Here is a 144179-nt window from a genome sequence, read left to right on the forward strand (position 1 = left end):
TACCTTTGTTGATTGTGGGTGGAATTCAACAGTACAGCCTTAATAACTCAGGCCCACACATCTTTTAACAGTTTGGGATATTAAGAAACCACATTTCCACAAGTTTAGAACATTTTATTATTAAATGTTGAACTAGTTTTAAATCCCCAATTATCTTTCTGATTTGTAAAGATTCGTACTGTGTTTGGTATGACACAAGTTCTCATTTTTGGGATCTACTCTCCAAAGGGTTTCTGCTGCCGGAAACATGTTCATGGTTGGATCATTCTATTTGGTCTTTTTGTACTTTGTATGGAGGATGCACTATACACTATAACACCATTTAAAGGACATCTAGACTGGTATATGGAGAGAAACCGTTTTGAGTGATATGGGCCAAACGCAGGAAGATGGCAGGGATGGGACATTTTGATCTGCAAAGGCAAGATGGGCTGAAAGGCCTGTTTCCATGCTGTAACACTCTATGACTCAAAGGTTAGGGTTGGGGAAAGACTATTTTCCTCACTATCAACAACACCACCAATGCCCGTGTCATCTGGGCTTGATATCAGTGGAAATTGGTGGGGCTGTTAACAGCAAGGAAATAACCTTTTGCTACAGAATAACACAAATCCATTTGTCCGAATCTGGGCAGACCAGTGCTAGATGCAAGTTAATTCTGAAGTGTAAGACGATGAACTTTGAGAGTCTAATAAAGAATACATAATCAATATAGACACAAAAAGCTGGAGTAACTCAGCTGGGAAAGTCAGCATCTCTGGAGAGAAGGAATTGGTGACTTTTCGGGTCAAGACCTTTCCTCAGACTGGTTAGGGATAAGGGAAATGAGAAATATAGATGGTGATGTGCAGAGATAACGAACAATGAATGATATGCAAAAAAGTAACGATGATAAAGGAAACAGGCCATTGTAAGCTATTTGTAGGGTGAAAATGCAAAGCTAGTGCAACTTGGGTGGGAGAGGGATAGAGAGAGAAGGAATGCCAGGGCTACCTGAAGTGAGAGAAATCAATATATTACTTCGGAGTCACGTGAGTGACTACGTGAAGAACCCCGCCAGGACGCATGCGTGACATATCACTACAGTCAGGCGGGGTGGAACAACGTTCCCCCGCAGCGACAATTTTAAAAGCCGGAACCTGCAGGTAAGAGATACTCTGCGGTCTTTTGTGTTGTTCCCATACTGATTTACAGGTGGGGAGTCAATGGACAAGTCCAAGAAAACAACGAGGGCTGCGACAAAGCTGGAGGGGGAGGAACGCGGAGTTGCGGGCAGCCAGCAGCGGCCAGCGGCACATGAATCACCCGTAATGGGAACAGCTGTGCGCGACTTCGCCTCCGCACCGGCCAGATCCACTCCGCGGCCGGGCGGTAAGGCAAAACAAAAAACGAACAAAGTCGTCGACTCAGATGAGTCCAACTTAGAACAGCCGCGAGTGGCCAGCGACAGTGAGCGCTGGAGCTGGACGGAGCAGTGTGTGGCGCAGTTGCTCCAATGTGACAGGCTCCGGGAGATGGAGTCTAGTCACTGTGGGCACTATGTTAAACCCACAGCAGCACCTCTTGTAGGGCTGCACAGTGCATCTCCCTCGTCAGAGGGGAGTACTGGGGGTCAGTTCTGGGCTGATCCTGAAGAGGGGTTTGCAGAAGAGAAATCAAGTGTGCAAGCGTGAAAATCTAGTGGACATGATGTCCAACTTCATACAGCCAGACCAGACTGGCCAAAACCTGGAACAAAAACTAGCTGCCAATATAGATTATATGTCCTTTAACCAGCTACAGGAACAGGCTGTATTGCACACCTTGGCAAGACACTTGGCACCGGGTAACTGTATATCCCTGAATGTTCCTGTTGTAAATAATTGCATATGGAAACATATCGGAGCAGGAGTTAGAGGCATGGATGTCAAACTCCAAAAGGTACTAAAGCTCCTAACAGCAGGAATAACAGCTTTCGCCCACACAGTAGATGAGAAGGACATGTCGCAGGACCAACAGGATGCACTGGCACTGCTTTGCAACACACAATATGAAATAAACAGCATCAGGAAGAGTGCCATCCGACCTGCTCTAAACCCAAAATTCGCAGGTCTGTGCAAACCTGGAAACGTAAAACCACCAATTTTACTATTTGGAGGTAACCTATCGAAGCAAGTCAAGGAGCTCGATGAGGAGGCAAAAACCCTGGGGCTCATAAAAGCGACTTCATCAAAAACCTACTACGGCCATAAACAGCACCCTTACGCACCCACCAGTAGAACAAGACAAACTGGTGAAAGCTCAAAGGTCCGGTACACCGAACATGAGTCTTTTTTAGGCCATGGCCCAGGCCGGCCTTTTTGGAAGATACGCAAATCTCCAACACCAACCCAACCACAAACCCAGACACCGGCGCCTCAACATCAACGAAGGATTTACAAAAAGAAGTAAACCTGCCACTGGTAACTATGGAGGTAGGTGGGTCTGGTTCCCTACAAATTGCAGGGAGCATGGAGGTTGGGGGGGAGATTACACTTCTTTCTGGATGCATGGAGTATGTTAACTACCGACACTTATATTTAAAGCAGTATCCAGGGATATACCATAGAATTTGTACACAATTACAGCCCTCCAGTTCAGCATGTACTGAACCGAATGTTCGTACTTTCAGGTAAAGAAAAATCAGAAGCGCATGCTGAACTGGAACGGCTTTACGCAAAAGGGGTAATTGAAAAATTCCAACATGAATCACTAGAATTCGTGTCCAATATCCTTATCAAAAACAAAAAAGACGGTGGTTGTCCCATCATCATAGATTTGACCAAATTTAATACATTTGTGCATAATATTCATTTTAAAATGGAAACCTTTGTTACTGCAAAACAATTGATTTCCAAAGGTTACTTCATGGCTAGCATCGATTTAAAAGATGCTTACTATTTAGTGCCTATACGAGGTGACCACAGATGTTACTTAAAATTCAACTGGATGGAGCAGTGGCAGTATAGAGCGCTGCCAAATGGGTTAACATCAGCCCCCAGGCTGTTCACAAAAATTTTGAAACAAGCCCTAGCGTTTCTACGGAAACGAAAACACATGGTCATGGCATATCTAGATGACATACTTATTGTGGGCAAAACTTTGGAATTGGCCAAACAAACCATAACAGCCACAAAAGAGTTATTTGAAAAACTGGGGTTTATTATCCATCCAGTTAAATCTAAATTAACGCCTTCCACTACTATGGACTATTTGGGGTTCACCATTGACTCAGTTCACATGTCGGTGACTTTGCCAAAGGGAAAGGCTATAGACTTAATAGAGGCTTGCAATAACCTCATTGACATCAGTAAACCGTCCATCAGATTGGTAGCAAAAGTAATTGGCAAAATGGTGGCTGCTTTTCCAGCCACACAATTCGGACCTTTACATTACCAAAACTTACAGAGAGCAAAAATACGAGCACTCAAAATTAATGCTGGTCATTTTGACAGACCAATGAAGCTACCAATCAAAGCTATAATGGAACTAAAATGGTGGATAGATAACATTCGGCTTTGTTTCAATCCAATCATTATCAGCAACCCTTCTATGGTGCTACAAACTGATGCCAGTGCACTTGGTTGGGGTGCCACCAATTCCATCTCCAGCTGTGGAGGTAGATGGACTGCACAGGAGGCATCATTATTACAAACACTGGGCATAAACTACCTGGAAATGTTGGGTGCATTCCATGGCCTAAAGTCATATTGTTCTGGGTTATATCACCAGCATGTTAGACTACAGATTGACAATACCACCGTGGTAGCATATATCAACCACATGGGTGGAAACAAATCGACATCATGTGACAATCTGGCTAATACAATTTGGCAATGGTGTATCCAGAGACATATTTGGATATCAGCTACTTACCTACCAGGTAAACTAAATTTAGTGGCAGACACCAGGTCACGCAAATTTAATGAAAACACCGAATGGATGTTGAATAAAAAAGTATTTGCTGATATTACAGCACGGTATGGAACACCAGATATCGATCTATTCGCATCCAGACTTAATCACCAGTTATCAAACGATGTTTCTTGGGAACCAGACCCTGGAGAAGCGGCGAGAGATGCATTTTCGCTGCATTGGGGGAAATTGTTTATTGATGCATTCCCTCCTTTCTGCCTCATCAGTCGGGTATTAAGGAAAATACAGCAAGACTCTGCGTCTGGTATTTTGGTAGTACCCGATTGGCCTACTCAACCATGGTTCCCTGAGATACTCAACATGGTATTAGAACCATGTATCACCATCCCGAATAGACCAGATTTATTGGTTCATCCCGTAACAAGGGATAGCCACCCACGTCATAACTATATGAATTTATTAATTTGTAGAGTCTAAAACTACCTCTACTACAGCTGGGACTGACGGACCGAACAGTGAACATAATTTCGGCGGCCCACGGACAGTCCACCAAAAAACAGTATCTGGTCTATATCAGGAAATGGGAGATGTATTGTCACAGAAACAGCATCACCTACAGATCAATGAACATCCCGTCTGTTCTGGAATTCCTGGGAGGCCTCCATTATGATGAGGGGCTCAGTTATAGTGCCATCAACTGCGCCAGAAGTGCCCTATCAACTTATCTATGGCAAGGAACAGAGCGTCATTCTGTTGGGACTCACCCCCTGGTAACAAAACATATGAGGGGAATTTTTAATACCAATCCCCCAAGAACCAGGTACTCTCAAATATGGGATGTGAGTATTGTCCCTACATAGAATGACACTGAAAACAGTCATGCTAATGGCTTTGGTCACGGCACAAAGGGTACAGTCGTTACATAAATTAAGACTGGACAACATGACTTCTTCATCTGGAAATATTACGTTTCATATTTATGAATTAGTTAAGCAGAACAGACAGGGATCAGCAGGCCTCAATATAGAATTTAGGTCTTACCCAATAGATGATCGTCTCTGCATAGTAAGACATTTGTTGTTATACATGGAGAACACGAAAATCATCACAGGCAATGAGAAGGCACTTTTAATCAGCCACAAGCAACCACACAAAAAAGTGACGGTCCAGACCATCTCAAGATGGCTGAAACAGGTTCTAACACAGGCTGGGGTGGATACTAATATTTTTTTATCTCATTCCACCGGGGCTGCAGCTACATCGGCAGCTATGCAGTTGGATGTACCAATGGACCAAATCCTCAAGACAGCAGGATGGTCAGGGGAAAAAACATTCCAACTATTTTATCATAAACCAGTCATTAAACCTGGAACGTTTGCAGAAACAATTTTAAGTTCTGTAATTTAATTTGCCCCATAAATAGCGGCTATAATTTGGTGTTAATAAATTTTTCATGGATTTCAATGTCAGGTTCATGTCTAAATTATGTTGACACAATTCCTCCCACAGTCATTAAGGCAGATGTGATGCATGGACTCGTTTCCACGGCATGAAATCACAGAGCTTTGAAATCTTCACGTTACTCACGTGACTCCGAAGTAAAATAGTAGGATTAAACGAGAACCTACCAGTTCGAAGTTTGATCGTTATTTTATGAGGAGTACGCTGAGGGAATACGTGCCCCCGCTCCCACCCATGATCATATACTCAACTAGTATTTCTTCTCTAATCTTACTATGTTCAGTCATTACAGTTATCTGTGATTTCACACCGCTGCTTTGAAGAATGGCACGCATGCGTCCTGGCGGGGTTCTTCACGTATTCCCTCAATGTACTCCTCATAAAATAACGATCAAACTTCAAACTGGTAAGTTCTTGTTTAATCTTACTATTCATACCACTGGACTGCAAGCTGCCCAAGCAAACATAATGAATAGTAAGAGTAGAGCGAGTGTTGAGGAATAGAGGGATTATAGCAAAGATACAAAAAGTTGTAGGAACTTAGAGGGCCAGAAAGCCTTTCTGGAAAAAAGGAATAATTTATGTTTCTAGTCGAGACCATTCATCACTCGGGATTATCCTGGTTCAAAATTCCTTGAAGGTAACAGCTTACGTGGATAAGGTGCCTTGAGCTGCCAGTTCACCTGATGTGAAATAGATACCCAGCGTAGCTGTTCTGAGATGGAGTCAGAGTGATGCAGCACAGGTACAGGCCCGTAAGACCACAGAGTCTATGTCAACCAAGACCCCTGTTCGTTCATATCATCTACTCCCACGTATTCTACCACCTCTTATGATTTGATTCGGGAACTACTTAATTAACTGTGAATCATTTGGGGACACAGAGGGTACAGTGTTATCTTTGTCATGCACCTACATGTTCTCTTCCCTGAGCAATAGTGACTTTCTTTGCACACATTGTGGGTTTTAATCACACTTGAAACTTACACAATGGTCACACAGGATGGAATGAGATTAATCAGCCTGTTGTGTACTGCTTTCAAAAGCTGTAGCATGAAAAGAACAGTGAAACAGTTTAGGAATCGCCAGCTCACACTGCACCTTGTGCCGGCTTCCTGTGGTCAATGAGCAAGATCATGGTGGTCAGGGCAGTTATGGCGGCACAGCGGTAGAGTTGCTGCCTTACAGCAAAATGCAACGCCAGAGACCCGGGTTCGATCCTGACTACCGGTCCTGTGTTTGTACGTTCTCCCCGTGATCTGTGTGGGTTTTCTCCGAGGTCTTCGGTTTCCTCCCACACTTCAAAGAGGTACAGGTTTGTAGGTTAATTGGCGTTATTAAAAGTAAAATTGTCCAAGTTAGTGATATGCAGAGCACTGCCCAGCTGACTACAAAATTCAGAAGGTTCATGTGTTAAATTGTGCAAGAGTCTTGAATACAAAAAACTCTAGATATCAGGTCTGCCTGATACCAGTCAGTAGCACCATTTGCAGTCTGTGCTAATACTGGAGAAAGATTGCAGTCACATTTACTCATGACTTCATTGGCTGCTAAATTTATAGCCAACATCCTGAGTTAATGGCATGTCCATAAACACTGCAATCAAACCATCACAGGCTCATTCCATGTTAGACAGTAATAGAAAAAAGGCCCATCTCTGTGATATAATGGAGGGGAGACCATTAACAGACTAATTTGCTGCGTCAGTGCAGTCACTCTGTCCATGCACAACCTTCCGGATCAAATTAACAACAGTATCGGTTTCCAAATGCCACTGTCCCTGCTCAGGAAGTGTTTGATAGAAAAGGTATAAGGAAGAAACTTCATTCTTTAACCAACACATCACTTACCCCTCACTGCTTGATCCTACAATGTTTAGGGAATTTTACTTTACAGCTAAACTAACTTGTCCCTGCCCAGGAAGTGCAGAGTGTGCTTTAATGTCTAGTATTTGCCATGAGAGTGTGGAGAGTAGTTGTCATACCTATCAGAATACTTTCTTTAGCACATCTGTAGAAGCTGAGAGAATTTTCGTGGACATGCTGAATCTTCTCTGATGGCTAAGTAAATACACTGTTGCGTTTTCTTAATCACGACATCAATGTGATCTCCGTACCTGAACCCTCCCTCTAACATCAACCAAAATGAGTTGCTTTGAAATATTGGTAATAGTCCACATCTGTGCTAGTGTTTGGGACAATCTAGACCCCCTGCAATGTGGTAAAATAAGCACTACATTCAGTGCTGGGTAACCGCGCCAATAGAAACCTATGTGACCGTCAGGCCGCTATTCATTGACCACAGCTCAGCCTTCAACATCACAATATCAATAAGATTATCCCTAAACTTCTGCACCTAGTTTTGGAGCCTCCATCTGCAATGCAACTAGCTTCTGGATTTGCAGCCAGTAAATCTCAGTCAGTTAGAATTGGTCACATTTCCTCTATCGGCTTTGCTGATGCTAATCTGGTTTACTGCCGCGACCCTCGCTCTGCTGATGAACAACGACAGGACGAATCATTTACATAGACCAGTTATTAACACTGATTAACTGTCCTGGTTCTGCTGATGAACAAGGGCGGATCCAAAGGTACGAGTCTGCTCTACAATCTTTGGACGGAACTAGTCAATCGGACCAGCCCGGAGTTACTGGCTCGGCTCCTCGCCCCCCACCCAGCCCTCCCCTCTGTTTTAAGAGCAACAGGACACTAACTGGGAATTGCAACGTCAGCCCTCCCTCTGCTGGTGAACAACAGGACTAGTCACTGACCCGGAGTAACTGCCCCGGCCACTCGGTCCCACGTACTCCTGCCCTCCCTCTGCTGATGTGCGACAAGACCAGTCACTCGCCTGGAGTTATTGCCTCCGGCAACCCCTCCGCTGATAAACAAGGACAGGACCGGTCACAACCAGTTGCTGCCCCGGCCACACGGCACCCTCGCCCCCGGGGCCTCTCTTTGCTGATGAACGAGAACAGGACCACTGACTAACCCGGAGTTACTGCGCCGGCCACTCGGACCTTTGCCCATCGCCTCCCTCCCTCCCTCCCTCCCTCCACATTCAGGACCAGTGACTAGTTACTGCTCCGGCCGCACACCCCGGCCTTCTCTCTGCTGATGAACGACAGGACCCCTGATTGACTGGCTGGCAGTTACTGCCTCGGCCCCTCACCCCACGGCCCTCCCTCCAGTGATGAACGACAGGACCCCTCATTGACTGACTGGCAGTTACTGCCCCGGCCACTCGGCCCCTCACATATTCACTGACTGGCAGTTACTGCTCCGGCCGCGGCTTTGACGCCGGCGACGCGCGCTGGACGTGACGCCGCGCAGGTGACGCAGGACGACATGTGACCGCCGACGTGCCTGTCACGGCTGACGTCATTGTGGGCGCCAAATTTTTAATCCGTTGGAGAAAGGCGCGAGCGGCTGGACTGGAGAAGAGGACAGGAGAGGAGAGCGGGGAGAGGGGAGTGAAGGTGGGTCGGTGAGTGAATGGAGGGTGAAAGAAGAGAATAGAGGGGACAGCAGGGAGGAAGAAGGGGGGGGGAGCGGTGGTGGAGGAGAAGAATGAGAGGGTAGTGAGAGAGCGAGAGAGACAGAGAGGGGGAAGATGGGCCGGTGGAGGGCGAGAAACTGCCTGAGGGAGGTAGAATTGAGGTGGTGGGGAAGAATGAGGGGACGGTGGGAGAGTGTGTAAGAAAGAACCAAAGATCCTATAGGATCTTTGGAAAGAACTGCAGATGCTGGCTTAAATCGACACAAAATGCTGGAGAAACTCAGCGGGTGAGGCAGCATCTCTAGAGAAGGAATGGACGACGTTTCGGGTCGTGACCCTCTGTCAGGGGAGGGGGCGAGACGCAGACAGTAAGATATTGGGAGAACTGGGAAGGGGACGGAGAGAGAAAACAAGGGCTATCTGAAGTTAGAGGAGTCATTGTTCATACCGCTGGGGTGTGAACTACCCAAGCGAAATATGAGGTGCTGTTTCTCCAATTTGCGCTGGGCCCTCATTCTGACAATGGAGGACGTCCAGGACAGAAAGGTCAGATTGGGAATGGGAGGGGAAGTTGACAGACGGGAGAGGGCGAGTGTGACAGATTGGAGGGAGTGAGAGGTTATTCCCAGTTGCTCCCCACTTTCTCAGACAACCTGTTACAACACCCCTGGAAAAATCTACATTTAAGATTTCCTTTAAATTTCACCCTGACTATGTACAACACATCCGTGAGGCCACGTTTAGAGTATTGTGTTCAGTTTTGGTAACCCTGTTAGTGTTGTAGGAAAGATGTTGTTAAACCGAAAAGGGTGAATAGAACATTTATGAGAATATTACCGAGGCTCGAGGGCCTGAGTTATAGGCAGAGGTTGAGCAGGCTGGGGCTTTATTCCTTGGAGCACAGGATGACGAGAGGTGACCTTATAGAGGTGTATCAGATATGAGAGGCTTAAATAGCATAAATGCACAGTCTTTTACCCGGTAGAGGAATCAGAAACCAGAGGACATGGGTTTAAAGTGAGGGTGCAAATTTTAATAAGAACCTGAGGGGCAACTTATTTTTACACTAAGGGTGGTAGGGATATGGAGTGAGATTCCAGAGAAGGTAGTTAAGGCAGGTTCTATCACAATGTTTAAAACACATTTGGACAGGTACATGGATTGGATAGGTTTAGAGTGATAAGGGCCAAATGCAGGCAGGTGGGATTTGTATAGATGGGGCATGTTGGTTGGCATGGATAAGTTGGGCCGAAGGGCCTGGTTCCCTGTTGTGTGACTGATAGAAACATAGAAAAATAGGTGCAGGAGTAGGCCATTTGGCCCTTTGAGCCAGCACTAGCATTCAATATGATCATGTTCAAGAAGGAACTGCAGATGCTGGAAAATCGAATGTAGACAAAAGTGCTGGAGAAACTCAGCGTCTATGGAGCGAAGTAAATGGGCATCATTTCTGACCGAAACCCTCCTTCAGACTGATCATGTCTGATCATCTAAAATCAGTTCCCTGTTCCTGCTTTTTCCCCATATCCCATGATTCCTTTTGCCCAAAGAGCTAAATCTAACTCTTGAAAACATCCAGTGACTTGGCCTCTACTGCCTTCCGTAGCAGAACGCTCTGGGTGAAGAGGTTTTTCATCATCTCAGTCCTAAATGGCCAACCCCTAATTCTTAAATTGTGACCCCTGGTTCTGAACTCCCCCAACACTAGGAACATTTTTCCTGCACCTAGCCTATCCAATCCTTTACGAATGTTATATATTTCTATAAGATCCCCTCGCATCCTTCTAAATTCCAGTGAATACAAGCCCAGTCAGTCCATTCTTTCATCATGTCAGTCCTGCCATTCCGGGAAATAACCTGGTGAACCTACGCTGCACTCCCTCACTAGCAATAATATCCTTCCTCAAATTAGGAGACCAAAATTACACGCAATACTCCAGGCGCAGTATCACCAGGCCTTGTACAACTGCAGTACGGCCTCCTTGCTCCGAAACTCGAATCCTCTTGTAATGAAGGCCAACGTGCCATTAACTTTGTTCACTGCCTGCTGTACCTGCTTGCTTACTTTCAGTGACTGATGTACAAGCACACCCAGATCTCCCCTTTTCCTAATCTGACACCATTCAGATAATAATTTACTTCCCTGTTCTTGCCACTTCACATTTATCCACATTATACTGCATTTGCCCACTCACCCAACCTATCCAAGTCATCCTGTAGCCTCATCACAGCTCATGTTTCCTCATGAGAGAGAAAACAGGGAATTATAGACCAGTTAGCCTGACATCGGTGGTGGGGAAGATGCTGGAGTCGATCATAAAAGATGAAATAGTGGCACATTTGGATAGCAGTAACAGGATCAGTCCGCGTCAGCATGGATATATGAAAGGGAAATCATGCTTGACTAATCTTCTGGAATTTTTTGAGGATGTAAAAGGGCTGTCTCACGGGAGGAGCTGACCCACGAGGTACCCCGAGTGAAAGACTCGTGGTTGTGTACTAGATCCCAAGTGTATGATCAAGAGTTTAACCGAGTTCCCACGGGTATGACAAGTTTGCTGTTTACTTGTCATTTCTGCGATGTTCCAAGTTCGTCTCCCGAGTTACTCTTGAGCCAATCCTGATTGAAGGTTTATTTTAATAAGCCACATTGTTATATTTTAATAATCAACAGTGTTAAAGAAGACCTCTTCATCCTGTGGCTTTGTTTTAAAGATAGAATTCAGCGCGGCCGCATCTATTGATGTGACCTTCAAGTGCCAGAGCAGTTATACTTATGATTTGTTTGAAACACACAGATTTGATATATTTTAATTGAATTTACTGCCATGTCTACACACTGCGGGGAGACGGGAGATGAAATCTTTGAATGTGGACGGATGTGCACATCAGATTGTTGGGAGACGGAGCTCAGGGTTCGCCTCCTGAGCTGCTTTGGTGCCCAGGCATGAGTTGAGGTGGTGAGAGGTTGGGGGTGGGAGGGGATGTAGGGATCTGTCTGGGGTGACATGGCTCTTGGGTTAGGCTGGGATCATTCTCTGCGGGATGATCTTAGTGCTGGAGACAAGTGTAGGAGAGGTGTACTGACAGTGTGGGCAGACACTTTGGAAGTGATTGCCCACCAGTCTCAAAAGCCGCTGTGTCTCCCTGTCCCTGGAATAGCAGGGGGCGATCAAACAGCACAATACCCACCTCCCCCTCCACGCCAACACGAAGGGCAACGATCCCAAGGCTTTAGCGTCAGAAACAGCGGGCAGGCGACAATCACCTGCCATAACGCGAGAGAGATCATGCACTATTGTAGGTCTCCTTTGCACATCGGTGTTTGTCTTTCTCCACTCATTGTTGGCCCTGTCTGTCGCCACCCCCACCCACACCCCTCTGCTTCCTGGCCATGTGTGTGACCCCCTTCCCTCTCCTCTCCAGCTCCCCGCCCATTGCACCGGGCGCGGGGGCTTTGCACTGTCTTCACATCGGCGATGCCAGCAGGTCAGTGCCAGTCGCCCCGGGGCAGTCGCTCCCTTCAGTTTCCCAGGGGGTCGGGACGGGACTGGAGTTGGGAGGGAAAGGTGGAGGTGGGGGGAGATGGGTGGGTTAGGTGAGCAGCAGAGTGGGGTTGTTTGCAGTTGCAGAGGGAGGGGGCAAGGGCGGTACAGTTCCCAGTCTCAGCTCCTGTTCCACCACCGAGCATGTGGATGTGGACGGGTGGTTTGGTTGGCGGCTGCCCATGGTGTGGCAGAGCCGGCGTGCCAGCTGACTTTCCTATGAGCAGATGGCGGGCCACAACTATCACGTGTACATATGGAGCCTGCCCCGGATGGCAGGCATCACGTGTTCACAGGTAGACAATTGCTGGAGAAACTCAGCGGGTGAGGCAGCCTCATGCAATCCTTGCATGTCTCATCCGCTGAGTTTCTCCAGCATTTTTGCCTGCCATCGATTTTTTCCAGCATCTGCAGTTCTTTCTTAAAAATGTTCACAGAAGATGTGCGGCCATGCCAGCTTTGCGCAGGATGGGGTACAGCCAGAGCTCGTCCGCTCCTTCTCGGGGCTTCTGGCCGCTGCTGCCTGGGGCTTCCGGCCGCTGCTGCCCGGGGCTCCCGGCAGACCGGATGATTAAGGGGGAAAAATCCGCCTGCGGGCCAGATGATTTCGGGTTACGGGTCGCATTCGGCGCTAAGACACAAAGCTGGGTGGCAGTGTGAACTGTGAGGAGGATGCTATGAGAATGCAGGGTGACTTGGACAGGTTGGGGGAGTGGGCAGATGCATGGCAGATGAAGTTTAACGTGGATAAATGTGAGGTTATCCACTTTGGTAGCAAAACAGGAAGGCAGATTACCATCTAAATGGCATCAAATTGGGAAAAGGGGAAGTACAACGGGATCTGGGAGTCGTTGTAGATCTGTCTATGAAAGTAAACATGCAGGTACAGCAGGCAGTGAAGAAAGCGAATGGCATGTTGGCCTTTATAACAAGAGGAATCGAATATAGGAGCAAAGAGGTCCTTCTGCAGTTGTACAGAACCCTAGTGAGACCACACCTGGAGTATTGTGTGCAGTTTTGGTCCCCTAATTTGAGGAAGGACATTCTTGCTATTGAGGGAGTGCAGCGTAGGTTTACAAGGTTAATTCCCGGGATGGCAGGACAGTCATGCTGAGAGAATGGAGTAGCTGGGCTTGTACACTCTGGAGTTTAGAGAGATGAGAGGGATCTCATTGAAACATATAAGATTGTTAAGGGCTTGGACACACTAGAGGCAGGAAACATGTTCCCGATGTTGGGGGAGACCAGAACCAGGGGGCCACAGTTTAAGAATAAGGAGTAAGCCATTTAAAACGGAGATGAGGAAACATTTTTTCACACAGAGTTGTGAGTGTGGAATTCTCTGCCTCAGAGTGCAGTGGAGGCCGGTTTTCCTGATACTTTCAAGAGAGAGCTAGATAGGGCTCTTGTAGATAGCGGAATCAGGGGATATGGGGTGAAGGCAGGAACGGGGTACTGATTGGGGAGGATCAGCCATGATCACATTGAATGGCAGTGCTGGCTTGAGGTGCTGAATGGCCTACTACTGCATCTATTGTCTTGTCACACTGTCACCCAGCTTTGTGTCATACGCAAAGCCTGTATTTATTAAGGCGATTAATCCTGTGTTGCTCTGCTATGGACTCCCTTGCCCTGTAAGAGGAAAAGACTGCCTCATAATTTTTCAAATTTCTGGAACGTCACTCTTGGTCACCTACATTCCAGTGTGAATGAAGCTAACCTACCCAGTCTTCAGATAACATCCCAGTAAATCCCTTCTGCATTCTCTAAATTGCGGCCACATCATTCCCCGCAGTGTAGCAACCAGAATTGTACGTTGTACATTCTAACCATTGTTTTGTAAAATTAAAACACAACATCCCAACTTTTATACACAATGCCATGGCCTGTGAAAGCAAACAGGCCAAATGCCTTGAAAAGAACTGCAGATGCTGGTTTAAATCGAAGGTCGACACAAAATGCTGGTGTAACCCCGGCAGCATCTCTGGAGAGAGGGAATGGGTGTCCTTTTGAGTTGAGACCCTTCTTCAGCCCAAATGCCTTTGTCATTACCCAATTCACCTGCTTTGCTACTTTGACATTGAGCTATAGACTTGCAGTCAAGATCCTGCTCTATATCAATACTGTTAATGCCCCTACCATTTCTCCATGTTCAGAATTATAGTTGCTAAAATGCATTATTTCAAATCTAGATTAAATTCCATTTGCCACTGCTCAGCACAACTTTCTAATTGAGCTGTGCTGTATCCTGGGTCAACTTTTGTGATATGCAAACTAGTAATCATGTCCCCAACAGTCTCATCCAAGCATTTATATATAATAGAAAGCAAAGATCGCAGCACAGATTTCCATGTTGCAGACTTCCAATCAGAAACGGTCATTTCACGATTACATAATTTTTGTCAAGCATTCCATCTTCATCAATTTGCTTCAAAAAACTCAATTAGATTTGTGTTACATGATCTCCATTGCACAAAACCATGCTGACTCTTAATCATCCCTGCCTTTCCAAATGAACATAAATCTTATTCCTCAGAATCACCAGCATGTAGTTTCCGGATGCAAAAATCTTTGTCAGTACCCCACTAATCTACTCCCTTGCTTTGCTTGGTAACCTGGGATAGATCCTGTCAGGTTCTGGAGATTTATCCACCCTGATGCCCTCCAATACCTCTTGTACTTCCTCCTTCCTGATATAGATGTGACCAGAATATTAGTATAACCCTCAAGCCATTTTGGGTACTTGACATGTACTTTCTTTTCTTTAAAAAGGCCTTCAATATCCTTCATTAACCAGGGTTCTGTAAATTTCTCATTTTAACTTTGGCTGATTCTTAATTCTTACTGTCTCACTTTTAAACGCCTTCCACTGATCAGATATTTTAGCATTTTCGGTTTCAAATTTAGATGTCGGGCAAATGCAGCTTTTCATTCGATAGCTTTGGGTTTAGATATCTCAGTGGTGATGTGCACAGGATGGTGTTTGCAAACTTACATACATGTGCACCTGGCTGGTAGTGTATTTCTGTGCAGTAATAGCGCATAAACCTGCATTGCTGTATTAGGGCCAATGAGAGCAGAAACCAGAAGGTTGAAAGCAAATGTGACTATATGATCTACATGTGCAATTGTAGTTTAATACATGTGCCTCTCTTTGAGTGATATTTATCAGTATCTCAACAGTATGATTATTTACCTTTCAGCTGTGCTCTCACAATGAATCAAAACACAGGCAGCCACAGATCTTTGCAGTCTCACAGAATTAGTGAAGCAAACAGATATGGACTAGCTACACCTCAAAAGTAAGTTAAAGTAGTTTAAATTTTGATGATTTGTGTAAGTTGTGGTCATCTAGATCTTGATGTTGAATAGTCCACCCGTGCGCATCAAAGACGCATAATGCTCTATCCCCCTCCCCGCATCTTAGAAAATCTGACTACATGGCTGTGCTCCTACTCCCTTCTTAAAAACAGAAACTGAAGTGCGAAGACCGAATACAGAAACAGATGAGATTCCACAGGACTGTTTTGAGTTGGTGGACTGTTCCCTATTCAAGGGCACTGTGAGCCAACCTAGATGAGTATGCCGCACTGTGTGCAAAGAAGACAATTGGATAACAGAAAACCATAGATGAACTGATGTATGCTCCCTGGAGAAGTCCAAATTTGCGATGTTCATGTCTGGCAATCCTGATCGGCACAAGAAAACAGTACATGGCCTTCACAAAGCCATCAAGGATGTCAAGAGAAAAATTCCAGACCAAGTTCGACTACCAGACTAACCACACAGACAGCTATCAACTGTGGCAGGCTTGCCTCCCATAACAGGCTACAAAGTGAAGTCTGGAAGAACTAGCATCCCATCCCGGTGAGCTCAATGCTTTCTAAGTTGGTTTTGAACAGGTCTGTGGAATTATGTCACCTGTGAGAATAGTCTCGGGTGTACCTTTACCCATGGTCAATGTTCACAATCTTGATCAGCCTTTCAGTTTGTGAAGATAGAACAACAAGCTGGAGTAACTCAGTGGGACAGGCAGTATCACTGGAGAGAAGGAATGGGTGATGTTTTTGATCGAGAGGAAGAAAAGTTAACATAAACATCCACCACAACGGATTCCCCACATTCCTCACTGCAAAAAAAGTCCAATCTTCCACTTTATTCTCCCGCGGTCGGGGCAGTCGAGCCATCCGTCGGGGCAATCAAAGCTGCCGCAGTCCCCACATCGGGGCGGACGAAACTCCCGCGGCTTGGAGTTCCCGTAGGTAGGCGCAACAAGCTGGAGTAACTCAGAGGGTTGGAGCTCCGAGGTCGACTCCTGACGAAGGGATCACGAGCTCCGCGGGCGCTTAACCTCCATTCTGACGTGCTTTAAGAAGAACACTGTTATCACAATATGCGAAAAGGCTGGTGGTTCTGGCATCCTTCTAGACACTGATCATGGTGCATATTAACTCCAGCCTCCTAGGCATCATGATGCACTGCAATCATCTACTTCTGCAAAGGTCCATGGGCAGAGGCCATCAGTTTAGCCCACTGCTAATTCCTGGAACATCTGGATAACATGGAGGTCCACATCAATGATTGACTCCCGCTCCACCTTTAATACCAGAACTCAAATCAAATTCTCAACTAGATCATTGACCCATAAATTGCTCTAAGGATAGTTAGGGGAGGTCCTTCTACTAAATAAGTGACTACCTCTTCATTGCCTGGAAGATGTTAATTCAAGCTCATTTTAATTCAGTTACCATTCAATGTTGGTTTGATTTTAGGAACATACCTTCTTGTGTACAAGGCATTCATTTGACTTGTTAGTTAACATTCAATGTTACTGTTAACAATTGGGATTTTAAGAATCAGTGACTGGATTTTTATTTTACTGAGTGAAGTTTGTACCCTTTTTCAGTGTGTCAAGGAACCCATGGCTTGGTACAGGAACCTCTGAGAAAAGAACTAGCTTCTTTGGAAGAAGGTAATGAGAGCAATTATCCTCGCCTTTGAATAATTTTGTTATATGTGATCTCTAACCTCAAGCAAAAGGCATTGTAGTGTAGTCTGTACTTTGTTGTATCCTTCCATGTAATGTCCCCTTTCAATCAAGTATTTCATGTTCTGTGTTTTCTGGTTTTAATTGGAGATGAGCATGTTTTGTGTTTAAGACGCATATAAAAACAAATTTAGGAAGTATATGTAACTTAATTTATCCTTGCTGAAGGTTTAGGAGCCACGTTTGCACACTAAATTTTAAATGTAACATGTGCGTACAAGTAGAATTTATCACCTATACATCTAATTCCATCTTGCTGACACTTCATCTGTACTTTGCATTCGTGGCTCTGTAAGCAAACCTTCCCGGTGAGCGGTCGGGAGTGTTCCCGGCGAGCAGCTCCAGCCTTCCAGTAGGTCCGGCCCGCCTGCAGCATGCTGCCCCTCTCACCTCAAAGCTATGCTCTCTAGGCTTTGATATTTTCACCGTGGGGAAAAGGTTCTGACTCTAACCTCTAGTCCTCATAATTTAATGTACTCCTATCAGGATTCCCTTCAACCTCTGATGCTCTAGAGAAAAAAAAATCCATGTTTGTCCATCCTATGTTGCACTGAATATCCTGTAATCCAGTCAGCATTCTGATAAACCTCTTAAGCTCCCACTCCAAAGCATCTACTTCCTCCCTGTAATGGGGTGATCAGAACTGCGCACAGTCCTCCAAATATGGCACAACCAAAGTTTTATCAAGTAACCACCTCACTCTTATACTCCATGCCCTGACTGATGAAGGCAATTATGACCAATGCCAAAAAACGATACACGATGCTGGAGTAACTCGGCGGGTCAGGCAGCATCTCTGGAGAACGCGGATAGGTGATGTTTGGGGTCGGGACTCTTCTTCAGCCTAATTTCTTCTCTTTTTTCACCATCAGCCCACTGGTGATAGTTTCAGGGACTATGGACTCTGACATCAAGATTCTCAACTTAGATATTGTAATATATTCTAAAATGAAATATGTTTTATTTTAGGTGGATGTCTCACAGAAATAAATCCCCAGGAAAAATTGGCTGATTTTAAATCTACCTTCTGAGTCCTAGCCGAATCACCGTCTGGGCAATAGCTGGGGTTTTATCAAATGTTGCCAGTCACACGTTCTGATATTTCTGCTTTCTTGATTACTTTCCATATTCAATGTTAAAACTGACCATGATTTAACCCTCAGATAGAATATTCAATCACTAAACCTGAACAACTAAGCCCAAAACTAAATCTGAGCTACCAGGTCAAAAATGCGGAAGCACTAAGCAAATCTGGCTACACCCACAGCAAGAGAATCTGAGTTAACATTCCAGATCAGAAACCCTTCGTCAGAACCCAGATCATCCTTATCATAGCATCGTTTCTCATCACCTCAAAATGCTCCACCAGTTAAGAGCAACAAATAACATTCTCGTGTCATTTGGTACCATAAAATGACAAGTATAGTGGGTACATATTTTGAGGTCTTGACCCTTGTAACCTTTAGGTTGCCTTTTCTATTCTATAGTCTTTGTCTAATTAATACACAATGTGCAGTGAATCTCTGCAAGTACTGTGAATTTTTTATTTGTTTTTAAAAGTATTTAGCAACTTATTTAAAAAATAATATTTTTCATGTTTTTATCTCTCCACATCCTAAAGTAAAAATATTTGAAGCAACACATGAATTCTGTAACTTCATTGATTCCCCTTGTATTCTGTTTACAGTTCAGCAATTTGTTTTCTAAATACGGTAAAATTGCTTCAACAGTTAAAAGTACCCTTTTTAGTTCATTGAAAAAATGCTGCTTTTATATTTTGGTTAGCTAGCTTTGTTTCTCATCTATTTTTGCTGCAGGACAAGCAGCATTGGAACCTTTTCTGCAAATCTCTATGGTACCTGTGGAGGAACAGAAAAGATAAAAGATCCACGACCACTTCATGATAAATCTTTTGTCCAGCAGTGTATTCGGCAACTTTGTGAGGTATTTTAACATTTAACACAACATAATTTTGGATAACACAATTTTTAAGCCATTCCATTCAATGGCGCTCAATGTTCTCAAAAGAGGTGAGTATTTTGTATCAGGATGTATCCACTCTGCTCAATATATAGATGATAAAAGATAAATCTAATTTTAAATCGCCTGGTAATTCAAATGGAAGGGCTATGTATGTGATGTGCCAGGGAAGGAGTATACCTGCAATTATTTCCTATTCTGCTGTTGTACCTCTTCCAAAGTGTGCATTTGGAGGCAGCTATCCATTCATCATATGCATCAGTGACAACATTTGAAAACGTAATTAATCTCTAATTAAAATAATATACGAGAAGTTGAATACCAGTAAGGCCCAAGGACTTGATCTTCCTCCTACAGTTTGAAACAGATATATTAGTTGTGATGTTTTAATATTCTACAAATATTGGAATGTTTTCTGCAGCTAGCAATTGTTATTCCACTATTTTAGAAAGAAAGGAGAGAGAAAATTAAATACTAACATCGGCAGTTGGGGAAAATGCTGGAATTTGTAATCTACATATAATTAAAACGCTCGTCTTGTCCTGTTCCGGTTTGCGTTGTTTTTACATTTGCGCAAAAACGGTACCCGATCATCCTGCAGCTTGGGACGGGGACGGCTCCTGGCCCCGGCCTCACTCAGCGGCTCCCTGCTCCGGCTGGACGCAGCGGTACCCCGCCCATCCCGGCCTCACTCAGAGGCTCACGTCCCTTCGGCCCAGAACACATGTACTAGCCCAAGAAAGTCCATTCATCCCACAATATCTGCACTAGCCCTCTGGAAACCAGTCCCTTTGGCCCACAACACCTGTACTAGTCCTCCAGAAAGCCAGTCCATAGCTGCAGGACACTCCCCCCCCCCCCACCACCTGCCCTTGTCTGAATGCAGGAGTAAGCAGTGGCAGCGGTAGGCCACGGCAGAGGGCCCCCTCCCGACAGGCCCCGTCTGAAGCTGGCCCCGGCTATGAAACGCTCCCGCCAGCCCCCGCCTGAAGCCGTACAAAGCTGCATTTCATTCAGCCCACAACACACGTACTAACCCAAGAACAGTCCATTCAGCCCTCAATATCCATACTAGCCATCTGGAAACCAGTCCCTTTCGGCCCGCAACACCTGTACTAGCACAAGAAATATCTATTCGGTCCATACTAGCCCTCTGGCAAACAGTCCCTTCGGCCCACACACCTGTACTAGCCTAAGGCAATTCCCTTTGGTCCACAATGACTGTACTAGCCATCCACAATCCAGTCCCTTTGGCCCACAACACACCTACTAGCCCTCCAGAAAGCCACCGCCTGAAGCCCCCCTCCCCGGCTGCAGGACGCTTCATCACCCACACCGGCCCCTGCCTGAAGCCGTGTCCCCCTTCCCCGGCTACAGGTCGCTCCTGGCGTCCCCATCCTGAAGCCGTTCCGGTCCCTGGCTACATGACGCCCCTGACGCCCCTGCCTGAAGCCCTTCCTCTCCCTCGGCTACAGAACGCTCCCGCCGGCCCCCACCTGAAGCCGTCCTCCTCCCCCCGCTGCAGGACACAACAAGTAAGAATGGACTGAATAAATGTCATCTTTAACATTTAAGTTGTTGTTATATTTTAAGGGTTATTCACATTTTAAGCTTTAATAAATCCCTTTTCCACTTGCCGTGTCCGTCAGTTGTGCCTGCGAAGTAATACCTGCGTGTTCTACGTCACAATGGAAACGCAATGGGCATGAATGGCTGTGCCGCTGGAGAACCGCTAAGAGTGGATGGGGGGTGTGTTGCGGGGGGATGGAGTGAGTGCGTGAGGTGGGGTGGCGGGGGGGGGGGTCAGGTGCGTCACAACAGGAACTCGTCAGCTGCGCTTGGAGGCGGAGGTCAAGGACACCGCTGGTGCCTCTGGCTGCTAAAAATGTGAGAAGTGCATCCAGGTACAGCTCCTGAAGGACTGTGTTGGGGAACTGGAGAAGCAAGTGGATGACCTCAGGTTTGTCCGAGAAGCTGAGTCGTTCCTCGACGAGTCCTACAGCAAGATTTCTATACCTAAGGTACTGAAAGAGAGAAGGTGGGTGATGGTGAGAAAGGGAAGTAAACATGGAATGCAAAGGTCCCCGGGTGTTGTACCTCTTGTGAGCAGGTTCACCCACTTAGAAGCTGTTGGGACAGAAGTCGTTAACGCACTGAGCAGCGCATTAGCTTGCGAAGCAAAAAGTGCTGTTGAGCCAAAACCAAAGAGGCCAACGTCGGGCAACACCGTGGTAGTTGGAGACTTCATTGTGAGAGGTACGGGCAGGGTTTCTGCGGCAACAGACCGGATTCGAGGATGGTGTGCTGCCTCCCCAGTGTCAGGATCCAGGATGTCACGGACAGAGTGCAGAAAATCCTCAAGGGCGAAGGTGAACAGCCAGAGGTTGTAGTGCATGTTGGCGCAAACTATGTCAGAAAGGAGGGGATGAATATTCTGAAGCGTGATTTTAGAGAGCTCGGAAAAGTGCTGAAAAGCAGGACCTCCGGGGTGGTTATCTGATTTGCTTCCAGTTCCTCGTGCTGGCCAGAGCAGGAACAGGGAGATACAGGACCTGAATGTGTGGCTGAGGAACTGGTGCAGGGGCAGGGATTTAGATTCTTAGACCACTGGGATCTGTTTTGGAGTAAGGGGGAACTGTACAAAAGGGATGGATCACACCTTAACAGGTGGGGGACCGGCATTCTGGCAGGCAGGTTTGCCACTGCAACACAGGTGGTTTTAAACTAAGTAAGGGGGGGGGGGGGGGTGGGGGATAGTTAATGATCCCAGAATTAATGGGAATGAAAGCTCGCAAAGGGATATGGCCAAGTGTAATAGGGATCAATGTGAATGGTGTGATGCGTAAGGAATTAAAAGTATTGTAATTGAATGCACGAAGTATAAGAAGTAAAGTAGATGAGCTTAAGGCTCATTTAGACGTTGGTAGATATGGCATTGTGGAGAATACCGAGACGTGGCTGCAGGAGGATTGGGCCTGGGAACGTAATATTCAGGGTTATACAGCCTACAGAAAGGACAGGCAAGTGGGCAGAGGAGGAGGAGTAGCTCTTCTGGTGAGGAATGGAATCCAGTCCCTTGCGAGGGAAGACGTAGGGACTGACGAGGTAGAGTCACTGTGGATTAAGTTGAGGAATTGCAAGAAGGCACTAATTGGTGTTATCTGCAGACCCCCAAATACACAACGGATGACACAAAGCTGGGTAGCAGTGTGAACTGAAGAGGATGTTAGGAGGTTGCAGGGTGACCTGGACAGGTTGAGTGAGTGGGCAGATGCGTGGCAGATGCAGTATAATATAGATAAATGTGAGGTTATCTACTTTGGTGGGAAAACAAGGGGGCAGATTATTATCTCAATTAGGTTAGGTTAGGTAAGGGGGAGGTATAGCGAGACCTGGGTGTCCTTGTACACTGGTCACTGAAAGTTGGCGTACCGGTACAGCAGGCAGTGAAGAAAGCTAATAGAATTTTGGCCTTCATAACAAGAGGATTTCAGTATAGGACTAGAGAGGTTCTTCTGCAGTTGTATAGGGCTCTGGTAAAACCACATCTGGAGTATTGCGTACAGTTTAGGTCTCCTAAGTTGAGGAAGGACATCCTTGTGATTGAGGCAGTGCAGCGTAGGTTCACGAGATTGATCCCTGGGATGGCGGGACTGTCATATGAGGAAAGATTGAAAAGACTAGGCTTGTATTCACTGGAGTTTAGAAGAATGAGGGGGATCTTATAGAAACATAAAATTATAAAAGGACTGGACAAGCTAGATGCAGGAAAAATGTTCCCAATGTTGGGCGAGTCCAGAACCAGGGGCCACAGTCTTAGAATAAAAGGGAGGCCATTTAAGACTGAGGTGAGAGAAAAAAATGTCACCCAGAGAGTTGTGAATTTGTGGAATTCCCTGCCACAGAGGGCAGTGGAGGCCAAATCACTGGATTGATTTAAGAGAGAGTTAGATAAAGCTCTGGGGGCTAGTGGAATCAAGGGATATGGGGAGAAGGCAGGCACGGGCTATTGATTGGGGAAGAACAGCCATGATCACAATGAATGGCGGTGCTGGCTCGAAGGGCCAAATGGCCTCCTCCTGCACCTATTTTCTATGTTTTCAGCAATTATGTGACAGAAAGCAACAATGGAATAAGTTGACCTTGGATCGGCAGTGTGTGATCAGTGGAGTTCTGCAGGGATTGATAGTCGGGCCCAGCTGTCCCAATTAGAGGATGTCGAGTGTGCAGGTTTGCTGTGGATTCCAAACTTGGGATTGTGATAATGGGTAAGGTGATATAGAAAAGGCTACATATGACTGCAGCAAACAGAATGCAATGCAGAAAAAATAACTTTGGTGCATAAGTGGATAACAAGTGTTCAAAGGGACGTATTGTGTACTTACAATACAAACCTTATTCACCAAGTATGTTGGATGTATGTATTCTTGGATGGAGCAGTTACATTATAAGGGAAGTGGGGAAGTTAGGTGTGTTTTCCCTGCAACAAAGGAGATTAAGAGCAGACATCAATGAGCTATGCAAAATTATGAGAGGAATAGATAGGGTGGACTGCAGGTAACTTTTCTTCAAAACTACTTAGACTCAGATTTTGGCTAAGGGGCAAGACATTTAATCCTGTTCTGAGGGGGAATGTTTTTCACCCAGAGAGTGGTATGTCTGACTTTCTGGGATTGTCAAAGTATATCATCTTGCACGAATCGGGATTAGATACCATCTGATATTTTCCCTACCACTGATGTTAGACGCCCACTGGTAAATGACCTGGCTGAACCCTGCTGTCCTCTTGTATAAAGGTACCATTTGTCCTGGCACTTTACCTATGGCCTCCAAAAATGTAATTATCTCTGTCATGACCCCATGAATCTTCTCCCTTGCTTCCCGCAGCAGGTTGGACCCACAAGAGTCTTCAGATGCTGGAATCTGCTGGATGAACTCAGCAGGTCAAGCAGCATCTGTAGAGGGAAGTAAAAGGTTGGCTCATTGAGTTTACATTTTTTTACACGGGGGTATGGCAGGTCATTGGTGAAGAGCTAAGAAACCAGGCTAAGTCTGAAAATAAAAGGTGGTTAGACAAAGATTAGGAGAAACTCCTTCACGCAGAGTATGATGAATCTTTGGATTTCTCTACCCTATTGGGTGAGGAGGCTCAGTCATTGATTCGAAACAAAACAGATTAATTTCTGGACACCAAGGGAATTATGGGGTGTGGGGCTCGTGCTTGAACATGGAGTTGAAGCATCGCCTTATCCCGATATATTGCAAAATAGGCTCTGATGTTTTTATGAATGTTGATACATTTCTGGATTCTGGTTACTTGGAAGCCCAGTTTTATGGATAATACAAGGCATGGTCTTTTCATTCCATTAATGGTATGCAATGGGAACGTTTGGGGGGAAAAATTAGAGGATGGTTGCTGGTGTTTTCCTGAATGTACATAGTTTGTTTTTCTACTTTAAAAATTAAAAAATAATTAAATGTTCAAGTTTCTAGGGGACAATGGTTATCCACACTCTTTTTCGGTGAAGAGTTTGCAGTCGCCCACGGCTAAGGAGTTTCTGAAGATTTTCTCCTTTCTGTACAACTTAATTGACGCATCTTATCAACCACCCGATTCAAAGTTTGAGGAAGAAATCCCTAGAATCTTCAAAGTTCTTGGGTAAGATTAAATATATTATTGTTGTTGTTACAGATTTTCATTAAATCTGTAACATGTAATATTCTCACTTTAGTCACATGGTGGTTTGTGTAGATGACGTGGCATTCCCTCTGCTGGAGAAGCTTGGGTTGGGCGACATTGGATAATGAATCAAATTTCAATAACTTTTTTAACCTGAATTTACATCTTTTGCTTGAGGTATAAAGTCACTTCACCTATGACAGTGTTTCAGATCTACATGAATGTAAAGTTGGCCTTTCAAGAGGGTGCTTCTTAATTCTGTTCTCCTTTCAGTAGGTCAGCAAACCTCTGTTTAACTGATTAAATGGTTCATTTGCTGTTGTGAAATGCTGAGGTTGACGCGTTGATTATTTGTCATGGGGAGGAAGAGACACACAACATGAGGTAATGGGAAGACCATCAATACTGTTGATGTACAGAGGAATCTTGGGGGTTGAACTGCATGGAGTTTTGAAAGTGGCAACACAAGCAGATAGAGTGGTAAAGAAGGCATGCGGTGTGCTTACCTTAATCAGTCGGGGCATTGAGTATAGGGTCAGCCCCTCAAGTCGACTGACTGACTTATCTCATTATGCTCGCCCCACATTCCCATTGTTAGCCCTCCTTCCTGTGTATAGGCAGCAACTCAAAAGTGAAGACCCAGCGGTGAGGATTGTACAGAGCATGTCAGGGGAAGTAGAGGAACAACTTTGCAACTTCTTGGATTTGGTAGATGGGGCATGTTCAAAGACTCAGCAACGGACCTGGGCGAATACGCCATGGTTGTCAGCAACATCATAAGGATTTCTATGGAAGTGTATCCCTACTAGGTTTCGAGTGTTTCCTAAACAGAAGTCTTGAATAAATCAGGAAGTCCACAATCTACTGAGAACGTGATCTGGGGAATTCAAGTCCAGCGATACAGGATCATATGAGAAATTTTGGTATGACCGCAAAGGCCATCGAGAATGTGATTTTTGGTCAAAAATTTTGCTCTAAACCGAGGAACAGACCAATAGCAGTGGCAGGCTTACGGGTGATCACTTCCTAATCAAGTGTCAGCGAAGTGACAGTGGACGAGTTCAATGCTGTCAGTACTTGCTCTGAAATGCAGAACCACGATGCACCTTCATGCACATCCACAGTCTCCAAGGCCGACAACAGATGATCCATCATGAGGGTGAACTTCTGTAAAGTGACTGGCTCTGATCCAATCGGCGGTACTTTCACCCACTGTAATGAAGTGCTTTGAAAGGTATTATGAATTAGTGTATCAACTCCTGCATTGGTAATGATCTGTATGCACTCCATTAACAGCAGATGCGATTCTGTTGCCTCTCTGTTCTGCACTAGACCACTTGGACAACAAGAACATGTACAGCGGGCTAATGTTCATTGACTAGCTCAGTGTTTAGCGCAGCACACAAACTGGTGGAGTAACTCAGCGGGTCATGCGCCATCACTGAAGGACATGGTTAGGTGACGTTTTGGGTGGTGCTCTCCAGCAGTATTCAGCACCATCATCTCCTCTAAACCTATCATCAAACTGGAAATGAGGACTGCGCATCCTTGTGCAACTAGGATCACGACATCCTCATTAACAGACCTCAAATCAGTACGATTTAGCAACAACACTTATTGCTGACCATCAGCACAGGGGTGTCGAGGCTGGGTTTAGTCTCCTGCTCTACTCCATATCCATGACTGTGTAGCCAGATATGGCTCCAATACCATCTACAAATTTACTACCGATCTTGTATTTGTTGAATGGGTAATGAGTCGGAGTACAGGAGTGAAATCGATAATTTGGTTGAGTGATGCCAGATCAACAATCTTGCTGTCAGCATTAGCAAAACCAAGAAACTGGTTCTGACTTAAGGAAGAGAAAGCAGAAGGTCCATCAACCTGTCTTCATCAGCAGGATGATGGTAGAGAGAATCACCAGGTTCAAGTTCCTGGGTGTGCACATCTATAGTGATCTGAACTGAGCCTAGCACATTGATGCAATTCCAACCCTATTTGTGAATTGAAACCAGGGCATGCATCATGCATGGTGGCTCTGGGGAGTGTTATGAGATAGTGTTATGAGATAGACCTGGCCATCCAAGAACTGAGCTCCTTGAATTATAAGTGAACAGGATTGGTGAGGAAAGTGTATGGTATGCTGCCTTCAAAGAGCGAGACATTGAAGTTGAATTACAGTTATACAAATAGTTGGTTAGGCAGCAGTTAAAGTATTGTGTGCATTTGTAGTTGCGACACCAGAGAAAAGATGTGCTTAAGCTTGGCATCATGTTCATCGCAGACATTCAAAGGGTTTCAAAGGTCTTTTATTGTCACGTGTACCAATTAAGGTTTCCGTGATATGCGAATTACCATGCAGCCATATGGGGAAAAAGCAACAAAACACACAAATACATAAAAGTGAACATAAACATCAGCACAGCGGATTCCCCACATTCCTCACTGTGATGGAAGACAAAGTCCAATCTTTTTCCTCTTTATTTTTTCTGCGATCGGGGCAGTCAAACCATCCGTCGGGGCGATCAAAGCTCCCATAACCGGTGGTCGGGGCGATCAAAATTCCTGCATCGGAGCGGTCGAAATTCCCGTGGTTTGGCGTTCCCGACGTCAGTCTCTGGCCAGAGAGCCGGCTCCGTGATGTTAAGTCCGCAATCACCCACGGTTGCAGTTCTAAGGTCGATCCCTGGCAAAGGAATCGCGGGCTCCGCGTTGTTAAAGTCCTATAGGCACTCGCGGTGGAGCTCTCAAAGGTCGGTCTCCACCAAAGGCCGCCAACTCCTCGATGTTAGGATGCAGTGCGGACGGAGATACGACACGGAAAAAAATTGCATCACCGTCGAGGTAAAAGATTAGAAAAGGTTTCCCCCAAACCCCCTCACCCCCCACATAAAACGAGCTAAAGAACACTAAGAGCATACATTTGACACATACGATTTAAACACAAAGGAGGAAAGGACAGACAGACGGTTGGCGTGGCAGACATTGCTGGTGTCATCCGGTGGTCTTTGTGGGCTGAAGAACTATTCCTGTGGTGTGATATGTTCTATAAGCAATATAGTTGCCATGAATGGAGTGAAACGGTCACCAGACAAATTCGTATGACGGCTGAGCTGCTGAGAAAAGGTTAGGTCAATTAATGTTATATCCACTGGGGATCTAATCAAAATTTGCAAAATTCTAGCAAGGCAATGTGGGGAGAATGATTCTACATGTAAAGTTCTCAAGAACAAGGATCACCATTCAGCTTTTAGCAAAAGGTTGGCAATGAGACTTTTGTACACTCAAATGTGGTATTTTCCACCACAGAGGGCTATAGAGTCCAGGTTTCTGAGTGTAAGGTAGTGTTCTAGACTAACAAGGCTTCAAAAGTAATGGAGAGAGAGTTGGAATACAAAATTTGCCATGATCATATTGCATGGTGAAGCCATGAAATTCCCCCAACTACCTTTCCAGAGAGATAGTTGCTATTAAGAAGCCTTTATCGCCCTCTTCAGTTGAAACCAATCTATGCCATCCACTTTCACAAAGATATTCCATTTCTCTCCACTGCCCTTCTCAGCATTTTAACACATACCTGTTTTCTTTTCCCAGATAAGACAAAAGGTAATTGAACGAGTGTTAACTGTCTTTCTCTTCATGGCAACAGCCTGAATTGCTGATTATTGCCAACATTCTTGTTTTTTATTCCTGATTTGCACCTGAGTTTCTTGATTTGCTTTTGTTATTTATTGCCAGCCATTTTGCAGGATATGTAACAATGGTAATGTAATTTCACAATGTAACATTCTGTATGCCTATTTTGGATATTTATTTCAGAACAGTGTGATGCTAGGAGAAATCAGGCTATCATGCTTTTAGTTAATGGCTCTATTTAATTGATTTAAGGTATCCCTTTCCATTGTCAAGAAGTTCAATGTATACGGTTGGAGCTCCACACACTTGGCCACAGATTCTCGGCGCATTAATTTGGTTGACTGATGCTGCCAAGGTAAGAATCACGAATAGGTAGATACAAAATGCTGAAGTAACTCAGCGGGTGAGGCTGAGTGATCTCTGGAGAGAAGGAATGGGTGACGTTTCGGGTTGAGGCCCTTCTTCAGACTGATGTCAGGGGAGGGGACATGACAAAGATAGAGTGTAGTCAGAGACAGTAAGACTAGTGGGAGAACTGGGGATGGGAATGAGAGAGAAAGCAGGGCTATCAACTGAAGTTAGAGAAGTCAATGTTCATTCCGCTGGGGTGTAAACTACCCAAGCAAAATATGAGGTGCTGTTCCACCAATTTGAGCTGGGACTCCCTCTGACAATGGAGGAGGCCCAGGACAGAAAGGTCAGATTGGAAATGGGAAGGGGAGTTGAAGTGCTGAGGCACCGGAAGATCAGGTAGGTCAAGGTGGACTGAGCAGAGGTATTCATTGAAATGATCGCTGAGCCTGTGCTTGGTCTCGCCGATGTAGAGAGGTTGACACTTGGAACAGTAGATGAAGTTGGAGGAGGTGCAAGTGAACCTCTGCATCACCTGGAAAGACTGTTTGGTTCCTTGGATGGAGTCGAGGGGGGAAGTAAAGGGACAGATGCAGGGGAAAATACCTGGGGAGCAGGGATGTGCGGGCAGGGGAGACAGAGCCTCAAATGTCATACTCCCAATGAAAATAGCTGTTAAGAAAAATAATAATAATATAAAATAAACATGAAGATTTTTCCACTGATCTGTGTTATAAATGTCATTTCTATATGAATCTAATCATTTTTTATAGTAAAAGTTTGCAGTTCCGCTGCAAATACAAAAGAGATGAGAGCTGAGCCTCCCCCTCTGATTGCGCAATCAATCAATCAATCAATCAATCAATCAATCAATCAATCAATCAATCAATCAATCAGTTTTATTCGTCACTTGCACATAAAGTGAAATGAATTTGCCAGCAGAGGTAGAATGAAAAAAGAACACAAAAACACGATAAAAATTCACACAAACATCCATCACAGCATTTATCACTGTGGTGGAAGGCACAAAATTTGGCCAGTCCTCCTCCATTCTGAAACCCCGGGCCCGTCTCCGGGAAAGGCCGCACCGATCCTTGCTGTTAAACCACGGGGGGAGACGACATGGAAAAAGTCACCTCTGTGGAGGAGGCGACTGAAGCGTTTCCCCCTTACCCCCCACACCACCCCCCACACAAGACACACAGAGAGACATTAAAAACACACATTAGGACATACTAAAAAAAACAAAAAAAAAAACCCTTAGAAACGTAATTGACGCTGCCTCGCTCTCCTTCCACGTCAGCTAGCTTCAGCAGTTGGGGAGCGCGGCGGCCCGGGGCTGCTCTTAGTGTTGTTACTGGTTAGATCCCTCCAATTGTCAAAGCCGAGACATCACTGGGCCACCATGAAGAAGGGTGCAAAGGTGCGGTGGGGGGTTTGGCGCCGGTCAGAATGGGACGGCAACTTGTTATAACGTGCCATCGTTCCACTCTCCCTTCTCTCTATCCATTCTCTCTCTCTCTCTCCCCACAATCTCCCTTATTTCCCAATTCTCTCTCTCTCTCTCGCTCTCATTTTCTCTAATTTTTTTTCCCCTCTCTCCCTCTCTCCCTCTCCCTCTCTCACTCCCCCTCTCTCTCCCCCTCTTCCCCCTCCCCTCTCCCCCCCCCCCCCCCCCCCATCTCTCTTTCCCTCTCGGGGAGACGCGGTGATCAATACAGGGAGGGCTGGGCCACTGATACTAGGCAGCGCCTCCCCAGCCATTGATCTCACCGCATGTCACTGGTGGGGAGGGAATAGTTGACCAGGAAGTTTCGGACGGAATGGTCTCTGCGGAAAGCAGAAAATGGTGGAGATGGGAAGATGTGGCCAGTAGTGGGATGCCGTTGGAGGTGGCGAAATTGTTGGAGGATTATATGCTGCATGTGACGGCTGATGGGGGTGGAAGGTGAGGTCAAAGAGGACTCTGTCCATGTTACGAATAGGGAGGGGGGGAGCAAGAGCGGAGCTGCGGGATATCGAGGCCACCCTAGTGAGAGCCTCATCAATAATGGAAGAGGGGAACCTCTAAAGGATGAGGACATCTCAGATGTCCTAGTATGGAACACCTCATCCTGGGCGCAGATGCGGCGTAGACAGAGGAATTGGGGGTAAGGGATAGAGTCTTTACAGGAAGCAGGGTTTGTAGTCAGTAGGTTTGTCGTGCATGTCGGTCAATCGTCTGTTTCCTGTGATGGAGACAGCTGAGATCTAGAAATGGTAGGGAGATGTCAAAGGAGATTGCTGCCCTGCCAGCAGTCTGTTCGTATTTTCTTTCTTTTTGTTATTTTTTAGTTTGTTAAAAGTTTGTTTTAATGTTCTTCGGTTTGTTTTATGTGGGGGGAGGGGATGGGGGGAATTTTTTTTTCAGGTTCTTACTTTCCTGGAGATGTGATCGATTTTCGGATGATATTCTCCGGGCTCTGCGGCCTACCATCGATGGCGCTGGAAGCCTCCTCGAACTGTTGTGAGCCCCACCGCAGACTTAACATCGGAGCTGATCCCTTGCCTGGGATCACTCCCACCGCGGAACCAACATCAAGGGCTCGCAGTCTTTGGGAGAGGCCGAGTCGGGAGCTCCAATGTCGCGGAAGGTTCGACCAGCCCCGACGAGAGGTTCGATCGTCCAGCGCGGGGGAGCTGACATCCCCCCCGATGCAGGAGCAGATCGCCTCGACGCGGAGAGCCCGAACGCCACCGGCTGAGGGAGTCAAGATCAACTTGTTCTATTTGATCTTGGTTGATTGCATTCGTCGAAACAGGGCGAACCACGTGAAGATTGCAATCTCCCACTCCATGAAGCAGTTTGATGACTGGTTTGAAGAGGCCACCAAGTGCCCGTCTTTCCTAGAATCGTAGAGTGGAAAATTTGAGGCGGTTGATGTCCCGCCGGTGTCAACTTCTCTACATCAGCGAGACCAAGCACTGGCTCGGCGATCGTTTCACTGAACACCTCCGCTCAGTCCGTCTTAACCTACCTGATCTCCCGGTGGCTCAGCAATTCAACTCTCCCTCACATTCCCAATCTGACCTTTCTGTCCTGGGCCTCCTCCATTGTCAGTGCGGCCCAGCGTAAATTGGAGGAACAGCACCTCATATTTCGCTTGGGTAGTTTGTACCCCAGCAGTATGAACATTGACTTCTCTAAGTTCAGATAGCCCTTGCTTTCTCTCTCCATCCCCTTCCCTGTTCTCCCACTAGTCTTACTGTCTCCGACTACATTCTATCTTTGTCCCGCCTTCGATTTAAACCAGCATCTGCATTTCTTTCTTACACATAGGAATCAATGGCTGATTTTTGAGAAACTCCATTACACAGACCAAACAAAATGACATGTAGTTGAAAATCAGATTGTGTACATTACTGCCAAAAGTTCAGAACATTCACGAAACAGGACTGGTTAGGCAACTGCTAACTGGAGGAATCGTGCAAATATTTAAATAAAAAAAAGACCCTTCTTCTGTACATTTGATTTGAGGAGAGATGAAATCTTCAGGGTTTTAAAATCAGTCTCAATTCAGCCTGTTGTGCTACCTCGACACTGGAAGAATAGTAGTATCTTTCCCATTTTCTGTTTACCAATAAGAGGCTTTCCAACCAGATTCAATAAAATATTTTTAAATAGATTTTACAGAAAATTTGTCTTGCCTCTTGATTTGTTTTTTAGTAAACCCCTATTGTACTTGTTGCTGCCTGTAGTTATCTTGTACAAATGAAGTCTGTGTGTATTTTCTTGTTATTTTTTACCTTTAATGCCCCTGTCATTTCAATTTAGTACAGTTACCTGAGCATCTACTGCCATTTATAGACAGATGGTATGGTGACACTTGAGCATAGGGGGTTTAGGAGTGCAAAAAGGGGACATAGGAGAGCTTTAACAGATAAGCTGAAGAAGAATGCAAAGATATTATACCAGTATATTATGGTCAAAAGAGTAATTAAGAATAAAATAGGGCCTCCTAAAGATTAATAAGGTTGTCTGTGTGTGGAGCCACTGAAATTGGTGATGCAGTAGACAGTGAAAAAGGTTATCTAACATTACGAAGGGATTCCAATCAACTAGTGAAATGGGCTGAGGAATGGGAGCTGGAGTTTAATTGAGATAAATGAGATGTTGCATTTTGGTAATACTAACTAGGGCAAGACTTAACCAGTATGTGACAAGGCCCTGGTGACTGTTAATAGAACAGTATTGTAAAAATGTCGATGCAGGTAGACAGGAGTAAGGTGTGTCCTTGATGTTTTTAAACTCTTGAGGAGCATAGACAAGGTGAGCAGCCATGGGTGGGAAAGCCTAAAACTACAGGACAAAGGTTTAAAGTGAGAAGGGAAAGATTTAAAAGGGACCTGAAGAGCAACATTTTCACACTGAGGTTGGTCTTGTGTAGAATGAGTTACCAGTGAACATGGAAGAAGGTAAAATTGCAATACCTGTAGTTTAAAGACACTTAGATTGCACAATTTTTTTAAATTGAAAGCATTGCCTTCATTTCCACTGTATATTGCTCGATTTGTCAGTAAATACTTAATGTTCACAGCAATTTAGCTACCTATAATTTTTTATTTCTGACTGTTCTCGTCCTTTTTTTTTTTAAACTATTATCTCCATCCTGGCTTAAATTCAAATCTATTTGTCTTGGCTTTGACAGTACCCTTGTGCTTATGCCATGAACCTCCCTATTCCTTTTCCACACCAGTTTCTTGTAAAAAATGCCTTGGAGAAACTGAGACTTTGTTGTTCTTCAGGCTTATGATGCTTCTCCGTAAGATCTTGTCTTTTGTATTTTGACTTAAGATATATATTAACAGCTTTTTTTTTCTCTCCACTTCAACTCCATTTCAATGATTATGAAACATTTCTTGTCTTGATTCAAGGAAGGTTACCTAACCTGAGCTTTCCAGTTCAACCTATGATTGAAAGGAAGGCTCCTGCTGTGTTTGAAGTTGTGGTGATGTGTTCTGATATGCTCTCTTTGATAGAACATCTTTTTTATCAAATGTATTTTGGAAGTAATTTTAAGTTGCACGATGCAGCTGCTCACTTTTGGAAATAGTCTTATGTATGCATTGCAAATTTCCTAAATGCAATTTTTTAAATTTGTGTTTACTTTGTATACAGCTAACCAAGTCCATCAATCCAGATAAAATCCTGTTTGGTGCAGACAAGGACTTGGATGAAGTGGAGAGTGTGACTGAAGACGGTGTTCATCATAACAGGGTAACCAATCATTAGTTACCCTCGATTTGCTCTCTTTTCACCCTTTAGAATTTAAGTGATTCATTCAATTTCATTTCAAGCTTTCATAAATTGATTGATGCCTTAAGTGATCTTTTTCCTATGACTGAGTTGTTAGATTACATTTTTGTGGCAAAGTACTGATAAAGCTAACATATGTCGTTACTTTTGGATAAAAGATATAGCAACTTTAAGCAAGAAGCAGCTAAATGATTAAATGTTAATCTGTACCAGTTGCTGATAGTTTCAGTGCTCTGCTGTTACTTTAGCAAAAACTGCATCCCAACCAAGGCTTCTCCGCTTCTGCAGAACCTGCTTATTTTTTCATTTAACTTGTCATAAATTCCAATTATGGCAAATTTGAATATTTCACATTATAATATTGACTACCCACTTTTCAAGAATCCCCCAGCTTCAACCTTGAATATATTCAAAGTTTCTGCTTTCACAGTCATTTGAGGAAAAGAGTTCCAAAGATTCACAACTACAAAAGGAAAAGCTTCACCTCTTATAGTGATCCCTTATTTATCCCTTCACTCTATGTGATCCCTTATTTATGATTTTACTTCGGAGTCACGTGAGTGACTACGTGAAGAAGGGCCGTCCGTCTGCGTGCGCGTCATTACGTCTGAACGCAACGCGCGATGGACTGGAGAGTCACTGCGTCCTCCCAGGCCATTAGGGTGGGCAGGTAAGGAAAGTTGAATCACTTACCTGTGTTCTTTCGGGCTTGGAACTTTTTGTAGTTTCAGGGCCCAGATGTCGAGGATACGGTCCACGGGGAAGTCGGCTGCCGAAGACCGCAGCATTTCCCAGTAGCGGGCGACAGTGTTTCCCGACACAGCGCCGGCAGCTGAACCGGCAGGAGACTTGTTGCAGGAGGAGAGCTCCGTTGGTGGTCCTGCAGTACGGGAAAATCCACCCACAAGTCAAACAACCCGTTGACTCGGAAGAGTCCGGGAAGGGAAAGGGATACCCTCCCTCAACGGAGAGCGTCTGAGGACGACTCTCCCACATGCTGCATTAATGAAGATATGTTATTGTTGTAACCTCTGCAAATTTGAAATTCTTTGTCCTGAGAACTAACTGAGGAGGAATTGTTGACCCATGTTTTTCTTTCATTTATATTGTTTTAGCATTTCTTCAGGTAACATACTTTTGAATGTTTTTTGTAATTTATTGATTTTACTACATAGCTGTTCCTTAGTTACACGAGTAAGTGTTATTCACGTCACCTTTCCGGCATTGATGACCATGAAGACCTGGACATGGAAAATTTGTCTTTGCTGAGTGAGTATAGCATGATGATTTTGACAACTTCTATCCTTGTCCCAAACAACTACAAGAGTGGATTGTGAAAGTTTCTGAAAGGCTTCAATCATTATTCATTGATGTAATTAATGGAAATTACAGGGTTCATTGAATAATGGTCTTGCACTTTCTTGAATAAGAACTGAAAATACTGGGAACACTTAGGTCATGTAACATACATGAAAAGCGAAACATTTCAAACCCTAATAGCCCTGTCTCACGGTGCGAGTCCACCGACGAGTGATCCCGAGTGAATGAAAAAATCAAACTCGTGGTTATCTACGAGATTCCAAGTTTATGTTCACGAGTTGAAACGAGTTCCCACGTGTATGTCGTTTGCCGTTTACTTCTCATTTCTGCGATGTACCAAGTTCCTCAACCCGAGTTACCAAGTTCCTCTCCCGAGTTACTCTTGAGCCAACAACGACTACTGACGTGTGGAAAAATCATCACATGGTGAAAATGATGTCATGCAGTTTTTTTTTCACTATAAAAAGCCTCCCATGTTTACATTTCTTAGGGTTGCGGAATCAAGGGATATGGGGAGAAGGCAGAAACGGGGTACTGATTTTGGATGATCAGCCATGATCATATTGAATGGCAATGCTGGCTCGAAGGGCCGAATGGCCTATTCCTGCACCTATTTGCTATGTGTTTATACCTTTAAAAATTTTTTGACATGCGTTTCAGGATTCCAGCATTAGTTTTTTCCAATATCCATTTCCCTGTATTTCTCTTGGGCTTTTCCTCTTTCCTCAGATCCTATCTCCTCCATCTGCCAGTCCATCTGAGTGTAGATATGAAGTTCTTCTTGGCTGTCCATCTGTATGTGGACTTTCCATTAAAAGTCATTCATGATCATATGTGAAAAGAAAGAGATTAGTTAAAACAAATGTAGGTCCCTTGCAGTCAGAAACAGGTGAGTTGATCATGGGGAACAAGGATATGGCGGACCAATTGAATAACTACTTTGGTTCCGTCTTCACTAAGGAAGACATAAATAATTTGCCGGAACTAGCAGGGGACCGCGGGTCAAAGGAGTTGGAGGAATTGAGTGAAATCCAGGTTAGCCGGGAAGTGGTGTTGGGTAAATTGAATGGATTAAAGGCCGATAAATCCCCAGGGCCAGATAGGCTGCATCCCAGAGTACTTAAGGAAGTAGCTCCAGAAATAGTGGATGCATTAGTAATAATCTTTCAAAACTATTTAGATTCTGGAGTAGTTCCTGAAGATTGGCGGGTAGCAAACGTAACCCCACTTTTTAAGAAGGGAGGGAGAGAGAAAATGGGGAATTACAGACCAGTTAGTCTAACATCGGTAGTGGGGAAACTGCTAGAGTCAGTTATTAAAGATGGGATAGCAGCACATTTGGAAAGTGGTGAAATCATTGGACAAAGTCAGCATGGATTTACGAAAGGTAAATCTTGTCTGACGAATCTTATAGAATTTTTCGAGGATGTAACTAGTAGCGTGGATAGGGGAGAACCAGTGGATGTGGTGTATCTGGACTTCCAGAAGGCTTTCGACAAGGTCCCACATAAGAGATTAGTATACAAACTTAAAGCGCAAGGCATTGGGGGTTCAGTATTGATGTGGATAGAGAACTGGCTGGCAAACAGGAAGCAAAGAGTAGGAGTAAACGGGTCCTTTTCACAATGGCAGGCAGTGACTAGTGGGGTACCGCAAGGCTCAGTGCTGGGACCCCAGCTATTTACCATATATATTAATGATCTGGATGAGGGAATTGAAGGCAATATCTCCAAGTTTGCAGATGACACTAAGCTGGGGGGGCAGTGTTAGCTGTGAGGAGGATGCTAGGAAACTGCAAGGTGACTTGGATAGGCTGGGTGAGTGGGCAAATGTTTGGCAGATGCAGTATAATGTAGATAAATGTGAGGTTATCCATTTTGGTGGCAAAAACAGGAAAGCAGACTATTATCTAAATGGTGGCCGATTGGGAAATGGGGAGATGCAGCGAGACCTAGGTGTCATGGTACACCAGTCATTGAAGGTAGGCATGCAGGTGCAGCAGGCAGTAAAGAAAGCGAATGGTATGTTAGCTTTCATTGCAAAAGGATTTGAGTATAGGAGCAGGGAGGTACTACTGCAGTTGTACAGGGTCTTGGTGAGACCACACCTGGAGTATTGCGTACAGTTTTGGTCTCCAAATCTGAGGAAGGACATTATTGCCATAGAAGGAGTGCAGAGACGGTTCACCAGACTGATTCCTGGGATGGCAGGACTGTCTTATGAAGAAAGACTGGATAGACTTGGTTTATACTCTCTAGAATTTAGAAGATTGAGAGGGGATCTTATAGAAACTTACAAAATTCTTAAGGGGTGGGACAGGCTAGATGCAGGAAGATTGTTCCCGATGTTAGGGAAGTCCGGGACAAGGGGTCACAGCTTAAGGATAAGGGGGAAATCCTTTAAAACCGAGATGAGAAGAACTTTTTTCACACAGAGAGTGGTGAATCTCTGGAACTCTCTGCCACAGAGGGTAGTTGAGGCCAGTTCATTGGCTATATTTAAGAGGGAGTTAGATGTGGCTAAGGGGATCAGGGGGTATGGAGAGAAGGCAGGTACGGGATACTGAGTTGGATGATCAGCCATGATCATATTGAATGGTGGTGCAGGCTCGAAGGGCCGAATGGCCTACTCCTGCACCTAATTTCTATGTTTCTATTATCTCACAATCCTTCAGGTGTTTTTGGCACTCATTTCTCATCGAGTCATGGGTTCATAGAACACAGAAACAGGCTCCTCCGCCCACCATGTCCATTCCAATCATAGCCTTCCTGACTGTTATTCGAGTTCTGGCCCATATACTTTGTAAACCTGCCTCTGTCGCGTTCTCAGATTACGACTACACTACTTACTGGGTTGAGAAAAAAATCATCAGATGCCCTCTATTCTGCATACTGCTCATGTTAAATCTATGCCCTTTGATGAGTTAAATTAATCTAATTATTGTCTGTCCTCAATCATTTCATTATACGTTCACTTGAGCAGTGTGTGTCACTGCTCCAGGGACCCGAGTTTGATTCTAACCTCCGGTACTATTTTATGGAGTTTCCCCCAAGTGTTCCCTTTCGTTCCCCGCACGCTGCTTTGTTGTATGAATACTCCCCGCAATACCTACTGGATGAAGGAGGTGCTGTCCTGTGCACGGCTGCCCAGCCAGCAGCTGTCTGTCTCTTCATTTTTTATTTTAGTTAGTTAAGTGGTTTGTTTGGAGGTCTAGACTTTTTCTATGTGGGGGGGGGGGGGGACTACCCTTAAAAGGGTCGCTACCTGGTTGGAGAGGCGGCTTCGACCCGTCCTCGCGGCCTACCAGCAGGCCTGGAGCGGCGTTTCCTGTCGGGGACTGCCCAGCACCTCGGCTTCGGCGGCGGCACAGCACTGGAGCGCTATCGCGGAGCGGGTGATGCCTTGCCTGGGTCACCGCGCTGGAGCTCCGGTGAGATGAGACCGCCGGGTAAAACATCGCGGAGCTGCGGGACTGTGGAGCGACCAGCTGCGGGCGGCGGTGCTGAACTTAACATCGGGAGCCTGGGATCTCTAGATGAGATCGCCAGTTGTGGAGCTCCAACCGGCGCGGCCTTGTTGGCTTCGGAAGCCGCGGCCTCCAGTGCGGAAGTGGCCGTTCCAGGGTTCCCAGGCCGCTGGGAGGACTTTCCCGACGCCAGAGCAACATCACCCGGCGAGAACGGCCTGGAACATCGGGCCTCCGTAGAGGCAACTGTGGAGGCCTCAATAGGCCCGACTATGGGTGAACTGGGGCTGGGGACTGGACTTTGTGCCTTCCCTCATGGTGGGAGCCATTGTGGGGGGATGTTCTATGTGTTTAAGACTCTCATTGGTGTTATGTCTATTCTTTTTTTGTGTGCTGCAAAATGGCAAAAAGCATTTCACTTCACTACACCTGGGTGTATGTGAATGTGACTAATAAAATACCTTTGATACCTTTGCTGTGTTGTATGAACCCATGACTCCATGAGAAATTAATGGCAAAAACACCTGAAAGACTGGCACCTTCCCCCAATGTGTCGGTGAGTGGCCGAATGGGGCTCAGGTGGGAAATTGATGTGAATGCGGGCAGAAATAAGTTTGAGGTAAATGAGTGTTTGACGGCTGGCTCAGTGGGCGAAGGGTCAGTTTCTGCCCTTTGGGACATTTTCACCAGGTGTGTGTGCTGCCATAAGCGAAGCTTCACTATTTGTAAAGCTTTCTTGTCTAATGTAGTTTTTTTAAACTCACTGAACCCGAGTTTTGGGATTTTACAATATATAGGCTAACGGTTAGTACATTTCTCACCCGTTTATTCATCGCTCGGCAGACTGTATTTGGGTGACCTCGCCTCACATCTGTATCATTGGCCACGTTATTGTATCCCGCACTGTTTTATCCGTGACTGCGGATGGTAGCGAACGACCCCAAAGGATATTCCCCTTCATGTTGGCAAAGTTTTGCAATTGGTTTATTTTTCACATAAAAGCGATTTATTTTTAAGGCTGGGTGTGGATCATTTCATTTTCAAATAATCTTATTCAAACAAGAGATGGACACAAAAAGCTGGAGTAACTCAGCGGGTCAGACGGCATCTCCGGAGAAAAGGAATAGGCGACGCTTCGGGTCGAGACTCTGTTTTTCAGCGATGCTGCATGACCCGCTGAGCTGCTCCAGCTTTTTGTGCCTGTCTTCGGTGTAAACCACCATCTGCAGTTCCTTCCTACACTTATTCAAACTGGAATGCATTCACTCACCTTTTTTTACTCACCTTTTTTATCTCTGTCCAGCTTCCAAGTTAACTCAACGGGTCACGCAACATTTCTGGATAAAAGGAATCGGTGACGTTTGAAGGAAGGAAGTTTGGAAGGAAGGAATTGCAGATGCTAGTTTAAACCAAAGATAGACACAAAATGCTCGAGTAACTCCACGGGCAAGGCAACATCTCTTGAGAAAAGGAGTAGGTGACGTTTCGGGACAGGACCCTTCATCAGGCTAAGACCCAGCCTGAAGAACGATCTCAACCCGAAACATCACCTATTTCTTCTCTCCAGAAATGCTGCCTGACCAGCTGAGTTAGTCCATCATTTTGTATCTATCTTTGGTTTAAACTAGTATCTGCAATTCCTTCCTTCAAACATTTAGAGCAGTTTGTTTCAAGAAACAATCCTTCCAAAATTGCTCAAACTTGTTGCATTTGCCTCTTTAACTTGAGATGAACCACATTAAGATTGCATCTGAGAAAGGCTTAACTCGCTTTCCAAAGAAAACCAGAACAAATCAATGAAGCTGCATCAACTCAACATTGTCCTGCATTGAATGTTTGGTTCACTAAAACTGATCCATGCCCTTCGCTTGGAGTTAGTAATACTAACAGCCATGCTGTGCTAAGGCAACGGGTGTCCATTTGAACGGCATTTGTTCAAGGTCTGGCATCAATCACTGAAAATGAATTGTTAGATCACTGTAAAATTTTCCAGTAAGATCTGACTAATCTTCAACATTTCACTTCTGGCACTCAGGCCAAACCCACGAGTTACTCATGAGTCACTACGGTATTACAACGAGTTTAAAATTTAACATTTTTCCTTCAAGAGTAAATTTGACTCGTGTTAACCTTTCAACATGTTGAAAATTTTTCACAAGTTAACAAGTTTCTCGAGTACCTGCCATAAGTGTTACGAGTCGCTAAGTTGCGTCCACGAGTTCCGACGTTCCCACTACCTTAATTCTACGTGATTACCACGAGTTTGATTTGTTTTTAACTGGATCACTCGTGAGTGAACTTGCACCGTGAGACAGGGGTTTAAATCTTTTGACCTTCCTCCATTTGTCGTCACATAAGCTGCCTAACTTGCTGAGTGTTTCCAGCGTTTCTGTTTATATATTCAGATTCCTGGCTTTGGCATTTTATGACTATTTTTCATGCATTTTTTAGAGCAGCATTTTGGGGTGGATGAAGATCAGTTTGAAGAAGTGGCTGCAGAAAACAGGAATCTCTCAGAAGAGTTGAGAAAACTGGAAAAAGAAAAACATAATGAACCAGTTAGTCAACTTCATACTTTTTAATTATCTTACATTTCTATGGTTTAGTACAAAATGCCTATGAGATGTATCTGATTCTCACTTTTCTAATTTACTACACTGCATAATCTGTCTTTAAATTTAGAGAAAACTTTATTAAAAAATTATAGAAAATATCAATACAGGGGAGAACAATAGTGTGGGTACACAAATGCTGGAGAAACTCAGCGGGTGCAGCAGCATCTATGGAGCGAAGGAAATAGGCGAGGTTTCGGGTTGAAACCCTTCACTAGTCTGGGTGTTGGTTTTATTAATTTTCAAGCAATCTCTACTAATTTGCACATTTATGAAACTAAATTATTTGAGCAACAGAGTAGAGAGGAATGTTGCAAGCAGGATGTGGGATGGGTACCTGGTATGTCAGTATTGGGGACTAATTATGTGTAATTTTGTCAGTGTTGAATGGTTGGTTGTACGCTTTGGAATAACTTGGGATAATATTGTCAAGCAATCTCCACTAATTTGCACATTTATGAAACTAAATTATTTGAGCAACAGAGTAGAGAGGAATGTTGCAAGCAGGATGTAGGATGGGTACCTGGTGTGTCAGTATTGGGGACTAATTATGTGTAATTTTGTCAGTGTTGAATGGTTGGTTGTACGCTTTGGAATAACTTGGGATAATATTGTCAGGGGAATCGGGTTTTGGATATGGAAGCGTAAGAGAGGAAATTAAAGTTGGGGAATTATGGGATTAAAATGCTGCGCCTGTGGTTTCTTAATTTAAGCAAAGTTAGAAAGTTAGCGCTAGATCATTGCAGGAGGGTGGAGCACAAATTCTCAGAGGTGAATATTACTCGGTGTCCGATTGTCATTCACTAAAATTGCAGTTTCATGATCCTATGGCATGTGGAGTGAAGAGACGGGATAAAATCTTTCACTCTTGGTTAAAGTTTAGACCCAAGGCAGGTGGGAAGAAACAACTTGTTCCTCGGGTAAATAGTGAATTTAAATGGTAATACGGGTGATGAGTTGGGGGAGATGTAGGCTCGAAGTAAAATATTGATGAGATTATAGGTCAATGTCCTACTTATTATTAATTGGTTAGAATGTTGTGAAGAAACTGGGAGCAACATCTTGCTGAGTAGACAAGGGATCTTAGGTCTGAAATTTGAGCCAAAGTGATCAACGATCTGCGACGGCCAGGCAACAGTTTGGAAGGAAATGGACAGACAATGTTTCATTGTTCCTACCTATCTGCCAATCACACATCCTCATTAATATCCACCTATCACTCGCCAAGTTTTGCCCCATCCGTTCCACTTGCCTTTCATTACCGGCTTTCACCCCTCTCATCAATCCCAAGGGTCCCAACCTGAAACATTCTGTCCATTTCCCTCCTTAGATGTAGACTCCTTAAATCTGAAGAAGGGTCCTGACCCAAAACATCACCTATCCATGTTCTCCAGTGCTGCCTGACTTGCTGATTTACTCCAGCACGTTGTGTCCCTCCATAGATGCTGCACAACCTGCTGAGTTCTTCCAGCACTTTGTTTTTATGCTCAAGATTCCGGCATCTGTAGTCTCTTGTCTTATAGGTCTGAAATGCGTTTCAATTAGGAAGTTTGTGATATTGGTGCAGACTTAGTTGAATGTGGCGATGATACTCAGTTGTGGAATTTGGAGGGGGCCTGATGTCAGGCTTGGTAAGAGTAAGGGGTAGGTGGGGGGCAGGTGAGCCTGGCCTTTTGGTGAGGTTAGATCAATATAACTTGGTTTTAAGCCAATAAAGTTTGTTGAGTCAACGTCCAAAATCAATATTCTATTATGAATGTGTTGTACAAAACAGTTGTAATTCATGAGTCGTAGAATCATAAATTTACATTGCAGAAGAGGCCCTTCAGTCCAATGTGAAGTGAGAAGTTTAGTTTCCAACGGTAACAGAGTAATCAGTCTTCGAGGCCCAAAGCATAATATGTTAATCTCCTCTTCCATATTTTTCATTAACCATACAAGGTCATAACCATATTTTCCAAATTGGTGTTTGGTGTTCAGCAATGCCTTGTATTCATTTGTTTTAAAAACAAATCCATTTAATAATTGTGTAGGAAGGAATTGCCAATGCTGTTTTAAACCGAGGATAGGCACAAAATGATGGACTAACTCCGCAGGACAGGCAGCATCTCTGGAGAGAAGGAATGGGTGACAATTCAGAGCGAGCCACTCGATCCAAAACCTGTCCTGCTGAGTTACTCCAGCATTTTGTGTTGATTTTCCATTCAATAATTATTGTTTCTTAGTTAGATGTGTAGGTGTAATTGGATTTTCATCAGGAGTGATTAAATACAGAGCGAGTTGCACACTTGAGGACATTTTTGTTCGGGCATTTGACTCTGTTTCTCTACTACCCTTTGACTTCAGGATCGGATTCAAGCACTAGAGAAAACAAAAGCGAGCTTACAAACAGACCAAGAGAAATATAAGAAATATCTTGAGGAAATGGAAAATCATAAAGCTCTTCTAGAACAGAGAGCCAAAGCAATCAAAGAAGAAATAGAATCCACAGGTTTGTTTATTTTTATGAGCTGAATGCTGAATTTGGAACAAAAGGAGAATTTATTGAAATAATGATGTGTACTGATCATGAATCGTGAATCTTTCCTGGAAAATAATTGGTATCAAGTTTTCAAACCGTTTAAAAATGGTATGTCACATCTGATATAATTTTTGAGTAATTTCGGGCCATAGCTTTGTAGGAGCTAACATATGCAGCTTTGAGATAGCACCACTCTTGCTGCCCAATCAGTGTGTCACTGGAGTTTCAGTGTTTAATGTGCAGATACAGCATAGGAGCAGGCCCTTTGGCTCATTGAGTCTACCCTGACCAGCAATCCGTGTACATTGGTTCAATCCCAAATTGGGGACAATTAACAGAAGCCAATTAACCTACAAACCTGTGCAGCTTTGGAATGTGTTATGAAGTCCCAGGAGATAACCCACCCAGTCACGGGGCGAATGCACAAACGCCGTACAGACAGCACCTGTAGTCAGGAACGAACCCAGGTCTCTGCCGCTGGAAGGCAGCAACTATACTGATGCGCCACTATGTCGCACCAAAGGTATTATTGTGGTAAGCCTATAAGACATAGGAGCAGAATTAGGCCATTCAGACCATCGAATCAACTCTGTTATTCAATCATTGCTGATCTGTGTTTCCCTCTCAACCACATTCTCCTGCCTTCTCCCTGTAACCTTTGACACCCTTAATAATCAAGAACCTGATCTCCCGGTTGCTCAACACTTTAATTCTCCTTCCCATTCCCACACAGACCTTTCTGTCCTAGGTCTCCTACATTGTCAGTGAGGCTAAATGCAAATTGGAGGAACAGCATCTCATATTTCACTTGGGCAGCTTACAGCCCAGTTGTATAAACTTGATTTCTCTAACTTCAGGTAGCATTGGCATTCCCTCTCTCCTTCCCCCATCCAAGTTGCATTAGCCCCTTGTTTTCAGCCAACAAACAGCTAGCAATGGCATGTTTCCTTTATCATCATTACTTTTTTGCATATTTTTCATTCATTGTTCTTTATCTCTCTACATCGTCGCCATACCTCTGGTTTTCCTTATCCCTAACCAGTCTGAAGAAGGTTCTCGACCTGAAACGTCGCCCATTCCTTCTCTCCAGAGATGCTGCCTGTCCCGCTGAGTTACTCCAACATTTTGTGTCTATCTTCGGTTTAAACCATCATCTGTAGTTTCTTCCCACACAAGAATCTATCAATCTCTGCTTTAAAATACCCAATGAATTGGCCTTGATGACCGTCTGTGGCGATGAATTCCACAAATTTGTCATCTTATGGCAAAATAAATTCCTCCGCATCTGCGTTCTGAATGTAGCTTTTTTTTTAGGCTGTACCCTCTGGTTCTAGATTCTTCCATTACTGGAACGTCGACTCATTTTAGGCCTTTCATCTGGTAAGTTTCAATGAGATCTCTCGCGAGTTCAGGCCCAGTGAATCCAAACGCTCCTCATATATTCACATAATAATCCCCGGGATCATTGTAGGAAACCTCTGGACCTTCTCCAAAGCCAGCACATCCTTCCTTAGATATGGGCCGAAAACTGCTCACAATATTCCAAATGTGGCCTCACCAGTACCAGATAAAACCTAAGCATTATATCTTTGCTTTTATATTCTAGTCTTGTCAAAATGAATGCATTGCGTTATTGCATTTGCCTTCCTATCAATCCAACTGGCAAATTAACCTTTCTGGAATCCTGTACCAGCACTCCTAATTCCTTGCACCTCTGATTTCTATATCATCTGCCCATTTAGAAAGTAGGCTTGCCTTTATTCCAACACACACTGCCTGTACAGCACTCGTTTTGTGATACGTTACGAATGTATAATATGCTATAAGTATTTATTTTATGGTTCAGGATGGCTAACAAAGAAGGCATATATTGCACATACCTAATTAACCTTCGGAAGGAGGAGGTGAGCCACCTTTATTCACTAATGCAGTTCTTCTGGGGAAAGCTATCAAATTCATGAGAGATAATTTCCCATGTCCAAAGCCATGCTGATTATTCCTAATCAGTCATTGCTTATCCAAATGCCGGTAGATACTATCCCTAATATTCCCTTCCACTGACATCAGGCTCACTGGCCTGTAGTTTCTTGGCTTGTCCTTGATACCCTTCTTAAATAACTACAACATTAGCTTTTCTCCAGTCTTCTGGAACTTCGACTGTGGATAAAGATGATACAAATTTTACAAAGGCCGCCCCAATTTTTTCCTGAGTTTGCATGTTCTCTCCTTGACCTACAACGTGGATTTTCTCCAGGAGCTCCGGTTTCCTACCACACTCCAAAGACGTACAAGTTTGTAGGTTCATTGGCTTGGTAAAATTGTAAGTTGTTCCTAGTGTGTGTAGGATAGTGTAAGTGTGCAGGGATCGCTGGTCGGCGCAGACTCGGTTCACCAAAGGGACTGTTTTCACGATAAATTAAACTCCTATTGCTGAATTCCTATACTTCCACAATCTTCTCAATAATAACAGATGAGAAACATTCAGTTAATATCTTCTCCATTTGTTGTGGCTGTTCACAAAGATGATCATGCGCTGCTTTAAGGGGACCTATTATTTCCCTGGACAACATTTTACATGCAATATCAGTAGAATCTCTAGATTTTCCTTTACCAGATTCATTTCATGTCTTCCAGCCCTCCTGATTACATTAAGCTACACTTCTTATATTTGCCGATTGATTCACTTCATCACAACTGCCTAAATCTGATGTATACTTCCTATTTTTCCTGACCAGAGCCTCAACATCTTGCATCAACCAGGGTTCTGTGAATTTGCCATCCTTGTCCTTTAACCTCTCAGGAACATGCTACCCTGTATTCTTGTTATCTTGCATTTGAAAGCCTTCCACTTGCAAACAAACTCAACCAACCTCTGCATGTTCTTGCTTATTGCCTCCAAAATCGTCCTTGTGTTAATTTAGGGCCTTAACCTCTGGGCCAGGCCTAACTTTCTCCATAACTAATGTAAAACTGATAGAATTATGGTCACTGGTCCAAAGTGCTCCCTCGCTGACACTTCAGTCACTTGCCCTACTTCATACACGGAGAAGTGTGTCCAATGTTTGGTCCTCTCTAACAGGGGTCCCTGCGTATTGATTAAGAAAGCTTTCTTGGAGAGTGACCAATATCATAAAACTACCAGGGAACAGGATTGACTTTTGCTGTGCTGTCTTCAGTATTTGAATTTGTTTTGGTAAATGAAAATGGAAATTGCATTTCTGTCAATGCCTGACATGATCTGTGTCTGTGGAATTCTCTGCCTCAGAGGGCAGTGGAGGCAGGTTCTCTGGATGCTTTCAAGAGAGAGCTAGATAGGGCTCTTAAAAATAGCGGAGTCAGGGGATATGGGGAGAAAGCAGGAACAGGGTACTGATTGGGGATGATCAGCCATGAACACATTGAATGGCTCAAAGGGCTGAATGGCCTACTCCTGCACCTATTGTCTATTGACCTGGGTCAGTCAAAACTTTGTTTAGAGACAACTGAATTTGTAAACAGCGAAGACTATCAGTATAGTTTGACACACCGTGAGCAGAACACTGCCTAACCGTATGATTTGACACGCCGTATTGATGGATCCATACGAACAATCACAAATGTTTACGTCTTACCTTGGCTACTTGTGCTTGAAGTCATCAGCTGTCAAAAGCCAGTGCCTAAATACTTCCTGTCGCATATTTTGCAAAAAGTTTCTTATATATGAGTTGTTTTAAAAATACAATGTGGAAACTGGTCTTTGGGCTCACCGAGTCCGTGCCGACCAACGATCACCCATGCACTAGTTCTATGTTAATCCAATTTCACTTTCTCGTCACCTGGGGCAATTTAATGGGATAATATTCCACATGTCGACAGGAACCAAATGAAGAGCTTTAGGAATGTTAACCTTTGATAGAATTGTTATCTTACTGGATAGAGTTTAACATGTTAATATGCAATGACTTTAATCATTCTTTACCTTTTTTATGCGTTATATTTGTTAATGGTTATGTGCTGGAACATGTGTGCTTTGTGTTTTAAAGTACTGGAGTTGGATGCAATTAATGAAGAGAACAAAAGATTGCAGCAGATATATGATCGGCAGGAAACTTCAGCTGTTGATGTAATGAAAATCAATCGCGAGAAAAATGAATTGCATCAGACATTAATTTTCCTGAGCGAAAGTTTGGAAGATGCAGAGAAGAGGATGTGGAATGAAGAGATAAAAGTGTCAAAGGCCAAGGAATTGGTGAGAAGGTGGCATGGTGCTCTGCAATGCAAGATTATAATGTTAGATGCTTACTTAGCTAATTCATAGATGTAATTCTTGCTAATTCCAAAGTCAAGAAATGTTGATGAAATGTATGGTGTTCTGGATCGTGACTCTGGCTCTATGAATATTAGCACTGTTCGTGATTTTCATATATCTGAGATCTAAAACTTGTCCTAGCCTTCATTTGTAAATAAAGTCTTAAACTCCAAACCGATAGATTTCAACAAGCGTTTTTTATAAAATCATGGGATTAACTCCTTTCCCCTAAACCTATCCATCACTATGAATGGTTTATCAAGCTACACACTACCTAGTAGCTGTCTCTTAAACTCATCTGGAGCCAGCCTGAGCGTGTCCCAGTGAGGTAAAACTTGGCAGGGCTCAGAGCTCAAAGTTTACTATGTCTGGACAGAAGCTACAAATTCAATAATATAAATATATGCACGACAATTCATGTAGGATGGACAAATATGTAAAATATTATAAACGATCTCTGGTATGATCTCTGTGCTTGAACAACTTTAACTTTGACTTTTTACATATACAGTAAACTTAAAAAAATTAAGCGCTGTTTAGACGTCTGTCGGCTAGATGTTCTGGTCAATTGGTTTCTATTAATAAAATATGTTTAGTTCACTTATTAAAAGATGTTGCACAGTAATATATTTCCAGAGGCCCTGGTATGTTTGAGGAATGTGGGGATAGGTCTCCAGCGAGCCAGATGCTGACCGATTAGGATTACCACACTTTGGGATAACAGGTTATTGAAGTTTTACTGCACTTCTCTCCAACTATTATTCTGAATATAACACATTCCAGCAAACACTAAAGAACCTGGCACCATCTGTGCAGGCAGTCACCCCTGCACATTGCTGTCTTGCCAGCTGTCATTAATTTAGATTACTTTTGACCATAACTCACCCTCGAGATCACTGGGGAGGGAAACTGTTTTTCACATTTCATAAGGCATACATCCTCGGCTTCCTCCAGGTTACAAAATTTATCCTGAACCTCCTTATTTTATAATACAAAAGTCATATTGATGGCAGACACAAAAAACTACAGATGCTAGTTTACACAGAAGAAGTCAAGGTACTGGAGTAAACTCAGCGGGTCAGTCAGCGTCTCTGGCGAACATGGATAGGTGATATTTTGTGTCTGGACCCTTTGTCAGACTGAAGAATCCTGACCCAAAACATCACCTACGGCAGTTTGATTGATAGCCTCCCCTGTGATTGTAACAACTTAATCCTAATTAACTGCTAAAGGATCATAAGCTGTGAAATAAAAATCTTTGGTGTTTGTCCATATGAAATATCTCGGCATTCTGAAAAGTTGGTGAATGGGTTTTATTGCTGTGACTTTCCTATATTTACCATTTTCAAAGGTTTGTGAAGACAGAACCAGTCATACTCATGCTATTTTTGTTGCTTGTTGACTTGTAAACCTTTGACTGCCCAGTACTAGGTTCAAAGTCAGACTGCACCAATTAAGCTTCCCTCATCACTCATAGCCCTTTTGAGAAGTTCAGCACAGATATTATTGATCCTTTGTGACATGCTGGGAAAATAATTTGATCAGTTTTTAGTTCATTTTGGTTTACAGTAAATTAAAATGGATGTGTATGGCTCAACCCATGGAGTTTTCTAATTTTCAATCACTTTAAAGCTGAAACTTAAGGAAGTATTTTAGGATGACCAGAGTACATGTAATCTTATAGTATGGTTTTTGAGATTAGGCACCACTCATTTCTAAATTCAACAAAGCTCGAGTAGAGCTTGTGCAGTGCTCTGAACCGCTCAGGACTCCAGGTCTCACCAGGGTTTTTATTGCTGATGTACACCTTTCATTTTACATCTGGCTATGAGACTGGAATTTTTTTAGCCTTGTGATTTTTTTTATTTTTTTTTTTACCCATCTGTAATTTGTGTACAAGAATTCCAAAAACTGGCTTTTCACTGCGTCTTTTGTAACCTTGTACCTGGCCTTATTTTTCATATCTTAAACCATTGTTATGTTCCAAAGTAGATTGAATATTAAAATTTAACGACTGGTAGATCAAGCAATTTGGTAGAGGAAATTTATTTTTAAGACAGGTTGGCTCTTTGGATTGATCATCTGGATTTACCTTGCTTTATGGGCATATAAATAACTGCCATGTGGTCAAAATTCACACTGATTCAGGATTTTTATTTCGATGATAGAAATGTATTTTGAAGTGGGAGCATGAGGCTCTTGCCAGATAAAAAATAAAAGCAATTTTTTCTGATGCAAGGGTGAATGTGCTGATTTCCATTTGCTTGGTTGATGTGCTGCAAGCAGTGAGACAATAATACCCTGTTTGGTGTGCTGACTGTATCTGTTGAAATTTTTCATTTGTATTGATCTCCTGTTTATGATCTATTGTTCAATCTTCTTTTATTATTGCATTTGCTTTAGCTGGAAGTCAGACTGCAGGAGTATCATACTATGGCTCGGAAACACAAACTAATCCCCAAAACAGCTGAAAATGCTCAAGGACGTGATTTTGAGATTAATTTTGTGGATTTTGCCGCAGGCAAAAAGAATTTATTGCAAAATACATTAAAAATAAAGGTAAAGTATTTTATAATTTTTATATAATTAGTTATAGAATTATGTAGTAAGGAAATTAATCCTTTGTCTCAACTTGTCGATGCTGACCAAGATGTTTCCCTGAATTGGTCTAATTTCCCTGTGTTTTGGATCACATCCCTCGAAACCTTCTCCATCCACCTAAGTGTCCAAATGTCTTTTAAACATTGTAATCATTCCCATCTTTATGGCTTCCACAAAATTCTCCCGGGCCTTTCCATTTACTGTGCCAGTCCTGTTCTGGTTTAAGTCAAGTCAAGAGTGTTTAGTCCAATGCACAGGGAATGGAAAAATGAAATTCTTGCTGCATCTTTACAGCCACATAAATGCCATAACACAACAAATAAATACAAAATAATACTGTAAATGATCAGTAATAATAGGTAACAAAACCATAATAGTTTAACGTAATAAAATGTAACAATTCTAATTTGGCTAAGTTAAATTCCACCTGTGTTACTTGGTCCACTGCCCAGTTCTAGATTGTGTTGTAATCTTAACAACTTCACTGCCCAGTACACCAATTTTTTGTGTCGTCTACGAATTTAGTAACCATTTTAACAAAGGTAGACAAAAATGCTGGGGAAACTCAGCGGGTGAGGCAGCATCTATGTAGCAATGTTACAAAATTTTGAGATTTAAAAAATCAAGTCTGCAATTCATCCCATCAGATAAAGCATAAAAAGAAGTTTAATTTGACACCTAATTCACTTTCATATCTCAAGTATTTAAAAAGTTATGGCTATTTTCATACTCGGCAATTAGCATCTTGTTCCCTATTGATTTTCTATGGACATAACAAAAGCTGTGATTGTGGACAGTTAAAAGCACATAACTTTCTTAAACATTAAGAGAACTGAATGAAATTTTCAATTATCATAGATTGAAGCATTCTGAAACACATATAAAATAATCTTACTTGGATGACCTGAAATTAAAGCATATAATTAGTTAGTTACCCAAATGTAGCTAATTTCAAACTTCAATTACTAGATCTAAACATCTATCCATTTCTTAATAAATGATTAACATTTTTAAATAGCCTAAGTGTCCAAATAATATTCACAAATAATTCACAATAAAACATGATTTTTTAAATCTCATTTACATTAACTTATAGGCCAAGTGGAAAGGAATTTAGTGTTCAATTGCTGTAAATTAAAGTCCATTTAAATCGGCTTTCTAGTGGGATCCTGTGAACGCGCTGGTTTAGAACGTTCACATTGCGGTACTCAAATGCCCAGAAAAATACTGCGGGATATAATGGGGCTCAAATTAGCTACTCGCAACATTAAACTTCGTATAAAGGGATCTTAAGAAGCCCTTTTTAACGTAAAAATAAACAGCCTACCTTCCGTTTTCCCCTGTATGAGATCCGACCCGTTGTCGGCGGTCACGGGTTTAGAGGTTAATTTTTAACCTACTATAACAAGTAAAGAAAGCCCTTAAAACTAAAAATAGCCCCAGCTGCGGAATCTTCCAGCGATTTTTCGTTAATAATTAACTAGGCTGAAAAACCTCGATTTGAACAGCCTAGGGAAAATCGCTTTTTAAACCCACCCCCCTCTAAATGGCGCCAAAATCGCGCACACGGGCTGGGACAGATTTTCAGCGATCTTCAGGTAGGCTTTGCAACATACCTAATCTATGGAGCAAAGGAATAGGCAACGTTTGGCGTCGAGGCCCTTCTTCAGACTGATGTAGGGGGGGGGGGGATTAAAAAAAAAGGAAGAGGTGGAGACAGTAGGCTGTGGGAGAGCTGGGATGGGGAAGGTGGGAGAAAACAAGGACTACCTGAAATTGGAGAAGTCAATGTTCATACTGCTGGGGTGTAAACTACCCAAGCGAAATATGAGGTGCTACTCCTCCAATATGCGCTGGGTCTAACAATGTTGTCCAATATAGAAGACAAATAACAGTGGGCCCAGCACTGATCCCTGTGCTGCAACACAAGTCACAGGCCTCCATTATTAACAACTCTCCACTACCACTCTACTTAATGTAACTAGTCCGTTGTTATGTCCTGGATCTCATGTGATCTGATCTTTGGACCAAGATTATCAAAGCCCTTGCACAAGTCCACATAGACAATGTCTCCCACCCCGTTCCTGTCAATCATCTTTATCACTTCATAAAACAATTAAATTTGTGATTTCCCACACAGAGCCAAATAAAGAACAATGCTGTACGAAGTACTCAAGATTTCACTGATACCGAAACAACTGAATCATAATCTAACTACTTATACAATCATACAGTACGAAAATGGCCCCTTTGGTCCAACCTGTCCTTGGCGATGAAGATCCCCATCTAAGCTAGTCCCATTTGCCTGTGTTTGGCCCAAATCCCTCTAAACCTTTTGTATCCATGTATCTGTCCAAGTGTCTTTTAAATGTTATTATAGTACCTGTATCTTCTGGCAGCTCGTTCATAATCGCCACCCTCTGTGTGAAAAGATTACCCCTCTGTTTACTGTTAAGTCTTTCCCCACTTGCCTTAAACCTGTAACCTCTGGTTCTTGATTCCCCTACTCTGGTTAAAAGACTGACCATTCACCTTATCTATAGCTCGTATGATTTTATAAACTTTTTAGGTCACCCCTCAGTCTCTTACATTTCAAGGAAAAAAGTCTTAGTCTATCCAGTTTCTCCTTTCAACTCAACGCCATCCCTGCCATTTACTCCCAATGTCCTGTCAAAATTTGTCCTCCCAACATGCACCCCACACTTGTCTGAATTAAATTCCACTTGCCGCTGTTCCCCACCCAACTTTATCGTTTATCTATGTCCTACTATGTCTTTAGAAAAATGTCCTTGCGACGAAAGATACCACCAATCTTTGAGCCATTGCAAACTTACTAATCGGACCATCTATATTCTCATACATGTGATTTAAATGTTACAACATGGGTCTCAGGACTGATCCCAACTTGCTATTGATTACCATCAGAAAAACACCAATCCATCATGACCCTTCGCCTCCTTAGTGCCCTCCATTTACCTTATGTCGTACCCTATATTGACTTACCAAGCGTCCCCTTGCACTTGTTTGGGATTTAATTCCATCTACCAACATCCTTGTTGTTTACCACACCACAAATTTTCATGTAATCTATAATCTTACTAATCGCAGCTTCTATATTCACATGATTGTTAATATTTATCACAAATTGCAAAGATGGTTGCAGTACCAAAGAGGAGGGGGAGGATGGACATTATCTGTAGAAATTTTGTGATAGATGGGGTATGGTTATTAAAATCTACACAACGACTGGCATCTGATAGCAATCCAGGACTTGATCAGCTCAATTGAATTTCCCCTCTGGTGGTGCTTGCATCCAAAACAAATTCACCAAGCTTGGAAAACTTAAACAATTTAAATGCAAAGTGGCATTTTTTGATTTTTAAACTGTCAAAGATTTATGGATCAAATAAATTATGTTACAATAATCCATCCAGTTTTATGTGATCTGTATTGTTTTTACAGCATGACTTAATGGCACTCGTAAAGCAACAAAATGAAGAAATTCAGCAGCTAAAAGACAAAAAAATTAGTGGACAAGAGGCAAATGAGCAAGTATGGTTATATTCGATGCTGGGAATTTAATGAAACATTCTATGAACAAAATTTGCTATCGATGTATGGATTCAGATTTATCTGCTAAAGATGAATATTATTTCATCCAGATTCAGACCATGATGGATGACAAGGCAAATGATTTGAAGATGTTAAAGGAACAAATCCGTAAAGTGGATGAAACGATTGATCAAGAAAAAGAGGTAAATCATTTAAATTTCGTTCAAATGCTAAATGAATAGATGTTATAGCTCATCATCAAAAATATATTTTACTTAATCGTTACAAAATGATTATTTGATGTTGAACCATGAGGCATTTTAAGTGACAAAAATTGTAGTTTGAAGGAGGACGAGAGAAATGCAAATAATTTAAAGGTTAGAGGACAAGGAAAGGAACTCCAGGGCAATGGCATGGTCACCAGTGGCTGAACAATACAAGCAGACATTTCTATGTACCTCAAATATATATCGGCCCCCCCCATAAGAACATCGCATTTTTTGAGTGTCGCCTACTGTTGAAAACATCCCTGCTCTATCCTGTTATGCCCCCTTAAGATCTTGTATATTTGAATTAAGATCACCACCCATTCTCTAAATTTCAAGGAATGTAGGCTTCAACAATTTAGTTGCTCTTGGTAGACATTTCTCAAACAGGAATTAGCCTAGTGTATCTTGTTTGTACTGCCTCCAATGCTACTTTAAATTTTTTGGAGGGGGTAAGAGCGACAAAACTGCATGCAGTATTTCAGCTGTGGTTTTGTCTATATTGTGTATAATTGCAATAATACCTCCCTATTTCTAATCCCCAACCCCTTTGCAATGAAGGCCAAAATACTGTTTGCCGTAAATACTCAATGAACCGGAAGAGGGATCCCGACCCGAAACATCGTTGCCTCCACAAATGCTGCCTCACCCGCAGAGTTCCTGCAGCACTTTGTGTTTTTAATCATTGAATCTGCCTGCCACCTTTCTGTGTTGTGCACGTTGGTGGTTCAGGCAGAAACGATAGTGGCATTTAAGATACACTCGGAAAGGCACATGGAAATGCAGGGAATGGACGGATATGGATTATGTGCATGCTAAGAGTTGGTTTTGGCATCATGTTCGGCTCGGACGTTGTGGGCCGAAAAGCCTATTCTTCTGCGGTACTCTTAACAGCTAGATCCGTCTGTATGTTATTCACTTTCAGTATCTCCATTCCGATCATTCTCTATGCTTTTATCTCATGATTCCTCCCATTGCTAGTTGTATGCTCCTTCACAAACAATCGCCATCCCATTGCAGAATCACAGTATCCTTATCCCCAACAACACCAGTTGTTTTCATAATATTGGCAAATTTGAAAACGTCATACTTCCGCCAAGTCATTAAGTTAATTAGTGAAAAATTACAGGCCAAGAAGTGATCCCTGCATTACTCCATTAGTTACCTACTTCTGATCAAAAAGGGACTAATTTATTCCAACCCTTTAATGAGAGCCATTTTTCAATACATTCTAATACATTTCCTCCAATACCACGGCCTTTTAATATATGTACCATCCTCTTGCATGGCAACTTGACAACGGCCTTTTGGAAATCTAAAACCACTACATCTTCAGGCTTCCTACTATCAACTCTGTTACATCAATGGGCCACTGTCTCTGCAGCAACTTCCTTTAAAAGCGTAGCATGCAGTCCATCAGATCCTGATGATCTGTCACCTTTAGCCTCTGTTTCTCCAATACTTTATCCCATGTAATTGGGATTCTTGTAATTTCTGCCATGTTATTTGAAATTAACCCATCTGACATTTAAGGGATATAAGCAATGTCTTCTAGAGTGAGGATTTGTGCCAAAAATGTATTGGGCATATTTACTATTTCTTTGATTTCTCAATAATTCACCAGCCTTGCTCTCTGGAGGCATCACATTTACCTTGGCTGCCCTATTTCTATTTATATATCCACAAAAAGTTACTACTTCCCTCAAAATTAATTTTCTACCTTATGTGCTTTTTGGTCTTATGCTACTGGAACCTAAAAAATGACCACTCCTCCTGTCCACCACTAACCCATGCAACATTGTAAACCCTACTTTCAATTTAACATCCTTTACCCATGTTAACCATGGATTCTGCCTCTTTCTCATTGAATCCCCATCTTGTGATTGGGTAAAATTTTGCTGCATCTGGTAGACCAGCTGTTTCAATATCTGCCTCTGTTCCTCTTCTGACTTGTCTCTATTTATGTTTGCCCAGTCTTTCTTAGACATGTCGTCCTTTATACTGTTACTAGACCAAGTGCAGACCCGTTGGGTCTGTTCCCCCAACGTGCGGCATGCAGCATCACACACTAACTACCCCCCCCCCCCCCCCCCCCCCCCCCCCCCGAGGAGAGGGGGGGGGGGAGAGGAGAGGGGGGGGGGGAGAGAGAGTGCCTTTTTACTTCAACCAAAACCCAAACAACCATTTGCAGGCAGTGCTTTTTTACCTCTAACCATATTTTCATTTTCAAACCAAATTAAGGGTACTCACAGTGCTGTAGACATTTGTCAGTGTCATTCAAAGCTCTGATTGAGGCACACCACTTGCAGAGACTGATTGAGGCACACCACTTGCAGAGACTGATTGAGGCACACCACTCCCTGGTTTTATAGTCCCTTCCCCTGCCTCCAGCGGGGGCAGCAGAGAGAATGGGGAATTTAGTAAAAACATTAATATCTCTGTCATATTTCATCGACGGGAAAAATCCTCGGCACACATACGGCGGAGGAGGTCTCTGAGCGAGGTGACCAAAAATGACGGCCGTAGGTGGCGCCGTTCTCTCGGAAATCGCAGCACAGATCGCCAAAACCGGTCAAGAACAGAGTTTTAGTAATATATAGATAATTGCAATTATTTAAATTGCAGATAATGATTAAGGACCTATCATGTTATTTCTTTAACTGCAATTGGAATTCTATCATATTGTGGTCATAGCTCCCTTAGGGATCTTTAATCCCTTACTAATCCTTCCTCATTAAACAAGAGCAGATCTAAAATATCTCATTCCCGGATTGGCTCCAGTGTGCTGCTCTAAAAAGTAATCCACAATGCAATACACAAATTCTTTTTCGGCAAAGCATTGCCTGGCATATTTGTCCGATCATTATGTAGATCAAAATTCCCGTGATAATTACAGTTGCCTTTCAAACATTCCCATGATATTTCTCCATTTTTGCTCTTGCCTATTGAGAGGTTGCATTTTGGGTATTTGTAGATTATCCCAACATTTGTCTTCCTACCCCTACTATTTTATCTGGGGTTGGGGAGTGGGGTTATATTCAGAATGAAGTACAATGCACCATTAGCTGACATGCAAAGTGAATGTTGAGTGGAAAAAATATGTACACAAGTCAACATAAGTAACTCTAAATTTGATATTGGAAAAAAAGTTATATAATCTCAATTACGCAGGAAGATAAACAAAAAATGGCAAAGCAACATGAAGAGATTGAATCACTACAGAACAAGGCAAAATGGCTACAGAAGACCTCGAAAGAAGATTTAGATGAAGCAATTGGACAACTGAAAGCAGCTAAATACAGGCTTGTACCACTTCATGTTTTGGTATTATTGGGAACGGTGGTTAAGTTTCACTACAATACAACATTTTTCATAATGCAGGAATATTATTTCTTTCCAGGCTTCAATTGCACAATTATGTTAAAACAGAAGAGAGAAAAAAAAACATTCATCTTAGTTACAGTGCCCTCCATAATGTTTGGGACAAAGACACATCATTTATATGCCTCTGTACTCCACAATTTGAGATTTGTAATGGAAAAAATCACATGTGGTTAAATTGTCAGATTTTATTAAAGGCCATTTTTATAAATTTTGGTTTCACCATGTAGAAATTACATCTGTGTTTATACCTAGTCCACCCATTTCTGGGCACCATAATGTTTGGGACACATGGCTTCATAGGTGTTTGAAATTGCTCGTGTGTTTAAATGCCTCCTCAATGCAGGTATAAGAGAGCTCTCAGCACCTAGTCTTTCCTCCAGTCTTTCCATCACCTTTGGAAACTTTTATTGCTGTTTCTCAACATGAGGACTAAAGTTCTGCCAATGAAAGTCAAAGAAGCCATTATGAGTGATAAAACAAGAATAAAACTGTTAGAGATATCAGCCAAACGTTAGGCTTACAAAAATCAACTGTTTGGAACATCATTAAGAAGAAAGAAAGCATTGGTGAGCTTACTAATCACGTGATTTTTTTTTCTATTACAAATCTAAAATTGTGGAGCAGAGAGGCAAATAAATAAATGATGGGTCTTTGTCCCGAACATTATGGAGGGCACTGTATTAGTTTTTAATGCATTGCACAACCATTACCTGTTCTGGCCTTTATTTATGGAAAGGTAATTAATGGAAAAAGCTGAAGATGTTTAGATGATGAACACAGAACTCCTACAGGCCATTGTTTGCATATCCGTTACCAGAGTCCAAACAATGTTGTTCTTAGTTCTGTTGTGGAAGGAGAATACCTGAAGACAGTAAAAAGATTCAAGCATGTGCTCAAACCTTTCTAGAAGAAATGCAACATTCCCACCTGGGAACCTCTGGCCCATGATCGCCAAAATCGAAGAAGCAATTGTGTTAGGTACTGAGAATCTAGAGAGCCTGCGCTGGGAGCTCACAAAACATGCTTCGGGAACAAAAGGAGTGCATTCCTTCCCAAATGCCACACATTACACATCAAACATCTCCTGCTCCATCTGTGAGGTCTGTGCGACACAGAGGTCTTTTATTGTCACGTGTACCATTTAAGATACAATGATATTCGAATTACCATACAGCTGTGCTAAAAAAAGCAACGACACACAACTACATAAAAGTTAACATAAACATCCACCATAGTGGATTCCCCACATTCCTCACTGTGATGGAAGGCCATAAAGTCTAATTTTCCTTCTTTATTCTCCTGTGGTCGGAGCAGTCTAACCATCCGTCGAGGCAATCAAGGCTCCAGTGTCGGGTCAATCAAAGCTCCCGCGTTGGGGTGGTCGGAGCTCCCGAATTCGGTTCCTAACCAGGAACACGAGCTCCTCGATGTTAAAGTCCGCAGGCTTCCGCGGTTGGAGCTCCAAGGTTGATCCCTGGCAAAAAGATCGACAGCTCCACGGTGTTAAGTCCTGCAGGCTCCCGCGGTTGGAGCTCCCGAAGTCGGCCTCCAGCAAAGAGGCCGCCAGCTCCTTGATGTTAGGCCATAGTGCGGACGGAGATATGATCCGGGATAAAAAATTGCATCTCCGTCGAGGTAAGAGATTAAAAAAAAGTTTCCCCAACCTCACCCCCCACAAAAAACAAGCTAAATAACACTAAAACATACATTTAACACATCCTATAAAACAACAAAGAAGGAAGTGACAGACAGACTGTTGGCAAGGCAGCCATTGCTGGTGCCAGCCAGTGGTTGACTCTTTCCTCCATTGATTGTTGTTGGACATCCTATCACTGTAAGAAATAGAACCCTGCTGAGTTTAAATGGAGCATTTGGTTTAAACAAGAGCTTGGGAATTAAACGTTCCTTAAGAGCAAGCAGAATGGTAAGTAATGAAATAATATTTTACGGTTCAGATAGTTAAGTTAATGGAAGGTGAGGGTAGTAAATGTTATTTCACTGCCATATCTATAAACGTTGACATTAGCTTAAATTACTTACATGGCTAGTGTTTTATCTCTAACAAGTTGCTCTATTTGCAATAATTTGCTCCCCAGGTATGATGAAGTGGAACAGAAGACCACAGAAGCAAGGAGAAAAGCGATTAACAACATGCATTATTCCATGGATACAATGGGCCATCATGTTGCCGGTGTAGAGGTGGGTATCTTAAAATTCCACTAGATGGTAGGAACATGCATAGAGGCAATAGACAATAGGTGCAGGAGTAGGCCATTTGGCCTTTCGAGCCAGTACCGCCATTCAATGTGATCATGGCTGATCATTCCCAATCAGTACCCCGTTCCTGCCTTCTCCCCATATCCCGTCCCTGCTATTTTTTTATTTTTTTTTATATTTTATTTTATTAGAAGTAAGCACAATCATATGGCACCAAAGTGCCTAATATCTATTTTCATAATACATTTTATGTACAACTTTTTTTTTTGTTACATTGAAAAAAGATGAGAATAAGAAAAAGAAGTTAGATAGTAAAGGATAGAAAAATGTGAAATATATAGTGTGTGAAGAAAGAAAACGAGTAAATGAAGAAAGTTGAGAGAGAAAATAGTGAAAAGAAAAGGAGATCATTATTTATAGTCTTGACCAACCCTCGTCCAGTCCTGAAACAGTTATTTTTTACAATTGTGTTGCACCATATGATTCCAAAAAAACGACGAATGGAGACCAACTCGTTATGAATTGGTCTGATTTATCCATTAGGAGGAATCGCATTTCCTCAAGATGAGCGGTGTCCAACATACTTGCAATCCACATTTTAAGCGTTGGTATTGATGTACCCTTCCAAAATTTAAGTATTAATTTTTTTGCTATTATTAAACCATAATTAAGGAATAGATTTTGAGACGCGTTCAATTTATTCCCATCTTCCATTACACCAAATATAATCATTTCAGTATTAGGTTCCATTCTTGTCTTGAATAATTTTGTAAGTATTTCAAAAATATCATTCCAAAATCTATAAAGTTTTATGCAGGAAACTAAGGAGTGTGTTATAGTTGCCTTTTGGGCTAGACATTTATCACAAGTGGCGGATATATTTGGATAAAATTTGTTCAATCTTGTTTTTGAATAATATAATCTATGTACAATTTTAAATTGTATTAGATTATGTCTTACATTAATTGAACATTTGTGAATATATATCAGGTATTTTTCCCATTTAACCTTCGTACCGTCCCTGCTATTTTTAAGAGCCCTATCTAGCTCTCTCTTGAAAGCATCCAGAGAACCTGCCTCCACCGCCCTCTCAGGCAGAGAATTCCACAGACTCGCCACTCTGTTAGAAAAAGTGTTTCCTCGTCTCCGTTCTAAATGGCTTACTCCATATTCTTAAACTGTGGCCCCTGATTCTGGACTCCCCCAACATCGGGAACATGTTCCTGCTTTTTTTTTTTTCTCGACCCGAAACGTCACCCATTCCTTCCCTCCAGAGAGGCTGCCTGTCCCACTAAGCCACTCCAGCACTTTTGTGTCTATGTCTCTTGTGATAAATATTACACGCACTTATAGGTTAGAACTCTCCAACTCAAAGCGCGGGGAGGATATTGACCGCTTCAGGGGACCAACAGGATGGATTCAGTCTAATTTCCAAACCCGCTGTTCAGGTGAACCTCTTGGTCAAGGCTTTGGTGAAAATGCTAGTGTCTTTGTTTGGGGAAGGAGGGGGGGGGGGGGGTTCCTCTCTGGGATAGGGTATCCCCCCCCCCCTCACCCGCACGGGTATCTATGGGCTGTGGGTCGATTTGATGGTTCTGTGCGCCTGGCTGGGGGAGTTCCCCTGTCCGGAGTCCGACTCAACTGGTAAGGCAGGGAAAGAGCAAGATTGCCAGGCCAACAATGGTAGGAAACTCAATAGTGAAAGGATTAGGTGAATGAGAACAGGGTGATGTGTTGTCTCCGTGGTGTCGTGACCACGGATATCGTAGCAGCAATTTAAAGAAGGAGGGTAAACAACTAGGATTGATCCTGCTTAGGATTTTGGATCACTGGGATTATTTTTGTGCAAGATGGGATCAATACAAACAGAACTGATGGCATCTGATGCAGAACAGGTCTGAGGTCCTTGAAGGTTTTCGCTTGCTGCTTGGAGAACGTCAACTAATTTGGCTGGGAAATGGGACACAGTTAATGAGAGCAGTTTGTACAGTCAAATGTAGGAAGAAAACTAAATCAGTCCAGCAAGCAGAGCAGATAAGAGTGTGGAACAAATGGCACCAATCAATTTATATGATAATCCAGTAGTTTGTGTTGTAACTAGTGATTCTTGATTTTTATTCTACATTTTTAACCAGGCAGCAATTGTGATGGGATAGAATTTGTGTATCTGCTTTGGGATTACAGGTTATAACCGCCATAACATATCCATCACTTGGACTGCTTGCACCATCTACAGACATATTCCACTGTCCATGCTGCCGACAGGGTTTCTATCTGGTTCGTGGATATCCTAAGTTGTGTACAAATCACTTGCTGCTCCCAAAAGTTAGCAGAATATATAGTAACTAAACTCCACTGGTCATACTTAGTACCTCCATCACAAAACTGAAATGCATGGGGTGGGTGGTGATTTGCAGTCACATTGGTTTTCTTTAACTCCAAACTGGGTTATCACAGCCCGTAACTTAAAGATTAGGTATTAATTTGCATTGTTTTCCTTTGAAGATGATCATTGGTAGATTAAACCAAAATATTTTTTTTCTATTTAGAAGTTTCTTGATAATTATCAAAAATGTGCTGAGAGAGACTATGAAGAACTCTTGAAAGAAGAATTTCTGAAGGATCTGAAGACCATAACTGAACTCTGCAAAGAGAAGTGTAGTTCTCTGTGAGCTGTGGCCAGTGTTTTGTACATTGTACAGATTTATGTTGTTTCCCTGTATACAATTTATATTGCAAAGCAAGTTTACACTGCTGTAATAACCCTTCCCTACATGCCCCCTAAACTGCATTTCTTCCTCTGGCTTCATAATTTGCATCTTAAATCCTCTTGTCTTGACACCTGTTATTTTGTCATGTCTGGCCTTTATCCAACTATCTGCCGATCAAAGGCCTCCCCCCCCCCCCCCCCCCCTGCCTGTTCACCTAATAACTACCATGCTTTGTCCTGCCCCTCTTCCAGCTTTCTTAACACCTCCTCTTTCCCCCGACCTGAAATGTCACCTATCCATGTTCTCAAAGAATGCTGCCTGGCCTGTTTAATTACGTGTTACTTTGCGTCTTACACTGTTGGAGACTGTCTTCCAGCTAGTCAAACGTGTAGAAGATTACAGGCAGTGTTTGCTTAATGCAACTTCAAGGCATTAAATGTATTCCTCAGCTTTTCAGCAAAATCATTCAAGTAGTGTCTTTGGATATCTGGCAGAATAAGCTTTGGAGCCTAGACTTAGTTCATTCCATTCAAGTTCTTGATGATCGATGAAGGTCATCAATGCAAGACTGGAACAAGTATGCAGAAAATGTTAAGAATTATTGCTGCAAAATACTTAATAAATGAGCATCAGTTTGCATTCATTTATAATTCTATCTCTTCATTACATGTTATTTTAATTAAAAGAGCTGTGTATAACTAAAATTAAAAGAAATGTTGGAAACTTTAGGCAGGAACATACAGAGAAATGTGTGGTATTGCATTTTGGGATGTCTAACAAGGGCAGGACCTACAAAGTGAATGGTAGGCCTCTGGGGAGCAAAGATTCTATAGCGAGCAAGATAGTCCACTCGACGAAAAAGACGTAGTATGGCCATTGGAAGATTAATGGATAATTTAAGGCCCCATTTCCGTAACCGGCTTCCGCCTCCGCACCAAAGATCCCATAGGATAATAGTGCGGAGACTGAAGCCGGTTACGGAAACATCCTCGTAAAAATAAAAGTTCTTTGGTAAAAATCTTCTCTTTTGCAGAATTTTAATTTATTAACACAAACTGATCCCCCGCAACGTTGATTACAATGCGAGTCGAGTCAGTTCGGGTCCGGTTACGGAAATGGATGAAAAAAAGGCCCACGTTCCGACCCATTGCGTACTACACGTCAGCCCATTGCATTTAGCAGGAGTGGTCTATCTTGCTCCGCTATTGGATATTTGCTGGGGAGTGTTGTAGAGCAGAGGGATCTTGGAGTGCAGGTGCATGGTTCCCTGACGGTCAAAAAGGCTTTGATGAGTTGGCCTTCATCAGTCGGAGTATTGAGTACAGTGCATTCAGAAAGTATTCAGGCCCCTTCACTTTTTCCACATTTTGTTACGTTACAGCCTTATTCTAAAATGGATTACATTCCTTTTTTTTACCATCAATCTACACGCAATACCCCATTATAAAGTGAAAACAGGTGTTTAGAAATTTTTGCGAAGTAATTAAATAAGTGAAATACAAATTGGCATGAGTATTTGGACCCTATACTCAGTACTTTGTTGAGGCACCTTTGGCAGCGATTACAGCCTCAAGTCTTCTTGGGTATGACGCTACAAGCTTGGCACATCTGTATTTCAGTAATTCGATCGGGTTCAAGTCCGGGCTCTGGCTGGGCCGCTCAAGGACATTCACAGACATGTCACGAAGCCACTCCTGCCTTGTCTTAACTGTGTGCATAGGGTCGTTGTCCTGTTGGAAGGTGAACCTTTGCCCCAGTCTGAGGTCCTGAATGCTTTGAGCAGGTTTTCATCAAGGATCTCTCTGTACTTTGCTCCGTTCATCTCTCCTTCGATCCTGACTAGTCTCCCAGTTCCCTGCAGCTGAAAAACATCCCCATGATGCTGCCACCACCATGCTTCACCGTGAGCATGGTATTGGCCAGGTGATGAGCTGTGCCTGGTTTCCTCCAGACGTGATGCTTGGCATTCAGGCTAAAGAGTTCAATCTTGGTTTCATCAGACCAGAGAATCTTGTTTCTCATGGTCTGAGAGTCCTTTAGGTGCCTTTTGGCAAACTCCAAACGGGCTGTCATGCTCTGACATGCACTGTCAACTGGGACCTTATATAGACAGATGTGTGCCTTTCCAAATCATGTCCAATCAATTTAATTTACTACTGGTGGACTCCAATAAAGTTGTAGAAACATCTCAAGGATAATTAATGGAAACAGGATGACCCTAAGCTCAATTTTGTGTGTCATAGCAAAGGGTCTAAATACTTATGTAAATGTGATGTTTCAGTTATTTCTTTTTAATTATTTTGCAAAAATTTCTAAACACCTGTTTTCGCTTTTTTATTATGGGGTATTGTGTGCAGATTGATGAACAGATATATATTTAATCCATTTTCGAATAAGGCTGTAATGTAACAAAATGTGGAAAAAGTGAAGGGGTCTGAATACTTTCTGAATGCACTGTAGAAGTTGGCAGGTCATGTTGCAGTTGTATATGACGTTGGTGAAACCACGTTTAGAGTATTCAGTTCTGTGTTCACCATGTTATAAGAAAGATATTCTCAAGCTTGAAAGGGTTCCGAGAAGATTTATGAGAATGTTGCCAGGACTAGAGGGTCTGAGCTACAGGAAGAGGTTGAGGAGGCTGGGTCTCTATTCCTTGGAGCGCAGGAGATGAGGGGTGATCTTATAGAAGTTTATAAAATCATGAGGGGAATAAATCGGGTAGAAGCGCAGAATATCTTGCCCAGAGTAGGGGAATCAAAGACCAGAGGACATGGGTTCAAGGTGAAGGGGAAACATTTTAATAGGAATCTGAGGGGTAATTTTTTCACACAAGGGCGATGGGTATATGGAACAAGCTGCCAGATGAGTTGTGGAAACTGAAGAAATGGGGATCCCTGAGTGCATTGAAAGTGTCTCAGTGTCATGATGGGAAATGTGGTGGCTTGCAAAGGGAAATGGCGAACTGAATGGAGGAGTTACTGCTGTCAGTGTGCCACAGTCTGCATTGTGTGGAGGTCAGAGCATGAGGGTGTAAGTTGGTTCTTACTGGGGGAGGTCATTATTTCAAGCAAAATCCTAAAACCACATGACATAAGACATTGGGGGGCAAAAAATTACAACATGTACGTGTTCTCACTTGTTTGAATTAAATTCTGTCTGTCTTTCCTTCTTTAAGATCTTTAAATAATTGTCTTCACTGTCAATTACAACCAATTTTCATGGATCATGCAAACATACTAAGCACACATCTACATTCCCATCAGGGGACGGGGGGGAGGGATTGACAAATTGGGAGTATAAAGATGGAGATAAAGGGGAAGTGAGTACAGAAAAAGTTACAAAAAACTCCCGAATTAATGGGAAGGAAAGTTCGAGAAGGGATAAGAGAGTAAGGTCAGGGCCGATAGTGGGGAGTGAGAGGGGAGGTGAATACCGAAGTCAAAGTGTTATATATGAATGCACAAAGTATAAGAAATAAAGTGGATGAGCTTGAGGCTCAGTTGGAAATTGGTAAGTATGATGTGGGAATGACATGGCTGCAAGAGGATCAGGGCTGGGAACTGAATATTCAAAGATATACGTCCTATCAGAAAAAAACAGACAGGTGGGCAGAGGGGGTGGGGTAGCTCTGTTGGTGAGGAATGAAATGCAGTCCCTTGCAAGGGGTGACATGGAATCAGGAGATGTAGAGTCGGTATGGATAGAACTGAAATTGTACGGGTTAAAAGACTAATGGGAGTTATCTACAGGCCCCCAAACTGTAGCCTGGATATAGAGTGCAACTTGAATCAAGAGTTAAAATTGGCATATATCGTGAAGATAATGCTATGGTTGTTATGGGAGATTTCAACATGCAGGTAGACTGGAAAAATCAGATTGGTACTGGACCCCAAGAAGGGGAGTTTGTGGAGTGATTTTGTAATGTATTAGAGCAGCTTGTACTGGAGCCTACCAGGGAGAAGACAATTTAGGATTTAGTGTGTAATGAATCGGATTTGATAAGGGAACTCAAGGTAAAGGAGCTCTTAGGAGGTATTGACCATAATATGATAAGTTTTAATCTACAATTTGAGAGAGAAGGGTAAAACGGAGGTGTCAATATTACAGTTGAACAAAGGGGACTATGGAGCCATGAGGAAGGAGCTAGTCAAAGTTGACTGGGAAGATACCCTAGCTGGCATGACAGTGGAACAACAATGGCAGGAATTTCTGGGAATAATACAGAAGGTGCAGGATCAGTTCATTCCAAAGAGGAAGAAATATTCCAAGTGGAGTAAGGGGACGACCGTGGCTGACAAGGGAAGTCAGGGACAGTATAAAAATAATAGAGAAGTATAACGCAAAGATAAGTGTGAAGCCAGAGGATTGGGTAACTTTTAAAGAGCAACAGAAGATAACTAAAAAGGTAATACGGGGAGAAAAGATGAGGTACGAAGGTAAGCTAGCCAAGAACATAAAGGAGGATAGTTAAAGCTTTTTTACTGTGAAGAAGAAAAAATTAGTTAAGACCAAAATTGGACCCTTGAAGACTGAAAAGGTTGAATTTACTATGGGGAAGAAGGAAATGACAGGCGAGTTGAACAGGTACTTTGGATCCATCTTCACGACGGAGGACACAATCAATCTTCCTGATGTACTAGTGGCCAGAGGGTCTAGGGTGAAGGAGGAACTGAAGGAAATTCACATTGGGCAGGAAGTGGTGTTGGCTAGACTGAAGGCTGATAAATCCCCAGGGCCTGATGGTCTGCATCCCAGGGTACTTAAGGAAGTGGCTCCAGAAATCGTGCATGCATTGATGATCATTTTACAATGTTCTATAGATTCAGGATCAGTTCCTGTGGATTGGAAGGTAGCAAATGTTATCCCACCTTTTAAGAAGGCGGGAGAGAGAAAACGGAATTATAGACCAGTTAGCCTGACATCAGTGGTGGGGAAGATGCTGGAGTCAATTATAAAAAATGAAATAGTGGCACATTTGGATAGCAGTAGCAGGATCGGCATGGATTTACGAAGGGGAAGTCATGCTTGACTAATCTTCTGGAATTTTTTGAGGATGTAACTAGGAAAATGGACAAAGGAGAGCCAGTGGATGTAGTGTACCTGGACTTTCAGAAAGCATTTGATAAGGTCCCACAAAAGAGATTAGTGGACAAAATGAGAGTACATGGTATTGGGGGTGGGGTGCTGACATGGATAGAAAATTGGTTGGCAGACAGAAAACAAAGAGAAAGGAGTCCCTTTCAAAATGGCAGGCAGTGACTAGTGGGGGGACTGCAGCTATTTACAATATATATATTAATGGTTTAGATGAAGGGATTAAAAAGTAGCATTAGCAAATTTGCAAATGACAAATCTGGGTGGCAGTGTAAACTGTGAGGAGAATGCAATAAGGGTGCAGGGTGATTTGGACCGGTTGGGTGATTTGCCAGATGCATGGCAGATGCAGTTTAATGTGGATAAGTGTGAGGTTATCCACTTTGGTGGCAAAAACAGGGAGGCAGATTATTATCTAAATGGTGTCAAGTTGGGAAAAGCGGAAGTACAACGGGATCTGGGGGGTACTTGTTCATCTGTCACTGAAAGTAAGCATGCAGGTACAGCAGGCAGTGAAGAAAGCACGTTGGCCTTCATAACAAGAGTAGTTGAGTATAGGAGCAAAGTGGCCCTTGTGCAGTTGTACAGAGCCCTAGTGAGACAACACCTGGATAATTGCGTGCAGTTTTGGTCACCAAATTTGAGGAAGGACATTTTTGCTATTGAGAGAGTGCAGTGTGGGTTCACGAGGTTAAAGGGGTGTTGGGACTCTCATATGTTGATAGAGTGGAGTGGGTGAGAGGTGTTCTTATTGAAACATATAAGATTATTAAGGGTTTGGACACGCTAGAGGCAGGAAACATATTTTTGATGTTGGGGGAGTTCAGAACCAGGGGCCACAGTTTAAGAATAAGGGTTAAGCCATTTAGAAGGGAGATGAGGAAATATTTTTTCACACAGAGAGTTGTGAGCCTGTGGAATTCTCTGCCTCAGGTGGAGGCCGGTTCTCTGGATGCGTTCAAGAGAGAGTTAGATAGAGCTCTTAAAAATAGCGGAGTCAAGGGATATGGCGAGGAAGCAGGAACAGAGTACTGATTGTGGATGATCAGCCATGATCACATTGAATGGCGGTGCTGGCTCGAAGGGCCGAATGGCCTACTCGTGCACCTATTGTTTATTTCAGTACAAGCCAATTTTATATTTTATCTTTCTCACCCTGAATCTGGTGTTCTAACCAGCCATACGCTACAGCCGTCATCACTCTTCTTGAAGTGGCGCACTTTACAGATCCTCCATAGACGCTGTCTGACTTGCTTAAGGCAGAAGACAAAGGATACAAGTAATTAGTTAATATTCACAATGGAGGGTGGTAGACAATGGAATTGGCCGGAATCAGTACAAAGATCGCCGCGCTCTCTTCTCTGTGTAACTTGGACACAAGCACGTCGGATAAAATCTCCAAATTGGGGATGACACAAAACGTGGAAGATAGAATGCAGGAGGACAAGACTGGCGTTAGACATCGTTCTCTCTTCATCTGCGACCGGGCGTCATGCTGCGTCAAACGTAATCTTCTCCCTCTGGGACAAGGCGTTCACTCTCCCTCCGGGACCTGGCGTGACGGTTCCGTTAAACACAAAGCAGTGATTGGAATCTCGAATCCCGGCCCCTCGCACACTCTGACCTCACGGGGAAGGTATTGTAGATCTTGGGCCGTCATCCTGTGACCTCACAGAGCTCTCGCCCCCCTCACACCAGCCGGAGGGTAAACATCATGGAAGGCGCTAAGGACTGGATGATGCCAGATCCTCTGCTCACCTTCACCTGAAGAACCACTGAGAATCAGAACGCAGGTGGTCTGACACACGGTTGGACCAGGCTGTAGAGAGGAGGTGACACAGCCGAAGGGGAGGGTGAGGGGGTCGAAGAGGTAAAGTTGGAGGAGAGGAAGGAGCGCAAAAGCCGGACGATCATTTTCCACTGGAACCAGGAGAGCGTGGCCTAACGGACGAGTGTGTTGAGATACCATGCCCCGGTGGGTTCCTCCCTGGTGTATTGTGGACAGGTCTGGTCTCCTCCCTACCTATGAATGGACAGTGTTCCATATGGATTGACTTCAAACGCGCGGGCCAGCCCAGATTGGATATGGGGACTTGTCTAACACGACCCCGATCAGAGGGGTCTGGGAACCACGATCTCGGAATATAGGGTGGCCCATTCTGGACAGAGATTGGAAGAAATTCCGGTCCACAGAATTCTCTTCTTCAGAAAATTGTCCCTGAGTTCCGAGCTGGAGAGGATTCTGATAATGATGGAATCGAGGAAGACTGGGCGAGGACAGGAATGTGGGTTGGCTACATTGGTAACGAGATGGGATAGCAGCGATGGAGAAAGGTAGAGTGGTGCAAACCTGCTCTGAATTGTATCTTTGTATGTAAGATGCAGAACTGGATATTTAAACATGCTTTCCCCCACGGCTGGTCGTAGTCTTGATGACTTGATTGAGTTTTTACAGGGATTGATGAGGGTAGGGGGGTGGATGTTCTCCACTGGATTTTAGTAAGTCCCTCATGGAAGGATAACCCAGAAGTTTGGACGCATGGTATGAACGATGACTTGGCTGCTTGAATTCTCATAACTGGTTTGCTCATAAAGTCAGAAGGTTGTGGAGGATACGATGGTATGCTGGACGGGGTCTGTGACCAGTGGTGTCTGCAATGATCTGTGCTGGGAGGCCTGTTGTTGTAATATAGATGTATATTTATATTACTAAAAGTAAGATATTTGCCGCTTTTGACTGACTGTGATGTGATTTCCGAGAGAACGCCTCCACTTACGGCTGTCATTTTTGGCCACCTCGCTCAGTGCCCCCCTCCGCCGGACTGGACCAGAGGAATTTTACCATTGACAAAAAAACAGAAAGATATTAATGTTTTTGTAAAAATTGCCATTCTCTCTGCTGCTGGTGGGAGGGGGAGGGACTATAAAATCCGGAAGTGGTGTGCCTCATTCAGTCTCTGCAATATGGAGGAAGCAAGAGGGTCGCATCTCTCTGAGCTCTGAATAACACTGAACACGTGTCTACTCAACTGTGAGTCCCCTTAATGTGGTTTGAAAATGAAAATATGACGGGTTTGAAGTAAAATGCACTGCAAATGGTTGCTTGGGGGTTTTGGCTTGATGTAAAAAGGCACTGCAAATGGTTGTTTGGGGGTTTGGGTTGAAGTAAAAAGGCACTGCAAATGGTTGTTTGGGGGGTTTGGGTTGAAGTAAAAAGATATTGCAGAGGGTTGTTTGGGGGGTTTTGGGTAGGAGTGAAAAGGCACTGCAGAGGGTTGTTTGGGGGAGGTTTGGGTTGAAGTGAAAAGGCACTGCAGATGGTTGTTTGTGGGTTTTGGGTTTGGGTTGAAGTGAAAAGGCACTGCAAATGGTTGTTTGTCTAAACTTGACAACTTCCTGTTTGCACTATATTGATTTTAGATAAAACGCAACCACTTACAGCTGTGATTTTTGGCCATCTTACCCAGTCCCCCTCTGCTCATCAGGTGCAGAGGATTCTTCCCATCAATGAAAAATAAAAGTGTTATAAGTGTTTAAAAAATGTTGAGAATCTCTCTCCTGTCAATCACGCCATGAAGGCCACACCTTTTCCGGTGGGAGGGGGAGGGATTATAAAACCCGGAAGTGTGGGTGTGGCTCAGTCTCTGCATGATGGGGGAGGGAGAGGTCACAACTCTGTCTGAGCTGTGAATCAACTGAACACACTGAATGTCTACTGAACTGTGAGTGTGGTGTTTTGTGTGGTTTTATGGTGGTTTCACCCTGCTTGAAATGGTATGAAACTGCATTTGAATGTGGTGGCCTTGCACCCTGCATGAAATGGTATGAAACTGCATTTGAATGTGGTGTCGTTGCACCCTGCATGAAATGGTATGAAACTGCACTTGAATTTGGTGGCCTTGCACCCTGCTTGAAGTGGTATGAAACTGCACTTGAATTTGGTGGCCTTGCACCCTGTTTGAAGTGATATGAAACTGCAATTGAATTTGGTGGCCTTGCATCCTGCTTGAAGTGGTAGGAAACTGAACCTGAATTTGGTGGCCTTGCACCCTGCTTGAAGTGGTATGAAACTGCACTTGAATTTGGTGGCCTTGCACCCTGCCTGAAGAGGTACGAAACTGCACTTGTATTTGGTGGCCTTGCATCCAGCTTGAAGAGGTAAGAAACTGCACTGGTAAGAAACTGCACTTGAATTTGGTGGCCTTGCACCCTGCTTGAAATGGTAGGAAAATGGATTTGAATTTGGTGGCCTTGCACTGCTTGAAATGGAATTTCAAGGAATAGCCATGTGTCAACTGCCAGCCCACCAGCCGTGAGTGAGCTGCCAGCACATCAGGCTTGAGGGACTGAGCTGCCACCCTAAGAATCCATTTGGCTCACAATGTCCATACTAGCCCTCTGGAGACCAGTAGCTCCTGCAGCCAACAGCACCCATACCAGCGCTCCAGAAAGCCTCCCCCCCCCCCCTCACTGGCCACCAATATTGGAATTGGTGGAGAGGTGGAATATTTTGTTGGGAGACCAGCCGTCCCGTGTAAATATGGGACCCAACAGGTCCGACTTAGTCTGGTACATATATATATATATATATATATATATATATATATGTCTTGGACATAAGTGTAGATGATTTGGTTAATAGGTTTGCAAATGACAGTGAGGAAGGCTCTCAAAGGATCGAGTGGGATATAGAATAGTTGCAGATATAGAGAGAAATTGCCCTTGTAATGGACTGTTCAAACTACTTCCCTCTGGCAGACGTTACAAGGCCTTGTACGCTCGAACCTCCAGACTCAGGAACAGCTTCATTCCCAGAGCTATAGCGGCTCTGAACCGGCCCTGCTGAGTGCCCCCCTGGACTGTCTCCCTCGGATGGTCATGTCACACAGACACATCTGCTGTTTGAACTATTTTACTGTTCTTTTTACAATGCATGTTCTCAGGGTATCTAAATCTAAATTTTATTAGTTATTTATGTTATGACATCGGATGTATGCTGCATACCAAATCTCGTTGCACTTATGTGCAATGACAATAAAATATATTATTATTATTATTAATATTATTATTATTATTATTAAATGACAGATGGGGTTTAATCTGAGCAACTATATTGAAATTTGATAGGAAAGGAAACAACATACAGTTAATGGCAAGAGGCGTAACAGTATTGTTGAACAGAGGATATTGTTCAAGTCCAAAGCTCCCTGAAAGTAGAAACACAAGACTATAGTTTGGTAAAGAAGGTGTACAGTATGCTTGCCTTCATCGATTGGGGCATTGAGTACAATAGTGAGGCGGTCACGATGCAGCTGCATTTTAGTTTTATTTGGTCACATTTGAAGTATTGAGTGCAATTCTGGTTGCCCCCAAGACAGATATGGAGATGTTGGAGAGAGTGCAGAAGAGGTTTAACAGAATCCTGTCTGATAAGTTTTCAGGAGAGGTTGGATAAATTAGGATAATTTACCCTGGATTGTCAGAGATTGAGTTCAGACTTGATAGAAGCATATACAATTGTGAGAGGCAGAGATAGGGCAGACATAACCTTTTTTCTCAGAGTGGAAATCTCAATGACTGGAGGGCATAGTTATTGAGTTAGAAGGGGAAGTTAAAGTAGATGGGTGGGTCAGATTTTTTACACAAAAATTGGTGGGTGCCTGCAACGTGCTGCCATGGGTGGTGAGGGAGGTAGATATGGTTGTGGTATTAAGATATTTTTAGATAAACACATAGATATGCAGAGAATGGAGGGATATGTATCACATGCAGGCAGAGATTAGTTTAACTTGGCATCATGTTCAGCATAGACAATGTGGCTAAAGGGCCTGGTTCTGTAAGCTAGTATTCTATGTTAAGCGACCAATCACAGGGTACACACAGAATGAACACCCTCATTCTTGTCCTGTTGCAGGCAACATGAAACCGAGCAGGAACAATTCCTCGAGAAGATCTCTTGTGCATCAACCTATATCTTCTTCCTTCAATCGCTTCTGCCTGAACCTCCGCCGTTGCAAAAGCTACTTCTGGGTGAGTTCTCCACTACCTGGCCCTGTGGAGGAGGAAAGTTTACATCTCCCCATCCTGGCCCACTTCTCTTGTACCACAGACTCGGTTCCTGCTCTCTGACTCCAACAGTCCTCCCTACGATAACCACCCATAACACATCCAGAAAATTGACTATTCCCCGAACAGGAACCCCCAACAGATCCGATTTCTGGCAACTCCTCCTCTGATCTCCGCACTGATACCATCTGCCAAGAAATAGTCCATCCCTACAAGGAATGTCAGTAAAGGGCTCCTCATCGATTATTTAGAATGTGAGAAATTGACAGTGAGCCATTCAGAGAGATGTTAGGCTTGTGCGATATGTCAAAAAGCCCTCTGAGTCGGTATTTTCCCAATTCACCGCGCCCTTGGGCAGGATATCCTGCCGAAGCCTACCATAGATATATTGAAATTGGCAGCCCTAACTGCGCCATTACATAATTCTGCATTTATACATCCCCACGTTTTGTTTTCCTTCCAAAGAAATGCCAGCAATTCCAGGCAATGCCAGCTCTTAAACCAATCCCAATCTCTTGCTTCCGAGAAGTCTCCGTGTTGCTACATTAGATCAGAAGCACCTTGCGCAGTCCCGGTAACTTTAATAATTCAGGACTTTTTTGATCTGTTACCACAGGACTCCGATAGCTTCGAGGACGCCGAATCTTGCTGCCAGACGGAATCCCCCCATTGTAGCCGTCCTTGCTCCAGGAACTGGTTCTCCTGTATTCTTCCAGAGTATTCGTCGGTGGCCAAACAGCAGCCAAAGCAATTCATCTCCAGGGGTACCCTGACAAGCATTGATCTCCATGAAACCTCTCTGGATCCTCAGATTGCTCCAGAAAATGCGTATACTTTGAGTGGCCCTGGGATCTCTCAGACTCGGGAGCCAGTCCGCACAGGTAACGAGGGTTTTACAGTAGCTGTGTCAAACCGGGATTCAATCCGGAGAGATCCGGGCGGGGGATTTCTGCTCTGATGCATCCGGCCCTATTGACCTTTATTTCATTGATTTAAAGATGGATTATTGAAACAGGCCCTTCGCCCACCGAGTACACGCTGATCATCGATCACCCATTCATACCAATTCTGTGTTATTCCACTTTCACTCTCACTGCTTAAACAATAAGATAGGCGAATTGACCAACAAATCCGCATGTCTTTGGGGTGTGGGGGGAAACCGGAGCACTCTTGGAAACCCACATGGTCACAGGGAGAATGTGCAAACTCCACACGGACAGCAGCTGAGGTCAGGATCAAACCCGGGTCTCTGCCACTGTGAGGCAGCAGCTCTACCATCTGCACCACTTATGCAGTCCTAAAAGCAAGTTTACTGCAAGTTCGAAAAGCACCTAATACAGCTAATACAGTTCCCCAGAGAAATTGGCCGATGCTAACAAAGAACGTATATGAATATACTAGACCAAGTGCAGACTCGTTGGGTCTGTTCCCCCAATGTGCGGTTGTGGGGGGAAAGCAGCATGCAGCGTCACACACACTAAGTATCCCCTCTACCCCGCACTCACGCTAATTACCCCCCTTGATATTATTTAATATTATTAATTTGCTCCTTTTACCCCATAACCACCCTATCTACTGATGCACAGCCCCCAACTTGCAGTCACACCTAGAGGAGGGGGGGGGGGGGACTGGGGTAGAGAGTGAGGACAGAGAGAGAAGGGACAGAGACACAGAGAGAGGGGCAGAGACACAGAGAGAGGGGCAAGAGGGATACGGGGGTTGGAGAGGAGGACAAGAGGGAGAGTGGGTGAGGGTGGAAAGGTGGGGGAGGAGCGAGAGAGGATGAGAGTGAGGGGGAGAGAGAGAGGGCGTGCTGAGAGGGGGGTGAGGGTGGGGAGCAGGGAGGGGGAGGTAGGGGGGAGGGTGGAGGGAAGAAGGTAGGGGGTGTGGAGGGGAGGGAGTTTAAGGGAGGGAGGGAGGGAGGGAGGGGGGGGAGGGGATGGAGGGGAGGGGAGAGAGGGGGGGGGGGGGAGAGGGGAGAGGGGAGGGGGGGGAGAGAGGGAAAGAGAGGGGGGGAGGGAGAGAGGGGGAAAGGGGGAGAGGGGGGAAAGAGGGGGAGAGAGAGGGAGGGTGTGTGCTGAGAGGGGAAGGGGAGAGGTGGGGGGAGCTGGGAGGGGGAGGGAGGGTGGAGGGGAGGGGGTACGGGTGTGTGGAGCGGAGGGGGTTTAGGGGAGGAATGGCGATGGAGGGGAGGGGGGAGAAAAGAGAGGGGAGAGAGAGAGGGGGAGAGGGGAGAAGGGGAGGGGAGAGGAGAGGGGGGATAGGAGAGGGGGGAAGAGAGGGGGAGAGGAGGGGGGAGGGGAGGAGGGGGGAGGGGGGGGGAGAGGAGAGGGGGAGGAGAGTGGGGAGAGAGGAGAGGTGGGGGGGGGGAGAGGGAGAGGTGGGGGGGGAGAGGAGGAGAGGTGGGGGGGAGAGGAGGAGGAGGGGAGGGGTGAGGTGGGGAGAGGAGAGGAGGGGAGAGGAGAGGAAAGGGGGGAGGGAAAGGAGAGGGGGAGAGGAGAGGGGGGAGAGGAGGGGGGATGAGGAGAGGGGGGTGAAGAGAGGGGGGGAGGGGGAGGAGAGGAGGGGGGGGAGGGGGGGGGGGAGAGGGGGGGGGAGAGAGAGAGGGGGGGAGGGAGAGAGGGGGGGAGAGAGGAGAGGTGGGGGGGAGGAGAGGAGAGGGGGGGGGGGAGAGGAGAGGTGGGGGGGGAGAGGAGAGGTGTGGGGGGAGAGGAGAGGAGGGGTGAGGTGGGGAGAGGAGAGGAGGGGAGACGAGAGGAAAGGGGGGAGGAAAGGAGGGGGGGGAGAGGAGAGGGGGGAGAGGAGGGGGGATGAGGAGGGGGGAGAGAGGAGAGGGGGGTAGATGAGAGGGGGGGAGAGGAGAGGGAGGGGGGGAGAGGAGAGGGAGGGGAGAGAGGGAGGGGGGGGGGGGGAGAGGGAGGGGGGGGGGTGGTGGAGAGGGGGGGGGGGCATCTGCAAGACACATTCTGCAAGCATTGTAGAACCAAAAGAGACACTTTTTGCAAACATTTTAGAACCAATAAACACTTTTTGCAAACATTTTAGAACCAATAGACACATTCTGCAAGCGTTTTAGAACTACTAAGGACACTTACATTTGAGTAGACATGTGTTCAGTGTTATTCACAGCTCAGAGAAACGTGACCCTCTGCCTTCCTCCAGCTTGTAGACACTGATTGAGGCCCACCACTTCCTGGTTTTATAGTCCCTCCTCCCTGCCGCCAGCAGGGGCAGCAGAGAGAATGGGGAATTTTGTAAAATCATAAAATCCTCTGCACACCTACGTCGGAGGGGGGCTCTGAGCGAAGTGGCCAAAAATAACAGCCGTAGGTGGCGGCGTTCTCTCAGATATCGCAGCACAGATGGCCAAAGCCGGTCAAGAACAGACTTTTAGTAATATAGATATGCGAGTAAAGTTGCAAATTAAAACAAGGCGCTGTCCAGCCCCTGTGATGCCCAGCGGTCCTGGAAAGTGTTCGACATGCCCGTGGATGCCGCATGCTCCCATGTCCAGGACACCCAGACCCGGACGCAACTGGAAGAGGAGCAGGCAGTCAGCATATGTGGAACACTTGTCTGTCCACCGCCATGTTAACCAGGCACAGGAGCAATCCGACCAGAAGATTCCCCGATGACCCCCACTCCGCACTGGGTATTCAAAGTTCAGAAGAGTGAAGCTGATGTGTAGCCATAACTTGAGGAGCAGCCATTCAAATATGCAGAGGGGTTGTAACCATGCATATTCTATATCTACGTGGTACACAAATTCGTTCAGCTCAAAGGATTTTCATTTACTCCAGCAATGGCTTTGATACTGTTCCACATGTTAGTCTGGTCCAGAAAGTTGGATCTCATGGTTTCCAAGAAGTAGCCGACTAGATACATTATTGGCTCCATGGTAGGTTGTATTTTAGACTGGAAGCCTGTGGCTAGTTGTGAGTCATTATTGACATACTTTTGATGAAATTCAGCAAGCAAAACGCGATAATTCCCGATATTTTGGACCTTTAAATCTCCACGGCAAATGTCCGCTGTTCACTTCCGCTGGATTGGCACCTTCAGCTCCCTCTTTAATTTACCTTAGTTTCTATCTTTTTTTTTAACTGTAAATCTAGGTAGCTGTGCCTCACAGTCACCCCGACTGGCACAATAAATTGCAGATCAAAACCTGGCCGTTTTCTATGTTTTTAACGGGTGGGAAAGTGCGTGTTTTCCCATCCACTAACATGTACCGGATGTCTAGCATGTCCTCCACTTGAGATTTTCGGTCACGTGGGTGCGGATCTACGCTCCAGTGACCTTTCGTGAAATCACCCTATAGCCACGATTCAGACTAGAGAATGTTGGAGGGACCAATCGTGGGTAACATAAGTTAAAACGGGTTCACCGACTCATTACCCGTCTTCACTTCTGCCGCGTAGAAGAGAGGGCGCCATGTGTACAGGGAATGCGAGAGGTTGCATATCTAAAGGGCCTGCTCTAGTTTGTGCTGCATTTTAGCCCCACGCTCCTCATCTTTCCTCAGAAGGTATGGAGGGGGGGAGGGGGGGGGGGGGTCTCCATGTCGGTTTGCTCCTGAATCTGGTCAAGATGAGTATTCAAACTTCCAGGCAGCGGGCAGTCCAAAGTTCCGAGCTATGGGCTACATCCATGACTTGGTGTCTCTGAAGTGGGGACACGTGTTGACACAGGGGGGCCGAGTGTGTCCGAGATAATACCTCCTGCGTGCTAACCTCTCTTCCCTGTGCTTCTTCCACCAGGAACCGGGCCGCGAGTTACAATCGGAGGCCCTTCGGTGACCGCCGGCCCGTGTCTGCCCTCGGGAGGGCACAAGAGCCGCGTTTGGCCGCAGAACTCGCCCGTTGCCTCTACTGCCCCACGGCCCGGTGGACCTGTGGGCAGCCGCCCGGTCCAGCGCCCGAGAGTGCTCACCAGCGTGGTGCTGCTAGAGTCCAGGGGCCCCGACAGACTCATCCTCATCCTGACGCTCATCACCATCTGCTACGGGAGCCGAGCCTCGGGCCGCGGGAGGCCCGGCAGCTCCGGGCGGGCGTGGTCAGATGTCCGGCCTGGTCCGGCGTCCTGCAGCCCCCCGAGCGCCTCCGAGACCCGTCCATCTCCCTCTCCTCACGGGGCCTTCACTTGGACCCAGTCCCCGGGCTGCGCCCACGCCGAGGGCCGGGGGGAGACCGAGCTACCTCCCGCTCCAACCCGGCCAATGTCCCGCCCGCAGGGGGAGGGCGAGGGTGAGGGCCGGCACCTGGTCGGTGGGGAGCGGCCGAGCCTCCCTCATGACCCGGAGCAGGGCGGGGACCTTTGCCCGTCCCTCCACGACTCTCACCGGGAGCCGGGAACTCCAGTTCCCTTCGCGCTCACGTCTCCCAGCGGCTCGGGGTCGCATTTCACTCAGGACGGTCCGACCTTCACTGCCCTCCCGTTCCAGAGGGGCCTCGCTGGGGGACAAGCCGCGGGCTCGAGCCTCGGGGAGGACGATTCGATTCTCGGCGCTGCCTCTGGAGAGGACGGCGACCTCGGGGAGGATCCCTCTGCCGGTCAGTGCGGGCCGGTGGAGGGCGGGGTCCCTAGTTATCCTCCCGTCGAAGGATCCTCCGCCCACAGCGGCCGGGGCGAGGCTGGTTGGAGGATGGAGCCGTGGGATGAGGAGCCGGAGGCCGAGTCCAGCGTCTCCTCCAGCCCTCGACCGTCTCGGCCGGCGGCAGAGCAAGCGGATGCCGCTGCGCCCTGCGAGGCCCAGGGCATTTCGACCGAGATGAGCGGCAGCGAGAGGGGTGGTGGGTTGGTGCCCGAGTCCCAGTTGCCGGGGCTCCGCGGCCTGGCTGCAGCCGAGGGTTGGAGCGGGGCCTTCAACACCTCGCTCTGGGTCTTCCAGCACTTCCAGGACCTGCCCCGGGAACTCAGGCGGCCGCACCCCGGCCTCTTGCTCTTTCAGGCCAGAATGGAGCAGGGCCCCGAGGGCGCCGTGCAGGGCCCGGGGCGGATCGGCCCCGCCAGCCCGAGCCGCAGCCGCCCTCCCCGCGTCGCGCCGCCTCCCCACCTGGAGATGCAGGCCGAGGAGAAGGCGCTGCTGGAGCTGCTGACCAGCCAGGCCTCTCCTCCGGCCTCCGTGCCCGACAGCCAGCTGGTCTCCGTCCCTCCCACCGACCGCGAGTACTGGGCGACCTTCTACTTCGGCGGCGGCGTGGAGGCTGCGCGCCGTCTGCTCCGGGAGCGGGGGCTCAAGGCTGCGGGGCCGAGGTGGGGGTCGCCTAACTGAGGCCCGGTGTCAGCGCCAGTCCCCTGCGGCCCCGTCTGACAGCAGGAGTGTGGCCGTGTTATAATGCGGAGCTGGTGAGGGGAGGGGGGTGTTCCCTAACGACCATTAAACGAATTGCATCGAAACAAGCTGCCTCGCCTGACTGTCTGTAGTAGCGGGAGCCCCCCCCCCCCCCCCCCCCCCCCCCCCCCGGGGGGCTCCATGTCCTGGAGAGACGATGCCTCCTATCCGCCCCTCCCTTGTCCGTGCCTCCGCCCTCCATTCCCTGCCCCCCACCTCCCCCACCCCCCGCGTTCCTTTCTCTCCGACCCCGCACGCTTCGTTGCCTTCTCCCCGCTGCTGTGCTCCCTCCTCTCTGACCCCTTCACCATCTCGCTGCGTTCCCTTGACTTCTACCCTCAAGCTCCGCTCCCTCTTCTCTGACCCCGACCGCGGCGCCTCCTCCCCGCCGCCCCTCCCACGGCCCTCACTCCTTTCCGCCCTCACCTTTCGCTCTCTCCGCCCTTCCGGGGCTTTCCCTCCTCTCGGCCCTTCCAACGACGCAGCCCCTGCCGTTGTTCGGTGCTAATTCCCTGAATCGGCTGTGAAGAACCAGTCGGCGAAGGGAAGTCTCGGCTCCAAACAGTGTGTGTAGCGCGGATAAAGCAATGAATGATGTTTGTGTTCAAGAAGGAACTGCAGATGCTGGAAGATCGAAGGTACACAACAAAATGCTGGAGAAACTCAGCGGGTGCAGCAGCATCTATGGAGCTAAGGAAATATGCGACGTTTTGGGCCGATACCCTTCTTCAGACTCCATTTTTTTTGTGTACCTTAAAGCAATGAATGATGTTGGTGAGTTAAAGCATCTATGTGAAGTATTGTAGGGCTAACAGAGAGTGAACGAAACTGCGTTTGCAGCAGGATACGAATTGTGTCCTTTCGTTTGTATCAAAAGTACAAAGCTGCTGCGTAAAACGCTCTCAATGAAATATTGGTTTGCCTTCATTCATTGCTAGTGCTCCGCAGAAAGTTGCCGCAAGGTGCGGGGAAGCTGCATCCTCTCTTGTCTCGTGTTCTTTCATGCAGAGCATCAGCCCGAATTAATAGGATTAGGAAAGACACAGAGCGTTGGAATAACGCAGCATCTCTGGATAACGTGGATAGGTGACGTTTTGGGTCGAGATCCTTCATCAGACTTAAGCGTGCAAGGAACAGGAGCAGAGGTGGGCAGAGATCAATAACTGGGACACAATCCACCTACAGGAAAATCCTGAACCAAAGCAGAACTGGAAGCCAGTGTAGATGGGGAACGAGTGTAATCTCTGCACGATGGGGGTTGGGCTCATCTTGTGGGTCGTGGTACAGAGGGGCTGGATGGAAATTTGGATCAAGAGGTAATATGCCACCACCCGCCATTTTCGTCGATCTCTAACCGGACGCACACGCATCCTAGTCTCCGACTTGTCACAGAGTCATAGAATACAGAAAGAGGCCGTGCTTGCTAACCAAGATGCTTCCAACAAAGCTAATTCCATTTGCCCGGGTTAGCCCAAGTCCCTCTGAATCTTCGCTGTTACGTCTCTGTGCGAATATATTTTAAATGCGAATGCTGGCTCCATTCCAAATGTTTGACTCAGTCTCTCGGTGTTAGGTTTAGGTGACAAACTAAATTATTTCTGCAATCATGAGCACAAATTCCAAAATGCCCACCCACAACTTGGGCAGCACATGCCCCGAGGGGACCGCTGCAATGATGGTATTTCCATTGCTGAGTGAAGCAATTAGAAGGATGTTCGACACACAATTGAGATGGGGAGATGGGTGTGACGATGTTTGCAACGATACTCTCTCAGAAGAAAATGGTCAGACATGAAATGTATATTCACTCCACAGATGCTGCCTGACCCGCCGAGTTCCTGAGGCACTTCTTATTTTGTTCAAGATCCCAGTATTTGCAATCCCTTGTGACCTCTACTATTCATTTGTCGTTGAGATTACGTCAGTGCCTCGGGCGTCCCTCACTCAGTTCTATTAAAATACAATCTCTCCCAGTTGTCATATAACGCTGTTGTATTTATACCTGATCATTCTGTATGTCTCCTGTGGGAGCTTAATGCTTTCCCCAACCTCCACCATCCCCACGCCGCCTCCTGCACCAGCTGGGATTGAGGCCTCTTTCCAATCCAATTTCTGCTAGGCGGGAATAAGTGCTGTAATTCACGCACCTTGAATTGAATACTACCCTTTGTAACACGACATCAATCGATTCACTGCATCCTTTGATTAGACTGGGGGCGTATAATTGTATTGTTTTACTCCGCATCTTAACCGGTGATTTATTTCGTGTTGTTTCCACCCGGTCCCTCAATAATTTCCATCCAGTCCCTCTGTACCACGACCCACAAGATGCGCCCAACCCCCGTCGGTATGAACGTACACTCGTTACCCATCTACCCTGGCTTCCAGTTTTGCTTTGGTTCAAGATTTTTCAGTAGATAGATTCTGCCCCGGTTATTGATCTCTTCCCACTGCTCCTGTTCCTTGCCTTTCTTTTAGGGCCCACTACAAAATAGTTAATTATTCCCTACTTCGGCACAATAACCAGCCTCGGCCAACCTGTTCTTCAGCCGGTTCCCTTCCATATTGCAGGGCCCTGGAGAGTGTGCAGAGCAGAGGGATAGAGGAGTGCAGGTATATAGTTCCCTGAAACTGGTAGATAGGATAGATAGTGTGGTCAAGAAGGCTTGGGGTTCATTGGACTTCATCAGTCACGGCACTGAGGATAGAAGTTGGGATATTAGATTACAGTTTATAAGATATTAGTGAGGCTGCATTTAGAGTATTGTTTTTAGTTTTGATCACTCTGCTATAGGAAGGATGTTGTTAAGTTGGAAAGTGTGCAGAGAAGATTTAACAGGATGCTGCCAGGACATAGGGCTTAAGCGGTTGGACAGGCGAGGACTTTATTCCTTGGAGCGCAGGAGGATGAGGGACGAACTGCCCATCCCAGCATTAGGCAGATGCGTGGCAGATACAGTATAATGTAGATAAATGTGAGGTTATCCACTTTGGCAGCAAACACAAGGGGGCAGATTATTATCTCAATTGGGTTAGGTAAGGGAGAGGTACAGCGAAATCTGGGTGTCCTTGTACGCCAGTCACTGAAAGTTGGCATGCAGGTACAGCAGGCAGTGAAGAAAGCTAATGGAATGTTGGCCTTCATAACAAGAGGATTACAGTATAGGAGTAAACATGTTCTACTGCAGTTGTATAGGGCCCTGGAGTATTGCCTACACTTTTGGTCTCCTAATTTGAGGAAGAACATTCTTGTGATTGGGGCAGTGCAGCGTAGGTTCGGGAGATTGATCCCTGGGATGGCGGGGCTGTCATATGAGGAAATATTAAAAAGACTAGGCTTGTATTCACTGGAGTTTAGAAGGATGAGGGGGATCTTATAGAAACATATAAAATTATAAAAGGACTGGACAAAATGTTAGATGCAGGAAAAATGTCCCCGATGTTGGGCGAGTCCAGAACCAGGGGACACAGTCTTAGAATAAAGGGGAGGCCATTTAAGACTGAGGTGAACTTTTTCAACCAGAGTTGTGAATTTATGGAATTCCCTGCCACAGAGGGCAGTGGAAGCCAAATCACTGGATGGATTTAAGAGAGAGTTAGATAGAGCTATAGGGACTAATGGAATCAAGGGATATGGGGAGCAGGCAGGCACGGGTTATTGATTTGGGACGATCAGCCATGATCACAATGAATGGCGAATGGTGCTGGCTCGAAGGGTCGAATGGCCTCCTTCTGCACCTATTTTCTACGTTTCTATGTTTCTAACTTAGGGAGATGTATAAGGTCATTAAGGAATGGATAACGTGGATGCCCAATCTTTTAGACGAAGTAGGGCAAATCAGGAACTTAAGGTGAAAAGAAAGAGTTAATAGGGGCCCGAGGGGCAGTGGGTATGTGGATCGAGATGCCAGCGGGGGTTATTGAGGCAGGTACTATAAGAACATTTAAAATATATATGGAAAGATACATTGATAATTGGGTTTGAAAGGATGTGGGTCAAACGCGGGCTGGTGGCACTAGTGTAGATGGAGCATCGTGGTCGGCAGGGGGCATCGTGGTCGGCAGGGGGCATCGTGGTCGGCAGCGGGCCCGCTTCCTTGCTCTGTGGCTCTATGACTCTAAAATAAATCAAGTCCAAATGGCTCGATGGCAACCACTAATAGAGGCGGAAGAAGGGTGACTACCAGAAATGTACTTGATTCATGTGTTCAAGAAGGAACTGCAGATGCTGGAAGATCGAAGGTATACAAAATTGCTGGAGAAACTCAGCGGGTGTTCAGTCTGAAGAAGGGTTTCGGTCCGAAACGTCGCCTAGATTCTTCGCTCCATAGATGCTGCTGCACCCGCTGAGTTTCTCCAGCAATTTTGTGTACCTATGTACTTGATTCATGTTCTCCAGCGATGCTCCCGCCGAGTTACCCCAGCACTTTGTATTTCTATTTTAACCACGAATGGAATTTCGCCATCCGCTTGTAGACTACTCATTGGTGATTCCAGTCGTACACCCGCCCATTCCATTGCCGGCAATTCCTTGCCAAATCCACCCTCCTTCACCGCGATACCATGACTATCCATAGGCTAAATCGAGCAACCTATTTTACCCCGGTCTGAAGGAAGGTTCCGACGCGAAACATCACCTGTCCATGTTCTCCAAAGATGCCGCCTGGCCGCTGAGTTACTCCTGCGCTTTGTTGTTGTTGTTTTTGTGTAAACAAGCCTCAGCAGTTTCTTGTTTCCACCATTGGTCATTCTGCCGAACGTCTCCTGAATAGCAAGAAAATCTTTACAATCTTTTTAGCGATTTCATCTGTTAATGCACCCGCCTCATTGCGAAAGCTCCACGTTTTAAAACAAAAAGTTACACGCATGGAAATGGGCCGATCGGCCCAAATCGTCACATCTGAAGAAGGGTCTCGACCCGAAACGTCACCCATTCCTTCTCTCCAGAGATGCTCCCTGTCCCGCTGGGTTACTCCAGCATTTTGTGTCTATAAGTCTGAACTAAATCCATTTACCTGCATTATGTCCACACACATATAAAATGTTCCTTATCTACAGTATAAACCTATAGTCATTGACCTGACATCTTTAACACTGCTGCGTATATTTTCTTGCTTCTCTTCCATCCTCATGCTCTCTCCCTCTTACGTGATCTATACTCAATTTCTGGTCTTCTCTCTTCATATTTCCGAATCCTCCGTCTCTCCAGTTACTCCCCACTGCCACTGCTATTCTAGTACAGTAATCCTTAGTCGTCTCTTTCTCCAGTGAATATAATGGGGATCGTGATTCTATCCCGGGAAAGTACGGCCTCTGGACCTGCACCACTCGCTAACCGGTGGCCCTGATAGCGGCGCTTCTATTCGTGGTTAATAATAATAATAATAATAATAATAATAATAATAATCATAATAATAATAATAATAATAATAATAATAAATACTTTATTGATCCCCTCAGGGTAATTCAGATGTCCAGAAGCCCCCAACCAACAAACCCACAGATTCAAAACGAACGCAGACAGAAAATACATAGAATACACTGTGCACACTACCTGAGAGCAATAAATACTTAAAAAGACCAATAATTAACAATTAAAAATAATAAAAATTGCAAGAATGCATCCCCCTACAGCCTAGCGGTCCGAATTATAAAATCTAATGGCTGCAGGGGTGAAGGATCTCCTGAACCGCTCCGTTCTACAGGGCAGGGAGAGGAGCCGGTTGTTGTTCCGAGTGCTCTTTTGACTCTCCAAAATTACATGGAGGGGATGCCCGGGATTTTTCAGGATGACCTGCACGTTGTGCCTCATACGCCTCTCAAGCACATCCATCCATCCCAGAGTCTACTCTCCCCTCCAGCACCGAGCTGGCTGGTTTAACCAGTTTGACCAGTTTCTTGTTGTTTTTTGCACTAATGCTGTTGCCCCAGCAGACAACAGCGTAGAAAATAACACTTGCAACCACAGTGTTGTAAAACATGTGCAGCATGTCACTACACATTGAAGGAGTTGAGCCTTCTGAGGAAAAAGAGTCTGCTCTGGCCTTTTTTGTAGAGGGAATCAGGGTTGACAGACCAGTCCAGTTTGTTATCAAGGTGCACTCCAAGGTATTTATATGTCTGCACCACCTCAATGTCAGCCCCAGCAGCGTTGACCGGCTGAAGGGGGAGCTTGGACCTGCCAAAGTTAACCGCCATCTCTTTAGTCTTAGTTGTGTTCAGGATGAGACAATTCTCTTCACTCCAGGCACAAAAGGAACTGGTCAGGTTTCAGTTATGGAACAGGTCATTTTTCTTCGGGTCAACTACTTTCCCTGGAATGTCCTGAATAGGTTCCCCGGGTACAGTGTTACCATTCCCATAACTGACCGAGACACGAGCTGCTTGGTCTCGTTCACCATCACTTTCACCGTAGATCGATTTATCGCAATGTTGCCAGAAGATGAAAACACGACATTGCACCTGGAAAGCTGCCGCTGCGATTCTCGCAACAACCGGTGTTCTGCTCCCTCTGGAAAAAAATATCCCCATGTACTTCATATACAAACATTTCAGAATCCTCCAGCATATCATGGGTCTGTACTCCGAAACATATTGCGAGTATGTATACGTTTCTGAATCTGTGTCTGAGCCTTGAAGTCGGCTATGTGTAGCAACGTCCACTCTCCGCTCTCTCATCTCCCACCCTTTATATTACCTTTTCTCCCTTGTTCATTTTCCCAGCTATCAATCTCTCGTCCCTTCCTTTTCTAGCCTTACTCCCCGACTACACCTGCCTTGCACCTCGACCGCCAACCCCTCCTCACCAGCTATTGCTCACCAACAAGTGCACAACTCATTCTCCCACGTTTCCAATTCCACCAGCATCTACTCGCGCCGCTCTAACTCCACCCAGCTCGCCTTTAATTTGCTCTTTCAAAACCGTCGTTATTTTTCTCGTCCTTCTCCCGCTTTCTCTCTTCCTCCGGACTGTTACTCTCTCTCTCTTTCTCACATTCATCTTCTGGCCGATATCGCTCTTTGTCTGAATCCCCCCCCCCCCCGAAACGTCACAGCGTCTGTGCGCTGCTTCCCAATACGTACCAGGATTTCCTGGGAGTGAAAGATTCTAACGTGTTCGCTCACGCCCGTCAGGAAAAAAAATCGCAAAGCTCCCGGCTAGTCACAAGTCTGTAGCAGAACGATATGAATTTGCATGAAAAACCGATGCAGAGAGCATCAGAGGAGGAGGCAGACTGAAGCGTGGCCCCAGTTTAGGACAGTCTGGGGAAGTGCGTTTGATCCAGATCCACGCATGAAGGTCTGGTCTCCAGTTCTCTGAATCTTTCCTAAGAAGAGAGGGAAAGAGAGGCACAGGGAGAGGGGAGAAAGACAGAACAAGAGCAGAAAGAGACAGATAGAAAGATAGAAAACGAAAGCCAGACAGATGGAAAGAGAGATAGGGAGAGCGAGACAGATACTGTCACTCACCTACGCACTTACCCACCCGCCTAGCTAGCTAGCTACCTACCTATCTACCTACCCATCTATCCACCTATCCACCTAACGCCTGCCCACCTACCTACCTACTCTCAAAAATGTTTTTTTTTAACTTAAGATTTAGTCATTGATAATCACAACGTACTTTCACTGAAACACCGGCAGTAAGCAGATCTCAATCAATATTAGGGAAGTTAAAATCACACACTACACCAACAACCTTGTTGTTTTTACAACGTTCGGTAATCTGTTCCTCCGTCTCCCGCTTGCTATTGATGAGCTTATAGTGCAATTCAATTAGTGCACATTTTTTATTTTTTAAGATCCACACATAGCCCCTCAGCTGAATAACCCTCCAGTACATCCTCTGGGAGTATCACATGACAGTCTGCCTGATCAGTATTGCAACTCCACCTATTGTACCCCCCCTTCCTGTCACATTTTAAACATGGAAACCCTGGAATGTTGAGCTGTCAGTTGTGTCCCTCTCTGCGCTCTGGTCACAGTGTCATAGTCCCAAGTGTCGACCCAGGTTCTGTTTATCTGCTTTCTCCATAACACTCGCTGCATTTAAATAAATATACCCCAGCCTATCATCTTTAGCATATATCTCAACCTCTCCCTGACTGACATTCCTTCGAGATTTATTGGTCCCAACTTCTCTACCTGCACGTCAGTCCATCCATGTGCTGACCTTCCGCACTGGTTTCCAACCTCTGAATTCGTAGCAGTTTAGAAGCCAATAACCCTACTCTACTCTACAATAACCCTACAATAACCCCTACGTCTGTCTCTACTTCCTGAAAACCCTTTAATGCAGATCAGAGGAAGTGGAAATATGTCGACTTCCAAACCCAGTAACTGATTATTTGCGAGTAGCTTCCTCATTACCCATTACCCGCTGTTCTCCATTTCTGTGAAGTTAAGAGAGACCTTTCTATTTGTTTAATTTCTCTCCCACTTCGTTGATTATTGTTGTACTTTGGCGTCATTCAACCAACAAGGGGGGGCGGGGTGATTATTTACATACATTGCATACTGATACCTTCACGATCGGCAGGGGTGCGGCCGGTGGAGGAGTGGGTGCGGGGATTGGCTGAGAAGGTAGGGCCAGCCTGCTACACATTTCGAATTTTCAAACACAATGTGATTGTGAATAACTGCTGAGCTACCAAGTTTCACCGAGCATTTACGTACTTTGATGGCTGAAAATCAGTATTTTGTTGGGGTATTTCTCACATAAATGCAATAGAACGTACTACACTGTAACTTGATTTTTGACAATCAGTATTTTGCATGCAACCTAATGTTTGTTTCAATATAATTGCGTGTGGGGGGGGGGGGGGGGGGGGGGGGGGGGGGGGGGGGGGGGAGGGTGTATTGTGCAAGAGAACTTTAGTTTGATGTAAGCCGTGAACACAAAGCGCTGGAGTAACTCGGCAGGTCAGGTAGCATCGCTGGAGATAAAGGATAGGTGTCGTTTCTGGTCGGGTCCCTTCTTCAGACCCGGTCCGAAGCGTCACCCATCCCTTTTCTCCAGAGATACAGCCTGACCCGCCGAGTTACTCTGCGTTTAAGGAAGGGTCTCGACCCGAAACGTTGCCTATTTCCTTCGCTCCGTAGATGCTGCCTCACCCGCTGAGTTTCTCCAGCATTTCTGTCTACCTTCAATTTTCCAGCATCTGCAGTTCCTTCTTCAACACTGCCTTCGCTATGTAAACTAGCATCTGCGGTTCCTTTCTACATACTGAGTTTAATATAATTTGATCTTGCCCCTGGATCGCAGAAGCTCTGGGATAACGTTTGAGGTCAGAATTGTATCGGCGTTTGGAGAGGACGGTATTCTGCAGAAGATAGACACAAAGTGCTGGAGTAACTCGGCGGGTCAGACAGCATCTCTGGAGAGAAGGAATAGGTGACATTTCGGGTGGAGACCCTTCTTCTGACACTTGAAAATAAACAGCTAAACTCCACCACCCCTCAAGAACAATAGCCAAATCTATAAGAGGAGACAAATTCGAAATACAAAGATGGAGTTAACGGGAAATAGAGTATAGGAAAAGTTAAGAAAGACACCGAAATTAATAGGGCAAAAAGCTGATGAAGCGAAAGGAGAGTATGGCCACGCGAAATAGCAATCGATATGAAAGGTGAGGTAATGGATTAAAAATATTCTATGAATGCGTGAAGTATAAGAAGTAATGTGGATGAGCTTGAGGCTCAGTTAGAGATTGGTTGATATGACATTGTGGGGATTACAGAGACATGGCTGCAGGAGGATCCGGACTGGGAACTGAATATTCAGGGTTATACGTCCTATAGAAAGGACAGGCAGATGGGCGGAGGTGGGGGTAGCTCTGTTGGTGAGGGATGAAATTCAGTCCTTTGCGATGGGTGACATAGGGACTGACAACGTAAAGTCGCTGTGGATAGAATTGAGGAATTGTAAAGGTAAGGAGACGCTAATGGGAGTTATCTACAGCCCCCCAAACAATAGCCTGGATATAGGTTACGAGTTGCAGCAGGAGTTAAAATTGACATGTAACAAAGGTAATGCCATTGTGGTTATGGGAGATTTCAATATGCAGGTAGACTGAGAAAATCAGGATTGTTCTGGACCCCAAGAAAGGGAGTTTATCGAGTGCCTCCGAAATGGATTCTTAGAGCAGCGTGTATTGGAGCCTACCAGAGAGAAGGAAATTCTGGATTTAGTGTTGTCTAATGAACCAGATTTAATAAGAGAACAAAGTAAATGAAGGCAGTGAGTGACCATAATTTTAAATCTGGAATTTGAGAGGAAGAGGGTTAAATCGCAAGTGGCTGTGTTGTAATTCAACAAAGGGGACTATGAAGGCATGAGAGGTCGACTGGAAAAGGATCCTAGCATGAATGACGGCGGAACAGCAACGGCAGGAATGTCTGGGCATAATCCAGAAGATGCAGGATCATTTCATTTCAGAGGAAGAAAGATTTTACCGTGGTTAACCAGGGAAGTTTGGGATAGAATAAAGCTAAAAGAAAAGGTAACATAGCAAAGAGTAGCGGGACACCTGAGGATTGCGAAACTTTCAAAGGACAACAGAAGGTAACAAAAAGGGCAATGCGAAAAGATGAAGTACGAGGGTAAGCTAGCCAAGAATATAAAGAAGGATAGTAAAACTTTCTTTATGTATGTTAAGAGAAACAGGTTAGTAAATGTTGGTCCCTTGAAGGCAGAAACAGAAACAGTGACATTATTATGGGGAACAAGGAAATGTCAGAATTGAACAGGTACTTTCGTTCTGTCTTCACCAAGGAAGCCACGAACAATCTCCCAGATGCATTAGAGGACAGAGGATCTAGGGAGCCTGGAATTGAAATAAATTTGCATTTGGTGAGAAATAGTATTGGGTAGACTGATGGGACTGAAGGTTTATAAACCCCCAGGGCCTGATGGTCTGCATCCCAGGGTACTGAAGGAGGTGGCTCTAGAAATTGTGGATGCATTGGTGATCATTTTTCAATGTTCTATAGATTCAGGATCAGTTCCCATGGATTGGAGGGTAGCTAATGTTATCCCACTTTTCAAGAAAGGAGCGAAAGAGGAAACGGGGAATTATAGACCAATTCTGGTGGAGGGGAAGATGCTGGAGTCAATTATTAAAGAACTAATAACGGCACATTTGGATAGCAGTAAAAGGATTGGTCCAAGTCAGCATGGGAAATCCTGCTTGACTAACCTGGAATTTTTTGAGGATGTGACCAATAAAATGGATGAAGGATAACCAGTGGATGTAGTGTATCTGGACTTTCAGAAAGCCTTTGATAATGTCCCACACAGGAGATTAGTGGGTAAAATTAGAGCACATGGTGTTGGGGGTAGGGTATTGACATGAATAGAGAATTGGTTGGCAGACAGGAAAAAAGAGTAGCAATAAATGAGTTCCTGTCAGAATGGCAGGCAGTGGCGCGTGGAGTGCTGCAAGGCTCGGTGCTGGGGCCACAACTATTTTTAATATATATTAATGATTTAGATGATGGGATTAAGAGTAACACTAGCAGATTTGCAGATGACGCAAAGCTGGGTGGCAGTGTGAACTGCGAAGTGGATGCTAGGAGGTTGCAGGGTGAATAGGTTGAGTGAGTGGGCAGATGCATGGCAGATGCAGTATAATGTAGACAAATGTGAGGTCATCCACTTTGGCGGCAAGAACAATGAGGCGGATTATTATCTCAATGGTGTCAGATTAGGAAAAAGGGAAGTGCATCGGTTTAGATGGGCTGGCTGCATTGTCAGATGGGCGGCAGTCAGAGTGACATTAAACTCAGAGTGTGTCACTAACTGCTATGGGGAACTGACGGGTTTGGCTTTGTTTCCTGGGGCTGCTTGTCACAGTATCCCAGGACTCAGTGTAGTTTTTGCACTCCTCTGAGAGAATACGACGTGGGTACCAAAATTGATCTTTCTTTCCAAGTGAAGTTCTCCTCCTCTCACTTTAGGTGTAATATAATAGACACTGGGTTATGTCCGAGTTAAGGGTTAAATCTATAGAATGGTTGCATTGAAGGCTGTCGAACTCATAAATATGGAAATAATCAGCTTGTCCTCTGAGATCAGCAGGAACATTATTCCCCCCCCCCCCCCCCCCCCCCCCATTGCGCATATTGGGGGTTATTAGTTCGACATTATAGAGGCAATTGACTGGTGAACAGTGGTGAACACAACCCGGTCCATCACGGGTGCTGATCTCCCTACCATGGAAGAGATCTACAGGAGGTGCTGCTGAAAAAGGCAGCCAATATCATCAAGGAGCCGGCACCACCCTGGCCAAGCTCTCGTTTCACTCCTGCTCTCCGGAAGAAGGTATAGGAGCCTGAAAATAGTCATGCCCTGATTTCGGAACAGCTTCCCCCCCCAACAAGATCAACCAATTGAACACTACGAACTCTAACTAAACTCCGAACTACGAAGTGCATGGCTTTCACTGCAACACGGGGCTTTGTTTTGTTTTTGTACTAAATTGTGTTTTATATCGACCTTCTTTTTCCTATTTATTGGGTTAACTAGAGTACCGTGTTTCCAAACCTGATGTGCTGCTGCCAGTAAGAATGTCATTGTTCCATTCGGGACATTTGACAATAAACCACCCTTGACACTTTTCCCCAGGATGGAAATGTCAAATACTAGAAAACGTAGGTTTAAGATGAGACGAGGACAATTAAAGGGGAATGGAGTGGCAAGTTTAAAAAATAGTGATATATTTCTGGTATGCGCGGCCACTGGGTGCAGTAGAAGCAATATTTAAAAGGCATTTGGTAAGATGCGGGGATCGGCAAAGAATGCAGAGATAAGGGCCATTCGCAAGCTGATATGATCTGTTCAATTCGACTTCGCTGTAAGCGCACATATGGCGGACCAGTTCCTCTGCTCATCTTCGCTAGGTCCTATGTACTAATCCTATATTCGTTGTCTCTCTCTTTTTCCCCAGTGAATTTAGTGGTGATCATCATCCTGTCCCGGGAAAAATGCGGCCCCTCCACCTGCACCACTCGCTACCTGGTGGCCATGGCAACGGCGGACCTACTGGTTATTGGGGCTGAGATCATTTTGTATTAAATGAACTATCATTATTTCCCAGTGAGTTTCCTGAATATGTCCAGTGTGTGCATGATTACTGATGTCTTGGCTTACATAGCTACCGATTGTTCTGTCTGGTTCACGGTAACTTTCACGGTTGACCGATGTGTCGCAATCTATTGTCAGAATCTGATAACAAAATATTGCACCGGGAAAATTGCCAGCGCGGTTCTCTCAACCACTGGAATTCTGCTGTTTGGAAAATGCTCCCTTCTACTTCACAGTGGAACCCAATGAGGTCATTGACAATGTATCGTGGGGCTGTTCCCCGAAGCCAAATTATTACATTGATCCCGGGTGGGTGGGATTTGATTGGTTTGATATGATTTTAACACCATTGCTCCCTTTCGCTGTAATTCTATTCCTCAACGCATTGACAGTCCGGCACATTTTAGTGGCCGGTCGGGTCCGCAAAGCGCTGAGGGGTCAAAGAAAATGCGGGGACCGCAGTGACCCAGAGATGGTGAGCAGGAGGAGGTCTATGCTTTTGCTCTTCACCCTCTCCGGCACCTTTATCCTTCTGTGGCTGACGCTGGTTGTAGATTTCGTTTATTATCAGATCACAGGAATCGGAAATGAAAGGAGTGATTCTCAATATACGTTCCATTATGCTGGATATTTGTTGAGTAATGTTAATTGCTGCGCGAACACATTTATTTACGCGGCCACCCAATCCAAATTCAGGGAACAGATAAAGGTGGTGGGAACGTATCCGGCCTCTTGGATGCTTCGATTCTTTCAGCAGTCCCGAGGCGGACTCTGTCTCCGCAGTCCGCGCTCCACCCCTTGAAACGAACCGCCTTTCTCTGCAGGCGGGGATCCCCTCTCTATATTGCTTAAAGTCCGTGCACTCCAACCCACAACGTCAGCGGTCATTAATCCTGCATCCATACCTTCAAACATGTTGAACCCGAATCTTCACTGCCTGCGGACTCGCGCATTATTGCCGTAGTTCCCGGGAAGGCTATCTCCACGATTTCCGTGGTCAATGATAATGTCCGTGCATGGCTGGGATCAGCGCTAACAAACTGCACTGACAAACATATAATTTTGCATTGTTGCATTACTCTCACCGCCATTATAACACGATAACAACAAATAAAGCCATTACTAAACTCCTTTGTCTTTCAACAAGATCATGATATCATCCACACCAACGAAATGCCACTGCATCTCTCCTTCTCCCTTAATCTTCAGACATTTGTAGATACTCGTTTTGATGGGTTAGGTGACTGGATCTCTACTGTCCACTTGGTGAAGAAAGTATAACGAGCGCCGCACAGTATTTGTTGGAACATGTGCTCGTCCCAATTCTTAACTCACTCTGAGCTCCCCTGTTGCGGGACCCATCCCATGTCCTTGCATGCAGCCCATCGAGCATTGTCGGAGCTATGTATGTTCCAATGTGATTGTATTTGTCTAAAACCAAGATAATAAGAACATTGTCTATGATCAACCTCCTATAAATAATTGGGGCTTCTGAAAACTCTACTGTAAAATCACCTTTCTATTAGAAAACGTTGAATGTATTATATATTATGGTCATAACGTCATATATCATTAATAATGTATTTAGATTATTTTGGTCCAGCATTCTTTGCAAATTTCAGATTGGTATGATAAGTAATTGTTATATTTGCAGCGAATGTTTACGGATTGTAACTATCCAAGTCAGGGAGTGAGGTCATGTACATTCAACACAGCATGAGTGCAAGTTGCGGAAGACTGACACAAAATGCTGGAGTAACTTAGCGGGACAGGCAGCATCGTTGGAGAAATGGGTGACGTTTCGGGTCGGGACCCTTCTTTCGACCGAGCTTCACTTAAACTGAGCAAGACGTCGGAGTGAGACAGATGAAAAGGGCATCGGACAGAGAATTTAACCCTAAAGAAGGGTCCCGACCAGAAACGTCATCTATCCATGTTCTCCAGAGATGCTGCCTGACCCGCTGAGTTATTCCAACACTTTGTGTCCTGTTGTATGTTAACCCGAGTCTCACGTTCCATGTATGGACATAGAATGTAACTGGCAGGCGGCCTTGAGATTACCCAATTATCTATTTGGTTTTAATGCAGAGACAAAGTGCGGAAACAAGCCCATTCGGCCAATTGAGTACGCGGCGACCAGCGACCCCCGCATACTGACAATATCCACCACACACTAGGGACATTTTTTAATTTTACCAAGCCAATTAGTCTACAAACCTGTACAGTTTGGAGTGTGGGAGGAAAGGGGAGAACCCGAAGAAAATCCACCCAGGTCACCATGAGAGCGAACAAACTCCATACAGAATGTGTAGGAATGAACTGCAGAAGCTGGTTTAATCCGAAAATAGACACAAAAAGGTGGAATAACTCAGCGTCACCCATTCCTTCACTTCAGTGATGCTGCTTGTCCCGCTGAGTTACTCCAACTTTTTGTGTCAAACTTCATACAGCCAAGCTTCCATAGCCAGGACCGAACCCAGGTCTCTGGCGCTGTAAGGCAGCAGATCCACCTCTGTTACTCCGTGTCGCCCAAAACACAGATCAGGCAATATGCGCTTTACCGAGAACACGTTAATTGCCTGTCCGAGTGGAGATCGCCACGTGTTATCCACAATGGAGATCATTTTATAGAACCGAATGCATCCACGTATTCTATGTATAGGGGGGTTGCACGAAAGGTCACTGGGTCAGAGGGCTCGACGCACGGAGCCGCTAAATCCAACTGGAGGACATCCGTCACTTCCGGTATATGTTATTAATGCTAGAAACGCGTACTTTCCTACCTGTTAAAAACCGCCAAAATGTTGAATTTTTGCGCTGAAAAAAATTGTGGGAGTCGGGGTAAGTGTGAGCGACATGTACCCAACTTCAGAATTCCAAAAGTGAAGCGAAATGAAGGTATAGAGAAGCGAGAACTGAAGGGACTACAGCAGCTAAAGTGCTTGGTAAACATTGAAAATATTGGGAATTATCGCGTTTGCTCACTGCATTTCATCAAGTAAGGCATTATTTGTGTTTTTTCTTGATTCCTTTGGTATCTAAAAAAATCTCAGAAGTGATAAATCTGGCTGTAAATTTTTCTTCAGATGCGTTTTCATTTTGTATGTAAAAACCCACGGGAACCATGGGCGATTTAAAAAAATTACAGCCAGATTTATCACTTCTGAAACTTTTTAGATGCCAAAGGAATCAAGAAAAACACAAATAATGCCTTATTGTTGATGAAATGCAGTGAGCAAACGGCCAATGTTCGCCAAGCACTTTGGCTGTTGTTGTCCCTTCAGCTCTCGCTTCTATCTACCGTCATTTCTCCTCACGTTTGGAATTCTGAAGTCGGTTAAATGTCTCACACGCTTATCCCGATTTCCATAATTATTTACAGCGCAAAAATTGACAATTTCAGCGGGTTTTAACGGGCCCGCTACGCTGGAAACAATGGTAAGAGCCTACCTGCAGTTCATCGCGTGTAATCCATTTGGAGTAGTGTAGCAACAGTACGGGTCATGGGTCGTGACCCGACTGCCGTGAAACCTCCCTATTCTACTGTATGTGCCGGAGAAGAACATTCACGTATCAGTAACCAGAGGTACGGCAAGCTGACTCGCAGAGTATGTATCAGGAAGCATTGGCTAAGGAGAAGACACCGAGACATCGTACACCGTTAGCTGAAGCAGAACAGTTGTGCGTACTTGTCTCGCAATTCAACATCAGAGGCCGCACATCCCATGTGTCACGTGGGCCACAGATGGTGACGACAATCCACAGCAATTTTTCATTGAAGCTCACGAGCTCATGCACCACAGAAAGGAGCCATTCAGTACATTCTGTCCATGACGGCTAACCGCCACCAATCTGCCCTCCATATCCCGTGAGGCCGAGAACTGCATCCATTGCCTAACCTACCGCCCAACCAACGTTTTATCAAGCAACACCATGTACTCCATGCACTTATAATCCCTGCCCATTTAAATAAGCCAACATCACTTCGTAAAAAGGGCAGCTCGGATGTCCAGATACCGACGGGCGAACAATATCTCAGTGGTCGCAACGTTGTTGGGAGAAGATTCTGAGTGACAGGATTTATGTTCACTTGGAAAGATTTGGAGGCGTCATCGAAATTTGAACAGGAGAGATCATGTTGTACAAATGTCAGGGCTTTTGAGTTTGAACAGAACTAAAACCTGACAACCACAGAGCCGTAAATATGGAATACAAGGGATTCAGTAGGGCTTTTGACAACATGGTAGGCTGATCTAGTAAGGTAAAGGCAGACGCGATCCGGAGGTTTAGACAAACCGGGTCCAAAATTAGTTTGGACATTGGAGACATAAGGTAGTGGGGGATGAAATCATTGCTTACCCAGTTGCAAAGTTGTAACACGTGATTTATGGGAGGGATCAGAGCAGAGATGCCTCTTGTTAATGTACATGGAAGATGTTGTGGAGAATGTAGGTGGCATGATTAGTAAGTTTGTGAGTGTATGTGGCATTGGGCGCTAGTGTTTCAAAATTGCATCGTCTGGTTTTATCTTCACTCGAACCTAAGAGACAGGGGCTGATTATATGGAGTTTTATAAAATTATGAGTCACAGATAAGACATACATCAAATCTCTTTCTTATCTGCGTCATAATAGGCAGCCGGAACCTCTGCCCAGCATGGAAGTGTCAAATAACAGAGGGCAGAGCAATGAGTTAATGTTTAAAGAAGATATGAGGGAAGGGGGGGGGGACCATTCTTTACACAGAGAGTGGTGGGTGTCTGGAACGTGTTACCAGAGGAGGTGGTGGTGGAAGCAGATACGAAAATGGCAGTAAAGAGGCTTTTAAATAGGCAGATGAACATGTCTGGAATGGGGGTTGAATGCCTTGCAGAAAGAAGAGGTAAATTTGATCAGTTCAATTTGAAATCATGTTTGGCACAAACGTCATGTGCTGAATGCCCTGCGCCTGCGCGGTTCTGTTTCATAGTTTCTTAAAACGATTCAGCCAAATCAAGCTGGCGACTAATGTCCCGTCGAGCACAAAGCAACGACTTGCTCGTGTTCAAAGTGACGGCTGACATCCAGTGACAGCGACTCTCTCCAATAGTTACACGCCACCGCACCTTCCCCCACAATATCACACCCCGTCAGCAAACCAATCACAACACACGCCACTACCCGATTCAGCTTAAAGTGGAACATCTTCAACACGATTCTCAGACTTCATCTCCAAACCTGACCAGCGAACGCTGCAAAGATGAGGAACGTCATTTTCACCGTGTTGGGACTATTGTTATTGTCTCAAGCATATTGTCAATCTTCAGGTCCGCAATCTTATTTTATTGAAATATTGGGCTGGGGGTAGTAAGGATATTTGTGAACCATGAGAAGAATCCCCGACTCTACAGCCGAATTCCAACAGACACTGGCGGTGGTGAGTTTGTGCTGAGCCCTGGAGACCAGTCAAGGAAGATCCCATTGCAGTCCTGTGCTAAGCTGACGTCTCGCAAGTTAGGCAACTAACATCAGTGCGACCGGTCCACAAGCTGGAGACGCTCAGACTCTGTTACCAAATTAGGGTTTATCTCGCAGTGTCGGCGATAGGGTGGGACGGGGAAGTGTTCGGGATAATTTGCAGACCCTATCTTCGAAACCTACCCTCCGCGGCTGCACTTGTTCAATGGTGAATCAAAACAGGGCGAAATGTGGGAACTTTCTCTAACTTTAGCGAATAGATTTTGAAAGGATTATAAATGTGTCTATTGAATGAGGAGGAATCTACAGCGGGAATAAAGATATAGGTGTCAGAACAAGGGCGAGATGGTGCAAATATCATGTGTCCATATGTTTGCATTCATATATTTATAACTTGCATTCGGATGCGTTTTGCATCCATTTGAAGTACGAACAAAGAAGATTATGATAGATGTCATTTTTAGCCTACAATCCTTTAACCACTCTCCTCTGTCTTCTATTGCAGGGCTAATTTCCAATCCATTCGACACAATTTCCATGAGTCCAATGTGCTGTAACCCCCCCCCCCCCCCCCCCGTATCAATCTAGCAAAGGAACCTTCTAGAATATCTGAAGTATTGGTGCAGTTCTGGTCGCCCCAATTACAGGGAATATTTAAAGGTTTTAGGAAGGGCGCAGAGGAGATCTACTAGAATGCTGGCAGGATTAGACACTTTCAGCTATAGGGGGATATTGCATACAGTTGGATTGTTTTCTGTGGAATGCCAGAAAGTGAAGGGGAGGGAGCTGGGGAGGGGTGGGCTTGAGGTGGGGGCTGTCGGGGGAGCGTCCTGGAGCTGGGGAGGGGAAGGGCTTGAGGTGAGAGCTGCCGAGGGGAGGGGCAAGCGTTCTGGAACCGCGGGAGGGCTTGTGGCGGGTGCTGTCGGTGAGGGGGGGGGGGGGGGGGGGGCGAGCATCCTGGGGCCGGGGATGGAGAGATCGAGAGTACCCGGCGCAGCCTCTCCCCGACCCCGAACCTCGCACCCGCTCCAAGCCCTGCCCAGGTCGGGCGGAGGGGGGCAGAAATTAAAATAGAAAGAAAAGTAGCCACGGAGCAGTCGGGTCGCCGTTGTGACGGGAACAAAATGGCGGTCTGAAATTGTGCCGTGGGGGTGTTCTTTGTGACGCCTGTTAAGGTGGGACCCATCGGAATGTGCTTTGAGACGCTTGTCAAATAAAGACGGCAAGTGGGGGCGGGGCATGTGGGGGCGGGTCAGGTTTTAAACGTGAAGAATTGTAAAATATACCATCAATCTGAACGAAACATATTTAATTTACATCACAGGGCAATGGTGAGTAAGGTGGCCCAAAATTGTAGCGTTATCGCGTGCCAATTTTGCGCAAATACCAACCGGGCAAACAAACGGACAAACAAACAAGATGAGAGTGTTATTAATATAGAGATCTGCGTGGCAGGTTTTTTAACACAGGGAATGATGGGGGCCTGGAATGCACTGCCAGTGGTGGTGGAGGCAGATATAATAGTAGTGTTTAACAGGCTTTTAGATAGGTACATGGAAATGCATGGGATAGAGGGATATTGGCCACGTACAGGTAGATGATATCAGTTTAACGGCATACATTTCAGCAGAAGCGCTGTGGGCTGTTCCTGTGGTGTAGTGTTCTAGGTTAGAAGTTGTAATGTTCCACTTACGTTCAGGTGGACAACGTCCATTGCCTTACTCGTGGCAGTTTTCTTCGCAACATTCTCATTAAAAGCAATCAAGTTTGTGAGACATGAACGAATGCTTGTGCAAAGATATTCTATTATGCCAAAGCACATTGTCTCCAGATGTGTGTAAATCACACCCCCAGGATCATTTCCAATAAGTTCAATACCACTGATGGTCAGCCTAAAATTTCCTGGTTTGCCCCCCTTTGTCCTTCTTAAGCAAATAAACAATATTGACTACCACTGGACCACTGTGACATCGTCTGCAGCTGAAGGCAAATAGAGATCTCCCTCAAAGCCGCTTCTATCTCTTCTACCATTCCCCCTCACATGAGATAGTTCCACATTTAAATCGGTACAAACTCGTCTGTTTGGAATACCTTCCGTTTGTTAAACCACCTATTGAACCAAATCGTTGTCCCCTTTAATGGTGAAACAAAAATAAAACCCGTCCGTGGACTCATGATCGCTCAGTGAAATATTTGCAAATACTTCTCCTTCAAGGCAAGGCTACAAGTTCTTTCTCAACTACTTGTCCTGTGATTGCGCCGCATCATGCTGCCTCTCTGCTCTTCACCAATTTGTTGCTGCATTGTTTCTCCCACCAAAATGAGGACTTCAACGTCCCCACGTTACACTTCGGACATCATAAGTAGCATTGTTCAGCTGTTTTGGTTCGGAACACGCGACCGTCAATAACATCGCGTTGAACGGTGATACGAATAAAAACGTTTCACTAGCATTTTGCACCTATTGCTCTTTTCGATTAATCTTCTCAAATGAGATTTACACGGATGCGGTCATCGCTATATTGGGGAAATATGTGGGGATTAGAGTAACTACAAAGGACTGCTCCAGACTGGAGTGAAAACTCGAGAATTGCAGATGCCAAAAATCCGATTTGAGCAAAACACCCTGAAGAACTGATATTAACTGCGTCTCAAATTGTGCTTGGCATGCTGAGGTTCCTAGCACTAGCCCTTTCCGTTGTTGATTTTTGCCAGCTGAAGAAGTGTCCCGACCCGAAATGTCACCGAACCACTCTCTCCTGATATGCTGCCTGACCCACTGCCTTACCCCAGCACGTTGTGCCTGTTTTTGAATATAATTGTCACACGTTATCTCACCTGCACAGCATTTCCGACATATCTGTTTTACTTTACTTCTGATTTTCGGCATGTGCTGCTCATTGGACTGGACCGGGTCGTCATAGTTCCTGTGAATATTCATAGTTTCTGCCATGAACAGTTCTCCCTTTTGAAAACTATTATAAGTGGGAACACATTCGGTCCGCCATGGCCTACTGGATCTCCCGGTTGCTAACCATTTAACTCCCTTTTCCCTTCTCAAACGGACCTTTCTGTCCTGGGCATTCTCCATTGCCAGATTGAGGGCACATGCAAATTAGAGGAATAGCAACACACATTTCACTTGGGTAGCTTACAACCCAACGACATGGACATTGAATTCCCGAATTTTAGATAACTACAACCCAAACACGCACTTTATTCCCCCCCCCCCCCCCCCCCTCTCCCCTGCGTCCCTCCAGGACTCGCCCCCATTTCTCCACTCCCTTTACCGCTGCTATCTACATTCCTTTCTCAGGCATCCCAATTCGTAACTAGTCAATCCTTTTTGTCACACCTTCTGTTGTTTTTAAATCTCTTGTCCATATATCTGCCTATCAAAAACGACATGAAAATTGTATTGTTAAATTTAGTAGTAATATCCAACAATGCCCAACACCCGTTACCTCCCGAGTGAACTAACACAGCAACGTGTCATAAGGCAATCTCAGAACAGGCCTAAGAACAACATATATAATTTTTTAACCCTCACTGACACCTCGACCTCCATTTTTTCCCTTCAGACCATTAGATATGGACCAGCAGTCAAGTCAACATTGATGTCTTGGGAAGAATAGCCATAACCATGTGGCCTTCGATGACGCGACGTCATTGGAACCCCACCTTTATTCACACCTTCAGCCATGTTGGCGACCCGAGTTCTCAAACACAGCTGTACTGTAATGAACAGTGCATTATCAAGATAAGTGGGCTGTATTAAAATTAAAGTGAAAGCATGAGGTCTGGATCTTGATCTGCATTCATTACATCCTCATCTGCATCTCGTTCTGTCCGTTTGGACTCCTTCCACATTCTCAACCTGACTGACACCAGGAGTCTCTATGAACATAATGGATCAGCACTGTGCCTACGTCAGGGCTCGGATGGGATAGTGCATCAGCCGGAAGAGTGGCGGTGAGAAAGGCCTGTGTGATAGAAGAGCATCTGGGTACCATGACCCCGGTGTAGCTCACCAAGTTAGATCTGTCTGCGCAGCGTTCTATTTGACTTGCTACACCCAGATCGATAATAATTTCACCCATTGAATGCAGTTTCATTCACAAAATAAACATGAAATGAGGGGTCGGTGCTCCAGAAGGAAAGATTGGGTGACTGTTTCCGTACGCTATAAGCAACATTAGAACGACTATAAATGGAATGGAGGGGAGTTGTGCTCATTACTTGTTACTAATAGAAAGAAAGAATATCTCCAGAGAAGGCATACATCCGTTACTTACGGATTTAGCGTTCTTAATAATTCCACCAATCTTCCCGGTATCAGTCAGGCCACATTTTCTGAAAAATAAAGCTCCCTTTACACTTTACAATAAGACAAGCCAGGAAGGTATTTAACGCATCTTAACGGTAGTTGGTAGCTCCCACTTCAGTGGACAATCAGTCACCAGAATAGACCCGATAACATTGAAGTGTACGACCTGAAAACAAAATATCAGGCACAATCGGTGTTTCCCAGGGTGGAAATGGCGAGAATGGTTCCATCAACAAGAAGAGCCGGATCTCAATAGACAGGAACGTTGGTCACGATGTGACACCTCTCAACTAAACTAAAGTGCTGAATCATGAGAAATAATCGATTAAATATACCCACACCCCTGTTCACCCTCCTTTCGCTCACGTTGCCGCTAAAATAATCAGATGAACGGGATAATTCGTCGTGAATCAGAGTGGTGAATCTGTGGACTTTCTCTGCCACAGAAGATAGTTGAGGCCAGTTCATTGGCTATATTTAAGAGGGAGTTAGATGTGGCCCTTGTGGCTAAAGGGATCAGGGGTATGGAGAGAAGGCAGTTACAGGATACCGAGTTGGATGATCAGCCATGATCATATTGAATGGCGGTGCAGGCTCGAAGGGCCGAATTGCCTAATCCTGCACCTATTTTCTATGTTTCTATGTCGTAGATCTGAGGAAATTGTCGGTCTCAGACGGTCAAATCAGCCGGACAATATATAAAATTACAGAGGTTTTAGAGACAGATGGAGAGACTGAGTTTGCCCGAGAGGTGAATAGGGAGGTTTCACGGCAGTCGGGTCACGACCCATGACCCGTACTGTTGCTACGCTACTCCAATTGGATTACACGCGATGAACTGCAGGTAGGCGCTTACCATTGTTTCCAGCGTAGCGGTCCCGTTAAAACCAGCTGAAATTGTCAATTTTTGCGCTGTAAACAATTATGGAAATCGGGATAAGCGCGTGAGACATTTAGCCTACTTCAAAATTCCAAAAGTGAGGAGAAATGACGGTAGATAGAAGCGAGAGCTGAAGGTTCAACAACAGCCAGAGTGCTTGGCGAACATTGGCCGTTTGCTCACTGCATTTCATCAACAATAAGGCATTATTTGTGTTTTTTCTTGATTCCTTTGGCATCTAAAAGGTTTCAGAAGTGATAAATCTGGCTGTAATTTTTTTTTAATCGCACATGGTTCTCGTGGGTTTTTACATTCAAAATGAATCTGAAGAAAACTTTGCAGCCAGATTTATCACTTCTGAAACTTTTTAGATGCCAAAGGAATCAAGAAAAACACAAATAATGCCTTACTTGATGAAATGCAGTGACCAAACGCGATAATTCCCAATATTTTCAATGTTTACCAAGCACTTTAGCTGCTGTAGTCCCTTCAGTTCTCGCTTCTCTATACCTTCATTTCGCTTCACTTTATGAATTCTGAAGTTGGGTACATGTCTCTCACACTTACTCCGACTCCCACAATTTTTTTCAGCGCAAAAAATCAGCATGTTGGCGGTTTTTAACCGGTAGGAAAGTGTGCGTTTCTAGCATTAATAACATATCCCGGAAGTGACGGATGTCTTCCAGTTGGATTTAGCGGCTCCGTGCGTCGAGCCCTATGACCCGGTGGCCTTACGTGCAACCCCCCTATACAGATTTGAGTTCACGAGCAACAGTGGAGGAGTGAGAGATGGTTGCGGGCGGAAAGGTTTGTGGCTCATGAACTCGATCAGACGGAAAGCACGTGGTCAAAACTATTGTCAGCGTGAAGTTCTTAAATATGTTCTGACAGTGGAAATGTAAGAACCGGATTAGCGCCACATCACAACGTCCGAATGTGCGAGCAAAGCGAGGGGTTACATTTAGTGTTAAAATAGTTAGCAAAGGTTGTGACCTAAAGGCCGTGAATAAAGAAACATTTGATAGTTGCGAATAATTCAAACATAGAGGCCTATTTTTTAAAATGTTTTTTTATGTCTTATGTTATGTTAACGAAAGACACGGAACGGTAATTCGGGAATAACCGCCCGCTTCAAATTCCACATTTTTTAATGGATTGTTGGTTTGAAAAAATATAAAATCAGATTATTACCGACTTAAAATCTGTAGAATATTCACTCCCAGAATCGTAGCCGTCTTTAATTGGTTGCAATCACTCACCCGGAATGTCAAAGGCTGCTCTAATCGGACGATCAATCATTTCAGTCTGTAATATGGGAGGCAGAACGAAGAACGGATACGCGCTGGGCGGAACTGGCTGAGAGCCGAGGGAGAACGATGCTGGATTCCACCTGACAGCGCATATGTATCAGTCCTCATATGTATTGGAGGAACTTTCGCCTGGGATCGGAACAAAAACTTGTTGCTCGGTGCAATAAGTTGAACCTAATTTTCATTAATTCTGTGAAAAGTTTCACTGCTGCTGATGTGCTGTTCAAACTGCGCGATTTCACCTCCATTCCGTGTTTCGCCCGGATAGCGTAGATAGATGCAAGCGCATTCGCTTCAATCTTGAAGATTGGGCTCGGATAAGGCCAATAATAACGACGATAATAAAGCACACTAAATATTCTGCATGATTGGATCGTGGCTGTTAAATCTTTAGTGCTATCTCTGCTCTTGTGTAAGGAATTTTCGCTCCTGATGGTGATTTTAGTGGGGCCGAATACCAGCACTGATATAACGTCACAGACAAGCTGAACATGGTCGGCGTGGACTCGGTGGGCAGAAGGGTCTGCTTCCATTCCATGCCTTATCTCTAAGAACTAAAACTAAGTATAATCAGATTTAGTAATAATGTGGATTACATGTGACCCTCTGTAGGTACATGACTTCCATCTCAGCACCGTGTTCCCACTCCCTCCCATATCCTTAGACGCCCAGCTACTGCCCTCGGAAATATATTCAACAGTTTGGCCACTGCAGTATTCTTTAAGTTTACGCTTCCACAGGTTTGTCGCCCTCCAGTGGAAATAATTCTCCTCAGCTCAAATATAAATTTCCGTTCAAATCCTGTACCATTTTGCAAAGGTTGTGGAATATTCAGCAGCGGGCACAATTCTGCCGTAATTTGGTCGGTCGGGTCCTCTTAGAATATAGTACGATTCATGTGGCGATGTTTTAATAGTACCGCAACATCAGATGAAGATTACAGAAGGGATGAGCATTGCTAGAGGGAGGTGCACAGGGAGTATTGCACTGGACAAACACTACTGTGGGAGCACCGCATTGCCAGAGAGATAGAACTGCTGAGGCTTTCATATATCATCCATGAATGAAGACAGGCATTTTCGTCCTCTTGTTTAGGAAACTATTCTTCCATTTGTCCTGTAAATGGTTGTCATACAGTGACGCTTCCTATCTCCTGATTATTTCATTGTCATTGTCTAGAAACATAGAAATTAGGTGCGTAGTAGGCCATTCGTAGCCCTTCGAGCCTTACAATCTATGGCAGATCACTCAGTATCCCGTACATCTATCTTACTGCTGATCCCCTTAGCCACAACATGTAGATTTACATTTAAATATTCACATCTATTTACTGCTACAATAGCCGGATTTAATTTGTCTTCAGTATGTTGAGCTTAAATAGCCGGAAAATGAGTTAACCATATCACAAACCTCCCCATTTTAAAAATAATTTCTAGACTTTTATATATCACACGTTCGCATTTTTTGAGCAGTCAACAAGATCCTCACGATTTCAGCCTTCGCCGGCGATACTCGGGTTTCAGCGCAGGGGGCAATTGGTGTATGTTGAGTAGAAAACCTCAATCTTTCCTTCTTCTTCTTGTTGCATATGGCGTGGACAGCCTAAAGTTGTAGGACAACTTGATCTATTTGATCTTATTTGAATGTGCACACCAGGTTGAATGCATTCGTGGAAACAGGGCGGACCACGTGATGGTTGCAATCTCCCACCCCACCCTTCCTCTGTGGGCTCGAACTACGACCATTCGGTGACCAGCCGAGCTCTTTGGGCTATTGCGCCGCAGAGACAGTCGAGGTCACTGCTCATCCACATACAACCTAACATTGTATCGTCCGCATCCTGAATTGTAATTATTTATTCGCGCTCTCCGTTATGTATAATATAATAATTCTGAGCATCAGATGAAGGCAGCATTTCGTCTCCCATCTCACCAGAGGCCGCTATTTTCCGTTCTCCTTCAGTTCAAATAAGTATGAGGGAGGATCGGACAAATCCCGCGGATTGCTACATTTGAAAATGTTGCACAGGATTGCACACCATGTAAATGCCATGAGAGACAAGGTCGTCGAGAAATCCGGGACACATATATGGTGAAACCTGGTTTTGGGGATTTGTTTTTATTGGAAAGTGCAATGCGATGTTCTAGATTATGACATGAACAATAGGGAAACAGTGGAAGAGTGAAGACAAATGGAGAGAATAGGAGTGAAATTGTGCACGGATGCGCTTTTGAACAATAACGCACTGCTGATGATGAAGGTCACTATTAACCAGCGATCTCGGCAAACATGACACCAGCGGCAGTGTGAGTTCATTTTAATGAATGAATGAATACATCATTGAATGAATGAAGGAATGAAGGAATTAGTTTATTGGCCAAGTGTGTACACATACAAGGAATTTGCCTTGGTGTTCCGCTCGCAAGTAACAACACGACATACAGTAACAATTAAGAATGACACACAAAACATTAAACAGCAATAATAAAACATTATAGTTTAAACATGTAAATGAAATAAAATACCAGAGCAAAATGAGGCTACATACTTTTGGTTATTGAGTAGAGCTACTACTCGTGAAAAAAAGCTGGCTTTATGTCTGGTTGTGGCTGCGTTGACAGTCCGGATTCGCCTTCCAGAGGGAAGTGCTTCAAATAGTTAGTAGCCATGGTGTGAGGGGTCAGAGATGATCTTACCTGCTCACCTCCTGGTCCTTGCAGTGTACATTTAGTCAATGGGGGGGGGGGGGGGGGAGGTTGCAGCTAACAACCTCAGCTGATCTGGGGTTTCGCTGCAGCCTCCAGATGTCGTGCTTGGTGGCTGAGCCAAACCAGACCACAATGCAGAAGGTGAGGACAATCTCTGCGATGGAGGTATAGGATTGGAGCATCATTTGTGGCAGATTGTGTTTCCTCAACTGCACCATGAAGCTCATCCTCTGTTGGGCCCTTTTGACTGTGGAGTCGATGGTGGTACCCCATTTCAGGTCCTTGGAGATGATGGTTCGAAGAAACTTTAACGACTCCACCAGACGTGACTGTGGTGTTGTTGATGGTGAGTGTGAAGTGGGGAGGGGGAGCTCTCCTCAATTCCACTATCAATTTCACTGGCTTAAGAGCATTGAGCTCCAGATTGTTACAAAGGCCAGACCCTCTCTTTCGCCTGCTCTCTCTGGTCTGTCCACCAAACTTGGTCTAACCATAGTTGGGTGAGGTTCTGCAGCGATCAACTGCAGTGTGAAATTGTATGGACTTCAGGGAGTGAGTGGAAGAGTCTTTGCGACTACCCGGTATCTCCAGTTGCCAACTTATGAAAAAGGCAGGAGCACTGTGAAGTCATAGAGACAGACATCCCAAGATCCCCCCTTCTTTGTGAGATCACGCCTTGTGGGGGAGGGGCGACAGCGCACCTCCCTAATTTCCGGCCCACCCTCACCACTTGACCCACTTTCCCCAGCTTGTCTGCCTATCAAATAGCGCGACGGGACAGGTAGAGATAGTCCTGCTGGATCTCTTGGAGTCATCCTCCAGAGCAAGTTTTCGTAGTAGGACAAAACAAGAGAGGAAAGAGAATTTAAGACGGAATTCCGGCTGGGAAGGGCAGTGGGAACCAGTCTGGTCACCAATTATGTAAGAACGACCAGCGGGTTACTATTCCAAGTTCCAATGGGCTGCAGACCCAACCAAGAATTTAGAACGGCCGGACATGCGTAACGGCGCGTTGCATGCACTGTCTTCTACTCCCGTGGGACCGGGTGTTAGGATGTTTTAGACGCACTGCCCTTCCTTTACTGGGATTGGGCGTATCTGTGCGGTAGATCCTGTCCTCTCCCCCTCGGGGTCCTTGTGCAAAGGTACAATAAGAACATTGGCCTCTCCCGCTCTCAGTGACGGGACGAACACAGCGCTCTCTTCCCCTCAATGAGGGGCTGTTAGACCCCGTGACTAAAGAACCGGGCTCATAGTACGTCAGACCATTGCCCACTACTCCTTTACGATAGTGTCACAGTGTGCGAGCCACGATGTTCTCTCCCTCTCTGGAACTGGCCGTCTCGGTACTGTGAACATACTGTCCTTTCCCCCTCGAGGACCGAGTGTACAGTGCGTTATAGTAGACGCCATGTGAAGAATGGATAGAATTTGAGAATGAGCTGAGATCCGGGAGGGGGCGATAGATGGAGGGAGAAGAATAAGAGGCAGGTCATTGCGCGGATGGGGTGATAGCGAGTCGGAGACGTGGGTGACGGCGGGGCCGGGGGCGGGGGGGGGGGGGGTCCCCCGTCGTTGGCCTGATGCACCGTGTTTATTCCTGTCTAACTAATCACCATCCGAAACTTTTTTCCATCTGCAGGGCTTCCAACCTCTACGACCTCTGGGGCAGTTTCAGCCCACTGGATGAATGTTTCGCCTGGATACGAGACAAGGTGCCTTCTGGCCGGGAGAGCGTGTCCCGCCTGACCCTGGGACGTGTCAAGAGGGATGGAGAGGACACGCCCACGCACCCAACCCTATATAGACGTATTAACAAGTTACCCAAACCCCGACCCGGGAGAGCCTTTAACCCCGTCATCGGACGCCCAATACAACTTCCAAATTTGGCTTCAAGTCCTCGCAAGGACGACATCACCAGGGTGTTACAAACTCTGCAACTTATCAGAGTAAGGAGTGGCGGCAACACGTCTGAGAGCGGAGCCTAACATCGCAGAAGAAGTAAAGGAGCACAGAGAGCTATTTAAGAGTTCCCTCACCCCTTCCCGGGCTCTGGTCAAAACATTAAAAATCTTCCTTTCTTTTAAGAACGAGGGGCATCCTTGGTTTGAGAGGCGAGAGAGTCAGGATGATCGCGGGATAATGAAAATATGCGTTGTCAATGGCTGTCTCACGCACATAGACGGGCAGACACACTCACACACTCACACACACACAAACACACGTGCATACTGTGAAGGAGTTCCTTTGGTCTATGGGACATCACCACGCCGTTATTTTTTTAATTGTTCATTAGATATAGATTATGGTAAAATGCTTTCCTCATTCTGGTAGACATGAATCCATAAAATCCACCTCAATCATGAAGCTATATATGAGGTGGATATTATGGATTATGAAGCTATATACATTACATTTCTGGTTGAAACAGTTTGATAGATATGCCAAATACAATGAGATGGGGAGACGGGTCTGGTTGTGTTAGAAACCACGTCCCCTTGTTGGAAGTTTGCCCCTTCCAATCTTCGCCAATTAGTGTGACCGGATTTTATAGTATTTTGGTGTTTCTCAATTAAATCTATGAACAAAGTACATCTTTGCTAACTGGGATTTTACTTCCGTGTTGTCACCTGTTTGTGCTCAATTTCAAAATCGTTATTTTTAATTGATACATCTTCGTGGGGATTCGAATGGGATATAATACTCCTGGAATAGATCGCCTCACAATATCATTCGATGGGATTGCCTGCAGCATAAAATAACACATCGCTACACCATTACATGTTGGAAACCTATTTCAGTGTGTAGAAAATATTATACACAATCATCGTTGTCATTGGTATCCCCAGCGCGTGAGTTCAACTGTTCGCGTTGTGTAAATCACTGCGTTCGTTGCTGGTACACTTTTCATAGCAACGTTGCCAAGTTGGGTTTTTTTTCCGTTTGCAGTGAACAAATAAGTGAGATTTCGTCGCTTAGGTACAGATAGTGAACTAACAGTTCGTGGTGGTCTACCGAGCATTATACCTTGTCTTTAACTCGTGTGAGCCTGATACGCATTTATTGTCCAACATAGAATATCCCACAAGAGCATTAGAAGATGCAAATAGTTTATATTGGAGACATTAACTGCCATTGAATTGCCGATCAGAATGAAACACCCAGCGCCATGCCTGGTCTCACCACGGACCTCTCACAACAGCATTTGCTGGTTGTCAGTAGTCCCCTTGTCTTCATGGTAAAACGGAGAAGTATTCATTGGGGACCTCCCGTGACTCCACAATTTAGTTTATATTCTGCCCTGCTACCCATTTTCGCTTAATAGGCTTCTAAAATCTATTTGCATTCTCTTTAATCTTATCGGCTCTCTCGATTTCCTTTCTAAGGGTGTTCCTCGATATGTTATACTCCTCCAGGGATAGACTTGATTCAAGCTGCCTATATCAGGATTCATATCTCCTTCTTTTGCTTTAGACCCTCAATTCCCCCATCATTCAGGGATCGATATTCATTTTAGCCTTGTCTTTCACACTAACATGAATAAGATATACCTTGACCTTTTGCTACCATGCTGTTAAAAAACTTTGATCCTCCAGCCACCCATTTGCCAACAAACAACCTGCTCGGATCGACATTTGTAAGTTTGTTTCCAATTCTTTTAAAATTGGGCTTGCCCTGATTTAAAACGTTTACTTAAGGACCAGGCCTGTCCTCATCCATATCTAGTTTAAAAGTAATGGAACTGTGCTTGTTAGTCCCAAGATACTTGCCCACTGACAATCCAGCCATTCGCCTACCCTGTTTCTTAAGAATATGCCAGACTTTACCCTCTCCCTTGTAGGGCACTACACATTGGCTGAAGAAACTCCCCTGAACATTGTTAGCTAACTCCACCCCGTCTGAATCCATGGGCCTATGGCAATCACAGTCCATATTGCAAAAGTTAAAATTCCCGTCCATGACAATCCGATTAGTCTTGAAGCTGTATGTAATAGACAATAGATGATAGACAATAGACAATAGGTGCAGGTGTAGGCCATTCAGCCCTTCGAGCCAGCGCCGCCATTCACTGTGATCATGGCTGATCATCCACAATCAGTACCCCGTTCATACCTTCTCCCGATATCCCTTGACTGTTATCTTTAAGACCTCTATCTAACTCTCTCTTGAAAACATCCAGTGACTCGACCTCCACTACCTTCTGAGGCAGAGAATTCCACAGATTCACAACTCTCTGGGTGAAAAAGTTGTTGATCTCTCATCATATTTGTTAATCTAATTCCCATGTATATTTGGTTGTCTATAATACAATCACAACACCACGATCTTGCCCTGTTTTATTTGTCAACCAGCCTCATGGACAATGCCTCAGTAGTGTCATCTCGGACCTTTGACGTGATGTTATATTTAATTAATGAAGCGACTCCCTCTCCGATTGTACCCTATCTCATCTGTAACATCTGTGCTCTAGAATATTAATTTGCCAGTCCTGTCCCTCACTTAGGCCGGTTTCTATGAATGCTAAAAGTTCCTTCATGTGCCTAACCAGAATCTCCAGTTGAATGTACCTTCCATAGGTGTAGTCATCTGGGCCACTGGCATTTTTCCTGATCTCCCACATCCCACATTGGGAGGATAGCACGGCTTCGACTGCTATTCCGACTGCACTCTGAGTAAAAAGGTGTTGATGAGACAAGATTTCAACTTATCTTGCCGCCAACGTCCGGTCAAAACCTCAGGATCTATGGTGAATCACAGCACTTAACCTGGGACCACTCATAAATGGCCACTGCACTGTGGACTACTTCCTTTTATGCCGTGTGAATTGTTGTTGGATTTATCGACGTTTACCAATTACAGTAACAAATTGGATGACAACGTATCTAACATTATTAGTAATTCTACAGATGACAATACAATTGGTACTTTAGCGGACAGTGAGTAATGATATCTAGGCTTGGAACAGGATTAAGATTAATTGGGAAGTTGGGCCAAGGAATGGTGAATGGAATGTAACTCTGACATGCAGGATGTGTTGGTTGGTCAGTAAAGTGGGGAGTCCCAGAGAGTGTTTCACAATAGAGTCAAGTCAAGTCAAGTCAAGTCAAGTCAAGTTTATTTGTCACATACACATACGAGATGTGCAGTGAAATGAAAGTGGCAATGCTCGCGGACTTTTGTGCAAAAGACAAACAACCAAACAAACTATAAACACAATCATAACACACATATTCTTTTACATAATAAATAATGGAAGGAAAAAAGTTCAGCAGAGTTAATCCCTGATGAGGTAGGCGTTTACAGTCCGAATGGCCTCTGGGAAGAAACTCCTTCTCAACCTCTCCGTTCTCACCGTATGGCAACGGAGGCGTTTGCCTGACCGTAGCAGCTGGAACAGTCCGTTGCAGGGGTGGAAGGGGTTTCTCATGATATTGTTGGCTCTGGAGTTGCACCTCCTGATGTATAGTTCCTGCAGGGGGGCAAGTGAAGTTCCCATAGTACGTTCGGCCGAACGCATTACTCTCTGCAGAGCCTTCTTGTCCTTGGTAGAGCAATTCCCAAACCAGATGGTAATGTTCCCGGACAAGATGCTTTCCACCGCCGCTGCGTAGAAGCACTGGAGGATCCTCGGAGACACTCGGAATTTCCTCAATTGCCTGAGGTGGTAAAGGCGTTGCCTTGCCTTACTCACGTGTGCTGAGACATGTGATGCCCATGTCATATCCTCGGAGATGTGGACTCCCAGATATTTAAAACAGTTCACCCTATCCACAGGACCCCCATTTATCCTCAATGGAGTGTACGTCCTTGGATGATGTGCCCTCCTAAAGTCCATGATCAGCTCCTTCATTTTTTTGATGTTCAAGAGGAGGCTGTTATCCTGGCACCAGAGTGCTAGACCAGCCACCTCCTCCCGGTAGGCCTTCTCGTCATTGTCTGAGATCAGGCCCACCACCACAGTGTCATCAGCAAACTTAATGATTGAGTTGTAGCTGAACCTAGCCACACAGTCATGTGTGTACAGGGAGTACAATAGGGGGCTGAGGACGCAACCCTGGGGCGATCCTGTGCTCAGGGTGAGGGACTACGATGTATTCCCTCCCATCTTGACTACCTGGGGCCTGGCGGTGAGAAGGCCCAGGACCCAGGCACACAGGGAGGTGTTGAGCCCCAATTCCATTAGCTTCCCGGCCAGTCTGGTGGGGACTATCGTGTTGAAGGCTGAACTGTAGTCTATGAACAACTGTAGTCTATGAACAGCATCCTCATGTAGCCCCCCTTCTGGCTGTCCAGATGGGAGAGAGCGGTGTGCAAGACCTGGGAGACCGCATCGTCTGTGGATCTGTTCTGACGGTATGCGAACTGCAACGGGTCCATGTTCCGACGGAGGAAGGCGCAAATGTGTTTTCTGCAACAGTCTCTCAAAGCATTTCATGACTACCGAGGTAAGGGCCACCGGACGGTAGTCATTCAGACAGGCTGGGAAGGCATTTTTTGGTACGGGTACAATGATGGATTTTTTGAAGCAGGCAGGGCCCACGGACTTGTCCAGGGAGAGGTTGAATAATGTAGTGAGCACTGGAGCTAGCTGCGTAGCACAGGACTTGAGTACTCGCCCCGAGATGCCATGGGGCGAGTACTCGGAGGTGCCAGAGGTCTGGGAGTAAAGGTGCATGGTTCCCGGAAAGCGGTGGGTCTTGTGAACGGTGTCGAGCCGGTAGCGTTTGGCACGCTTGTGATCATTGGGAAGTTTGTTGAGTACAAAGGTTGGGACATGTAAATGTAGCTGTACATGGTGTTCGTTGGACCGCGCAGAGTATTATGTGAAGTTATGGGTTGCCCAGCAATAGGAAAGATGTCTAAGAAAGGACGCAGAAGGCATTCACCAGGATGTTACCTGGACTTCATTATTTTAGAACTTTTACGTGTTGTTTGTGTATAATTTAGGTATAGTTTGTCATTGTGTGTTTGCCTCTGTGCCTGCGACTCTGCTGCCCGCATGAATTTTCATTGAACCTGTATCACACGGCACTTGCGTTCGTGACAATAAATTCGATTTGACACGCGAGTGTGAAGAGCAGATATTTACATTCCAGGCGTAATTATTTATTTGCATTCGGATCGATAATCGCTTTGTCGGGGTTTGATCTCTAGTCTCTTTATCAACGGGCTAATAATTGAGCACCCCCCCCCCCCAAGGCATGGCCTGTGTCTGTGCTCCATGACCTCAAGCAGTGGGAGGTGAGGCAGTAACCAGGAGACCGGACGGTGTGTATAAAGCACCTGTACCCCGGTCTCACCCAGCACTTCTTTGTTGACGCTTTGGGCATTGAGGATACCGTACCATTGTCTACAGATACCGATCATCATGGGAACGTATCCACTACCGATTTACTCCAGCATTTTATATTTATCTTCGGTTTAAACTAGCATCTGCAGTTCCTTCATCCACAGCATGTTTTACAGATTTGTTTGGTTTATAATATCAGATTATAATTTTATATTTCCGTGTGTCACAAAATCCGGATTCTAAAGGGAAACGCGACAGGAGGTTGAGGGGGAAGAGGTGGCATTTTGTGTCCAGAATCAAAGTGGGTTTCTACCTGGAAAATTGTCGCACTGAGAATAAACCCAGAATGATGAGTCATCCAGTGACACCGGCACACAATCAAATATTCAACATCATCTTGTGATCAACAACTAGTTCCATCCTCCTATTAGAATATGATATATGGTCGCGGGCCAGACATTGGATTCTTGTCATTAAGGTGCTATCAATAAACTTCTCCCATGTAAACCTCCATTTTTTTCGCCCTTTGATAACTGTTTGCAGTGAAATCTGGCACATTGGTACTGGCCCTTCACTCAAGAAGAAAAAATACAATTCACCTATTCCCTGATTTCAAAGAGTTGCTTATCTTTTGGATAAGTGAACAGAATGAAAGCGCAACGCTGGTCGGTGATATCATTGATAAAGTTGCTGTGGAACTACCACAATTGTGCAGACAGTTATATTATCATAAAAGGAGCAAAGCTACATTGCAGCTTACAATATTGAGCCATTTACCAGGAACTCCGGTTAGGACAGCAATGATCGCGTGTAGTATTCCGTCCACTGTGTGATACGTTTTCAACGTTTTCTCCGTAACGTACCCCTTTATATTAGAGGTAATCTCTCCCAAATGTGGGGTTAGGGTATACATTACCAGAGTTCTTTATACAATAGGGAGGTCTGTGCGGACATTCGTATTTCAACATATCTAAACTGGGGAGTGTTCTTAAGGTGAGCAAACAGATGACGACGGCGTGAGAATCCCCACAGTGGCAGATGATACCGAATAGAGGGATTTAATTGCGAAAGAATAATGAATGGAAATCTGATCACACTGGTGGGTGGACCTCGGAGTGGTTTCTGCCATGGTGGGTTTTATTTTTTCGGGAATCACCGAATCCATCTCTCGAGCTCATATTGTTTGCCAGATGTCCTTCCATTTTCTTCATTCAGCAGCGTATTTCCGATCGTCAGAGGTCTCTCACAGGCAGCTCCCGGGCGCCCAGTCTAGACATAGGCGTTGTAAGCCTTATTGAAGCACTATAGTCACTGATATAAGACACTGTATGAAACAGGACGATTACGCAAGCTTGTGCAATCTCGAAAATGTATTGCAGAAACGAAGACAAAGAAAAACATTCTCAGATATGATAATTTTACATACGAAGTCTGTTACAGTCCCCCCAAAGCAGTCTCTACTGTTCAGACTCACACGAAAGCTCAAATTGAAACATCATTTCAGCCGGTTCCCGGTTGTTAAAAGGCACGTTCATTAAACTAAACCTGGCGGTTGGGCTTTTCCAAATTTTAGCTATTCCCTCCACAGATTCATGTTACATTGAGGAGAGAAGAAATACATTAAACGGAGCTCCACAATAAAACTGGCTCCGGCACTTTTACACCGATTACAAAATACTGGAGTGGAAATTAAGACCTTTCCTCCAACTGATAAAACTGCTTCGAGTGTAGTGAACGTTCGACCTGACGCAGACCTGCAACAGCCAATGCTTCTCACGTTTGTGAATTGTTTCAGATTGCAAGTTCTCTTCCCTGCTATAGCCATTCAACGTTAGTTGTCAGAGAGAGCACCAAATTGCCAACGGAAATAAGTAAGTGAGAGAGAACACGGAACAACGATTAGGTAAAGCGGCCAGTGAATGATTGAATGAAGGAATAAATGAATGGATAGATAGACAGACAAATGGATAGAAGGTATGTAGCAAAGATACTAGAGGAGCTCCTCTAGAATCTTTGGCATGTAGGTAGATGTATAGATGGATATATGGATAACCTGTTCTCGTATGATAGGCTGGTCCAGAAGGGTAGATCATATGGGATCAATGGGTACTCAATGGAAGTAGTCATAAGGTTTTAGTAGATTAGGAGATACATTCGCAACCTATCCAATCTCTTCTTGTAGTCCATGCAATACATTTGTGAATCTTTACCGCACCCTCCCAAGCTTGATCAATCCAAACCAGGTTCCGATGATCAATATCACAAGAAACATTGGTCTCCTGTCAGGTTTTGCAGGACGGTGACCCTTTTTCCTCCGGAGAACCATTTCCTTCCTCTAGCTATGCAATTTGCAACTCTTCAATCCATTTGTCTCACAATCTGTCTTTTCATCTCTGGTCTTTGTCCAACCATCTGCCTATCAAAACCCCTTTCATCTGCACCCACCGATCACTTGGCAGGCTTTGCCCGACCCCTCCTCTCCTGCAGCTTTCTTACCCCCCCCCACCCACCCCCCCCCCCCACCGCCACAATCAGTCTGAAAAAGGATCCCAACCCAAAATGTCTCCTAGTCATGTCCTCTAGATATTCTGCCTGATCCAGAGATATTCCAGCATTTGTGTTTTTTTAAATAATTCAGGTAAATCTGCACCCTTTCGAAAACACCCACATCCTTTCTAAACGCGGTTACAAAAATTTTATGCAACGCTCCAATTGCGGTCTAACAAAAGTCCTATAAAGATGCATCATGACTTCCTGACAATTATTCTGAATGCCCCACCCAATGAAAGCCGTTGTTATGCTATCTGTTGCCACTTTCAGAGGGTTGGACTTGGACCCCAAGATTCCTTTGTACATCAGTGCTGTTATTGGGCTTGCTACTAGTTATGTACTATTTCCTTCCACTATACCTCTTAAATTGCAACCTCACATCTGGTCAAAAACACCAATAAAGGTAAACAAGAGTACAAGACACAACATGATGAAAATCGAAGACTGAACAAAGACAAACATCAGAACTTAAATAGAAACCTCAATTGGCAACACTATTTTTTTAGTTTAGTTTAGAGATACAGCGCAGAAACAGGCCCTTCGTCCCACCTGGTCTGCGCCGTCCAGCGATCCCCACACATTAACGCTATCCCACGCACACTAGGGACAATATTTACATTTACCAAGCCTATTAACCTACAAACATAGAAACATAGAAACATAGAAAGTAGGTGCGAGAGCAGACCACCAGGTCCATCGAGCCCGCACCGCCATTCGCTCATGGCTGAACACTAAACAGACACACTTACCCACAAACAGTAGACACAAGACACAGAACACAAGACACTACCCTCCCCTTTATACCGCTATCACCCCTCTCCACCCCAAGAACCTCGTGATCTCCTGGGGGAGGCAAAAAAACGGATAAAAACCCAGGTCCAATTCGGGGAAAAAAATCCGGGAAATTCCTCTCCGACCCCAATCTAGGCGATCGACACTTGTCCAGGAGATCACTCAGGTCTTACTATACTAACCATACCTAGGTCCATATCCCTGCCCTCTCCCCGTAGCCCCTTATCCCCTTGGCAGCTAAAAAAACATCTATTTTAGTCTTAAATATATTTAAAGTTTCTGCTTCCACTGCTCCCTGGGGCAGTGAATTCCATAAATTAACCACCCTCTGGGTGAAGAAGTTCTTCCTCATCTCAGTTTTAAAAGAGCCCCCCCTTATTCTGCAACTATGTCCCCTAGTTCTAGTTTCCCCGATCATTGGGAACATCCTCGGTGCATCCACCCGATCAAGGCCCCTCACGATCTTATATGTTTCAATGAGATCGCCTCTCATTCTTCTAAACTCCAAAGAGTAGAGTTTCAGCCTACTTAACCTTTCCTCATATGTCAATCCCCTCATTGCAGGAATTAATCTTGTAAACCTTCGCTGCACTGCCTCCAGGGCTAGTACATCCTTTCTTAAGTATGGACCCCAGAACTGTACACAGTATTCCAAATGTGGTCTCACTAATACTGTGTACAGCTGCAGCAAGACCTCCGTGTTTTTATACTCAATCCCCCTAGCAATAAAGGCCAAAACTCCATTGGCCTTCCTGATTGCTTGCTGCACCTGCATACTAACTTTCAGTGATTCATGTACTAATACCCCTAGATCCCTTTGCGTTGCATTACAACGCAGCTCCTCCTCATTTAGAAAATAACTTGCCCTATCATTTTTTTTCCCAAAGTGAATGACTTCACATTTATTAGTATTAAATTTCATCTGCCAAGTTGTTGCCCACTCACCTAGCTTATCTATATCCTTTTGCAGACTCTTCCTATCCTCCTCATCCCCTACTTTTCCTCCCATTTTTGTATCGTCCGCAAATTTTGATATATTACACTTGGTTCCCTCCTCCAAATCATTTATATAAATTGTGAACAACTGGGGTCCCAGCACCGACCCTTGCGGAACCCCGCTAGTTACCGGTTGCCATCCCGAGTATGAACCATTTATCCCCACGTGTATGTCTTTGGAGTGTGGGAGGAAAAAGAAGATCTCGGACAAAATCCATGCAGGTCACGGGGAGAGCATACAAATTTTGTACAGATGATGATGACTCACAGGTGAAAACACATTTGAACAGCAGTTGAGCTGCTGAGGATCACCTTGCCAGAGATCGATCCTGGCTATGGGTGCTGTCTGTGTGGAGTCTGCACGTTCTCCCTGTGACCATGTGGAATTTCATAAGTGATAGTAGAATTAGTCCATTCGGCCCATCGTCTGCTCCGCCATTAAATAATGGCTGATCTATCTTTCTCTCTTAACCCGATTCTCCTGCCTTCTTCCCATAACCTGTGACACCCGTACGAATCGCCATGTGTTGATTTCCCTGGATGATCTGGTTTCCTGCCACATTCCAAAGACATGCAGGTTTATAGGTTAATACGTTTAAGGATCTTGAATGTGCCGTTGAACCTGAGTGCCAATTTGCGGGTCTCAACTCGAAGCAGAATATGTTTTCTTGAGAGCCAGACCTCTTGGCCCAGCTGGAACAGGGGAGCAGGGTGGCAGTGACAGTGGGACTAGTGGTGATACTTGGAGGCAGTACACGGGAGGAGAGACCAAGGAGGAGAGACCTTTTACCGTGTCCGCTGGCACCGACTGATGAAAATCTGGGCAGAAGGGACCCCCACTTCTTGTTCCTGCTCAGGGAAAAGTGGAGGTTGGAAGTCATATGGACACTCTAAAGGAAGACAACTGGACGGTGCTGTGAGCATATTCCGCCCAGACCAGGTGTTTGAAGGTAGTCAGGTGGGATGATACAAAGCAGTTCGGCACAGTGGCGCAGTTGCTGTCTCACACTGCAGAGATCCGAATTCAACCTTGACTATGGGTGCGGTCTGTATGCAGTTTGTAATTTCTACCTGTGACCGCGTGGGCTTCATATGGGTGGTCTGGTTTTCTCCCTAATTGCTAAGATGTGCAGGTTTGCGTAAAGTCAGATTATAGAAGTGAGATCGACCGATTGACCAAATGGTGCCAGCACAATAACCTGGCTCAAAACACCAGCAAAACCAAGGAAATGATTGTGGACTTTAGAAGGGGTAGGATGGGGACCCACAGTCCTGTTTATATCAACGGGTTGATGGTGGAAAGGGTCAAGAACTTCAAATTCCTGGGTGTGCATATTTCCAAAGATCTCTCCTGGTCCCAGAACACTGATGTAATCTTAAAGAAAGCACATCAGTGCCTCTACTTCCTGGGAAGATTACGGTGAGTTGGTATGTCAAGGAGGACTCTCTCAAACTTCTACAGATGCACAGTAGAGAGCATGCTGACCGGATGCATCGTGGCTTGGTACGGCAACCTGAGCGTCCAGGAGCGGTAAAGTCTGTAAAAAGTTGTGAACACTGCCCAGTCCATCATCGGCTCTGACCTCCCTACCACCGAGGAGATCTACCGCAGGCGCTGCCTCAAAAAGGCTGCCAGCATCATCAAGGACCCACACCATCCTGGCCACACACTCATCTCTCTGCTGTCATCAGGTGGAAGTTACAGGAGTCTGAAATCTGCAACATCCAGGTTCAGGAACAGCTTCTTCCCCACAGCCATCAGGCTATTAAACACAACTTCAAACAAACTATGAACTATAACAGCCTATTGCACTTTATCTGTGTATTTACGTGTGTGTATATATATATATATATTCTATGGTATACGGTCGCACTGATCTGATCTAATTTGTATTTATGCCTAATATATTCTGTCGAGCTGCAGCAAGCAAGAATTTCATTGTCCTATCTGGGAAACATGACAATAAACTGTCTTATCTTGACTTGACTTGACTTGCCTTTGTGGGTTAATTGGCTTCTGTAAATTGCCCCTAGTGCATCGGATATGAAAGCGGGAAAAAATAGAACTAGTGTTCTGGCTGAGCGGCCAGAAGGAAGGATCAGCTGGCCACATCTTGTAGAGGGAAGCCATAGGGCTGGCAAGTGCTCATCCTCCGAGGACTGGAGAAGTGGAAGGAAGATGGATGGAGCCGGTTGACGGCGGACAGGAGAGGATGGACTGGTAAGAGAGTGAACTGGGGTCTTAACTTCCAAGCCCTCAAGGACAGCTGTGTGAGGCTCCCAGGGATACAAAGACTGAAGGTGGCCTAGTGAGGAAAGGGATGATGGTTCGCTGGACAATCTGGACAGAAGCAACTGCTGGAGGCCTTACAGCAGCCTGGGGCTTGCCTGGATTGCATGCAGATCAGCAAACTATTTCTATGCACTTTGTACTAATCGCGGAATGTACTTAGGTAAAGCAATACTTTACTGAACTCTACGCAAAAATAAAATAATTTCACTGTTCGTCTGTTCAGGTGATAATATAGAACCATTCAACTAATGAACCTTAGGGTAATCGATGGCCAATATGTACTCAATGGGCCCAAATACCCATTTCCACACTATATCTCTGAGAAAAACTAAATAAAATGGAGCACTTCTCAGGTCCTGGTTGACCAATTTCATCTGGCCATTGGATTACATGTGGAACCCAGAAGACAGGCTAGCAGAGGCACATAGAAGGGAACAACATGCCTTCCCAAATTGGAAGTAAAATGAGAAATCCGATCTCCACTCCTTCTCCACAAAGATGTGTTTGTAGGTTACCTGAAATTCTATAATTCAATGTTCACACCACTGGGTTGTAAGCTATCCAAGCAAAATATGAGGTGCTGTTCCTCCAGTTTGCGTGCGGCTTGATTCGGGCAATGAAAGAGGCCCAGGATAGAAAGTCAATGTGGGAATGGGAAGCAGAGTTAAATTTTTAATTCGTAGAACCTGGATGATATGATAAAACAAAATTTCAAAGATCAAAGAGAAGGGCTCAGCTTGTGCTGAGGTGGTTTGTTGTCTGGTTGTACTCCAGGTTGTTCCGATCCGCTAAGATGCCAAAGGGGTGCTCAGTTCCCTCCATCCACTGCCTTTAAAGCTAACTTGACTGCCAGGAGTTTACAATTGTGGGTGGCACAGTGGTGCAGCCTAAGTAGAGTTGCTGCCTTATGCCCCTGTCCCACTTAGGAAACCTGAACGGATGGTTCTTTGTCAGTCTCCCTACCTGCTTCCACTACCTGCAACCTCCGGCAACCACCTGCAACCTCCGGGAACCGCACGGAAACCTTGGGTGGGGCGCAAAGACTCCAGAGGTTTCCGTTCAGGTTTCCTAAGTGGGACAGGGGCATTACAGCACCAGAAACCCAGGCTCAATCCTGACTGCGGCTGCTGTCTGTGCAGATTTTGTATATTGTCTCTGTGACCGCGAGGGTTTTATCCGGGTGCTCCGGTTTCCTCGCCCACTCCAAAGATGTACATGCTTGTAGGCTTTGGTAAAATACTCCTAAGTGTGAAGGATAGTGTTAGTAAACAAGGAAGTCGCTGGTCGACACAAACCCGGTTGGCAGAAGGGCCTGTGTCCACGCTGTATCTCTGAAGTCCAATTGCCTTTATCATAATTCCTCTCAGCTGAATTAAGTCAACAAGAGATGGATCGATTGTAATCACGTATTGGCTATTTGTTGGCTGGTTAGCATGCAACAAAAGCTTTTCACTGAACCTCGGCACATGTGACAATAAACTAAACTAAGAGAAAAAGCCACATTGGTGAAGCTTATGGTTTACAGGAGAACTTTGTGAAAGGAAAGCTCCCACTCCCAAATCCGCGGCATCCATTCCAATAGTGAGGTGAGGGATCAGGGTGAATGAGGATGGGAGCTGAGACAAAACAATTCATTTCTTGGAAGGCTTGTCCTGCCTCTGTGTACTAGTGGAATCAGACAAAGTCAGGTTTAGACAGGGCTTTCAGTGGGCTGCAAAAGAACGAAAGTTTCCAATAAACCGCTAATAAAAAACGGCGAAACCCCCAAAATGATAAATCTGTTTTATTGCCATGGGAGTTGGCCAATTAACTTCTGCGTGAACCATGGGACGGTCCATCCGAACGGCGCCACTTGAAATAATATCATCTATGTAGGAGACTGTGGAAACATGACATTCATATTTTTCTCGCTTCACATCTAACTGGTTATCTGGGAAGTGTTGTAGGAGCCGTCATACATGCTGAATATGCACCTGAATGGAGATAGAAAAAAATAAAGTTTCATCCAAACTATAATGACATACAGGTGAAAATAGTTAAATATAAGGAACACTAAAGAACACACAGACTATGTCGCCCTCAAGTGGTCAGCAAGGAACCAGCAGGCACTGCAACACATCCACATCCAACACCCCAGAGGCAATTTTTTCACAGGCCAATTAACCTACAATCCCGCATGTCTTTGGGATGTGGGAGAAATTAAAAGTACCCAGAGGAAACCCACACGGTTACAGAGAGAACGTGCAAACTACATGCAGACAACTTCCATAGTCAGGATCGTATTCTGGTCCGAGGCAATTGACAAATGGGTGAAGTAAGTAACAAAGAAGACAAAAGAGTGCCAGATAAGAAAAACATTGACATATAAAGATAGAGAGAGGGATATAGGTGGATAAAGGTGGAAGGGGGGTGGGTGGGGGAATAGTGGGAGAAATTGTACATCCTAGTTACACGTACATATCCACGTCCTGAGTTCATCTGCCTTACTTTCCAAATAGGGTGATTTCCAAATGTCAAATGAGCATAGATCCCCCCTCACGTGACCGAAAATTTTAACTGGAGGACATATCTCACTTCAGTACATGTTAGTGAATGGGGAAACATGCACTTTCCCACCTGTTAAAAACATGGAAAACGGACGATTTTTGAGCTGAAATTTTCTGTGCTAGTCGGGGTGACCGTGAAGCACAGCGACCTAAATTTTCAGGCAAAAAAAAAAGATAGAAAGTAAGATAATTACAAGAGGGAACTGAAGGTGGAAAACAGCGGAAGTGAACAGCCGACATTTGCCGTGGAGATTTAAAGATCCAAAATATCGGGAATTATCGCGTTTGCTCGCTGAATTTCATCAAAAGTAAAGCATTATTAACTTACTTTTGATGAAATTCAGATACCCGTGTAAAGGAGTGAACTGCACGTGCTGGTTTAAAACGAAGACAGACACAAAAAGCTGGAGTAACTCAGCGAGTCAAGCAGCATCTCTGGAGAAAAATAGGTGATGTTTCGGGACGAGACACATCTTCAGACTCAATTCTGATTAGGATGTCTGAAGAAGGGTTCCGATTCGAATCGCCACCTATACTTTTTCTCCAGAGTTGCTGCCTGACACGCTGACTTACTCCAGCTTTTTATGTTTTTCTTCCCAGATCTGACTTACCTGCTGAGTTACACCACCATTTTGTGTCCGTGTTCACTATGAACATTGAATTATTTAATTTTAGGTAACTTACACTCTCTCTCTCTCCCCCCCGCCCACCCCCTCCTGCCCCCCCCCCCCCCCCTCCTCCATGCAGTAAATGTCGGTTAACCAGTCCAAGGTTTGCAACGCTGGTTCCCTCTTGGGATCACACTATCCCTAGCCAACAATGGCATATCAGGGAACCCTATAGACATAAAGTGCTGGAGTGACTCAATGGGTCAGGCAGCATCTCTGGAGGAAAGGGTTAGGCGACATTTCGGGTCGTGACCCCTCTTCAAAATACCCTGCTGAGGTCATCTGTTGTTGGCTCTGATTTGATCTGGTCTTTTCTTGCTTCCAGTTCCCCCCTACAATCATTCCGAAGAAGGGTCCCGACCAAAAATGGAATCTATTCCTTTTCTCCAGAGATGCTGCTTGGCCCGCTGAGTTACTCCAGCATTTTTTGTCTAAGTTGCTGATTCAGACAGTTTTTGATTTACTCTGAAACACACGTTCGAAATTTAAACTTGGGCGCAACTAACATCGTCTTACCGTGGGAACTCTTTAACTCAGCGGGCAGGCAGCAGTTAATTGTTGCTCCCTTCAGTTTCCCAGGGGGTCGGAACGGGACTGGAGTTGGGAGGGAAAGGTGGGGGAGTCGAGGGAGAGGAGGGGGAGACAGATGGGGGTGTCTTCATTTACTGGCGGCGGGTGTCTGCCACTGAAACAGGCAGGTGAGATTTCACATTCACCTTGTGTGTGCCTCTCTCTCTCTCTCTCCCTCCCTCCCTCTCACACAGGCATGACTGGAGGAACTCCGCGGGCCAGGCAGCATCTACGGAGGGAAATGGACAGGCGACCCATTCTTCAGGCTGCCTTATGTCTCTCTCCCCCCCCAACTCCCACCCACACACGCGAATGCTGGAGAAGCTCAGGGGGTGCAGCCGAATCTATGGAACGAAGGAAATAGACAATGTTTCGGTCCCGCTGCACCCGCTGCACCCGCTGAGTTTCTCCAGCATTCGTGTGTGTGGGTGGGAGTTGGGGGCAGAGGGGGGGGAGAGAGACATAAGGCAGCCTGAAGAATGGGTCGCCTGTCCATTTCCCTCCGTAGATGTTGCCTGGCCCGCGGAGTTCATCCATTCATGCCTGTGTGAGAGGGAGAGAGAGAGCGAGGAGAGAGAGAGAGAGAGAGAGAGAGAGAGAGAGAGAGAGAGAGAGAGAGAGAGAGAGAGAGAGAGAGAGAGAAGAGAGAGAGAGAGAGGACACACACAAGGTGGATGTGAAATCTCACCTGCCTGTTTCAGTGCCAGACACCCACCACCACTAAATGAAGACACCCCCATCTGTCTCCCCCTCCTCTCCCTCGACTCCCTCACCTTTCCCTCCCAACTCCAGTCCCGTCCCAAGTTCGGTCTGTGAAATGCAACACGCCAGCCCCGACAACCAGCCCGGTGGTCAGTGCCTCTCTCTCTCTCCCTCCCTCCCTCTCACACAGGCTGAGAGACTCTGCCTCTGTGAGTGTACGTCTATTTCTCCCCCTCTCCCACACACAGTAAAGACTGAGTAACTGTGCTCACTCCATCTGTGTCTCCCACATACACAGTAAAACTCTGCTTTGTGTGTGTATATACCAATTCAACCAAGGGAGGATATTTATAGTGTGTGAAAAAAAAAAGTGACATCATTTGTGCCACGTGATGATTTAATTACACTTGACAGTATACAATGTCATTCAAGATTTAACGGGAAAGCTCGGGAGACGGACGAGTCACTCGCACAAATAACAGAAATGCCGAGTACTGTGGGAACTCTTTGTCTGCCCCCCCGTTATATCGTGTGATATCGTGCTAGACCATGACCACTTCACTCTGGCTACATCTTGCGTCAAGCCGCCCCGTGAAAAAGGCCTATTAGGCCCTAGTACGTCCTGAGCTCTGATGTACCCACAATGTACATTCTACGTGCTTACCACAATTTTTTTTTAAAACTCGGGAGTGCTCTTGAATTAGCTCGTACACGGGGACAGCCCCATAACACGTACTAGTGACAATTTTACAGCTTACGAAGCTGATTAACCTACAAACCTGTAAGTTACTGTAGTGTGGGAGGAAACTGGAGCAACCAGGGAAAACCCACACGGGGGTCACAAGGAGAACGTACAGACAGCACCCACAGTTAGGATCGATTCCAGGTCTCAGGTGCTGTGCTGTAAAGCAACAACTCTACTGCTGTGCCACTGTGCCACCCCTAAACTAAGTTCAGAAGCTTTAATATTTCTGCCAACTTTAATCTAATTATGATATACTCCTCAATTACAAAAGCAATTCAATGCTATGAAATAATGCGCACCCAATTGCCTGGTTACAGGAGGTGGTCAAATAATATATTTTTACAATCACTGTCACATTCTAGTAACTAAACATATTATTCCGTTGGTGTATTTGGCCATGTCACATACGGATGACTGATTGCACTTGCTTAGTGATGAGAGGTTGGAAACACTGTTTTGCTTTTAATATGTGGAGACTGCTGTTTTATTAAATAGTAAGCTTGTTGCTGACAAGCATTTCATTAGCTGCAATAATTTTTGAGACCCATCTTTTTCTCATTTATTATCCAAATGGGAATAAATGAGGAAGGTATATTTAATGAGGTAGGTCTTGTCATTCAGAGCACTGCAAAAACAAGATCCAAAATACTGAGCACAATTTTAAATATTGCCGAGTGGATTAGAGGGCAGTTGAGGTAAACGTTTTTTCAGCCAAAGAGTTGAGATCTGCAGCTTACTGCCTGAAAGGGTGGGGGAGACAAAATCTTTCACCAGTGCGCTAAACTGCAGGGCCAAGGAGGTGGCAGGGCTGGCATTTGGTTGCTGTATCTGAAAAATGATGGATTAATTCTACGAACATGATTTCGGGAAAATAATATTCCAGGAAATCTCAAAATTGAGTATCAGGGGTAACTTTCCCAACCAACATTTGGCCCAGTACTTTGGCTTAGAAATCAGATCCCACTACTGCCCACAACCCTCCAGCAGCTTCCTCTGTGCCCATATTCAGAACCCACAATCTGTGCCGATTCAGTGCCCACTGCCTGTACCAACACAGCCCTACTGACTGCCATCCACCCAATTCAATTTCCAATGCTTGTGCTGCATTTGACTCCTGCCACCTGACAGACTGCTGGATCTCTGATGCTGGACACCTCCAATATTTCAACCATCCTCCGAACCTCCTGAGGCTCTTGAGGAAATGTGGAATGCACCTGACTGGCTGATCCAGCTTTTTGAAATCCAGGATTTCAGGTAGCAGATGAGAGCAAGAAAGAAAGAGTGACAGAGAGAGAAATTAGAGGAGGAGATAGGAGGAGAGGGAATTTAAAGGCAGAGAGAATGAATTGAGAAAAAGAAAGGGAGATTGCCACAGCGCCTGCTGATCCCTCTGCTGACGACTAAGGATGGCATAGACTGTGTTGTCTTTTGATCAAATATGTTTAAGTATTTTCACCTGAGTATCATTATCATTTGTGTCACCTATTGAGTACCCTATTTAAGAGCCAATGTTTGTCCAGAATTTTCCCAGGCTGAGCCTGGTACGATTCTAATAAAAACGCCTTTTAGTTTTGAAACGAGAATGTACAGAGCTTGAGCTTGAGGAGAGGGGGGTCGAGAGGTGGAGAGGGGACAACTGGACCTGACACCATCCCAGCTGTTGTGCTGAAGACCTGTGCTCTAGAGCATAGCTTAGTTATACCAATGTCGTTCCAGAGTGGTTAGAAACTGCACATCTAACAGACAACAAAAAAATCTGCTCACATATGTCTTACTCGGAAAAAATGGGTAAATCCAACCAATTACTTACCACATAATCAGAATAGGTCTCAGCAAACTGTTGGCACGGTGCTTTCCATCATCTCCTGCAGGCAAGTAATATACTCATCAATGCCCAGTTCGGATTCTTGTGCTATTAATTAGCTCGAGAGGTTATTGATTTATCAGTATGGGAATGTGCAAGGCATGATTGGTATGTTTGCACCCACCCTAAATGCTGCTCTGATCCCTGTTACTGGCAAACAGGCCAGGAGGGGTTGAAGAGCAGAACCATGGACAGCATTTGCCTGCAGGAAAACATCAGCACCATGGACATGGTTCCGGACTGAACTGATGTCACAGCCAGAGGAGATTTCCGCCGCACCTCATCTACCCTGCTCCTTAAAATCAAGGCAGTTCCAGGTATCCCTGGAGAAAGTGGGATGCCTCCCTACTCGCTGTGTTTCCCTTTGCAGATTTGATGCAAGATTGAGCTGCTGGGATATGCCTCGACATACCAGTGCCTCCTCACCTGCCCAGAGACCACTAGGTACTGTGCCCCAACACGGAGTGCAAGACTGAGCTGCCGGGACAAGTCTGAGACCTCTTGGAGCAAGACGAAACAGCCGGGATAAGCCTGAGACTGCCAGCACCTTACTTACCCACAGACGATGAAGGACGTGCATCCACCAAGACCTTCATCTTCTCCTGACTAACCTCCTTCAATATAAATAAAGCTTTTCATGGCGGCACAATGGCGTTATGGTAGAGTTGCTACCTTAACACTCCAGAGACCCGGGCTTGATCTTGACCAAGGATCCTATCTGTACGGAGTTTGAACATTCGACCTGTGACTGTGTGGGTTTTCTCCTTAGTGCTCCGGTTTCCTTCCACATTCCAAAGACAAGCAGGTTTGTAGGCTAATTGGCTTCTGCAAATTGTCCCTAGTGGGCAGCATGCAAAACTGGGATAATGTAGAACTATTGTGCGGGTGATCGTTGGTTGGCATGGACTTGGTGATTTGAAAGGCCTGTTTCCATACTTTATCTCTAAACTAAAACTGAGTTCAGCCTACCATGAGTGTGTTGTTGCAGCCGCTGTCCATGTGGCTGGCGTATTCCCCACCCCACCATCAAGAACAAGAGGACACAGGTTTAATGTGAAGGAGGAAACATTTAATAGGAACCTGAGCGGCAACATTTTTGTACACAAAGGGTGGTAGGTAAATGGAACGAGCTGACAGAGGCAAGTATTTTCACAACATTTAAAAAACCTTTGGACAGGTACATGGAAAGGATAGATTTAGGACATATAATATCCTACATATCCTTCCTGAATATAATCCTGCATTGAATCAACTGTAATTATTGCCCTATTTATTTAGACAAGCTCTCTATGCTGTCCTGATCCACTTTCCTTACTCACCTTAATCACCATTCTCCTCTGCAATCTTTATATTTATTTTGTTGTTTGTGACTGTATCTTTTCCTCATTTATTCCACCCACTCCATTAGATCCAAAACCAAACTGCCGTCTCAGTTATTCATTTTGCCAAATACCGGTCCCAGCTCATTTAAATAGTGTTCATTTAAATGAAACAGTTCTCTCTTTCTCCAATACAGGTGCCAGCGCGCCGTGAAGCAAAACCACTGCCTCCCACACTGTTCTGTCAGGATTGCACAGATTGCTGGTGCCAATTTGTACTTATGCCAATCTGTTCATGGCTTAACTTAACAACCAATGCTTATTGCCTGTAAGCTTCTGCATATTAATTTTGCTCTAGTTTCTCAAACATTTGCAACCAAATTTCATTACTGCATGAAGCAAGATAATTGGATCTCTTCCACCTTCATACCCTATGTTCTTCTTCAGATGTCAAGAAATATTCTTAACTCTGACAACCTTTGCAGCTCTCTGTCGCTACTATAGCCGACAGTATATCCTGGTATATTCTCTGCCACTAGCACCTTTTTCTATCTGATACCTTGTTCAGGTTGCTTATTCAACTTGCAGTGTATGCACTCATCTGCAGACTGCAAGCTTCTGTTTAATAAGGGGAAATGTTGAGGCTCATAATGCACTTTATGCTCACATTATGTGGTTGATTCATGGCCAAATCCTTCTGTCTAGAACTACTGCTTATAGATTTTAGCTTCTCCTGGAACAAAATATACAAGAAACAAATATACAGCACGCCCTCTGCACACCTTCCCATGATGTTTCATAATGTTTCTACTTTGCATTCACAATCAAGAGTGTGCAGTCTAAAAACTCCCACATGTTCCCACATTCTTGCTGGGAATGGGCAAGACTTACATCTAATTTATCGATGGATTGAAGAACCAGGAGTTTACAGATGATTTGATTGGTTTAGTAGAAGGATTTTGGATAGAATAAATACCATCAGCATTTTCATCTTTATCAAACTTTGTTTCATAAATGTATTAGAGTAGTATTAAAGGGGAAATGATTTTCCAGCTAAAGTCTTCAATGTCTATCACCATGAGTAGAATATGCAAATCCGGGAGGTTTATCTATGAGATATGCACAGATCGCAGGATGATTGAATAACAAGTTGTTCTAGCTGCTCTCTGCATTTTTGCATGATAGGCATTTATCCCTTTGCTTTTCATAATGTCTACAGGTAATGCAATTGTTTGCACGCTAGGAATGATGTAGTCCCATAGTTATGTTTGCAATGAGCCAGAAATTTAATTACGATCAGTTCTGCAAAGTTCCTGACTATGGATGTTAGTCAGTGACAAAAAACAAGATCATTTATTCTCTGACACAATTTCTCATCCTGACACAGTAATTTAATAAACAAAGTAACAGCTGAACTGTGACACACTTCCCTATTCCACACAATACTGCAAGCTGATCCCGAGGTACTCACAAAGATAATGGGAGTCATCCACAAAATGATCAATGAATTATGGAGTAGTTAAATTTAGTTTAGAGGTAGAGCAATGGAAACAGGCCCAGAGTCCACTCCAAACATCGATCACCCATTCAAATTAGTTTTATATTATCCCACTTTCTCATTGACTTCCTCACACTGAGGGCAATTTTACAGAGGCCAGTTATCCTAGAAACCCACACATCTTTGGGATGTGATTGGAAACCAGAGCATCTGGAGAAAACCCACGTGGTTACTGGGAGAACGGACATACTTTGACCATACAGAACCTGAGGTTAGAATGAAACCTGGGTGTATGGTGCTGGGAGGGAGTAGCTCTACCAGCTGCGCTTCTATGCCACCAGAAGGTGAACCTCTGGTGACTGACCAAGTCACCCTTCCCCCGAAAGAGTAGCCTTTTGGTGGATAAATCTTACTTTTAAGGTAAAACGCCATGAAACACTGATCGCTGAAACTGTAACTTCCTGTTAATCTAGAACTAAGTCTTACACTTCTCACTTCCCCTTCTGCCATAACTATACAACCTTCATGATTTTTCCTTTCTCCTGGCAGGTATCTCCATCAGCTATTTAGTACAATTTTAATGTTATAACACAATTTCGAATTGAATTACAGGTAGTTATACACAATTTTAATAGCTACAAACAGTGCAAATCCAATGGAATTACCATTATGTACATGGACAGAACATTTTTGTTGAGAAAATACAAACATTAAACCTTACCCACCTTTACTTGTATTGAAACAGGCTTACTTGCTTCTGACATGAAATTCCATGTATAAATCATAGAGTTATAGAGTAGGGAAACATGTGATGCAGTCCATTCTGACCAACATGCCTAATCTAAGCCCCAATATTTGGAAGAAAAAAAAGGTCCATATCCCTAAAAACCTTTCCTATCCATGTGCCTGTCAAAGTGTCTTTAAAATATTGTTATTGTACATGATTCAACTACTTCCTCTGCCTGCTCATTCCATACACTCACCACTCACTGAGTGAAAAAGTTGTCCCTCAAGTTCCTATGAAATCTTTCCCTCCTAACTTAAACCAATGTCCTCTGGTTCTTGATTCCACAACCCTGGATAAAATATGTTGTGCATTCATCCTATCAATTCCCCTCATGATTATGAACACCTCTAAAAGATCAGCCCATAACCACCAAAGAATAAATTCCTAGCTTGGCCAATCTCTCCCTATAACTCTGGCCCTCGGGTCCTGGCAATATCCTTGTAAATCGTCTCTGCACTCCTTCTAGTTTACTGACATCCTTCCTTTTGCTGCGTGACCAATACTGAATACAATGCTCTAAATGTAGCCTCATCAACGACAACATCCTAACTTTCTATATAGAAGCATAGAAAATAGGTGCAGGAGTAGGCCATTCGGCCCTTCGAGCCTGCACCGCCATTCAATATGATCATGGCTGATCATCCAACTCAGTATCCCATACCTGCCTTCTCTCCATACCCCCTGATCCCTTTATCCACAAGGGCCACATCTAACTCCCTCTTAAATATGTAGGAAGGAACTGCAGATGCTGGTTTAAACTGAAGATAGACACAACACAAAAACTTGGGGTAACTCAGCGGATCAGGCAGCATAATTTGGAAAAATAAACTAGTGATGTTTCAAATTGATTCTTCAGACTGAGAGTCAGGGGAAAGGGAAATGATGATGATATAGAGAGATATAGAACAAATTAATTAAAGATATGCAAAAAGTAATGACGATCAAGAAAAGGTGGAGCCCAGAATGGTCCATTATTGGCTGTGGGCTAGGTGATAAAGAGTTACACAGACAGTGACACTCAACAGGAGGACATTGAAACTAATATGATGGTTAAGGTAGAGGAGGGACAAATATAGAGGGGATGCAAGGATCACTTGGTTAGAGAAATCAATGTTCCGCTGGGTTGTAAACTGCCCAAGCGAAATGTGAGGTGCTGTTCCTCCAATTTGCATTTCTCACTCTGACAATGGAGGAGGCCCAGGATAGAAAGGTCAGTATGGGAATGGGAGGGGGAGTTACAGTGTTCGGCAAGCAGGAGATTTCATCAGAGGTTCATTTGCACAGCAGGATACAAAACATGGATGTGAGACTGATCGAATACCTATTACACATGTAACTTAAGGTAGTCAGTACACATAAGCCGATTTAAATGGGCCAGGAAAGAAAGGTCAGTGTGGGAATGGAAAGGGAAGCTAATGTGTTAGGCAACCAGATCACGTAGACCCATGTCAACTGAGCAAAAGTGTTCAGTGAAACGATCGACCAGTCTGCGCTTGGTCTCGCCAATATATAGCAGTCCACACAGACGATGTGTGGACCTAACAGTGGATACAGATGATAAGGTTGGAATAGGGGCAAGTGAACTTCTGATGAGATTTCCCAGTTGCAACATCTATTGGAATGGCATTGAGTCTTGATAAAGAACTGCATCCAATTCAAGTCAATCAGAAACAATGCAGATATTGTGAGTATATTGAAGTGTTCTTTTTTTATGTTCATTAAAAAGTACAAATCAACAGTAATTTATTGTCAGAGCGCAGCAGCAAAGTGTACAGCTGCACAGCACAATACAAAATGTGTGTGTAAGATTGGGCCAAATAGCTATTACACATGTAACTTAAGACAGTCAGCACATATATGCTGATTTAAATGGCAGCAAATGCAGAAAAGACGAACATATGTTGGCCATGCAAAACATAAGCCAAGGCAGTGAATCAAAGCAACTGTTTTATTTCACAAATAATCAAGAAGATACAAGGAGATTTAGTGAGCCTTCAAAAAGTTTTAAGAGAATGGATTGGATCAAATAAATGTCAAGATGGAATCCTGAGGCCTTATTCAACTGATGAAATGAGTTGCCAGTTCAACAAACTTATGTGAATTGGGCCACACTGTTGTTCTGTCAGGCGTGTTGAAAAGTTTTCAAAGAGATTACTGCTAAATATTTTCTGATTGTGAGCATGAATCCATTGTCAGAAGTCTGTGTGTTGACCTGGGTTGCATAAAGACCTTGGAAAAGAAAGTCAAAGTTGCAGAGCTATGCCACAAAAAAAAGTTTGCAACGTGGCTACTGAGATCTTAACAAAGTATACAAATAGGTTGTAGATACAGGAACTGCAGATGCTGCTTTACAATAAAAGACACAAAGTGCTGGAGTAACTCAATGGGTCTGGGAGCACTTTGGACATTCAGACTAATCCTAACTCTAACAATGAAGTGATCATTCCTACCACCTCCGAAGGAAATTCACCACCATCATCATAACTGTGGTCAACATCCCGCCCCAGGCAGACGTTCAGCTAGCAGTGGAGGAGAAACATTTAAAATAAACTGTAAAGTGGATAGATCTATAAAGAATGTGAAGATGTAAATTGATTTTCCTTTTAGGTGTGAATGATGTATAACAAATGCATCCATGCACAGTGTAGTTGGAGAGCTGAATAAACAAGAAGGGCAGGCTCCAGATGCTTTCATGCATCTTCATGAGTTTCAACAGCACTTGTATGCCGACGGCTATGTATAAGAATATCAACATCACAAATAGAACAAAGAGTGTCAGCTGACCAAGTTCTGAAGGAAGATAGATACAAAATGCTTGAGTAACTCAACGAGTCAGGCACCATCTCTGGAGAAAAGGAATAGCTGACGTTTTAGGTTGCTACCCTTTTTCAGACTTCAGATCCGAAACGTCGCCTATGCTGCTTGATTCATTCAATTACTCTTGCATTTTGTGCGTATCTTCGCTTTAAACCAGCATCTGCAGTTCTGTCCTACACAAAGGCATTTACATGCTAATCTAGAATTCTGACAGGTAGAGAAAGAGCGCAAGGACTAAATATGATTGGCCTTGCCATATCAATCAAATTGGAAGGTAGTGGCAGGAGAAGGGCCGAATTTAGATGAAGAGAGGCCCTAAGCTATTTCACTTGTGAGCCCCCCCCCCCTTCCCAATCCCTCACGACTAGAGGACCATGACTACCCGACAGTGTGACACTTTTAGATCCTACTGTATGGTATCATTAAACAGTTGGTTTTAAAATACATATTGGATTCACTGCGGAGCGGGCGATGCCTTACCTGGAACGCTGTTTGAGCCCTGGGAACCCTTTGCCGAGGGCCGCCAGTGTGAATCTCCACCCAGCTCAGCCTGTGGACTTTGGGAGCCGTGGTCTCTGGTAGGAAGTGGCCAAAGTCCAAGCCGCTGAGAATGTTCTCCCATTCCAATGTCAGATGGTGACCCCCAACTTTCATTGTACCAATGGCCATGAGGGAGGGTCCAAGAGGAGGGGGTCCATTGGAGATGGGAAAAGGTATCATCAATGGGGGTGAGGAATCCTTCCCATGGAAGAATAGTGTGAGGCGGAGGCGATGGAAGAAGAGCTCCAAATCGCAGTGGGCGCAGAACTCATTGAGTTGGGGCTGGAGGGGGACAAAGGTGAGGCCTCTGCTGAGGACAGACCGTTCGGTATCAGAGAGAACGAGGGCAGGGGGGATGGTGAACACATGGCAGGGATGGGGGTTGGGGCCAGAGGAAGGCAGGTGAGGGGATTGAGGCCAAGGCGATGTCTGGTGGAGGGTTGGTGGGTGGTCAGGGGGTATGAGGACTGTAGAGTGGGTGGGGAAGAGCTGGTTTGAGGGGAATGGGGAAGACCCAGTGAAACAGCCACTGAGATTACCAGGGTTAGGGGGGGGGGCTAGCACTAGGACCCAGCGCAGTCAAACCCAGGGGAGTGGGAGTCTGCAGTGTGGAAGCTTCAGGCCCGGTGCTGAGTCCAGGCTGCAAGTGAGGCGACGGCTGCTGGAGGGCAGTGGAGTGGCCAGGGTCAGCAGGCAAAGAGGAGGAGGTCCCGGTGGGTGGATGGTCGGTGGGGTGGTGAGGTTCGACGGGTCCGATGAGGCAGCGAGGTGAGCAGGCTCCCCTAGATCTTGAGGCCCTAAGCTTAAGCTTGTCTAGTTTATGCGTAAATGCGGCCCTGGGCAGGAGTGACCATGGCACGATCTTTAAATAGATTAAGTTCTATCTTCAGAAACTGACAACTCTTTTGAAATTATACACCACACTTGTTTCTCTTTGTAAATGATGAATGATTCTTTGACAAAATCCTCAAGGTGTGGGTATAGTGACTGCAGGGAAATATTTTTATACGCTGCAGTTTGTTTCCACTTACTTTATTTGGGATTTATAGAGCATATAGAACTCGCAAGAGATGGTAAGCAGAAGATTTCATAACATCAATTGATTTCTTTCATGCTCAAACCATTTATTATGGAACTCAAGGCTACTTTATCATTTTGGGAGGCAGATGCATTGTAATCTGTAAGTCATGTGCAGACTGCACTCTGAAAGGACCGGAGGCATAATTGCTGCATGATTAGTCAGTCTATTATTCCTTACTCACGCGCACATTGCCTTGGTTTCTTACTCCAGACTTCCACTGATCCAAATGCTCACAAGAATTTCTTCATATGCTCACGTTTATGTTAGTAATTGTATTAGTCATTACATTCTTACCTCCAGAAATGTACTCCATGTGTATCCTGTTATCACTCTTGCTCAGATAGATTCATTGAGCATGGAAACAGGCCCTTTGGCCCATCATGGTGAACGGCAAACACTCATTTACACAAATTGCATTTTTAAATTCTCTCCACATTCCCATCAACTCGCCCAGATACTTCCATTACCTACACAATAGGGGAAATGTATAGCGACCAAACAACATGCCTTTAGAATGCAAGAAGAAACTGATGGACCCTTAGGAAATACACTTGGAAAAAACTTGCAAATTCCACGCAGATAGAATTGGAGGTCAGGATTGAACGTGAGGCAACAACCTCAATAGTCACGCTACTGTGTTGCCCCACAGAATTATTTACTTCTTGTCCATTTGTTCCATTTATTAGGAGAGGATAGAGATGAGATTGCATGATCCTTGATGAAGATGTTTGCATCTTCTCTAGGCACAGGCAAGGTCCCGGAGGACGGTGACTAACTAATGCTGTTCCTTTATTTAAGAAGGGGAAGTACAGAGAATCAAGGGAACTTTAGGCCAGTGAGCCTCATGTCAGTGGTAGGGAAACTATTGGAGAGGATTCTTTGGGATTGGGGTTTTCTCCCATTTGGAATAGAATAGGTTAATTAGGGCCAGTCTTACTAACGTGATCGAGTTTTTTGAGTAGGTGACAAAGGTGATTGACGAGTGTAGGACGGCAAAAGTTGTCTACGGAAATTTTAGTAAGGTTTTTGAAAGGTCCCCCAAGGTTGCTCCAAAAGGTTAAGTTGCACAGAATTAATAATGACTTGATTGTATGGATTCGGAACTGTTTTATTGATAGAAGACACAGGGTTGTGGTGGAAGGACACTATTCAGGCTGGAGTTTTGTGACCTGTGGAGTTCCACAGGGATCTGTGCTGGGACCTCTGCTATTTGTGATATATATAAATGGATGTAAACATTGGCAGGTTGGTTAGTAAAGTTGCAGATGACTCCAATATTGCTGGGCCATGGACTGTGAGGAAGGCTGTCAAAGTATAAAGCAGGATATAGATCAGGTAGAGAAATGAGCGAAGAAGTGGCAGGTGGAGTTTAATATGGGCAAGTACAGTATGACGTGTTGCACTTGAGGGTAAATGTAAGGGGAATATATACAATTACTGGTATTACCTTTAACAGCAATGATGTACAGAAGGATCTTGGGGTCCAAGTCTACAACTCCCTGAAAGTGGCAACACAAGTAGATAGAGGTCTTAAAGAAGGCACGTGGTATGCTTGCTTTGACTGCAAGATTCATGAAGTCATGATGCAGCTTTATATGACTGGTTAGGCCACATTTGGACTATTGTATGCAGTTCTGGTCACCCCATTACAGGAACGAATGAGGAGGTGTTGGAAATGGTTCATAGCAATGATGCTTGGATTACAGGCATTAGCTGGGAGAGGTTGGATAGACTTTGATTGTTTTCTCTGGAATGCCAGAAGTTGCAGGGATACCGGATAGAAGTATACAATTTTATGAGAGGCATAGATAAGATAGACAGTTAGAACCTTTTTCCCAGGATAGCAAAAATTAGAGGGCATAACTTTAAACTGAGAGGGACGCAGTTTAAAGGAGATGTGTGGTGAAAGTTTTTTACACAGAGGGTTGTAAGTGCCCGGGTGGTGTTTGAAGCACATATGCTAGTAACATTTTTTTTTTAATTGGATATTGAGGGAATGGAGGGATTTGGGTTATGTGCAGGTAGCTAAATGATGGTCTTGGAATCTTGTTCAGCAGAGATATTGTGGGCCGATAATCCTGTTCTTGAGCCATGTTTTTTTTCTACGTATCTCTAACCATTACAGCCCATCCATCAGCTCATGCTCCTGCACCTTAGAAAGTGCCACTCAGCGGCATTTGCTTGTAGACATTTCCTTGCATCTAAAGATCAATAAGCTTTGGGTAGATTAAACTGTATGTTTCATTAAATTGATGGCCTCACAGCAGCAATTGATTGTCTTCATGTGTGTTCCTTGGAGTACCATTCAATCAAGGTTAGCACATTGTGAAGTTCTTTCTTTGTGAAGAGTATCTGAATTAAATCGGGAGCAGACTTTTAATTTTTAAAATAAATCTACAGAATAAGGCCTTGTTGAAACAGAGGCACATGATCTACATGGTAACTGGCCTGAGAAGAGGCTGTAAATATAGAATAAACTTGTACCAGAGGAGTTAGAGAATTGACAAATGGATCTCTCATACTGGGACACCAAAGACAATTCTAAAATTGTTTTAAACATTGGGAACTATATCAAAGAAGTCTCCAAATAATATTAAATTCAATATATAAATTTGTGAATGGCCACTTCAGTGATATTTGCACAAAATAACATTCATTTTATTCCGGCCACAAGGGAAATGGAGACAACTTTCAATCATGTCAGACACAAGAGATTGCAGATGCTGGAATCTGCTGGAAATAAACGGATGCTGAGTTCTGACAAATCTTTATTTCAATCATGCTAAATTGATTTGCTGACAATTAAGAAAGATTACTAATGACAGCATGCTGAAATTCTTGTGATTTGAGTTGATCAAAAATCAACTAAAATCATGTCACGTTATTTTTCCAGTGTATTGTCTAAATTTTTTCCAAATATGGTGCAACCATGAATACCATGTTGACTGATTAAAAAATGGTTAAACATGCCAAAATAATAAGCAGATTTTGTCTAACCGAGACTGTCCTGCTTTCATCCAGTTGAATGCAGCATCCCTTAGGCAGGGGGTTAAAAACCCAATAAGAAGTAACCATTTTGTACTCCACTCCAAGGCTGGTAGTAAATGCAGCACAAATAGCTCAGTGTCAGTAATGTAGAATGATACTCTTTGGCCTGTTAAAATATGTTCCTTCAAACTGACATATGGACTAACTGTCAAAGGTTATCCATCTGATGGAAATTGCTCTCGGGGAATGATAAAAACAAAATTGGGTCAACACCAGACTTGTTCTTTTTTACTGCCAAGCTTCCTCTCCCAACCAGCCTCTGGAGATGAAGGGGGCATTTGTCCAACTGGAGAGTGGTTGAGAAAGGAAAAGCAATTACAAAAAAGTTATTAATGGGAGATAAAATGTACTGCATGAAGAAGATCCAATCAAGAGTGCATTAAACAGGCATGGACTTAAGCTTAAAAAGCCATATCTGCACTGGACTATTACCATCAACATTTTGTTTTAGACTGTGAAGATGAGTCCTGGATATGTTGTATTTGGCCACAATGCAATCCAGTGGTACCACTGGAAATCTATAACTGAGTAGAATAATAACCTGCAGGATCTGTTAGGGATTGTTCAGGGATATAAATAAATAACCATTAAATCAAAACAAGAATTAATCTTGAGGAGAATTAGTAGGGAGAGGCTACTCCCTGTACTGTGACAAATGTAAGAGGCGTAGAGTGTACAAGTAGCTGAACTAGAGAAATAAATGGACAAGTGTACAGAGAAGTAAAGTGGGAAAGATATAAGGAACAGTTTGCGCACATGCAAAGAGAAAGATATGGACAAGAAGTGGATAGAAGAATTAGAACAATACAAGGACTGTTATGGACAAATACTGTTAGGGACAACGATGGTCTTAGAGATAAATGCAGAAGAGCCTAACAGACAGTGCTCGCCAGGTAGCAGTCATATGAATGGCCAAAGAGATTGGTAAATGTCGGCTCAGGAAGCTGACAAGTTGGAACTTGCCAATAAACAGGAGAAGTTACACACAGCCACTCCAGTCGAGACAGCATCTATTGAGGTCAGAAAACATCAGTCCCAGAAACCTGATGACTCCAGACAGTCCTTTACACTGATGACCACTGTACATAAGCCCTTTAACCCTGGGGAGAAGCAGAACATTCTACATGAGCTGCCCTTACATAGAATTGCTTGTGGGAATGAAGAATATTGGCACAAGAGAAATGATGACATTCGCCAGATGCACTTCAAAGATATACATCTGTTTGTTGAAGCTAAATGCCAGAAATATGCGAGACATAATTCGCCAGGAGGTGCAGAATGGTACATGATGAATGAGACATCGTTCAATCTTCATCATCTCCACTCTACAACTAAGAACCTACCAATTCAGTCAATGAGTTGCAGCACATTGACGATGCCATTGGAAGTGTGCCTAAGGAGCTTGCTCTCCAAATCCTCACTGAAACATCCGAGAGGAAGAACTTCACAGTTAAACAACTGCAAGACCAAAGTCATTCAACAAACTACCCCTACCACACAATTCACCAGCCACTGACAATCAAAGTCCATTACTAAAACCTGGTCAATGCGGATCATTTCCCAGATGCCGTATACATCAGTCACCGCCTTTCAGGAAGGGCAGACATTGACAAAGAAATTGACCACTGCCTCCAATGCAACTGCACAGTAAAATAATTATTAGCAAAAATATCTTTCTAATTGAGGTTGTGAGTCATTCAACTCGAGTTCATTTCTACTTTAATACCTTAGGATATATCTTTAGTTTAGTGACACAGCGTGAAAACAGACCGTTCGGCCCACTGACATGGAGAAATATATACCTCTTCAGCTACTTTGCTTTGGAATGCAAAGGAGGAGACCATGGGGAAATTATTCCAATCACTGCCTAGTAACATGTCACTTGATGCAGAGTTAAAACAAGCTCAAGCCAGAATTCCCTCAGATGAATAGTGTACAACAGCCATGAAGAGGGAGATTAAGCTGGAGGAGAGAATTATAAATGGGTTTGAGGAAATTAAAACAAAACATGTTCCAGTGGATTTTGTTTATGTATACACATGACGCTACAGGTAAATTCATTTTCCTTTTGCCTTTTAAATTAAATAGAGTCATAGAGTGTGAAAATAGGCCCTTCAGATCAACTTCCCTCTGCCAAACCAACATGCCCCATCGACACATATCTGCCTGCGTTTGGCCCATATCCCTCTGAACCCATCATATCCATATTCCTGTCCAGATGTTTTATAAACGTGTGATACATCCTGCCGCAACTACCTCCTCCAGCAGCTCATACCATAAACCTACCACCCTTTGTGTAAAAAGGTTGCACTTCAGGTTCTTATTAAATCTTTCCCCCCTCTCATGGGCACGAGAGACTGGAGTTCTATCCAGTCTTTATTCATATGAAGAATCATCCCAGGAATCAGTTGGTGAAACCTCTCCCCTCTATGGCACACATGCTCTTGAAACCAAAACCTTGAACCTATATCCTCTGGATCTTGATTTCTCTATTCTGGGTAAAAGACTGTGCATTTACCCTATCTATTCCTCTCATGATCGTATACACTATAAGATCACACCTCATCCTTGTGCGCTCCAAGGAATAAAGCCCTAGCCTGCTCAACCTCCCTATAGTTCAGGCCCTTGATCCCTGGCAACATCCTCGTAGATTTTCTCTGCACTCTTTCCGGCTTAACGGCAACTTTCCTATAGCAGGGTGACCAACACTGAGCACAATATTCTAATTGTGGCCCCGCCAATGTCTTGTATAACTATAAACGTACCTCCTAACTTTTATAGTCAATACTCTGAGTGATGAAGGCCAAAATGCCGAAAGCCTTCTTGACCACCCTATCTATATGAGATGTCACTTTCCAGGAACTATGTACTCACTCTTAGATTCTACTCTACAAAACATCACAGTACCCTGCCATGCACTGTGTAGGTCTTGCCCTGGTTAGACTTCCCAAAATAAAATGCCTCGCACTTCTATGTATTAAATTCAATCAAGCATTCCTCAGCTCACATGCCCAGTCGATCAAGATCCTGCCGCAATTTCCGTTAACCATCTTCACTATCTAAAATACCATCCACTTTAGTGTCATCAAATGGTGGCATGTTTCTGCCGTTTGATATTGAGTGTCAATAACAAAAAAAAGGTGTTTCAGCGGGTTTGGCTTTCACCAAGAGTCAAGAATCAAGAATGTTTTAATGTCATATGTCCCACATAGAATAATGAAATTCTATTGCATTGCAGCCACTAAGTAAAGAGTTAATATATCTGATTTTTCACTTACCCAGACCTAGCTCATTAACTTACCTGTTTTTTGTTCTTATTTTTTAATAGATGGCCTGTAAAAAGCTTTGATGCAAGCAGATTTATCTCCTGTGTTAACTTCTGGAGAACGATAGTCGTTGGCATTGGAAGAATATTAGTGGTTAACATATTTGTAACTTTTCCACAGGAGGATTCAGAAATTGTCCAGTTACACAAGGAATAAATATT

General features: G+C 44.7%; 2 protein-coding genes across 4 annotated transcripts; both read left to right on the forward strand.

Moving 5' to 3' along the window:
• Positions 1-8685: 8685 nt before the first annotated feature.
• ndc80 (NDC80 kinetochore complex component) lies at positions 8686-63976 on the forward strand. 2 transcript variants are annotated; one of them, XM_055656149.1, is made up of 17 exons: positions 8686-8833; positions 15602-15700; positions 17305-17370; positions 19263-19389; positions 24912-25084; positions 28994-29096; positions 34251-34349; positions 35564-35657; positions 41626-41732; positions 44133-44277; positions 48330-48535; positions 50999-51154; positions 54659-54748; positions 54859-54951; positions 58186-58316; positions 60495-60597; positions 63165-63976. In XM_055656149.1, the coding sequence occupies exons 2-17, from the start codon at positions 15615-15617 to the stop codon at positions 63285-63287; spliced, it is 1902 nt and encodes a 633-aa protein (XP_055512124.1). In that variant the 5' UTR covers positions 8686-8833; positions 15602-15614; the 3' UTR covers positions 63288-63976. The 2 variants fall into 2 exon arrangements, with proteins under 2 accessions (XP_055512124.1, XP_055512125.1); XM_055656150.1 differs by having other exon boundaries at positions 8708-8841.
• A 5062-nt stretch (positions 63977-69038) lies between these two features.
• Positions 69039-80882, forward strand: LOC129709657 (collagen alpha-1(II) chain-like). 2 transcript variants are annotated; one of them, XM_055656147.1, is made up of 4 exons: positions 69039-70395; positions 74335-74450; positions 75103-75367; positions 79247-80882. In XM_055656147.1, exons 2-4 carry the CDS (start codon positions 74340-74342, stop codon positions 80758-80760), a joined length of 1890 nt encoding a protein of 629 aa, XP_055512122.1. In that variant the 5' UTR covers positions 69039-70395; positions 74335-74339; the 3' UTR covers positions 80761-80882. The 2 variants fall into 2 exon arrangements, with proteins under 2 accessions (XP_055512122.1, XP_055512121.1); XM_055656146.1 differs by lacking the exon at positions 69039-70395 and adding an exon at positions 70402-70754.
• The last annotated feature ends 63297 nt before the right edge of the window (positions 80883-144179 follow it).

This window comes from Leucoraja erinacea, chromosome 26, assembly GCF_028641065.1.
Source record: "Leucoraja erinacea ecotype New England chromosome 26, Leri_hhj_1, whole genome shotgun sequence".
In the NCBI taxonomy this organism is placed as follows: Eukaryota; Metazoa; Chordata; class Chondrichthyes; order Rajiformes; family Rajidae; genus Leucoraja; species Leucoraja erinaceus.

Excerpts from the sequence above, each read along its gene's own strand:
- ndc80 (XM_055656149.1), top strand. The coding sequence starts at position 15,615 with ATGAATCAAAACACAGGCAGCCACAGATCTTTGCAGTCTCACAGAATT. Across the intron at positions 41,733-44,132 it reads AAGAAAAACATAATGAACCA|GATCGGATTCAAGCACTAGA; the intron begins GTTAGTCAACTT and ends CTTTGACTTCAG. Across the intron at positions 54,952-58,185 it reads CGATTGATCAAGAAAAAGAG|GAAGATAAACAAAAAATGGC; the intron begins GTAAATCATTTA and ends TCAATTACGCAG.
- LOC129709657 (XM_055656146.1), top strand. Across the intron at positions 74,451-75,102 it reads GTTGCAAAAGCTACTTCTGG|GACTCCGATAGCTTCGAGGA; the intron begins GTGAGTTCTCCA and ends CTGTTACCACAG. Across the intron at positions 75,368-79,246 it reads TCGGGAGCCAGTCCGCACAG|GAACCGGGCCGCGAGTTACA; the intron begins GTAACGAGGGTT and ends TTCTTCCACCAG.